This window comes from Aegilops tauschii, chromosome 2 (assembly GCF_002575655.3).
Source record: "Aegilops tauschii subsp. strangulata cultivar AL8/78 chromosome 2, Aet v6.0, whole genome shotgun sequence".
Lineage (NCBI taxonomy): Eukaryota > Viridiplantae > Streptophyta > Magnoliopsida > Poales > Poaceae > Aegilops > Aegilops tauschii.
The window spans coordinates 569647334-569770354 of NC_053036.3; the positions used below are offsets into that span (position 1 = coordinate 569647334).

The 123021-nt window shown below is 45.4% G+C and overlaps 4 protein-coding genes, 1 non-coding gene and 2 pseudogenes across 6 annotated transcripts; 1 reads left to right on the top strand and 6 right to left on the bottom strand.

Moving 5' to 3' along the window:
- Nucleotides 1-2278: 2278 nt before the first annotated feature.
- LOC123497155 (myricetin 3-O-rhamnoside 1,2-glucosyltransferase UGT709G2-like) lies at nt 2279-7892 on the bottom strand (annotated as a pseudogene).
- A 10939-nt stretch (nt 7893-18831) lies between these two features.
- LOC141041784 (F-box protein At3g07870-like) lies at nt 18832-23128 on the bottom strand. 2 transcript variants are annotated; one of them, XM_073509020.1, is made up of 7 exons: nt 22838-23128; nt 22656-22717; nt 20617-22003; nt 20412-20531; nt 20191-20286; nt 20044-20103; nt 18832-19164 (listed from the first exon to the last, which is right to left on the bottom strand). In XM_073509020.1, exons 3-7 carry the CDS (start codon nt 21940-21942, stop codon nt 19090-19092), a joined length of 1677 nt encoding a protein of 558 aa, XP_073365121.1. In that variant the 5' UTR covers nt 21943-22003; nt 22656-22717; nt 22838-23128; the 3' UTR covers nt 18832-19089. The 2 variants fall into 2 exon arrangements, with proteins under 2 accessions (XP_073365121.1, XP_073365122.1); XM_073509021.1 differs by having other exon boundaries at nt 22799-23128.
- An 11188-nt stretch (nt 23129-34316) lies between these two features.
- On the bottom strand, nt 34317-38756 carry LOC141041785 (myricetin 3-O-rhamnoside 1,2-glucosyltransferase UGT709G2-like; annotated as a pseudogene).
- A 5294-nt stretch (nt 38757-44050) lies between these two features.
- On the bottom strand, nt 44051-45336 carry LOC109734336 (myricetin 3-O-rhamnoside 1,2-glucosyltransferase UGT709G2-like). The gene has a single exon (XM_073507408.1). The coding sequence runs from the start codon at nt 44993-44995 to the stop codon at nt 44051-44053; it is 945 nt and encodes a 314-aa protein (XP_073363509.1). The 5' UTR covers nt 44996-45336.
- Nucleotides 45337-81884: 36548 nt separating this feature from the next.
- On the bottom strand, nt 81885-81958 carry TRNAN-GUU (transfer RNA asparagine (anticodon GUU)). The gene has a single exon. It is a non-coding gene; the product is annotated as a tRNA-Asn (tRNA).
- Nucleotides 81959-82085: 127 nt separating this feature from the next.
- Nucleotides 82086-83612, top strand: LOC109734155 (uncharacterized). The gene is made up of 4 exons (XM_020293375.4): nt 82086-82307; nt 82808-82880; nt 83081-83136; nt 83227-83612. Exons 1-4 carry the CDS (start codon nt 82249-82251, stop codon nt 83345-83347), a joined length of 309 nt encoding a protein of 102 aa, XP_020148964.1. The 5' UTR covers nt 82086-82248; the 3' UTR covers nt 83348-83612.
- Nucleotides 83613-84216: 604 nt separating this feature from the next.
- LOC109734100 (probable receptor-like protein kinase At1g30570) lies at nt 84217-87409 on the bottom strand. Its single transcript, XM_020293326.4, has one exon. The coding sequence runs from the start codon at nt 87059-87061 to the stop codon at nt 84524-84526; it is 2538 nt and encodes an 845-aa protein (XP_020148915.1). The 5' UTR covers nt 87062-87409; the 3' UTR covers nt 84217-84523.
- Nucleotides 87410-123021: the final 35612 nt, after the last annotated feature.

Consider the following 123021-nt stretch of genomic DNA (forward strand, 5'->3'; position numbering starts at 1 on the left):
TCATTGTCGTCCTCGCTGGGCGCCCTTTCCCCTTATGTTCGGTGTTTAGCTTATCGGCCTGTTTAAAGACCCAAGAATTTCTGTTGGTATGATTGGCAGGCTTGTCAGGGGTGCCATGAATCTGGCAAGGCCGATCGAGTATTCTGTCCAAACTGGATGGACCATCTTTGTTTCCTTTGAATGGCTTCTTCCACTGACCGGGTTTAGAGCCACTGAATCTGGCGTTGACCGTCGTATCTTCGGTATCTTCATTGTTGCTTCGACACTTGTGTTTGTTGCATGGTGGCCTACCGTTGCCGTCTCTGGCTTCGGAGGTGCTAGGGTCGCTGGTGATGTTGGTTCTGCGAGCTAGCAAGCTATCTTCTCCCGTGCAGAAGCGGGTCATGAGTGCAGTAGGAGCTGCCATGGACTTTGGTTTTTCTTGGCCGAGGTGTCGGGCGAGCCACTCATCCCGGGCGCTATGTTTGAAGGCCACAAGGGCTTCGGCATCCGGACAATCGACAATTTGGTTCTTTTTATTAAGAACCTGGTCCAGAGGTTCCGGGCTGACTCTCCCGGTTGCTGGACTATGTGACTAAGGTCATCGGCGTCTGGAGGCCGGACATATGTGCCTTGGAAGTTGTCTCTAAAGGCATTTTCCAGATCTTCCCAGCTACCAATGGAGTTTTCTGGGAGGCTGTTTAACCAGTGTCGTTCTGGTCCCCTTAGTTTTAGTGGGAGGTACTTGATGGCGTGGAGATCCTCACCGCGAGCCATGTGAATGTGGAGAAGAAAATCTTCAATCCATACCGAGGGATCTGTCGTTCCATCGTATGATTCAATGTTTACGGGTTTAAACCCTTCTGGGAACTGGTGCTCCATTACCTCATCGCTGAAGCATAAGGGGTGTGCGGGTCCTCTGTATCGGGCGACGTCACGACGGAGTTCGGATGATGTCCGTATGCGGTTTTCGGCTCGGGTGAGGTTGTGCTTATCGCGCCAGACCTGATGGCCGTCTTCTCGCGTTGGGGCATGCCCCCTTGATCCATAGATTGATCTGGCTTGGCCTGCTCTATTGTCCGGGTCCTGTCGTAGGTCATAGGTGTACCCTGGGGCCGCTGTCTCTCTACCTCTACGGCGGAGTGGTGCGGGCAGGTGTTCGGCATAAGTGGCCGCTCTGTCCCGTCCACGCGGTGGCCGGTCTGGTTCATCAGCGTGGTCATGTCTTGACGGTATTGGCTCGAGGGCCTCGTCGTCAAATTGTGGTAGTAGTCGACGCTTCGGATAACTCTTTGCTGGGCGTTGAAGGCCATACTCTTCGGTGGCTAGGACCTGGGTCCATCTGTCGTTGAGTGTATCCTATTCGGCTTGGAGCTGTTGCTGCTTCTTTTTTAGGCTTCTCGCAGTAGCGATTAGCTGGCGCTTAAAGCGCTCCTGCTCAAGTGGTTCCTCTAGCACGATGAAGTCTTCGTCGCCAAGGCTCACATCATCCTTGGAGATTGGTAGATAGTTACTATCCTCGAGTCCTCGTTCCCAACCGAATCGTCAAGGTTAACTTGCCCCTCCGCCCAATCATCCCGTTCGGATGATGGCTCGACGGGGGCTTCGGGGTCTTCGACATTCTCCGGAGTGTTATTGTCTCCGGTGCCAGTATTGCTGTCTTTTTCGCGACGTGATTTTGAGCAGCGCCGCTGTTGTCGACGCTTTGGTGGTGCCTCAGCAGTCTTATCCTCAACCGGGTCCTTCCTGCCATCGCCGTCATCCTCTTTGGGTGTGTCCACCATATACACGTCGTATGTGGAGGTGGCCGTCCAACGTCCGGTAAACGGCGGGTCTTGGCCTTGTTCGTCTCCGGCATCGTCGTTCATGACGTCGATGTCTTTGGAGGCATAGTCCAGCATGTCGGTTAAGTCCTCTACAGTGGCTATGAAGTGGGTGGTGGGTGGGACGTAAAATTCCCCACTTTCAGCCCCTAGTCCGGGCTGGGCGTAGTTCGGAGGTGATTCCTCTATAATGGCAAGGGATCGCATTAGGTCCAGAGCCTCGTTTAAGAGCGAGGTTTGGACGGGGAAGCGAGAGTCCGTGGAGCTAGGCAGGGCAGGAGCCTCCTGGCCGTGCTCACGTGACGTGGACCTTGAGAGTTCAGAGCTGGTATCCGGGGGCGAGTCCGGCTTTCCAATGACAGGGTGAGCCCAGTTCGACTCCGGGCTTGCCGATGACGCAGTCCCCTCCGGATCTCCGGTAGCGAGCTCCATAATTCTAGAGAATCCGGTGGGCTCTAAACTCCCATCCTCAGACCTGGTAGTTTGCTCCGGATCTAAGGCCAGAGCGATGGCCGGGGCCGCGAACCCTTCGAAGATCAAGTCTCCTTGGATATCAGTGACATAATTTAGATTTCCAAAACTGATCTGATGACCAGGGGCGTAGTTGTCGATCTGTTCAAGGTGGCCAATCAAGGCGCACGCAGCGCGAAGCCGCCGAACACAAAAATTTGACCCGGGAGAAAAGTTCCCCTGAAAAGGCATCGTTGTGGATGATCGAACGAGCCATCGAACCTTCTGTCGACGGCACAGTGGAACCCTCAATGAAAGCACCAATGTCGGTGTCAAAACCGGCTGATCTCGGGTAGGGGGTCCCGAACTGTGCGTCTGAGGATCGAAGGTAACAGGAGACAGGGGGCACGATGTTTACCCAGGTTCGGGCCCTCTTAATGGAGGCAATACCCTACTTCCTGCTTGATTGACTTTGATGAGTATAGGGGTTACAAGAGTTGATCTACCTCGAGATCGTAATGGCTAAACCCTAGATGTCTAGCCTATATGATTTATAATAGCCTCTACGGACTAAACCCTCCGGTTTATATAGACACCGGAGGGGCCTAGAGTTGTACAGAGTCGGTTTACAGAGAAATGAAACTACACATCCGGATGCCAAGCTTACCATCCACGCAAAGGAGAGTCCCATTCGGACATGGGGGAAGGCCTTCTATCTTGTATCTTCACGGCCCATCAGTCCGGCCCATGTCACATAGCCCGGATGCCCGGGAACCCCATAATCCAGGACTCCCTCACCCCACGAAAGCATAAAACACTGTGTGACGGAAGGTAAATCCGCATGGACGAGTGGATAGATATGTGAATTGCTAAGCAGGAAAAATGTTTTCTCGAACGACAAGAGCGGGTAAAACAGAGTTTGACTGACTTACCTTGCCGAACCTGATTTTTTTTATGGTTAACAGCAGGAGCTCTGCTTTTCATTATAGAAGGGGGAAATAATGTACAGAATGAAGTCAGTCAAAGCAAAGGAAAAGAAAGAGAAACAAGAGAAGGCACTGAAATTGTAGGTCTACTCCTCGCCAAAGGCCTGACCTATTGTCAGGAGGTCATCTATAATCAAGCTAACTAGGGCTGACCTGAATATATATCTATTTGATTTTCCTCCACTCTATATACATCAACCAGCTGCAAAAGAGAGAAACACGCCGTAGTAAGCCATCAAAGAAATCTGTCTGAGTCAACATTGTGATTTGAGCAATCTATGTAGATCAGTACATGTTCAACATGCAACTTGGAGTCCCTGGTGAAAGCCACCATAAGTTCTCTCCTGATCCTAGAATCAATAAGGAAGAGCCGCCCACCACTCTTGATTGTGTCAGTGATGTCAAATTTCTTCTCGGTTTGTCTACAACACAGAAGATCAGAACACTTGTACGAACGACTAGATATGTACAACATAACACAACAAATAGGCCTAGTATGCACAAGGTATTGCTTTATAGTGCAGGATTGGTTCTCATCTTGGACACATTTTTCCTTTGCAAGAGGCATTTTTCTCGATAAAGGGAGATTTTATTAACTCAAAAGAGCATCAAGAGACATAAGGTTTTCTAGTCGTTTCCACTAGAACAATCCATATTTTAACAACACCTGAATGGGAAAAGGTTGGGCAATGACGATAATATCCAAAAAAGGCTGGGCTTTTGCCTCCGTTTAAAAAAAAAATTACATAGCGCATTGGGTCCGTCCAAAGTACAAACGGTTAAGTGTTTACTAATAGGCATAAATATCATAAGATAAGCTTGCCGCTTTCTTTTCTTTTTTGACAGAGCAAACAAAAGTGGTAAACAAACATTTTTTTTACCAAAAGTTGAAAGTTTATTCCATTTTTTTACCTCAAGGATGACATTTTTGACATGGAATACCCCCAAATACAAGTTTGGTCCCTTGTTATCCCAATGTTGAAATTTTGACACAGTTCACCCCCTTGGAAGCAACCATACTAATTTTCATTTAAGTAATTCTTGGCTCTGGACCAGACTTGACGCTGAGCTCTCTGATGAAGCGGACGAGCCGCCCTAACTCGGATGACGATGAGCCCCCGTCGGCGATGTCCAGACTCAACTGCTCCGCCATGGCTTGGGCCGCTGCCTTGATCTGGCCGGACATCATGGCCTCCCTCACCATCCTCTCCACGACAGCCCTGTCGCACACGTCCTTCATGTCCAGCCCCGTCCTCCACACGGCGCCCACGAGACGGCTGTTCATCTGTTGGTCGAGGAAGAAGGGCCAGCACACCATCGGCACGCCCTCGACGGCGCATTCCAGCGTGGAGTTCCAACCGGCGTGTGTCAGGAAGGAGCCCACCGCTCTGTGCCGCAGAACGTCCAGCTGAGGAGCCCACTCCACGATCTTGGCCTTGCCGGCTTGCGCTACCGCGACGGCTTCTCGAAGTAGCGCTGAGCTAGCCATCTAGACCATGCCCGGCCGGAGCACCAAGAGGAAGGCGTACCCGGTGGCTGCGAGGCCGGAGAGGAACTTGGTGAGCTGCTCGTACGAGATCACGGCGATGCTCCCCAGGCTCAAGTATACGACGGACCGGTCGCCGTGGCCGTCTAACCACGCCATGCACCCGTCGTCCTCCCGCCACAGGCTCGCGCTTGCGGCGGACCTCGAGCTGGCGTGGAGTGGACCTACCGCGAAGACGTCGCGTGTGCGCGACGCGATGTGGGCGAGCGCTGGCCGCTCCATCGACGCGGCGGTGTTGATTATCAGCGCACGCGCCTTGCAGCTATGAGCGACGCCCTCGCCAATCTTGAGTATCATGGGATCTCCGCCGCCTGATTGCTCAGTGGAGCAGAGTCCAGGACCACGAGGAAGATCTCGTCGCCGGAGGATGCCCTCCATCCCCAAAACGCCACACACTGGGTCGTCCGCAGGGAAGGGGTTCTCGCCGAGCTCGAAGACCTTGGGCATGGACATGAACGCCAGGGAGCTGCACGCGCTGAATGTGCAGAAGGCAAGCGCCGGGATGCCGAGTTCCTCGGCGATGTCGGTGGCGAACGGCATGGTGCCATCGGCGACAACGCATGTCACCGGCGGCACATCGTGGGCGGGCAGAAGCGACGACAAGAGCAGGGCACGGTACGCGGCGCTGCCGGTCGTGCACATGGACTCCATCAGCTCCATGTAGTGGCGGGGGTGGTCGTCGGGGAGGCCATCGGGGATCGACAGCAAACGTAGGCGCGGCGGAGGCGCCCTCGCAATGCGGCAGAGGTTGTGCTCGGTGTGGAGGAAGGTGACGTGGACGCCGGCGTCGAGGAGGGCCGTGGCGAGGTGGAGCATGGGGTTGATGAGTCCCTGCCGTGGCCAAGGGAACACAAGGACGTGCACCGCCACCGTAGGCGCAGAGTCCATCACCGGCGATGTGCTTCGGCAAACGGCGGCTCGCTATGTGGAGATGGTTGGGAAGCGTACGTATGGATAGCAGGGACGCGTGCCTATATAGAGCAGATATACTAGCGCTTTGGCAAACACAACACACCTAACACGCGCAGCCTAACAAACCCCTGACAACTATACAAATATTAGGACGCTTTGCCTCACGCGTCCGATTGGCAATAAAAATACCTCCGGACTGAAGGAATCTCCGGCAGCATCCCGTTATTTTTTTGGAGGGATGCATCCCGTTACTTTGTACCATCTGCTGGAGCTTTGTGTGTGCAGTGTGTGAGATTCAAAAAAAAATCTGCTGGAGCTTTGTGTGTGCAGTGTGCTGGTTTGGGGAAATATTTCCATCCAACTGATCAGCGTGCATGTGGCCTAATTTTTCTAGAGAGAAGGCCTTGAGCCTGACTTTGGGACGCCAATACCTGCCGATCATCAGCTGGAGGCGCAGGCCGAGCAAACGATTCTACCGCTACTAGAAATGCGGGTGCAGCTATACCTTGCTTCTAGCGAGGCAACCTTCCGACTCGCTGGAATGCCTTGCAGTGACGCGAGCGTATGTTTTACATTTTTTATATTTATGTTTTTGTTTTATCCTTTCATTTTTTTACTTTCGTTTATACTTCCAAATATTTTAAATAAATATATTACAAAAAACATTTTACAAAGAACATTTCAAGAAAAAAAATGTTAACCAAACATTTGAAAAATATTAAATGTGCATAGAGAAAATGTTTCCCATGTACATAGAGAAAAGTTGATCATGTATGTAAAAAAAATTTAAACCAAACATTTAAAAAATATTCAATGTGTATAGAAAAATGTTGACAATGTATTAAAAAAAATCATTAAACTTGTATTTGCAAAATGTTAATCAAGCATTTGAAAAATGTTAAATGTGTATAGAAAAACGTTGACCGTGTATTAAATAATGTTAAACTTGTAACTGAAAAATAATAATCAAGCATTTAAAAAAATGTTAAATGTGTATATAAAACAAAGTTGACATTGTATTCAAAAACTGTTAAACTAGTATTTGGAAAATGTTAATCAAGAATATCAAAAAATCTTAAATGTGTATAAAAAATATTGACCATGTATTGAAATAAAATATAAATCTTGTATCTAAAAAATGTTAATCAAGGATTAGAAAACAAAAATGTAAAATGTGTATAGGAAAAATGTTGACCATGTATTCAAAAGATGTTAATCTGATATTTGAAAAATGTTAGTCAAACATTTTAAAAAGTTATATGTAGATACAAAAAATGTTGACCATGTATTCAATAAATATTAATCTTGTATTTGAAAAATATTAAAAATGTACTAGCAAAATGTATTAGTATATACCAAAAATGTGTATAGAAAAACAATGAAAACCCAAAAAAAATAAACCAATGAAAAACGAGAAAAAAATGAAGAAAAAATCTAGTGAAAAACCAAAAATAAACAAAGAAGACTAAAGAAAAACAAGTGAAATAAAAATACTAGTAAAAGCAGATAACATAACCGAAGAAAAAACGATGAAAAACAAGAAAAAATACCTAGAAAACTAGTGGTAAACCAGCTCTTTCTCTTTATTTAACATGGTAGCGACCTAGTAATTCAACATGAAACGGATGGTGGCCCAATGGCTAGCAGTGCTACGCTACAACCGTGAGATCCCAATTTTCATTCTCGCGTGTCCCTTTTTCTCTATAGTCTATTTCTTATAGCATGACTGGGTTGGGCCGCAACTATATACCTTCATGTGAGACCGAAGGAAGACTTGCTATAAGCGAGATATAGAGCTAGTTTGGTTCACCTCCACGGCTTTGTGCCTAGCGTGAGCCTAAGTAGGTGGTATTTTTTTGCCTGGTGAGGCAGCTTGGAGCTAGTTTGTTTGGTTGGTTGCCTGGGGTGATGTCTTATCAGCTGGTGTCAGCATGGGGTTGGGGTCCCCTCTGCAGTGCACATGGTCTTTGGTCTCTTCTCTTAATTAGCAATTAAGTATCCCATGCTGCATTTTCTAACTCCCAGGCTTCCTGCCACGGACGCCTAGCCGTTGCCTGGCAGGCTAATGACGTTGGTTGGATGTCCAGGCCACGCAAGAACTCAACCATCCAGGATACGAACCAAACAATTTACAGACAGGTTCCAGGCTAGCTCCATGCCAGGCGTGACACTCCCAGAACGTGAACCAAACTAGCCCGTAGCCTCCAAACGAACTTTTTGGTTTGTTGTAAGAAATACAATAGACAATATTTTTGTCGGATAGGTTTTCGACGTCTCCAAGCTCAATCACCATTACCTTTGTATACAAAAATAAAAAAGCGTTAATTTTTTCATGATATAGGTAAAAATAAAACAGTATTAAAAATTTACCATCTTATACAAAACAACTTTGCCATGTTATAGAGCATTAAAATATTGTATCAATTTCAATAAAGACATATACAAATTTGCATGTTTTAATTCATGTGACTATAATTCTCTGGCAAATTCATACATTTGCCGTGAATATATAAATTCATATATTTTTCATGTAGACAAGTTTAAAAGAAATTCCATGTAGACACAGTTTATTTTTTTCCCCAAGTGATAAGTTTAAAAATTCATAGATTTTGCCATGTGACAAGTTTAAAAATTCATAGATCTTGCAAATTTATATATTCTTCGACAATATTACAAATTCTTGTGACAAAGAATTATTTGGCAAATTCATAGATTTGCCATGAATGTCTACATACAAATATTCTTTGGCAAAAAATATATATTCTTGGGAAAAACCTAGACTTGGCATGATTTAATGTACATTTGCCAAGCATGGCTATCAAAAAATTGGCATGGTACAACCATGGAATTTGCCATTTTTTGGAATTAAATTTATCATGGATGTAAAACTAGCCATGGTCCAGCAAAGTAATTTGCTATAGCTATGAAATTAAATTTGCCACGTGCGTAATACAAACCTGATCCTAGAAGCGAATGTGTGTGTAATGCCATATGCCAAAATTATGAATTTTCCATGCTATGTACAATAAAACTACCATGGTATAACTAATAAAATTTCCATATTATAAATTGTGAATTTTCCATGTCAATTGTCACATCTAGAATTGCCACGAGACAAGTTTCAATCCCAAAAAAGGCACTTACAAAAAAGCGATATGATACAAAAGAAATAAAAAGAAAATTGTTAAGTAGATTTAAACTTAACAAAAACAAATTTTGTTATGTGGCTCTTATTGACATGCCTTATACACCAATGTAAGCGAAGTTTTGCTATCTAAAATTGATATGTTTGGCCATGAGGATATTATGAAAATGCATAAAATTTCCCATGTGACAAGTTTAAAAAATTCATAAAATTGCCTTCTGAACATTTCTAAAAATTAACTTGCCATCTTTGGAAAACATAACATGATATGAATTTTCCATGTGACAAAGGAGAAAATTTGGCAATTTTTTACAAAAGGAACTTCTCTTCGAAAATAGTAAAAAGCACCTAATTTGCTATGTGACACTTACAAACATATCAAATATTTGCCATGTCTTATACATCAAATAATGCAATTTTTTTATCTAGATAAGTCCAATAAATTGGCCATGGTCTAAAGGCGAAAAAAGTTGTAAAAGGCACGAAAATTGCCAAAAAAAGTCTAATTAAAAAATTCCATGATCTAATTAATCAAATTGCCATTGTGTAATTGAAAAAATATCATTGTCTAATTAATAAAATCAGCATGATGTAAAAAACAAAATTGCCATGGTCTAACTGAATAAATTGCCATGTTCTAAATAATGAAATTGCCATGCTACATACAAAAAGTTATCATGGTCAAAATAATTAAATTACCATGGTACCTTCAATAGAACTGTTGGAAATATGCCCTAGAGGCAATAATAAATTGGTTATTATTATATTTCCTTGTTCACGATAATCGTTTATTATCCATGCTAGAATTGTATTGATAGGAAACTCAGATACATGTGTGGATACATAGACAACACCATGTTCCTAGTAAGCCTCTAGTTGACTAGCTCGTTGATCAATAGATGGTTACGGTTTCCTGACCATGGACATTGGATGTCGTTGATAACGGGATCACATCATTGGGAGAATGATGTGATGGACAAGACCCAATCCTAAGCCTAGCACAAGATCGTGTAGTTCGTTTGCTCAGAGCTTTTCTAATGTCAAGTATCATTTCCTTAGACCATGAGATTGTGCAACTCCCGGATACCGTAGGAATGCTTTGGGTGTACCAAACGTCACAACGTAACTGGGTGGCTATAAAGGTGCACTACAGGTATCTCCGAAAGTGTCTGTTGGGTTGGCACGAATCGAGACTGGGATTTGTCACTCCGTGTAAACGGAGAGGTATCTCTGGGCCCACTCGGTAGGACATCATCATAATGTGCACAATGTGACCAAGGATTTGATCACGGGATGATGTGAGTTACGGAACGAGTAAAGAGACTTGCCGGTAACGAGATTGAACAAGGTATAGGGATACCGACGATCGAATCTCGGGCAAGTAACATATCGATAGACAAAGGGAATTGCATACGGGATTGATTGAATCCCCGACATCGTGGTTCATCCGATGAGATCATCGTGGAACATGTGGGAGCCAACATGGGTATCCAGATCCCGCTGTTGGTTGACCGGAGAACGTCTCGGTCATGTCTGCATGGTTCCCGAACTCGTAGGGTCTACACACTTAAGGTTCGATGACGCTAGGGTTATAGGGAAAGTATGTACGTGGTTACCGAATGTTGTTCGAAGTCCCGGATGAGATCCCGGACGTCACGAGGAGTTCCGAAATGGTCCGGAGGTAAAGATTTATATATGGGAAGTCCTGTTTTGGTCACCGGAAAAGTTTCGGGTGATACCGGTAATGTACCGGGACCACCGGGAGGGACCCGGGGGTCCATCAAGTGGGGCCACCAGCCCCAGAAGGCTGCGTGGGCCAAGTGTGGGAGGGGACCAGCCCCAGGTGGGCTGGTGCGCCCTCCCACCAAGGCCCAAGGCGCATGGGAGAGTGGGAGGGGGCAAACCCTAGGTCCAGATGGGCCTTAAGGCCCACCCCTAGTGGCGCCCCCCCCCTCTCCTCCCCTTGGCCGCCCCCCTAGATGGGATCTAGGGCTGGCCGCCACCCCTTGGGGTGGGAAACCCTAGAGGGGGCGCACCCCCTTCCCCCCTATATATAGTTGAGGTTTGGGGCTGCCCAAGACATGAGAACGTCTCTCTTTCGGCGCAGCCCTACCCCTCTCCCTCCTCCTCCTCTCCCGCGGTGCTTGGCGAAGCCCTGCGGGATTGCCACGCTCCTCCATCACCATCACGCCGTCGTGCTACTGCTGGATGGAGTCTTCCCCAACCTCTCCCTCTCTCCTTGCTGGATCAAGGCGTGGGAGACGTCACCGGGCTGCACGTGTGTTGAACGCGGAGGCACCGTTCTTCGGTGCTCAGATCGGAATCAACCGCGATCTGAATCGCTACGAGTACGACTCCCTCATCCGCGTTCTTGCAACGCTTCCGCATCGCGATCTACAATGGTATGTAGATGCACTCCCCTTCCCCTCGTTGCTAGATTACTCCATAGATTGATCTTGGTGATGCGTAGAAAATTTTGAATTTCTGCTACGTTCTCCAACAAGAACTACCATGGTGTAATTGAAAAAAAAATCCATGGGCTAAATAATGAAATTGCCATGCCATTTAAAATAAAATTATCATGATCTAGGTAATAAATTGTGCCATGATCTTATATAAAGCTGCCATGCACTATACATAGAAGGTGCCATAAAACATTAGAGAATTTATTTTTTATGAACTTACCTATATCCCCATGGCAAGTGTATATATATACATCATCGCAAAAAAATACACACAAATCATGGGGAAAATAAAAAGGAAAGGAAAACTACACACAATGGCCATGCTTTTATCATCGCTGAATTTAAGTTGTGGCAAAAAAAGGATCATGGCAAAATGTGGATAAAATACTACTTGAATCACGGATATTGTGTGTGTGTGTGTGTGTGTGTGTGTGTGTGTGAAGGCAATATGTATGACTTAAAATGCATTGAAACTGTTGTTTGCATTGTTGATTTGAGGAAAAGATTTATTATTGGCAAAAAACGTGCTAAACTGACATGGTTAGGATTGACAAAAAATAGCAAGATAAAATGCGATGCAATGTTCAATTTATTTGTTGTGGCTAGGATTGAATATATATTGGCGTCCCTAGCAGACGATCGCCAGGTATTGGCGTCCTAAAAGTCAGGCTCAAGGCCTTCTCTCTAGAAAAATTAGGCCACATGCACGCCAATCAGTTGGATGGAAATATTTCCCCAAACCAGCACCCACAAAGCTCCAGCAGATGGTACAAAGTAGCAGGATGCTGCCGGAGATTCCTTCAGTCCGGAGGTATATATATAAGAGTTGCCATGTGAGCATAAAATGGATTTTTTTTCAAAATTTCCATGTTTTGGAAAAAGAGTTTTTTTAATCGCCATGTGACATAAGTAACAAATTTTAGAATTTACCGTGAGCATTTGTCATGGTGTGTTTTCCTCATGGCAAAAAATATAGAAAAATGCCAGGGGACAAAACATTGTTGTGCTAATAGTCATGAATTTATCAAGTATGCGTAAGACCACAAAAATCCACATTGACAAAACGTTACGCTAATAAAACATACAGAAATGCCACATGCTACTAAACCAGTACTGATAAAATTGCCATGGATTATTTTTAGCATGAACAAGTACTAAGGTGAAACTCACAACTAAGGGTGGGCACTGAAAATTGCATATATACTTAGACTTCACTCAAAAAGATGGGATCATGCATCCAAGGTAAATCTGACCTGCTAAACCGACAAAGGAAGTTGATCGATGGTACCGCTCAATTAGTTCCGTGCCACCGTCGATGGAGTGCGCCACTGTGTACAGCTTGACGCATTAAAGTGTGCGGTTGGTTGCCAGTTGCAAAAGCATCTCACGCGCTTCGATGAGCCATAATAAGCCTCAAGTATAAAGTTTTGACCGAGAACTTGCCAAAAGCCGTATGAGGCCATGATATCATGTCCCACATTCTCAAAAGAGGCGGGAAAAGGGTAGAGTGTTTGCTAGTCCAGTAGCTCTTCAGGGGACGGAGACCAACATGTAACACTCTGGGATCATCACTATGCAGATCTACCAATTCCGCTAGCCTCCACATAATGACGATACTAAGGCGCTAAAGCTTCACACAATAAACACGTCGAGATGTATCCGCCTTGTGGAACAATAGTCGGTATCACAACATAGAAAACGAAATAGTATGCAACAACAACATATACATATACAACTCATACAATGAGTGAATACAACAACTGTCTTTTGACCAAGATAGAACTTATACAACAGAAGTGAATTACACCTTAGACAGGTAAAGAGTGCAAATGCTTTAAGCAGGCTCAAATGAAAGCAAAGGCGCCATTATCCCTGCCAAGACTGTTGTTTGTGGGATAACCAGCTAACGTCTCCATCATCAAACCTCCTTCCTGAATCATTGTCAGCTAGATTGGCGGCAATCCAAGGAAAAGTGTAAATTAAGCAAGGTGAGTACACAGCCGTACTCGCAAGACTCGCGAGGACCTACACTACTATATGCATACTTTTCAAAAGGAACTGGTAATGTGGTTTGTGGAACAAGCACCTCTGCGTTCTACGGAGACATGCTACAACTTCTTTGTATTAGAGATAAGATGGGAGAGTGCATAAAAGTAGAAAGAATCATGCATCATCTACTCTATTCACCTACTAAAAGTGCAACTAATGCCTGGGTGGTTTTGGTAATTCATAACAACATATAGCTCATTGAACTAATATCCATTCAAGATTAATGTTTCAGAAAGTTCAATGATTGGCATGGCATGTACTAGAGATGTGGACACCTTAAAATGCTAAGGACACATATTGGCAAAAGCTCAAGACTCTACATTTTCATTTTAGTGATCCAAGATCACATTGAGTCCATATATAGGAAAATCCAATACTATTAAAAGGGGATGAGGTGTTTCTTAATGGCTTGCTTGCTCAAAATGCTTAATGATATGCTCCAAAGCCCTCAACCACTTTCTCATTTCCACATATGTCCTAAACCTAAAGTCAAACTCAACCCCACCGATTTGATCTATCCAGCGCCACCGAGTTCACTTGACATAGCCATAGCCAGAAACTCTAATCAGTTCAGTCTCACCGATAGGGATCTTGGTCTCACCGAGATGGGATTGCAAACTCTCTGTTTCCCTTCGTAACGTTTCGTTCTAACCGAGATGAGCGATCGATCCCACCGAGTTGGCAATGCAAACTCTCTGTTTCCTTTTCGTAACGTTTCGGCCTAATCGAAATGAGCGATCAGTCCCACCGAGTTTGCCAGACCAACTCTCTGTTTTCTTATTACCAAAATCGGTCTCACCGAGTTTGTGTAATCAGTCAAACCGAGATCAAGTTTTGCCCTAATCCTAGCACATCGGTCTCACCGAGTTGACCATGTCGGTCCCACCGAAAATCCTAACATTCACATTTTGAACCAAGTCGGTCTCACCGAGTTTCAATATTCGGTCCCACCGAGTTTTGTAAATTGTGTGTAATGGTTAGATTTTGTGTGGAGGCTATATATACCCCTCCACCCATTCTCCATTCGGAGAGAGAGCCATCAGAACGTGCCTACACTTCCACTACTCACTTTTTGAGAGTGAACCACCTACTCATGTGTTGAGACTAAGACATTCCAATCCAACCACAAGAATCTTGATCTCTAGCCTTCCCCAACTTGCTTTCCACTCAGATCATCTTTCCACCATATCCAAATCTGTGAGAGAGAGTTGTGTGTTGGGGAGAGTATCATTTAAAGCAGAAGAGCAAGGAGTTCATCATCAACACACCATCCATTATCTTTTGGAGAGTGGTGTCTCCTAGATTGGTTAGGTGTCACTTGGCAGCCTCCATCAAGATTGTGGAATTGAACCAAGGAGTTTGTAAGGGCAAGGAGATCGCCTACTTCGTGAAGATATACCCTAGTGAGGCAAGTCCTTCGTGGGCGACGGCCATGGTGGGATAGATAAGGTTGCTTCTTCGCGGACCCTTCATGGGTGGAGCCCTCCGTGGACTCGCGCAACCATTACCGTTTGTGGGTTGAAGTCTCCACCAACGTGGCCGGTCCATCAGCTTTCAGGTACCGGTTTTGGGAACCTTCTAGAGGTTTCCCAGCCAGTTTTAACGATTTTGGGAACCCTCCAGAAGGTTCCTGAACCGTTTTCTCTATTTCTCCTTTTTATTTCCATTTTCAATTTTATTTGTTCTGCTTTTTTATTTGTTCTGTCTTCTTTTCCTTTTTTTTGTTTCCTTTTTCTTTTCTATTTCCATTTCAAGTTAATTTATTTTCTTAACAAATTTCCGCAATTTAAACTGTTTGTATTTCTTAAAATTTGTTCATTTTTTCAGATTTTGTTTGTCTTCTCAAATTTTGTGCAGAAATTCCACAAATATTTTAGTATTTTAAAATTTGTTCACTTCATTTCCAAAAATGTACATAAATCCATAACAGTTTAAATTTTCTGAAAATGTTTGAATTTCTTAATTTTGTTCAAAATTCAGAAAATGTTCCTGTTTTCAAACATTGTTCACAAATTCAGAAAATGTCTGCGTTTCCAAAATTTGTTCGTAAATTCAGAAAATGTTATCGAAAATTTCATAAAGTGTTCGCATTTTTAGAAAAATGTTCCGGTTGACAAAATTTATTCACAAATTCAAAATTTCCGCGTTTTTGTAATTTGTTCACAAATTGAAAAAATGTTTGCGAGAATTACATAAAATCTACGTGATTTCAAAAAATTATTATTAATTTCAGAAAATGTCAGCATTTTCTCAATTTTGTTCCTGTTTTTAGAAAATGTTCGCATTTTGAAAAAGTTGTTCGTAATTTTGAAAAATGTTCTCGCTTTCAATTTTGTTCCTTCTTTTACAATAAATGTTTCAAATTCTAAGAAAAAATGTTCGAGTCTTTAAAGGTTCATTAGAAAATTTTGAAAATGTTCGGCTTTCTAAATATATTTACTTTTGTGAAAGGTAAACCACGTTTGAAATTTCAAAAAACTTCATTTTCTTTTGCCGCGTGTAGTTTATATTAACTGAGCTAGCATTTTTAGACAAGCTAGTAGTTGAACATAGTGGCTAGCGACGTGGTTCACTCAGTTTAGGTCGTGTGTTCAATTCCCCACTCGCACATTCTTGAGAATATTTTGCGGGCTGTTCTTTAAATTTTGGCGTAGCCTCAGTTTTTTTAATCACATTGCTACTTTTTTAGTAGAGTTAACTAGTCTTGCTAAGCACGCTCTAGGAGATTATAGTAACATCAAGACAATTTAAGAGATGCTCCTTCATCTTCAAAGACATGGCACCAATATTGAGGCACATAGTTTCACTAAGCACACTCTAGGGCTTTCGGTTGGACGCCATGTGTGTCAGAGGTATTTGTAGATGGACCAGCTATACACAACCACAGAGGCAGGCAATGGTATGATAGGTGCGGACAAGTACTGGCCTAGACAAGACTTTTGGAGGGCAAGTAAATGAACAAGGACCTTTTCCAGCGCGAGTAAATGGAAGAGTTGTTGCACGTTATCAAATGGTCTGTATTTTACCCTGATCACTGTCTTGTAAAACAAATTTAACCACCATTTCTCATACAAAAACACTATTTTGTAAAGGCAGCCTGCGCAAATGAACACAAAGTTCTTTTTATTCCTCAGCCCTCTTTTGTTCGTATTTGTGCTTAAGATTTTACGAAGCTTGTACAAAAATTACACAATTGCTCTCTTACCATCGGCGAAAATAACTACATATTCTATTGTACACAGTACACATGACACACTTGAGCAGTCCAACTACCGCGTTAACTGATTTTACCCGTAGATAATTGATCGACTGGGTCGTCCAAGCGTGCGATATATTTACTCGTGGTCCACTAGCCAGAATAATAAACTAGCCACCCACACACTGTAAAATTAGTCGCGGGTAGCTGCATGCTCGAGTGACCGGTCGCGTATCAGCCGGGACGTGCACCTCCTCGCCGCGCCCAAGAAACTGGGCTGATGGCCGGAGCCGCGCGCACCGTGAGTGGCCGTGGTCGTTGCCGACGGAGCAGCAGACGCGGCGGGTAGGTTGCCAAGGTTGGGTCGGCGCCAGTCGTCGCGTCTCGATGTTGACGGCCGCGCGTCCGCGTCGCCGCACCGTTGTGTAGCCATCCAGCTCGGACGCAATGTGCTGGGCGTGGCCGCCGAACGGAGGGCAAAGCAAGGGCTCCGTCAACGCGCGCGCGTGGTGGCTGTGTAGACTAGACTATTGGTCCACGCCATAGTTGGGCCGTGGTGTGGGGTGGGGAGCTGCACATCGTCCTGGATTACGCATGAGATGCGCTGCCAATCTCGTTGCGGTGGTGGGAGAAAGGAGGATGTAACAAAAGAAGTTCACATATCAGTCGGAATATTCGTTAGTACCGAGCTAGAAAAAATGATGGATACCACTGGTCCTAGGGTTCTTTGTAGTGTACATTTCCCACATCACAGGAACACTCATGAATTCAAACACGAAGGGTAGCATATCATCTTCCCACCTCATTCACAAGAGACAAAAATATTAGCCCTAATAGAGCATGCGAGCGACATGCAGATTCCGTGAGCAGAAGAGGAGGTAGAGGGGGTTATAACAGGAGTGGTCACCACACTAACTCCATCATAAGCGTGATGCTCTTGCTTGCGTTGTCTCACCATGGCCGCGGTTTATCTTCGGTAGCAAGGAAGGAACGAAGAAAATATGGTGGAAGAAAATATGGCCCAATGGTGGCATGATTAATGGGCTAATCTTTCAAATTAAGATTGGAGTTTCCGTTTTAGCATATTCGGATTTTTTTGGGCGGGAAACTGTCAATCTATTTATCTTCAATCATGGCAGTACAATGAATACCAAAAATAATAATAATTACATCCAGATTTATAGACCACCTAACGACGACTACACGCACTGAAGCGAGTCGAAGGCGCGCCGCCGTCATCGCCCCTCCCTTGCTGGAGCCGGGCACAACTTGTTGTAGTAGACAGTCCGGAAGTCGTCGTGCTAAGGTCCCATAGGACCAACGCCCCAGAACAGTAACCGCCGCCGATGAAGAGAAGTTTAGATCGGAAGGATCCAACCTGAAGACAGATGAACAAAGACGAACAAAGACCGGATCCAAGCGGATCCACCAAAGACAACCACCGACCAAATCCCGCGAGATCCGGCGGAGACACACCTCCACATGCCCTCCGACGATGCCAGACACACCATTGGGACAGGGGCTAGGCGGGGAGAACATTATTCCATCTTCAAGAAGCCGCCGCCGTCTAGTCTTTTTGAATAGAACACAAACCCTAACAAAACTTGAAGAATCACCTAAAAGCAGAGCCCTCCTGCCGGCAAAGGCCGGGATCCACCGCGCACCCATGACCCTAAGGCCACATGAGACGTGGAGATCGGCGCCGCCGCCAACGGGAGGCAGAAACCCTAGCCCCTTTTCTTGGAGGGGAGACAAAGGTAGGAGAGACGTACGTATGTATATTGGGATTACTCCTCTAAAAGAAGAGGAATTGTTGTTTGTTTCGCAGGGAGATTTATATGGTTTGGAAAACATTGTTGTTTGATATAAAACAAATGTGGTAAACTGTTCCATTACAGAGTGTAGATGGAGATTATCAAATCACCTGTTATGAAAAATGAGCTAAACATTCCTAAAGAATTAATATAAAGATTTGGTTGAACAACAACATGAGCGAGCTAATAAGAATGTCACGCTAAACTCTCAAGTCTTGGTATTGTTACCACCATTGTGATTTCGTGTAGAAATTCGCCTTGTTCGTGCATTTGTCCGAGCCTACATACTACAATAGTTAGTCCAAACTTCATACGCTTTTAACCAGGTTGATTCTACTTTTTCTCTATCCATGCACTAAGGAATGTTTACCTTTTTGAAGAAAATGTTTACTTCCAACCATGGATAAAATACACAAGGGTTTGCAACTTTTGCAGAATTTCTATCCATGTTCATAGTGGCTAGAGTTAGTTCGGATGAAAGGTCGGCACAACTTCATCACCATGCAAATTTTTAATGTCTTTAATCAACCAATATGGTAATCGGTTCACACACACTAAACATGTGTGATAAATATCATAAATTGTAAAGAAAGAGACATAACACATAGAAGGTAATGCGGAAATGTTTGTTTTACATGTGAAAGAGATAAATTAGGGTAAAGTAGCAAGAGTTTCAATCTGAACAACTATCTCATCAAGCTAAAAAGACGGTCATGATATGCTCTCAAGACTCAACTGTATCCTTGTCGTCACTGTGATTCTGGTATGAAATAGCATCATTTGAACTCGAAGGACCCACCTAAAACATGAGTAAAGATCAAAACCTTTTCCCATTAGGAATAAAAGTAATGAATAAATCCAAACAATTTCCTTTTTCTGAGAAAAAGAAGGCACACAACTAGGATGAATTCAACATGTCAAACTAACAAAAGAAGAGCAAATGTAAATTTTCAGATGAATGGTATCACTGACGTTTACAATCGATTCAGGTTTCCTTCTTTTAATATTCTTTGTTACGTAATACTATTTATGTTGCTTTATCTCATGTTTATATGTGTATAATATTGAGAAAATTGCATGAAAGCAACCCAACCTACTTGTAGTTCCATGCTCAACTAGTGCAACTATACTGAACTGTTCATCTTTCACAAAGCAAACCAACAATGTATAAGCAAGAAGTGAAGAAAGAACATGTTATTATTTAGTGATGAAATGCTAAACTAAGTAGCAATACCTATATTAGTGTAAGTTCTTAATTCACCCTATGAAAGTGTGAAGCTATAAATTAATATAAGAATCATGACATGTAGTGTTTTGCAACAATGCTATATTTAAAGTATTTACAATATTAAGTAGCTATTTCTCGTACGATGTTAAATAAATTGACTATTAACAACCTCAATAACAACACAACAAACTCAATATCTAGGCAACTTGCACATGTAGCATAAATAAAATAAGTACACACATGGGTGCATTTTTTGGTGAAACATAGTTTTACTTCAACAGAAGTAATTTATCTGTATAAATGAATTAGAAATAATTATTTTGTGTACATTTCAAGATAATATTATTTGCTTAAATGACTAATAGACTAGATTAGGAAAGTGGTAACAAGCACAAGGAAGCTAAATTGGAAATGAATAATAATAAAAGTTTGATCAAATGTAAAAATTACCTTATATTGTGTAGCAATCTCCGTCATACGAACGATCCACCCAATTTCCTTATTCATAGCCTATAGAAAAGTTAACTTTACTAATTTTCCATATAGGAACAATCATAACTAATTTGTCCAATAAAAGTAAACACACTATATATATACCTTGCAAATATCTCCATACTTCCTCATACGAGCAAGTAACTTTTCTCTGTCCCGCTTTTCCCCCACCAAATTAAGTCGTTGGGAGGATCTTGGATACTGAAGTGCCAAGAGATATGTTAAGTAACTAGTTAAACTCTTTTCTTTGCTCTTAAGATGGTTATGTATTGTTCAAACTAAAATGTGAAAAATGTATGTTAACTTCTATTTACGTAAAGAATTACCTTATTTGGAAAGACTGGAACGATTTGATCAATTTGCAGGCCTATTTGTTGTCGAATCACGTCATTTGATATACCTTCCAGATGATGTTTGAGTTGTATGCCAGATCGTTGTGAAAAGACCTATCAAATGGCAACTCAACAATTTTGTTAGATTTCCCAACATAATAAATTTTTATTAAGGTAAATTTCAATTAAGACAACATACAGTTATGTCATACTCCTTTTGATGAATGTGGCTCCACATCTCTTCTAGCTGAGAGAGCTCGTCCTCGCAAGGCTTCCACTTCTTAAATTTCCAAACTTCCCTCTTTTTTGGCTTACGCACAATGCCGCCTTTTTTGTATACATCTAAGCGTACAAGTGACTCCACATATATGTAGGATTGCATATTGTCCGGCTTGCCAGGGCTAAAATCTAAAACTGGGCTAAAGCCTGACAACCTCGTCATGTTTAATATCATAGGCTCGATATTCCCTTCATTCCCATGCAAATCATGAGAAAATAGCCTACTATCATTTCTTTGCATCAATAACTTATCCCCATAAGACAAATTTGGACCCGCGATGTAACCTGCTGTATGAATATTGTACTTCTGGCTCCAACTTTGCTCAACCTTGTTGTCAAGTGTCCAGATCTGCAACTTACCATAAATAACTTTGTGCCAGGTTTGAGCAGTTGCTATACATATTTTCCCATCTATCTCTCTGATCCAGTACCTACGGGGACCACCATAAACACTATTTTCAAGTACTGATGTTGGCAGTTCTATCCGTGCAAAAGCTTCTTCACCGAGATCAAAGCACATAACAACATGCTTCCAGTTAGTTGCCATATCATTAGTTAACCAATACATTGTTCCACCAACATTGATTAGTCCAGAGTTTTTGACGCAACTCAAGCTTAAGGCTTCTGGGGTTCTGATGTCTTTCCATTTCTCATCACCAAGCCTATAAACTTGAATGATGGTGAATTTGTCTCCATTATTGGGGCGGCCCTCAACATAGTCACCCAAGTGTGTAATTTTGTATTCTCTTGTCAAAGGGTGAAACCCAAAACTGTAGAACAAGAATTGGTCGCCACTCAAATTCTTTATAGGTTTCTCAAGATGCAGACATTCGCCAGTTGCAAGGTTAGCTATCTTGATTGTCAATGTCTTTGTGTATAAGCAAATAATCCCATTACAGGAACCACAGAGTAAATCATCAGGGTCAATGGTTAGCACTGCATATGTTGATTGTGACCAAGCTTTATCAATTAGAATAGCATCACTCGGGTAATGTTTTCCTGCAACATAATCTTGTTGGAAGAATATGAGGGAATAATGGGATGCATGCTTCAGGTGTGATGTGACAAAATTGGGATCCCGGATCAAGTTTTTCCAGCGCGTACAAACACCAATACACACCAATAAAGTGCTCACCGGAAGCCGAAAAAATATCCGCTCAATGAGCTCTCTCGGGAGACGGTTTATGGAATATTCCTCATTTCTTTCCTTCTTTGAACCAGCTTCCCCGGAATCCATAATAAGCATACTATAGCCCAATGAGACAATCTAACCGTAGAAATATTGCACAAGCATCCGTTGAGACAGTCTAACCACAGAAATATTGCACAAGCACACATTTTAGTAAAATGATGATGTGCACCCCTATATATTAGAACTAAAATAACTTGTGGTAAAAAATAAGAATCGGTTCTGAAATTTTGGCCGAAGATCATGACACTCCTACATCCAAGATCATGCTATTAGTTAATGAAATTATAAACAACCTAGCGTGACCTATATTAGTGTAAATTCTTAATTCACCATATTCAAGGGTGAAGCTATAAGTTAATATAGGAATCAAGACATTTAGTGTTTTACAACAATGCTAAGTTCAAAATATTTATGTATAACCTTGATGAAGTTTTTATTTCTCTTCCAATGTTAAATACCTGGACTGATAACTACGTAAGTAATTGACAACACAACAAAATCAATACCTAGGCAACATACACTTGTATGCAAATAACATAAGTATACACATGACCACAAATTAAAATATTGGGTGAAACATAGTTTTGTCGTAATGGAAGTCAGTTACCCATACAAATGAATAAAACATAATTAATTTGATTAAGTTTCAAAAAACATAATTAATTTGATTACATTTCAAGATAATTATTTAATCAATTGGATGAGATACTAGATTAGGCAAGTGTTAACAAGAACAAGCAAGCTAAAGTGGAAAGGAATAAAATTACCAGATCTTGTAGAGCAATCATCGTCATACTAAAGATCATCCCAATTGCTCCATATATATAGCCTGTAGGCAGGTTAAGTTTACTAATTAGACATCTAGAAACAACTCTAAATTATCTAGTTAGCAAATATAAACACAATATACCTCGCAAATATCTGCATCTTTCTTTGTATGAGAAGTTACCTTTTCTCTATCCCTCTTCCGCGCCACCAAATTAAGTCGCCAGAGATTATCTTGGATGCTAGAGTGTCAAGACTTATGTCGCCAAGGTACGGGTGGTTGCTTCGGCTATCTCTACCCAAGATGTGTAAGTCAGAAAAGGCACTCCGACAACAAGCCACAATTCGGTACTCAGAGAAGCAGCGTGAAGCAAGACTGTAGATCTTCGCTAATGGATGGCACGAATAGGCGATCTAGGAAACATGTGGAGCAGAGGTAGGGGTAAGAATGTGGTTCTCGTGGGCTCACGAGGGGGGGGGGGCTGTGGACGCGTGATGCAGCACTAGATTTGGGGGCGAGGAGGCGGCGGCGGCTAGGTCGGAAGGGGTGCGGGAGTGATCGATATATATATATATATATATATATATATATATATATATATATATATATATATATATATATATATATATATATATATATATATATATATATATATATATATATATATATATATGACTACGCTAGGGTTTTTTGTGGGCCTTCGGGCCAATCGGCTGGGGCGGCTAGCAATTTTGGGTCTATTTGGGTCGTAGCCCAAGCCCACACTACCTCAGATTTGGAATCTACTAGAGTACTAGCGTCTATTTGGATGGGCGCCAATTATTTGGTCTGCCGAGGCCCATGTGCTTTTCTAATTCATTTCATGCCCACAGTTTAGGTGAGAGGCTTGTGTCCGAATCCTAAGCAAAGTTTTATTTGAGAGCCTTTATAATTTAGTGATTCTTTCTTCTTATTCTTAAATGTTTAATATACCACCATCATAATATTTTCTGTTATTCAATATGCATTGGTGCTAAAAACATGGTCGGTTTCAGAGCTACCAATTCTTCCACACACACGCACACGCACATGGATTAGGAGAATTATAGTCATGGGTTATAGATTATAGAAGCAATGCATGTTTATTTCAGTAGTATTCATATATGGGTGTTGTGCTTATGTTTAAAGATTCATACTTCGACTTTAAGCATCAGGTAGATGATCTGACTCATTCTTACTAAAAGGTACACAAAATATACCATGTTGTGCGCAGATCTTCTCTCAATGTTTAACAATTATATTCTTATAAGTAGCATTCTATTATGGAAATACTTGTTGTTAATTGTTATCCGCTCATATGTAGATCTTTGAGAGGTTAGTTTACACCATCATGCACCATGTGCTATATTTAATAACGAATTTTATACTACTTTTAAGGTGACCATGCTAAAAGAATAATAGCTTATTATAGCATTTCTAAATTATGCTAATGTTGTTACCCCTTTGACAAGCTAAATATACCCACACACAAAAACTCGATGTAGATGTGTTATGGCCATGAAAGGAAATAACTATTAACTAACCTATCTTTATCCTCCATATCATCTAGCTTCTATTTGGTCAATCCCTTATCTCTACAACCTCTAAGCTCAATGGGTACTTGTGGCTGCTTCTTTTTTTATGGTGGTGTTCCCGCCTACCGATGAGTGATAACCTCTCACCCATTGAACTGCCGAAATTGAAAAGCAACATTTGTACATGCAAACGTCACATACACCATCCAAGAGTCACACATATACAAGGCTAAATAGACCATCATCAATGGTAAAAAAAGTCCGATAAGGTAAAAACAGCACAACAAGGCATGTGTCTGTGTCTGGTATATCTGTACGTGTGATGTGTAAGCTTACTATTTTTATTTAAGATAGTTACAAGATCAAATTATATAGAAGTCCTTATTCCACTTTACAAATGGCATGTGCATATATGGTGAGAAGATAAAAACCTACACACAGCGGGTGTTTGCCATACAGTGCCAAAAAGGCTTTCACCCGCTTTATAGATAAAGCATAACCATCGCACGATACAAAGTCCGGAGTTCAAAATAGGAAAGGTTGAAAAGAAAAAAAAACTACCAGAAAATAAGAAGGGGTACATGCTGGGGGACAGCAGCCCAAAATAAACAGTAAATCTGCATCATTAACTTGTAGGTCTATGTATCCAAGTATAGGAGAAGAATTCATGAGAGTGGCGTTTTGGCACAGGGGAGCGCGCGCTCCTGGTTTTAAAATGTGTTTTAAACATATTTTGAAATGTTAAAAAATTTCAAAGAAAAAGTTGGCGTGTACATCTTAATATTGTACATGCTCATAAAGTCGTTTCGTACAAAACCAACAATTTATGTGTCACGTGTGAAAAAAGACAAAATCTGGTGTTAAAAAATACTTTTCACAAGACATCCTTTTGTTTTTTTACACAAGCCACAAAAAAGTCGGTTTTCTCCGAAACTTGACGTGCACACATATAGTGTAAACATGTATGCACCAATTTTTTGTTTGTAAATTTTTTCAAACTTTGAATTTTTTTTTTGCATGCAGGAGCGCGCGCTTCCAGGAGCACCAACGGATTTCCGAAGAATTCATGTCTATCTATCTAGATCTCTATGCAGATTAAGGGCGTGTACACTTGTGCTATCTTTGAAGTGCCACGTAAGATAAATGTTGATGTGGAGGAAAGGGAAACTATAATAAAAGACTTGTCTTCTCTTGATTAAGAGATAGTCTCTCAACAAGAATGTATCTCATCACCTATTTAAGGATATCTATTTATTGTCTTCTCTTAATTATATGGCGGGCTTAAAATAAGACTACTTATCAACCACTGTATATGCCTTAACTGAGATAAGGTGCTTGTTGTTCCTAACTTACATGTCACTGTTTGTTTTCCAACTGCTTAGGTGGGGCTAATTACAGCAATGCTACACGCATGGACTGGCTTTTAAGTGATCAACAGACTGGGATACATGGCTGGTTTTGATTGGATGAAATTAAAGTGAGGGGCCCACCCCCACTGAAAATCAGGGGGGAGGGGGGAGATTTGTTAGGAAACAACCCGTAAAACCCTGTAAAATGCCCGTGTGTATAGAATTTTCGGGCTAATTACGGTAATCCGATAAAACATAATACCCCATGTCGGTGTCAAAACCAGCTGATCTCGGGTAGGGGGTCCTGAACTGTGCATGTGAGGATCGAAGGTAACAGGAGACAGGGGGCACGATGTTTACCCAGGTTCGGGCCCTCTTAATGGAGGTAATACCCTACTTCCTGCTTGATTGACTTTGATGAGTATAGGGGTTACAAGAGTTGATCTACCTCGAGATCGTAATGGCTAAACCCTGGATGTCTAGCCTATATGATTTAAGATAGCCTCTACGGACTAAACCCTCCGGTTTATATAGACACCGGAGGGGCCTAGGGTTGTACGGAGTTGGTTTAATAGAAAGGAAACTACACATACGGACGCCAAGCTTGCCATCCACGCAAAGGAGAGTCCCATCCGGACACGGGGGAAGGCCTTCTATCTTGTATCTTCACGGCCCATCAGTCCGACCCATGTCACATAGCCCGGATGCCCGGGGACCCCATAATCCAGGACTCCCTCAGTAGCCCCTGAACTAGGCTTCAATGACAACGTGTCCGGCGCGTAGATTGTCTTCGGCATTGCAAGGCGGGTTCCTCCTCCGAATACTTCAAAGCAGTTGAACAAGAGAACTATGTCCGGCTCTGTATAACCATTACAACCCTCAACCACAAAGGCACAATACATAACCAAAATAAGGTATGTCCACTCACGGTTTTTTCGGCGAAATGTTATGTCTGGCCTCTTTATTATTTTGAACCGTTTTCTGGCCTCCCGCTTCGCGTTTCGAGACACAACCTCCATTGACACGTCTTGTCAAAGCAGAGATCGTGTCCCCTTATTGCGGGATTCCCATCAATACGGGTTTGGGTAATCCAACCATGCCATTCACACGACCCTTTGGGAACATGCGAGTTTTAAGACTTGAGGGGGGCGCTTGATATTCACGGCCTATATAAACGGATAAAGATCCATCTTTTTACCCCACGCCTTCTTCTTCCTCAGCCTTCCCATCCTCGAGCTCTAGCGCCCAATTTCCAATCTTTCGCACCACCACCAACTTCTCCGGCCATGGACGAATCCGGTTCTCAAGGCAAGTGGATGGCCTCCTCCATGACGGAGGAGGACGTTAAGGAGCTCCGGGAGGCGAGGTACTAGACTGTGGAGATCACGCACAGGCTCCCTGCCCCGAAGCAGATCATCCCCACTTGGGAGCCCGGCGAAAGGGTGGTATTCATTCCCCACTTCCTTCGCGGACTGGGGTTTCCCCTTCACCCCTTTGTTCGCGGTCTCATGTTCTATTACGGGCTAGATTTTCACGATCTAGCCCCGAACTCCTTCCTCCATATCTCGGCGTTCATCATCGTGTGTGAGGCATTCCTCCGCATACCCCCACACTTCGGCCTGTGGCTCAAGGCCTTCAACGTGAAGCCGAAGGTGGTCGACGGGCAGCACGCGGTTGCGGCGGCGCCATGGTGAGGAAGCTCCGCAATGTTACCTGGCCCAAAGGGGCCTTTTTGGAGACCGTCAAGATATGGCAGCAGGAGTGGTTCTACATCACCGAACCCCGCGGCACCAAGTGGGCGGCCGCTCCTGCATTCAGATCCGGACCCCCGCCGCGGCTCGCATCGTGGACCAAAAAGGATCTGGACTGGGGTTCGTACAATGAGGTGTTGATGCTGCAAAAGCGCATCAAGAGTATCATAGAAAAGGACACCAGCCTTACTGACGTGATCCAGGTGATGCTCGTCTGCCGAACCCTTCCCTGCCAGCAACGGCCTCTCCGTATGTGGGAATTCAATCCGGAAGGACCACAGACCCTACAACAATCATTGGCACGACGCACAAAGAGATCTGGAAGCTGCACTTCAAGGCTCAAAAGTCATGGCCGAAGGCGTCCGAGGACACCGGCCTTGACTGCAATCATCCGGCCACCCCGGTAAGTGTTAAATTTCCGAACATAGCTTAGTTCATCAATCAAAGGAGTGCACTGAGAATTCCATCCTCTAAACAGGGCTAGACAAAGAAGGCGGAGCGGATCAGATGTCCAGCTCCACTGCCCAAAAACCTAGTTGATCCTCTACTAATGAGGATGCTGGTCCCGGCGCCATACCAGGCGCCGGTGAAGAAGGACAAGAAGAAGAAGAAGAGGCCGAAAGCGGCCTCCACCACAAAGGTACTTCGGACGCGATGTCCGAAGGGGCCGAGGCTCCCTCCTCCCATGAGGGAGATGAAGACGAAGAGGAGGAGGAAGAAGATGACCCTCCTCACAGGGGGAAGAAGAGGGCGGCCGGAGGCTGAGGCGTCCAAGAGGGGGAAGATATCCCTCTCGGATGGCTCGGATTCGGATGCCGAAGCCATCCCCAAGCGTCGCCCCAGGGCCAAGCCCCTAGCCGAATCGTAAGTATCTAAGGATTCTCTACACACATCCAATCTTTTACGAATCGTGGGAATCATATTAAATCATGCGCTACAGTCCGGCCCGCGATCTCCCCCCACTATCTTCATCTTCGGGGAACTCTCTGGCATCGGAGATGATGGAGAGCGAGACGCCTCCGCGAACCTCCCCGCCACCTATTGCGGATGACACCGAGGTGTTATCCCAAAGGACCTCTCCGGGCCACGGAGAGGCGCGGGGGACCGCCGAGACGGCGCTAGAGGGTAATGCCTCGGCTGCCGAGAACATGGGGGGCACAACCCTCATGGAGACTGATGACGGGGGCCCTAACCAGTCCGGCCCCCAGCCAGATGCCATTCCGGAGACCCAAATGGCTCCGGGATCGAATGAGCGACCCCCTTCGAAGGAGGGGGGAGCGCCTATTCCAATGGCGACCTCCTCTAATCTGGAGGCGCCAAACACTCTGTCGGACGCCCTACGAAGTGCGTCCGTTTTGGAAGAGCACTGTACCCTGATGGGTACGGTGGTTGAGAAGGTTTAGTCCGCAAAAAGCGGGCTGAACGAAGCCTTCACCAGCCTATTAACAGGCTTTGAGGTATGAGATGTAATGTCTTTAGCCGCTTTTCATATGAAAAATATGCCTGTGTATAGATAGTAGTCCCTGAGACTCTCTTCATCTTTTGGAAAAAAGGCCGAACAGAGGATCGATAATATTCGCAGGAGATAATGTACTTGTCTATTTTCAGAAACAGGCTTCATTGTTAGCGGCAACCGCCCATTCCGCCCATTCCGCCGAAGTATCCGAGCTCAAGCGGAAGCTAGGGCTGGCCGATGAGGATCTCGTCCGCATCAACAAGAGGTTTGATGAGGCGCAAGGTATGTTTTTGGAAAAAATGTTTACACATCTGAAGTAATATACCCATGCGGAGTCTAAGCTCCTGTGTTGCCCTGTTCATTATTGCAGGTAGTGCAGCCGCAGTCGAGACCCTGAAGGGCGACCTTGCCCGAGCCAAGGAGCAGGCACGGGTGAGCCAAGCGGCCGTAGATTTAAAGGCCAAGCAGGTTGCCCGCGGCCGCTATGAGGAGCGGGTGACCAAAGTAGAGCAAGAGCTCAAGGACGCTGCCAGCAAGTGCGAGTCCTTGGAAGAGGAGAATAAGGCCCAAGCGGCCGAGCTGACCAAGGCTCTCCAGGGGGCCAAGGAGGCGCGGACCGAGTCCCGTGCGGCGCGCGAGGAGATCAAGCAGGCCGAACAGATAGTGGCTGGTAAGCCCATTCTTTTACAGAGTAAATTCAGCAATCAGAAGTATGCCTTGCTCACTCGACTGTGGAGTGCTCCAGACGCCTTTGCGGATCTTCCGAAGAGTGTCGCCGACGCCGCGCAGTTCTTTCGGGCCCAGGAGGGGCACACGACGGAGAAGCTATTCTGGTCACAGTTCGCGACCCAGGAGCGCCCAGCGCTGTTGAACAACCAGATGACGCAGTGGGCCGAGCTGCATAGGATGTCCGGATTGGCCATGAGGGACGTCATAGTCCGGCTGTGGCCAACCGAACCCATTCCAAGTAGCTACTTCGGCCTGGTGCAGCGACTCATCGACGCGCTGCCCCGAATTGACGCGGTCAAGCAGTCGGCAAGCATAGAAGGTGCGCGGATGGCCTTCGCCCGTGTCAAGATGCATTGGGAAAAAATGAAGGCCGCTGTCGTGGCAGTTGAGGGCCCGCCAGAAGGCAAGGAACACCGCAAGCCGGAGCGCTATTTCGAAGACGTCCTAGAGGGTGCCCGTTTGATAGAGGGTCAATGCTCGAAGAATATCATGTTCGAGTAAATGTATCTGACCTGACCAGGCGTTGTGCCATGAACTAAAGCTTTGTAATATATTTGTGCCTTTTATCTTAAAGTATTTTTCCTCCTATGCGGCCGGTTTTATCCCTGAGAGTTTACCAGTCGTCGACTTCAGCCCCCACGTAGATACTACGGGGGTGTTCGGAATAGCACATGACCACACTTGACCCAACGTCTTGGTCCGTAAAGGAGGTGTCAGCGCGGCGAACCAAGCAATCAGACTATGCGGCTTTATCACCCTCACTTAGGCATAGGAGTTTGACAATGGGACTGTGAGATAGCCCCTGGTGCGTATGCGGCTATCCGAACTTGGATGCCTTATGCGCGTGACTGGAAGAGAGCCAGTCCTTCGTGTAATACGGGAGAAATCGCTAGAGATTTAGTAAGTCGCTGAATCGCTGACCAGCTCTCGCAGCATCATGACAGTCAGTTTTCGGCTTTCTCTACTGAGGTGCTTGACCGTGTGAACCAGAAGCACAATCGTAGTAGTTCTCCCTTTACTACCTTAGTCGAACAAATGGAACGTAAGGTAGTAACCACTGGAGCCGGTCAACCCAACTATTGACCAAAGACATGATTAGAAGCCGATGCATATAATGCAGTATTCTGGACGCCGAAGTCTACTCTGAGAGTGTTTGGACTTTCTGTTTTCAAAAATATATATGGCTAAATAGAGCCCCTGGTGATTTTAAATCGTGCCGAGATGTGTCTTTCAATCTGACGTAAAGAGGGGAATACAGATTATCTGGTAAACCAATACCGAATAAGGTTGGACAAAACTGTTTCCATTATAGTCTGACTGATACGTCAAAACGTGCTCTTACAGGGAATGCCACATCATCGAGGCTATTTTACATGCCAAGAATTTGAGAACAAGGGAAAAGCTCCATACAGGTCCTAAAAAAGGTGGTCTTGAAGATCCTTTGGACACCCCGCCGCACGTCTGCGCTGCTTTTCACCTTTGGTTTAGGATCCTTTAAGAGGATCAACGATCGTGTATATAGAAGGGGCCTGGTAAGGGGCCCTTTGTACAACCGACAAGTGATTTGGGTTTTAAAGAACCTGAAATATGAGAGAAAAGAGAAAAAAGAAGAAGGAGATTAAGGTCCGAATAGGGTCGAGCCGTATTGTGGACTTTGTCCTTAATGTGCCTCCATCCCTGCCCATGGTATTTTTAGTGCGTAGTTATGTACGTGCGGTACGTATGCCGCGATTAGGTGGGGGTTTTGACGGAGGCTGAATTGCTAATCAAGTTCTGGACGAACCGAACTGTCATTCTGAGGGGTAGATCGGACTCGTTTGACAGTGTCCGGGGGTTTGATGGCCGAAGAAGTATTCGGCTTGATAAGGCCACCCTGTACCTCGGCCGCGAGGGCCGCAATATGCTCCTCAGTACGGAGGGAGCGCTCCATGTTTCCATTGGCTGGTATGACGCCGCGTGGTCCGGACATCTTAAGCTTTAGATAAGCGTAGTGCGGGACTGCATTGAAACGGGCGAAAGCGGTTCGTCCGAGCAGTGCATGAAAGCCACTGCGGAAGGGGACGATGTCAAAGATCAAGTCTTCGCTTCAAAAATTATCCGGTGAGCCGAAGACTACTTCCAGCGTTATTGACCCTGTGCAGCAGGCCTCTATGTTGGGTATCACTCCTTTAAAGGTGGTTTTAGTGGGCTTGATTCTTGACGGATCAATACCCATTTTGCGGACAGTGTCCTGATAAAGCAGGTTAAGACTGCTGCCACCGTCCATAAGGACTCGCATGAGATGGAATCCGTCGATAATTGGATCGAGGACCAATGCTGCCGAACCTCCATGACGGATACTGGTCGGATGGTCTCTGCGATCAAAAGTGATCGGACAGGCTGACCATGGGTTGAATTTTGGAGCGACTAACTCTATGGCATAGACGTCCCTTAATGCGCGCTTGCGCTCCCGCTTAGGGATATGAGTAACGTAGATCATATTTACTGTTTTTTACCTCGGTGGGGGGGGGGGGTTTCTTTTGCCCCCTTGTGTTTGTTGGGCGAGGCTCATTGTCGTCCTCGCTGGGCGCCCTTTCCCCTTATGTTCGGTGTTTAGCTTATCGGCCTGTTTAAAGACCCAAGAATTTCTGTTGGTATGATTGGCAGGCTTGTCAGGGGTGCCATGAATCTGGCAAGGCCGATCGAGTATTCTGTCCAAACTGGATGGACCATCTTTGTTTCCTTTGAATGGCTTCTTCCACTGACCGGGTTTAGAGCCACTGAATCTGGCGTTGACCGTCGTATCTTCGGTATCTTCATTGTTGCTTCGACACTTGTGTTTGTTGCATGGTGGCCTACCGTTGCCGTCTCTGGCTTCGGAGGTGCTAGGGTCGCTGGTGATGTTGGTTCTGCGAGCTAGCCAGCTATCTTCTCCCGTGCAGAAGCGGGTCATGAGTGCAGTAGGAGCTGCCATGGACTTTGGTTTTTCTTGGCCGAGGTGTCGGGCGAGCCACTCATCCCGGGCGCTATGTTTGAAGGCCACAAGGGCTTCGGCATCCGGACAATCGACAATTTGGTTCTTTTTATTAAGAACCTGGTCCAGAGGTTCCGGGCTGACTCTCCCGGTTGCTGGACTATGTGACTAAGGTCATCGGCGTCTGGAGGCCGGACATATGTGCCTTGGAAGTTGTCTCTAAAGGCATCTTCCAGATCTTCCCAGCTACCAATGGAGTTTTCTGGGAGGCTGTTTAACCAGTGTCGTTCTGGTCCCCTTAGTTTTAGTGGGAGGTACTTGATGGCGTGGAGATCCTCACCGCGAGCCATGTGAATGTGGAGAAGAAAATCTTCAACCATACCGAGGGATCTGTCGTTCCATCGTATGATTCAATGTTTACGGGTTTAAACCCTTCTGGGAACTGGTGCTCCATTACCTCATCGCTGAAGCATAAGGGGTGTGCGGGTCCTCTGTATCGGGCGACGTCACGACGGAGTTCGGATGATGTCCGTATGCGGTTTTCGGCTCGGGTGAGGTTGTGCTTATCGCGCCAGACCTGATGGCCGTCTTCTCGCGTTGGGGCATGCCCCCTTGATCCATAGATTGATCTGGCTTGGCCTGCTCTATTGTCCGGGTCCTGTCGTAGGTCATAGGTGTACCCTGGGGCCGCTGTCTCTCTACCTCTACGGCGGAGTGGTGCGGGCAGGTGTTCGGCATAAGTGGCCGCTCTGTCCCGTCCACGCGGTGGCCGGTCTGGTTCATCAGCGTGGTCATGTCTTGACGGTATTGGCTCGAGGGCCTCGTCGTCAAATTGTGGTAGTAGTCGACGCTTCGGATAACTCTTTGCTGGGCGTTGAAGGCCATACTCTTCGGTGGCTAGGACCTGGGTCCATCTGTCGTTGAGTGTATCCTATTCGGCTTGGAGCTGTTGCTGCTTCTTTTTTAGGCTTCTCGCAGTAGCGATTAGCTGGCGCTTAAAGCGCTCCTGCTCAAGTGGTTCCTCTAGCACGATGAAGTCTTCGTCGCCAAGGCTCACATCATCCTTGGAGATTGGTAGATAGTTACTATCCTCGAGTCCTCGTTCCCAACCGAATCGTCAAGGTTAACTTGCCCCTCCGCCCAATCATCCCGTTCGGATGATGGCTCGACGGGGGCTTCGGGGTCTTCGACATTCTCCGGAGTGTTATTGTCTCCGGTGCCAGTATTGCTGTCTTTTTCGCGACGTGATTTTGAGCAGCGCCGCTGTTGTCGACGCTTTGGTGGTGCCTCAGCAGTCTTATCCTCAACCGGGTCCTTCCTGCCATCGCCGTCATCCTCTTTGGGTGTGTCCACCATATACACGTCGTATGTGGAGGTGGCCGTCCAACGTCCGGTAAACGGCGGGTCTTGGCCTTGTTCGTCTCCGGCATCGTCGTTCATGACGTCGATGTCTTTGGAGGCATAGTCCAGCATGTCGGTTAAGTCCTCTACAGTGGCTATGAAGTGGGTGGTGGGTGGGACGTAAAATTCCCCACTTTCAGCCCCTAGTCCGGGCTGGGCGTAGTTCGGAGGTGATTCCTCTATAATGGCAAGGGATCGCATTAGGTCCAGAGCCTCGTTTAAGAGCGAGGTTTGGACGGGGAAGCGAGAGTCCGTGGAGCTAGGCAGGGCAGGAGCCTCCTGGCCGTGCTCACGTGACGTGGACCTTGAGAGTTCAGAGCTGGTATCCGGGGGCGAGTCCGGCTTTCCAATGACAGGGTGAGCCCAGTTCGACTCCGGGCTTGCCGATGACGCAGTCCCCTCCGGATCTCCGGTAGCGAGCTCCATAATTCTAGAGAATCCGGTGGGCTCTAAACTCCCATCCTCAGACCTGGTAGTTTGCTCCGGATCTAAGGCCAGAGCGATGGCCGGGGCCGCGAACCCTTCGAAGATCAAGTCTCCTTGGATATCAGTGACATAATTTAGATTTCCAAAACTGATCTGATGACCAGGGGCGTAGTTGTCGATCTGTTCAAGGTGGCCAATCAAGGCGGCACGCAGCGCGAAGCCGCCGAACACAAAAATTTGACCCGGGAGAAAAGTTCCCCTGAAAAGGCATCGTTGTGGATGATCGAACGAGCCATCGAACCTTCTGTCGACGGCACAGTGGAACCCTCAATGAAAGCACCAATGTCGGTGTCAAAACCGGCTGATCTCGGGTAGGGGGTCCCGAACTGTGCGTCTGAGGATCGAAGGTAACAGGAGACAGGGGGCACGATGTTTACCCAGGTTCGGGCCCTCTTAATGGAGGCAATACCCTACTTCCTGCTTGATTGACTTTGATGAGTATAGGGGTTACAAGAGTTGATCTACCTCGAGATCGTAATGGCTAAACCCTAGATGTCTAGCCTATATGATTTATAATAGCCTCTACGGACTAAACCCTCCGGTTTATATAGACACCGGAGGGGCCTAGAGTTGTACAGAGTCGGTTTACAGAGAAATGAAACTACACATCCGGATGCCAAGCTTACCATCCACGCAAAGGAGAGTCCCATTCGGACATGGGGGAAGGCCTTCTATCTTGTATCTTCACGGCCCATCAGTCCGGCCCATGTCACATAGCCCGGATGCCCGGGAACCCCATAATCCAGGACTCCCTCACCCCACGAAAGCATAAAACACTGTGTGACGGAAGGTAAATCCGCATGGACGAGTGGATAGATATGTGAATTGCTAAGCAGGAAAAATGTTTTCTCGAACGACAAGAGCGGGTAAAACAGAGTTTGACTGACTTACCTTGCCGAACCTGATTTTTTTTATGGTTAACAGCAGGAGCTCTGCTTTTCATTATAGAAGGGGGAAATAATGTACAGAATGAAGTCAGTCAAAGCAAAGGAAAAGAAAGAGAAACAAGAGAAGGCACTGAAATTGTAGGTCTACTCCTCGCCAAAGGCCTGACCTATTGTCAGGAGGTCATCTATAATCAAGCTAACTAGGGCTGACCTGAATATATATCTATTTGATTTTCCTCCACTCTATATACATCAACCAGCTGCAAAAGAGAGAAACACGCCGTAGTAAGCCATCAAAGAAATCTGTCTGAGTCAACATTGTGATTTGAGCAATCTATGTAGATCAGTACATGTTCAACATGCAACTTGGAGTCCCTGGTGAAAGCCACCATAAGTTCTCTCCTGATCCTAGAATCAATAAGGAAGAGCCGCCCACCACTCTTGATTGTGTCAGTGATGTCAAATTTCTTCTCGGTTTGTCTACAACACAGAAGATCAGAACACTTGTACGAACGACTAGATATGTACAACATAACACAACAAATAGGCCTAGTATGCACAAGGTATTGCTTTATAGTGCAGGATTGGTTCTCATCTTGGACACATTTTTCCTTTGCAAGAGGCATTTTTCTCGATAAAGGGAGATTTTATTAACTCAAAAGAGCATCAAGAGACATAAGGTTTTCTAGTCGTTTCCACTAGAACAATCCATATTTTAACAACACCTGAATGGGAAAAGGTTGGGCAATGACGATAATATCCAAAAAAGGCTGGGCTTTTGCCTCCGTTTAAAAAAAAATTACATAGCGCATTGGGTCCGTCCAAAGTACAAACGGTTAAGTGTTTACTAATAGGCATAAATATCATAAGATAAGCTTGCCGCTTTCTTTTCTTTTTTGACAGAGCAAACAAAAGTGGTAAACAAACATTTTTTTTACCAAAAGTTGAAAGTTTATTCCATTTTTTTACCTCAAGGATGACATTTTTGACATGGAATACCCCCAAATACAAGTTTGGTCCCTTGTTATCCCAATGTTGAAATTTTGACACAGTTCACCCCCTTGGAAGCAACCATACTAATTTTCATTTAAGTAATTCTTGGCTCTGGACCAGACTTGACGCTGAGCTCTCTGATGAAGCGGACGAGCCGCCCTAACTCGGATGACGATGAGCCCCCGTCGGCGATGTCCAGACTCAACTGCTCCGCCATGGCTTGGGCCGCTGCCTTGATCTGGCCGGACATCATGGCCTCCCTCACCATCCTCTCCACGACAGCCCTGTCGCACACGTCCTTCATGTCCAGCCCCGTCCTCCACACGGCGCCCACGAGACGGCTGTTCATCTGTTGGTCGAGGAAGAAGGGCCAGCACACCATCGGCACGCCCTCGACGGCGCATTCCAGCGTGGAGTTCCAACCGGCGTGTGTCAGGAAGGAGCCCACCGCTCTGTGCCGCAGAACGTCCAGCTGAGGAGCCCACTCCACGATCTTGGCCTTGCCGGCTTGCGCTACCGCGACGGCTTCTCGAAGTAGCGCTGAGCTAGCCATCTAGACCATGCCCGGCCGGAGCACCAAGAGGAAGGCGTACCCGGTGGCTGCGAGGCCGGAGAGGAACTTGGTGAGCTGCTCGTACGAGATCACGGCGATGCTCCCCAGGCTCAAGTATACGACGGACCGGTCGCCGTGGCCGTCTAACCACGCCATGCACCCGTCGTCCTCCCGCCACAGGCTCGCGCTTGCGGCGGACCTCGAGCTGGCGTGGAGTGGACCTACCGCGAAGACGTCGCGTGTGCGCGACGCGATGTGGGCGAGCGCTGGCCGCTCCATCGACGCGGCGGTGTTGATTATCAGCGCACGCGCCTTGCAGCTATGAGCGACGCCCTCGCCAATCTTGAGTATCATGGGATCTCCGCCGCCTGATTGCTCAGTGGAGCAGAGTCCAGGACCACGAGGAAGATCTCGTCGCCGGAGGATGCCCTCCATCCCCAAAACGCCACACACTGGGTCGTCCGCAGGGAAGGGGTTCTCGCCGAGCTCGAAGACCTTGGGCATGGACATGAACGCCAGGGAGCTGCACGCGCTGAATGTGCAGAAGGCAAGCGCCGGGATGCCGAGTTCCTCGGCGATGTCGGTGGCGAACGGCATGGTGCCATCGGCGACAACGCATGTCACCGGCGGCACATCGTGGGCGGGCAGAAGCGACGACAAGAGCAGGGCACGGTACGCGGCGCTGCCGGTCGTGCACATGGACTCCATCAGCTCCATGTAGTGGCGGGGGTGGTCGTCGGGGAGGCCATCGGGGATCGACAGCAAACGTAGGCGCGGCGGAGGCGCCCTCGCAATGCGGCAGAGGTTGTGCTCGGTGTGGAGGAAGGTGACGTGGACGCCGGCGTCGAGGAGGGCCGTGGCGAGGTGGAGCATGGGGTTGATGAGTCCCTGCCGTGGCCAAGGGAACACAAGGACGTGCACCGCCACCGTAGGCGCAGAGTCCATCACCGGCGATGTGCTTCGGCAAACGGCGGCTCGCTATGTGGAGATGGTTGGGAAGCGTACGTATGGATAGCAGGGACGCGTGCCTATATAGAGCAGATATACTAGCGCTTTGGCAAACACAACACACCTAACACGCGCAGCCTAACAAACCCCTGACAACTATACAAATATTAGGACGCTTTGCCTCACGCGTCCGATTGGCAATAAAAATACCTCCGGACTGAAGGAATCTCCGGCAGCATCCCGTTATTTTTTTGGAGGGATGCATCCCGTTACTTTGTACCATCTGCTGGAGCTTTGTGTGTGCAGTGTGTGAGATTCAAAAAAAAAATCTGCTGGAGCTTTGTGTGTGCAGTGTGCTGGTTTGGGGAAATATTTCCATCCAACTGATCAGCGTGCATGTGGCCTAATTTTTCTAGAGAGAAGGCCTTGAGCCTGACTTTGGGACGCCAATACCTGCCGATCATCAGCTGGAGGCGCAGGCCGAGCAAACGATTCTACCGCTACTAGAAATGCGGGTGCAGCTATACCTTGCTTCTAGCGAGGCAACCTTCCGACTCGCTGGAATGCCTTGCAGTGACGCGAGCGTATGTTTTACATTTTTTATATTTATGTTTTTGTTTTATCCTTTCATTTTTTTACTTTCGTTTATACTTCCAAATATTTTAAATAAATATATTACAAAAAACATTTTACAAAGAATATTTCAAGAAAAAAAATGTTAACCAAACATTTGAAAAATATTAAATGTGCATAGAGAAAATGTTTCCCATGTACATAGAGAAAAGTTGATCATGTATGTAAAAAAAATTTAAACCAAACATTTAAAAAATATTCAATGTGTATAGAAAAATGTTGACAATGTATTAAAAAAATCATTAAACTTGTATTTGCAAAATGTTAATCAAGCATTTGAAAAATGTTAAATGTGTATAGAAAAACGTTGACCGTGTATTAAATAATGTTAAACTTGTAACTGAAAAATAATAATCAAGCATTTAAAAAAATGTTAAATGTGTATATAAAACAAAGTTGACATTGTATTCAAAAACTGTTAAACTAGTATTTGGAAAATGTTAATCAAGAATATCAAAAAATCTTAAATGTTTATAAAAAGTATTGACCATGTATTGAAATAAAATATAAATCTTGTATCTAAAAAATGTTAATCAAGGATTAGAAAACAAAAATGTAAAATGTGTATAGGAAAAATGTTGACCATGTATTCAAAAGATGTTAATCTGATATTTGAAAAATGTTAGTCAAACATTTTAAAAAGTTATATGTAGATACAAAAAATGTTGACCATGTATTCAATAAATATTAATCTTGTATTTGAAAAATATTAAAAATGTACTAGCAAAATGTATTAGTATATACCAAAAATGTGTATAGAAAAACAATGAAAACCCAAAAAAAATAAACCAATGAAAAACGAGAAAAAAATGAAGAAAAAATCTAGTGAAAAACCAAAAATAAACAAAGAAGACTAAAGAAAAACAAGTGAAATAAAAATACTAGTAAAAGCAGATAACATAACCGAAGAAAAAACGATGAAAAACAAGAAAAAATACCTAGAAAACTAGTGGTAAACCAGCTCTTTCTCTTTATTTAACATGGTAGCGACCTAGTAATTCAACATGAAACGGATGGTGGCCCAATGGCTAGCAGTGCTACGCTACAACCGTGAGATCCCAATTTTCATTCTCGCGTGTCCCTTTTTCTCTATAGTCTATTTCTTATAGCATGACTGGGTTGGGCCGCAACTATATACCTTCATGTGAGACCGAAGGAAGACTTGCTATAAGCGAGATATAGAGCTAGTTTGGTTCACCTCCACGGCTTTGTGCCTAGCGTGAGCCTAAGTAGGTGGTATTTTTTTGCCTGGTGAGGCAGCTTGGAGCTAGTTTGTTTGGTTGGTTGCCTGGGGTGATGTCTTATCAGCTGGTGTCAGCATGGGGTTGGGGTCCCCTCTGCAGTGCACATGGTCTTTGGTCTCTTCTCTTAATTAGCAATTAAGTATCCCATGCTGCATTTTCTAACTCCCAGGCTTCCTGCCACGGACGCCTAGCCGTTGCCTGGCAGGCTAATGACGTTGGTTGGATGTCCAGGCCACGCAAGAACTCAACCATCCAGGATACGAACCAAACAATTTACAGACAGGTTCCAGGCTAGCTCCATGCCAGGCGTGACACTCCCAGAACGTGAACCAAACTAGCCCGTAGCCTCCAAACGAACTTTTTGGTTTGTTGTAAGAAATACAATAGACAATATTTTTGTCGGATAGGTTTTCAACGTCTCCAAGCTCAATCACCATTACCTTTGTATACAAAAATAAAAAAGCGTTAATTTTTTCATGATATAGGTAAAAATAAAACAGTATTAAAAATTTACCATCTTATACAAAACAACTTTGCCATGTTATAGAGCATAAAAATATTGTATCAATTTCAATAAAGACATATACAAATTTGCATGTTTTAATTCATGTGACTATAATTCTCTGGCAAATTCATACATTTGCCGTGAATATATAAATTCATTTATTTTTCATGTAGACAAGTTTAAAAGAAATTCCATGTAGACACAGTTTATTTTTTTCCCCAAGTGATAAGTTTAAAAATTCATAGATTTTGCCATGTGACAAGTTTAAAAATTCATAGATTTTGCAAATTTATATATTCTTCGACAATATTACAAATTCTTGTGACAAAGAATTATTTGGCAAATTCATAGATTTGCCATGAATGTCTACATACAAATATTCTTTGGCAAAAAATATATATTCTTGGGAAAAACCTAGACTTGGCATGATTTAATGTACATTTGCCAAGCATGGCTATCAAAAAATTGGCATGGTACAACCATGGAATTTGCCATTTTTTGGAATTAAATTTATCATGGATGTAAAACTAGCCATGGTCCAGCAAAGTAATTTGCTATAGCTTTGAAATTAAATTTGCCACGTGCGTAATACAAACCTGATCCTAGAAGCGAATGTGTGTGTAATGCCATATGCCAAAATTATGAATTTTCCATGCTATGTACAATAAAACTACCATGGTATAACTAATAAAATTTCCATATTATAAATTGTGAATTTTCCATGTCAATTGTCACATCTAGAATTGCCACGAGACAAGTTTCAATCCCAAAAAAGGCACTTACAAAAAAGCGATATGATACAAAAGAAATAAAAAGAAAATTGTTAAGTAGATTTAAACTTAACAAAAACAAATTTTGTTATGTGGCTCTTATTGACATGCCTTATACACCAATGTAAGCGAAGTTTTGCTATCTAAAATTGATATGTTTGGCCATGAGGATATTATGAAAATGCATAAAATTTCCCATGTGACAAGTTTAAAAAATTCATAAAATTGCCTTCTGAACATTTCTAAAAATTAACTTGCCATCTTTGGAAAACATAACATGATATGAATTTTCCATGTGACAAAGGAGAAAATTTGGCAATTTTTTACAAAAGGAACTTCTCTTCGAAAATAGTAAAAAGCACCTAATTTGCTATGTGACACTTACAAACATATCAAATATTTGCCATGTCTTATACATCAAATAATGCAATTTTTTTATCTAGATAAGTCCAATAAATTGGCCATGGTCTAAAGGCGAAAAAAGTTGTAAAAGGCACGAAAATTGCCAAAAAAAGTCTAATTAAAAAATTCCATGATCTAATTAATCAAATTGCCATTGTGTAATTGAAAAAATATCATTGTCTAATTAATAAAATCAGCATGATGTAAAAAACAAAATTGCCATGGTCTAACTGAATAAATTGCCATGTTCTAAATAATGAAATTGCCATGCTACATACAAAAAGTTATCATGGTCAAAATAATTAAATTACCATGGTACCTTCAATAGAACTGTTGGAAATATGCCCTAGAGGCAATGATAAATTGGTTATTATTATATTTCCTTGTTCACGATAATCGTTTATTATCCATGCTAGAATTGTATTGATAGGAAACTCAGATACATGTGTGGATACATAGACAACACCATGTCCCTAGTAAGCCTCTAGTTGACTAGCTCGTTGATCAATAGATGGTTACGGTTTCCTGACCATGGACATTGGATGTCGTTGATAACGGGATCACATCATTGGGAGAATGATGTGATGGACAAGACCCAATCCTAAGCCTAGCACAAGATCGTGTAGTTCGTTTGCTCAGAGCTTTTCTAATGTCAAGTATCATTTCCTTAGACCATGAGATTGTGCAACTCCCGGATACCGTAGGAATGCTTTGGGTGTACCAAACGTCACAACGTAACTGGGTGGCTATAAAGGTGCACTACAGGTATCTCCGAAAGTGTCTGTTGGGTTGGCACGAATCGAGACTGGGATTTGTCACTCCGTGTAAACGGAGAGGTATCTCTGGGCCCACTCGGTAGGACATCATCATAATGTGCACAATGTGACCAAGGATTTGATCACGGGATGATGTGAGTTACGGAACGAGTAAAGAGACTTGCCGGTAACGAGATTGAACAAGGTATAGGGATACCGACGATCGAATCTCGGGCAAGTAACATATCGATAGACAAAGGGAATTGCATACGGGATTGATTGAATCCCCGACATCGTGGTTCATCCGATGAGATCATCGTGGAACATGTGGGAGCCAACATGGGTATCCAGATCCCGCTGTTGGTTATTGACCGGAGAACGTCTCGGTCATGTCTGCATGGTTCCCGAACTCGTAGGGTCTACACACTTAAGGTTCGATGACGCTAGGGTTATAGGGAAAGTATGTACATGGTTACCGAATGTTGTTCGAAGTCCCGGATGAGATCCCGGACGTCACGAGGAGTTCCGAAATGGTCCGGAGGTAAAGATTTATATATGGGAAGTCCTGTTTTGGTCACCGGAAAAGTTTCGGGTGATATCGGTAATGTACCGGGACCACCGGGAGGGACCCGGAGGGTCCATCAAGTGGGGCCACCAGCCCCAGAAGGCTGCGTGGGCCAAGTGTGGGAGGGGACCAGCCCCAGGTGGGCTGGTGCGCCCTCCCACCAAGGCCCAAGGCGCATGGGAGAGTGGGAGGGGGCAAACCCTAGGTCCAGATGGGCCTTAAGGCCCACCCCTAGTGGCGCCCCCCCCCCCCTCTCCTCCCCTTGGCCGCCCCCCTAGATGGGATCTAGGGCTGGCCGCCACCCCTTGGGGTGGGAAACCCTAGAGGGGGCGCACCCCCTTCCCCCCTATATATAGTTGAGGTTTGGGGCTGCCCAAGACATGAGAACGTCTCTCTTTCGGCGCAGCCCTACCCCTCTCCCTCCTCCTCCTCTCCCGCGGTGCTTGGCGAAGCCCTGCGGGATTGCCACGCTCCTCCATCACCATCACGCCGTCGTGCTACTGCTGGATGGAGTCTTCCCCAACCTCTCCCTCTCTCCTTGCTGGATCAAGGCGTGGGAGACGTCACCGGGCTGCACGTGTGTTGAACGCGGAGGCACCGTTCTTCGGTGCTCAGATCGGAATCAACCGCGATCTGAATCGCTACGAGTACGACTCCCTCATCCGCGTTCTTGCAACGCTTCCGCATCGCGATCTACAATGGTATGTAGATGCACTCCCCTTCCCCTCGTTGCTAGATTACTCCATAGATTGATCTTGGTGATGCGTAGAAAATTTTGAATTTCTGCTACGTTCTCCAACAAGAACTACCATGGTGTAATTGAAAAAAAAATCCATGGGCTAAATAATGAAATTGCCATGCCATTTAAAATAAAATTATCATGATCTAGGTAATAAATTGTGCCATGATCTTATATAAAGCTGCCATGCACTATACATAGAAGGTGCCATAAAACATTAGAGAATTTATTTTTTATGAACTTACCTATATCCCCATGGCAAGTGTATATATATACATCATCGCAAAAAAATACACACAAATCATGGGGAAAATAAAAAGGAAAGGAAAACTACACACAATGGCCATGCTTTTATCATCGCTGAATTTAAGTTGTGGCAAAAAAAGGATCATGGCAAAATGTGGATAAAATACTACTTGAATCACGGATATTGTGTGTGTGTGTGTGTGTGTGTGTGTGTGTGTGTGTGTGAAGGCAATATGTATGACTTAAAATGCATTGAAACTGTTGTTTGCATTGTTGATTTGAGGAAAAGATTTATTATTGGCAAAAAACGTGCTAAACTGACATGGTTAGGATTGACAAAAAATAGCAAGATAAAATGCGATGCAATGTTCAATTTATTTGTTGTGGCTAGGATTGAATATATATTGGCGTCCCTAGCAGACGATCGCCAGGTATTAGCGTCCTAAAAGTCAGGCTCAAGGCCTTCTCTCTAGAAAAATTAGGCCACATGCACGCCAATCAGTTGGATGGAAATATTTCCCCAAACCAGCACCCACAAAGCTCCAGCAGATGGTACAAAGTAGCAGGATGCTGCCGGAGATTCCTTCAGTCCGGAGGTATATATATAAGAGTTGCCATGTGAGCATAAAATGGATTTTTTTTCAAAATTTCCATGTTTTGGAAAAAGAGTGGCGGACCTCGAGCTGGCGTGGAGTGGACCTACCGCGAAGACGTCGCGTGTGCGCGACGCGATGTGGGCGAGCGCTGGCCGCTCCATCGACGCGGCGGTGTTGATTATCAGCGCACGCGCCTTGCAGCTATGAGAGACGCCCTCGCCAATCTTGAGTATCATGGGATCTCCGCCGCCTGATTGCTCAGTGGAGCAGAGTCCAGGACCACGAGGAAGATCTCGTCGCCGGAGGATGCCCTCCATCCCCAAAACGCCACACACTGGGTCGTCCGCAGGGAAGGGGTTCTCGCCGAGCTCGAAGACCTTGGGCATGGACATGAACGCCAGGGAGCTGCACGCGCTGAATGTGCAGAAGGCAAGCGCCGGGATGCCGAGTTCCTCGGCGATGTCGGTGGCGAACGGCATGGTGCCATCGGCGACAACGCATGTCACCGGCGGCACATCGTGGGCGGGCAGAAGCGACGACAAGAGCAGGGCACGGTACGCGGCGCTGCCGGTCGTGCACATGGACTCCATCAGCTCCATGTAGTGGCGGGGGTGGTCGTCGGGGAGGCCATCGGGGATCGACAGCAAACGTAGGCGCGGCGGAGGCGCCCTCGCAATGCGGCAGAGGTTGTGCTCGGTGTGGAGGAAGGTGACGTGGACGCCGGCGTCGAGGAGGGCCGTGGCGAGGTGGAGCATGGGGTTGATGAGTCCCTGCCGTGGCCAAGGGAACACAAGGACGTGCACCGCCACCGTAGGCGCAGAGTCCATCACCGGCGATGTGCTTCGGCAAACGGCGGCTCGCTATGTGGAGATGGTTGGGAAGCGTACGTATGGATAGCAGGGACGCGTGCCTATATAGAGCAGATATACTAGCGCTTTGGCAAACACAACACACCTAACACGCGCAGCCTAACAAACCCCTGACAACTATAAAAATATTAGGACGCTTTGCCTCACGCGTCCGATTGGCAATAAAAATACCTCCGGACTGAAGGAATCTCCGGCGGCATCCCGTTGCTTTGTACCACCTGCTGGAGCTTTGTGTGTGCTGGTTTGGGGAAATATTTCCATCCAACTGATCAGCGCAATGTGGCCTAAAATTTCTTTTTAGAGAGAAGGCCTTGAGCCCGACTTTAGGACGCCAATACCTGCCGATTGTCAGCTTGGGGCGCAGGCCAAGCAAACGATTTTCTACATAAATATATTACAAAAAACATTTTACATAGAACATTTTAAAAATAAATGTTAACCAAGCATTTGAAAAATATTAAATGTACATAGAGAAAATGTTTCCACGTATACAAAAAATATATAACGTGCGTGAAAGAAGTTGATCACGTATCTAAAAAAAATTAAACCAAGCATTTAATTTTTTCAGTATTTATAGAAAAATGTTAATGTATTCAAAAAATGTTAAACTTATATTTGCAACATGTTTATCAAGCATTTAAAAAATGTTAAATGTGTATAGAAAAATGTTGACCATGTATTAAAAAATGTTAAACTTGTATATGAAAAATGTTAATCAAGCATTTGAAAAAGTGTTAAATATGTATATACAACAATGTTGACAATGTATTCGAAAATTGTTAACCTAGTATTTCAAAAATGTTAATCAAGCAATCAAAAAATGTTAAATGTGTATAAAAAATATTGACAATGTATTGAAAACTATAAATCTTGTATTTGAAATTTTTTAATCAAGAATTTGAAAACAAAAATGTAAAACATGTATAGGAAAAATGTTGACCATGTATTCAAAAAATGTTAATCTGATATTTGAAAAATGTTAGTCAAACATTTAAAAAAAGTTAAATGCATATAGAAAAAATGTTGACCATGTTTTCAATAATTGTTATTCTTGTATTTGAAAAATATTAAACATGTACTAGCAAAATGTATTAGATATATACCAAAGATGTGTATAGAAAAACAATGAAAACCCGAAAAAAAGTAAACCAGTGAAAAATGAGAATAAAAACAAACAAAACCGAAGAACAAAGATAGTGAAAAAACAAAAAGAATCAAAGAAAACTAAAGAAAACAAATGAAATAAAAAATACTAGTAAAAACAGAGAAAATAACTGAACAAAAACCGGTAAAAAACAAGAAAAAAACAGGAAACCATTGGTAAACCGGCTCTTTTCTCTTTATTTAACATGGTAGCGACATAGTAATTCAACATGGACCGGATGGTGGCCCAGTGGCTAGCAGTGTTGCACTGTAACCATGAGATCCCAACTTCAATTCTTGCGCGTCCGTTTTTCTTGCATCGTGAATGGGTCGGGCCACAACTGTGGGACCGAGGGAAGACTTGCTATAAGTGAGATATAGAGCTAGTTTGGTTCACGTCTACGGCTTTGTGTCTGGACAAATTTGGTGCCTGAGTAGGTGGTGGTTTTTTTTTTGCCTAGTGAGGCAGCCTGGAGCAAGTTCGTTTGGTTGGTTGCCTTGGGTGATGTCTTATCAGCTGGTATCAGCGTGGGGTTGGGGTCCCGTGCTGCAGTGCACATGGTTTTTGGTCTCTTTTTCTTAATTAGTAATTAAGTATCCCAGGCCGCATTTTGGGACTCCCAGGCTTCCTGTCTCGGACGCCTGGCCGTTGCTTGGCAGGCTAATGATGTTGGTTGGCTGTCCAGGCCAGGTGAGCACTCAACCATCCAGGATACGAACGAAACAATTTCTAGGCAGATCCAGGCTAGCTCCAGGCCAGGCAAGTTTAAAAGAAATTCCATGTAGACACATTTAATGTTTTTCCCAGGTGACAAGTTTAAAAATTCATAGATTTTGCCATGTGAAAAGTTTAAAAATTCATAGATTTTGCAAATTTATATATTCTTGGACAATATTACAAGTTCTTATGACAAAGAATTCTTTGGCAAATTCATAGATTTGCCATGAATGTCTACATACAAATATTCTTTGGCAAAAAATATATATTCTTCAGCAAAATCTAGACTTGGCATGATTTAATGTACATTTGCCAAGCATGGCTAACCAAAAATTGGCATGGTACAATAATGGAATTTTCCATTTTTTGGAATTAAATTTATCATGGATGTAAAACTAGCCATGGTCCAGCAAAGTAATTTGCTACAGGTATGCAATTAAATTTGCCATGTGCGTAATACAAAAATGATCCTAGAAGCGACCATGTGTGTAATGCCATGTGCAAAAATTATGAATTTTCCATGCTATCTACAATAAAACTACCATGGTATAACTAATAAAATTGCCATAGTATAAATTGTGAATTTTTCATGTGAATTGTCACATCTAGAATTGCCACGATACAAGTTTCAATCCCAAAAAAGGCACTTAGATAAAAAATGAAAAACAAATTGTTATGTTGATTTAAAGTTACAAAAACTAAATTTGTTATGTGACTCTTATTGCATGTCTTATACACCAATGTAAGCAAATTTTTGATATCTAAAAATGATTTTTTTGGCCATGTGGACATTATGAAAATGTATAAAATTTCCCATGTGACAAGTTTAAAAAAATTATAAAGTTGCCTTGTGAACATTTCATAAAAGCAAACTTGCCATGTTTAGAAAACAAAACATGATATAAATTTTCCATGTGACAAAGGATAATTTTTTGCAATTTTGACAAAAGGGTTTTTTCTTCAAAAAAGTAAAAACCACCTAATTTGCTATGTGACGCTTACAAACCTATCAAAAAAGATCCATGTCTTATACAGCAAATAAAGTGATTTTTTTATCTAGATAAATGCAATAAATTGGCCATGGTCCAAAGGTAAAAAGAAGTTGTAAAAGGCATGAAAATTTGCCAGAAAGTCTAATTCAAAAAATTCCATTATCTAATTAATCAAATTGCCATGGTGTAACTGGAAAATAGCATTTTCTAATTAATAAATCATCATGATGTAAAAAATAAAATTGCCATGGTCTAACTACATAAATTGCCATGTTCTAAATAATGAAATTGCCATGCCACATACAAAAAATTATCATGGTCTAAATAGTTAAATTACCATGGGACCTTCAATAGAACTACCATGGTGTAATTAAAAAATTGCCACATGGAGCTCAATTAGTTGCGTGCTACCGTCGATGGAGCTGCACCACCGTGTACAGCTTGACGCATTAAAGTGTGTGGTTGGTTGCCAGTTGCAAAAGCATCGCACATGCATCGATGAGCCATAATAAGCCTCGGGTATAAAGTTTCAATCAAGAACTTGCTAGAAGCCGTATGAGGCCAGGATATCATGCCCCACATTCCCAAAAGAGGCAGGAAAAGGGTAGAGAGCTTTTCCTAAGCAACTAACTCTTCAGGGGACAAAGACCAACATGTAACACTCTGAGATCATCACTATGCAAATCTACCAATTCCACTAGCCTCCACATCATGATGATCTTAAGGTGCTAAAGCTTCACCCAACAAACACGTCAAGATGTGTCCGCCTTGTTAAACAATAGTCGGTATCACAACATAGAAAACAAAATAGTATGCAACAACGTATGCATATACAACTCATACAATGAGTGAATACAACAAGGGTCTTTTAACCAAGATAGACCTTATACAACGGAAGTGAATTACACCTTACACAGGAAAACAATGCAAATGCTTTACGAAGGCTCAAATAAAAGCAAAGGCGTCCATATCCCTGCCCAGACTGTTGTTTGTGGGATAACCAGCTAACGTCGTCCATCATCAAACCTCCTTCCTGAATCATTGTCGGCTAGATTGACGGCAATCCAAGGAAAAGAGTAAATTAAGCAAGGTGAGTACACAACCATACTCGCAAGACTCACAAGGACCTACACTATTGTATGCACACTTTTCAAAGGAAGTGGTAATGTGGTTTGTGGCACAAGCTGTTGGAAATATGCCCTAGAGGCAATAATAAAATGGTTATTATTGTATTTCCTTGTTCATGATAATTGTCTATTGTTCATGCTATAATTGTATTAACTGGAAACCGTAATACATGTGTGAATACATAGACCACAACATGTCCCTAGTAAGCCTCTAGTTGACTAGCTCGTTGATCAATAGATGGTTATGGTTTCCTGACCATGGACATTGGATGTCATTGATAACGGGATCACATCATTAGGAGAATGATGTGATGGACAAGACCCAATCCTAAGCATAGCACAAGATCGTGTAGTTCGTTTGCTAGAGCTTTTCTAATGTCAAGTATCATTTCCTTAGACCATGAGATTGCGCAACTCCCGGATACCGTAGGAATGCTTTGGGTGTACCAAACGTCACAACGTAACTGGGTGGCTATAAAGGTGCACTACAGGTATCTCTGAAAGTGTCTGTTGGGTTGGCACGAATCGATACTGGGATTTGTCACTCCGTATGACGGAGAGGTATCTCTGGGCCCACTCGGTAATGCATCATCATAATGAGCTCAGTGTGACTAATGAGTTAGCCACGGGATCATGCGTTACGGAACGAGTAAAGAGACTTGTCGGTAACGAGATTGAACGAGGTATTGGGATACCGACGATCGAATCTCGGGCAAGTAACATAACGATGGACAAAGGGAATTGTATACGGGATTGATTGAATCCCCGACATCGTGGTTCATCCGATGAGATCATCGTGGAACATGTGGGAGCCAATATGGGTATCCAGATCCCGCTATTGGTTATTGGCCGGAGAGGTGTCTCGGTCATGTCTGCATGGTTCCCGAACCCGTAGGGTCTACACACTTAAGGTTCGGTGACGCTGGAGTTGTTATGGGAAATAGTATGTGGTTACCGAAGGTTTTTCGGAGTCCCAGATGAGATCCCGGACATGACGAGGAGCTCCGTAAGGGTCCGGAGGTGAAGATCGGTATATTGGACGAAGGGTATTGGAGTCCGGAAGTGTTCCGGGGGTACCAGACTATGACCAGCATGTCCGAAAGGGGTTTCGGAGGCCCCGACAAGCGTTGGCGGGCCTTATGGGCCAAGGAGAAGGGGCAAACCAGCCCACTAAGGGGCTGTGCGCCCCTCCCAACCCCTCTCACGTAACGAGGAGAGGTGGGGGCGCCACCCCTAGGGCAGCCGCCCCTCCCGGCTTGGGGGGCAAGTTTCCTAGGGGGTGGGGGCGCCCAAACCCATCTTGGGTTTCCCCTGGCCGCCGCCTCCTCCTCTAGATCCATCTAGAGGGGCCGGCCCCCTCTCCCCTTCCCCCTATATATAGTGAGGGGGTGGGAGGGCAGCCACACCCTTCCCTTGGCGCAGCCCTTTCCTCCTCATACATCTCCTCCTCCTCCGTAGTGCTTAGCGAAGCTCTGCCGGAGAACCACGAGCTCCATTGCCACCATGCCGTCGTGCTGCTGGAGTTCTCCCTCAACTTCTCCTCTCCCCTTGCTGGATCAAGAAGGAGGAGACGTCCCCGGGCTGTACGTGTGTTGAACGCGGAGGCGCCGTCCGTTCGGCGCTAGATCGGATCTTCCGCGATTTGAATCGCCGCGAGTACGACTCCATCACCCGCGTTGTAACGCTTCCGCTTAGCGATCTTCAAGGGTATGAAGATGCACTCCCTCTCTCTCATTGCTAGCATCTCCTAGATTGATCTTGGTGAAACGTAGGAAAATTTTGAATTATTGCTACGTTCCCCAACAGTGGCATCATGAGCTAGGTCTATGCGTAGATTCCATGCACGAGTAGAACACAAAGTAGTTGTGGGCGATGATTTATTCAATTTGCTTGTCGTTACTAGTCTTATCTTGATTCGGCGGCATTGTGGGATGAAGCGGCCCGGACCGACCTTACACGTACTCTTACGTGAGACAGGTTCCACCGACTAACATGCACTTGATGCATAAGGTGGCTAGCGGGTGTCTGTCTCTCCCACTTTAGTCGGATCGGATTCGATGAAGAGGGTCCTTATGAAGGGTAAATAGAAATTGGCATATCACCATTGTGGCTTTTGCGTAGGTAAGAAACGTTCTTGCTAGAAACCCATAGCAGCCACGTAAAACATGCAACAACAATTAGAGGACGTCTAACTTGTTTTTGCAGGGTATGCTATGTGATGTGATATGGCCAAAAGGATGTGATGAATTATATATATGTGATGTATGAGACTGATCATGTTCTTGTAATAGGAATCACGACTTGCATGTCGATGAGTATGACAACCGGCAGGAGCCATAGGAGTTGTCTTAATTTATTGTATGACCTGTGTGTCAATGAAAATCGCCATGTAATTACTTTACTTTATTGCTAACCGTTAGCCATAGTAGTAGAAGTAATAGTTGGCGAGACAACTTCATGAAGACACGATGATGGAGATCATGGTGTCATGCCGGTGACGAAGGTGATCATGCCGTGCCTCGAAGATGGAGATCAAAAGGCGCAAGATGATATTGGCCATATCATGTCACTTTATGATTTGCATGTGATGTTTGTCATGTTTACATCTTATTTGCTTAGAACGACGGTAGCATAAATAAGATGATCCCTCACTAAAATTTCAAGAGACGTGTCCCCCCCTAACTATGCACCGTTGCGAAGGTTCGTTGTTTCGAAGCACCATGTGATGATCGGGTGTGATAGATTCTAACATTCGCATACAACGGCTGTAAGCCAGATTTACACATGTGAAACACTTAGGTTGACTTGACGAGCCTAGCATGTACAGACATGGCCTCGGAACACAAGAGACCGAAAGTTCGAACATGAGTCGTATAGTAGATACGATCAACTTGGAGATGTTCACCGTTGATGATTAGTCCGTCTCACGTGATGATCGGACACGGTCTAGTCGATTCGGATCATGTATCACTTAGATGACTAGATGGATGTCTATCTAAGTGGGAGTTCATTAAATAATCAGATGAACTTAATTATCATGAACATAGTCAAAAGGTCTTTGCAAATTATGTCATAGCTTACGCTTTGGTTCTACTATTTAAGATATGTTCCTAGAGAAAATTTAGTTGAAAGTTGATAGTAGAAATTATGCGGACTGGGTCCGTAAACTGAGGATTATCCTCATTGCTGCGCAGAAGGCTTATGTCCTTAATGCACCGCTCGGTGTGCTGAACCTCGAGCGTCGTCTGTGGATGTTGCGAACATCTGACATACATGTTTTGATGACTACGTGATAGTTCAGTGCGTAATGCTAACAGTTTAGAATTGAGGCGCCAAAGACGTTTTTGAAACGTCGCAGAACATATGAGATGTTCCAAAGACTGAAATTGGGATTTCAGACTAGTGCCCACGTCAAGAGGTATGAGACCTCTGACAAGTTTCTTAAGCCTGCAAACTAAGGGAGAAAAGCTCAATCGTTGAGCATGTGCTCAGATTGTCTGAGTACTACAATCGCTTGAATCGAGTGGGAGTTAATCTTCCAGATGAGATAGTGATGGTTCTCCATAGTCACTGCCACCAAGCTATTAGAGCTTCGTGATGAACTATAACATATCAGGGATAGACATGATGATCCTTGAGCAACTCGCGATGTTTGACACCGCGAAAGTAGAAATCAAGTAGGAGCATCAATTGTTGATGGTTAGTAAAACCACTAGTTTCAAGAAGAGCAAGGGAAAGAAGGGATACTTCATGAAACAACAAATCAGTTGCTGCTCTAGTGAAGAAACCCAAGGTTGAACCCAAACCCGAGACTAAGTGCTTCTGTAATGAGGGGAACGGTCACTGAAGCAGAACTACCCTAGATACTTGGTAGATGAGAAGGCAGGCAAGGTCGAAAGAAGTATATTGGATATACATTATATTAATGTGTACTTTACTAGTACTCCTAGTAGCACCAGGGTATTAGATACCGGTTCGGTTGCTAAGTGTTGGTAACTCGAAATAAAAGGCTACGGAATAAATGGAGACTAGCTGAAGGTGAGATGACGATATGTGTTGGAAGTGTTTCCAAGGTTGATGTGATCAAGCGTCGCATGCTCCCTCTACCATCGAGATTGGTGTTAAACCTAAATAATTGGTATTTGGTGTTTGCATTGAGCATAGACATGATTGGATTATGTTTATCGCAATACGGTTATTCATTTAAGGAGAATAATGGTTACTCTGTCTATTTGAATAATACCTTCAATGCTCTTGCACCTAAAATGAATGGTTTATTGAATCTCGATCGTAGTGATACACATGTTCATGCCAAAAGATATAAGATAGTAATGATAGTACCACATACTTGTGGCACTGCCATTTGAGTCATATTAGTATAAAACGCATGAAGAAGCTCCATGTTGATGGATCTTTGGACTCACTCATTTTTGATAAGATTGAGACATGCGAACCATGTCTATTGGTAGATATGCATGAAGAAACTCCATACAGATGGATCGTTTGGACTCGCTTGATTTTGAATCACTTGAGACATGCAAATCATACCACATGGGCAAGATGACTGAAAGGCCTCGTTTTCAGTAAGATGACATAAGAAAGCAACTTGTTGGAAGTAATACATTTTGATGTGCGCAGTCCAATGAGTGCTGAGGCATGCAGTGGATATTGTTATGTTCTTACTTCACAGATGATTTGAGTAGATGCTGAGTATATTTACTTGATGAAACACAAGTCTGAATTATTGAAAGGTTCAAGTAATTTCAGAGTGAAGTTGAAGATCGTCGTGACAAGAGGATAAAATGTCTGTGATATGATCATAGAGATGAATATCTGAGTTACGAGTTTGGCACACAACTAAGACACTGTGGAAATTGTTTCACAACTAATACTCTCTGGAACACCATAGTGTGATAGTGTGTCCGAACATCATAACTGCACCCTATTGGATATGGTGCATACCATGATGTCTCTTATCGAATTACCGCTATCGTTTATGGGCTAGGCATTAGAGACAACCGCATTCACTTTAAATAGGGCACCACGCAATTCCGTTGAGACGACACTGCATGAACTATGGTTTAGAGAAACCTAAGCTGTCGTTTCTTAAAAGTTTGGGGCTGCGACGCTTATGTGAAAAAGTTTCAGGCTGATAAGCTCGAACCCAAAGCGGATAAATGCATCTTCATAGAATACCCAAAACAGTTGGGTATACCTCCTATTTCAGATCTGGAAGCAAAAGTGATTGTTTCTAGTAACGGGTCCTTTCTCGAGGAAAAGTTTCTCTTGAAAGAATTGAGTGGGAGGATGGTGGAGACTTGATGAGGTTATTGAACCATGACTTCAGCTAGTGTGTAGCAGGGCACAGGAAGTTGTTCCTGTGGCACCTACACCAATTGAAGTGGAAGCTTATGATAGTGATCATGAAACTTCGGACCAAGTCACTACCAAACCTCGTAGGTCGACAAGGATGCGTACTACTTCAGAGTGGTACATAATCCTATCTTCGAAGTCATGTTGCTGGACAACAATGAACCTACGAGCTATGGAGAAGCGATGGTGGGCCCGGATTCCGACGAATGGCTCGAGGCCATAAAATCCGAGAGAGGATCCATGTATAAAAACAAAGTATAGACTTTGGAAGAACTACTTGATGGTCGTAAGGCTGTTGGGAGCAGATGGATTTTAAAAGGAAGACAGACAATGATGGTAAGTGTCACCATTAAGAAAGCTCGACTTGTCGTTAAGATGTTTTCTGACAAGTTCAAGGAGTTGACTGCGATGAGACTTTCTCACTCGTAGCAATGCTAAGAGTCTGTTGGAATTATATTAGCAGTTACTGCATTATTTATGAAATCTTACAGATAGGATGTCAAAACATTGTTTCCTCGACGATTTTCTTGAGGAAAGGTTGTATGTGATACAACCAGAAGGTTTTGTCAATCCTGAAAGATGCTAACAAGTATGCAAAGCTCCAGCAATCCTTCTAAGGACTGGAGTAAGCATCTCGGAGTTGGAATGTACACTTTGATGAGATGATCAAAGATTTTGGGTTTTTACAAAGTTTCTGAGAAACTTGTATTTCCAAAGAAGTGAGTGGGAGCACTACAGAATTTTTGATGAGTATATGTTGTTAACATATTGTTGATCAGAAATGATGTAGAATTTCTGGAAAGCATACAGGGTTATTTGAAAAGTGTTTTTCAATGGAAAACCTGGATTAAGCTACTTGAACATTGAGCATCAAGATCTATAAGGATAGATCAAAAAACGCTTAATAGTACTTTCAAATGAATACATACCGTGACAAGATTTTGAAGGAGTTCAAAATAGATCAGCAAAGAAGGAGTTCTTGGCTGTGTTACAAGGTGTGAGTATTGAGTAAGGCTCAAGACTGACCACGGCAGAAGAGAGAGAAAGGACAAAGGTCGTCCCCTATGCTTTAGACGTAGGCTCTACAGTATGCTATGTTGTGTACCGCACCTGAAGTGTGCCTTGCCATGAGTTAGTCGAGGGGTACAATAGTGATCCAGGAATGGATCACATGACAGCAGTCGAACTTATCCTTAGTAACTAGTGGACTAAGGAATTTTCTCGATTATGGAGGTGGTAAAAGAGTTCGTCGTAAAGGGTTACGTCGATGCAAACTTTGACACTAATCCGGATGACTCTGAGTAGTAAACTGGATTCGTATAGTAGAGCAGTTATTTGGAATAGCTCCAAGTAGCGTGTGGTAGCTGCATCTACAAGATGACATAGAGATTTGTAAAGCACACACGGATCTGAAAGGTTCAGACCCGTTGACTAATAACCTCTCTCACAAGCGAGATATGAACAAACCCCATGGGTGTTGCATTCATTACAATCACATAGTGATGTGAACTAGATTATTGACTCTAGTGCAAGTGGGAGACTGTTGGAAATATGCCCTCGAGGCAATAATAAAATGGTTATTATTGTATTTCCTTGTTCATGATAATTGTCTATTGTTCATGCTATAATTGTATTAACTGGAAACCGTAATACATGTGTGAATACATAGACCACAACATGCCACTAGTAAGCCTCTAGTTGACTAGCTCGTTGATCAATAGATGGTTATGGTTTCCTGACCATGGACATTGGATGTCATTGATAACGGGATCACATCATTAGGAGAATGATGTGATGGACAAGACCCAATCCTAAGCATAGCACAAGATCGTGTAGTTCGTTTGCTAGAGCTTCTCTAATGTCAAGTATCATTTCCTTAGACCATGAGATTGTGCAACTCCCGAATACCGTAGGAATGCTTTGGGTGTACCAAACGTCACAACGTAACTGGGTGGCTATAAAGGTGCACTACAGGTATCTCCGAAAGTGTCTGTTGGGTTGGCACAAATCGAGACCGGGATTTGTCACTCCGTATGATGGAGAGGTATCTCTGGGCCCACTCGGTAATGCATCATCATAATGAGCTCAATGTGACTAATGAGTTAGCCACGGGATCATGCGTTACGTAACGAGTAAAGAGACTTGCCGGTAACAAGATTGAACGAGGTATTGGGATACCGACGATCGAATCTCGAGCAAGTAACATACCGATGGACAAAGGGAATTGTATACGGGATTGATTGAATCCCCGACATCGTGGTTCATCCGATGAGATCATCGTGGAACATGTGGGAGCCAATATGGGTATCCAGATCTCGCTATTGGTTATTGGCCGGAGAGGTGTCTCGGTCATGTCTGCATGGTTCCCGAACCCGTAGGGTCTACACACTTAAGGTTCGGTGACGCTAGAGTTGTTATGGGAAATAGTATGTGGTTACCGAAGGTTGTTCGGAGTCCTGGATGAGATCCCGGACATGACAAGGAGCTCCGGAATGGTCCGGAGGTGAAGATCGGTATATTGGACGAAGGGTATTGGAGTCCGGAAGTGTTCCGGGGGTGCCAGGCTATGGCCAGCATGTCCGAAAGGGGTTTCGGAGGCCCCGACAAGCGTTGGCGGGCCTTATGGGCCAAGGGGAAGGGGCAAACCAGCCCACTAAGGGGCTGTGCGCCCCTCCCAACCCCTCTCACATAACCAGGAGAGGTGGGGGCGCCACCCCTAGGGCAGCCGACCCTGCCGGCTTGGGGGGCAAGTTTCCTAGCGGGTGGGGGCGCCCAAACCCATCTAGGGTTTCCCCTGGCCGCCTCCTCCTCCTCCTCTAGATCCATCTAGAGGGGCCGGCCCCCTCTCCCCTTCCCCCTATATATAGTGAGGGGGTGGGAGGGCAGCCACACCCTTCCCTTGGCACAACCCCTTCCTCCTCATACATCTCCTCCTCCTCCATAGTGCTTAGCGAAGCTCTGCCGGAGAACCACGAGCTCCATTGCCACCATGCCATCGTGCTGCTGGAGTTCTCCCTCAACTTCTCCTCTCCCATTGTTGGATCAAGAAGGAGGAGACGTCCCCGGGCTGTACGTGTGTTGAACACGGAGGCGCCGTCCGTTCGGCGCTAGATCGGATCTTCCGCGATTTGAATCGCCGCGAGTACGACTCCATCAACCGCGTTCTTGTAACGCTTCCGCTTAGCGATCTTCAAGGGTATGAAGATGCACTCCCTCTCTCTCATTGCTAGCATCTCCTAGATTGATCTTGGTGACACGTAGGAAAATTTTAAATTATTGCTACGTTCCCCAACACAAGCACCTAAGCATCTACAGAGACATGCTACAACTTCTATGTATTAGAGATAAGATGGGACAGTGCATAAAGTAGAAAGAATCGTGCGTCATCTACTATATTCACCTACCTGGCGCAAACATAACACTGCCTTGCTTTACCCCTCGCATCCCATACGAGGAAGAACCCACAAGGCACTCACATGGGTTGTAAAGTATTAGTTATGAATCTTAAAGTTGTCCTATGAACTTAGAGCAAACACCAAGTCATCCATAACCGCGGACACGGTAATTCGAAAGATTTATTCTTGCATGGGTGCACTAATGTACCCATTATGGGCTCCACATGCACGCTCATCAGAATTAGTTGTTAGCCCATTATAGGCGTGGTATGGAAGATCCAAAATGGCACGGCGCTCGCCTAGCTACATCGAAGTCCATGAAACCACCCGATGAGTCGATATCCAACTCGAGAGTCCAACCAAAGCTCTGAATTGGTCTCATCCGTCTGTGAGTAGAAACATGGCTCAACTAAGCTAAGGCCCTAGTCTAGGGTAAACTATGTGCCATGCCACTATTTCGAATCACCAGGGGGCTGCACCCTCGTCCTAGGTCAACAACACTAGTGGCTTTGGTGCAAGAGATAAATATAGTACTAGTGGTGCAGCTCCTGGAAAAGGTATGCAGTTTTGAGTACCGATTTTGTGGGGGGGGGGCATAAACCACTCCACATGTAGTAGCACCCTCATGTTGAATCAAGTTCCCAAGAACTCGGGTCCTAGTTGACTCTAGTGAGACAAAACACCATGCGCTCAACATGGTCTCTCACCATTATATTCCTAACTTACTAACTTGTATTTCACACATACACTACAAGATGAACGTTTCTTTGTGACGAGCCACTTTTTTCACGTAAAACCGATTTTCGTCACCAAAATGCACGGGTGACAAATTTTGGTCGTCACCGGTCTGCCACAGAAGCGCCATCACAAAAATAAATCCCTGACGGTACAACTTTTTCCGTCACCTAGGATGTCACGGAATTCCATCTTCGGTGACGACCAGGACTGTCATTTGAATCGGTCGATTTGTCAACTAATAGTGTTTTCGATGATAATAAATCGTCACTAACAATCGACGCTTCGGGTTTGACCGGTCAATGATTCTTATATATAAACCTAGAAGATGCTGACGTGGTTGCTTACACGTGGGTTAATTTGTATTTTTTTATGATGGTGGCCATCACTAACAACTTGGTTTGTCAGGTTTGACGGGTGTCGGTGTACAAAAGTAGGGGCCTTCTGTACCCCTTTACTTGTGCACGGGCAGTTGTAGCCACGCCCGCGGCCACGCTTGGCGGGGCAGAGAAAGCAAAGGACAAGACCACCAGAACAGCGCTCGAGCCAGGGGCGCGAAGAGTAAAGGGACAAGGTGGGCTTTCCCCGACAAGAGCCTTGTCGGGGTGGCTCACGTGGCCTGAGAGTTCCGACACCATCAACAACATTGGAACCAAGGCTCGGGAGGCACCTGCATGGTGGCATGCAGATCTTTGTGAAGACCGAAAGCCTGCAAGACTAGATGGGGACCAGAAGCCGAAGGCCCCCAGCAAGGTCCTTGTCAGGGACGACCACGAGACCACAGCAAGACCCTTGCCGGGACCCCGACAAGGCCCTTGCCGGAGACATCTACAGGGCCGCAGCCAAGCCCACTCCTACGAAGGCTCCACCGCCTCACGGCCGTTCCAACATGGCAAGCGCCTGCATGGCAGCATGCAGCTTCCAAGCCAACTAGGCACGCTCCTGCATGGCAGCAGCCAAGCACCTGCATGGCGGCATGTTGATCTTCATGAAGACTTTGCCACCCCACCAGCTCAGCAGCCAGCCAGCCAGCGTGGCGCTGCATGCCTCGTCAGCATGGATGCGCGTCGGAGCAAGGCGAAGCAGCGACAGATGGGATGAGTTTCCTTGCGGTCCCCGATAAAGCAAGAGGGCACGTCGGCAGCGCATTAAATGCGTTTTGTCCTATGGTGCCAGACGATAGACTCATACACTGTACATACTTTCCACCTCCTGTGTGCCACTTTGGCAACCCCTTTTGACTATAAAAGGAGGCCTGAGGCGTACTGAGGAAGGATTCAGACTTTTTGGGCTAGGCATGCACCGCAGCTAGTTCAAGAACTCAAGAACATCAAATATCCACCAAAGCAGGATTAGGGTATTATGCATCGCTTGCGGCCCGAACTTGGATAAAACTCCCCCGCATTGATCTTCTAAACCCGCTCTTTCCACAGCCCCGCGCCTTGTCAACCGTAGTAGGGATTCCCTGTGATCCCATAGGCGTCGTTTCCCCGACATCTTTGGTGCGCCAAGTAGGGGAGCCCAAGCTGTGAAATCTGGTTTTGAAGTCAACTCGTCGATTCCTTCGTTGTGATGGCTCGAGAGAAGAAGGCGGCGTTGACCAGCCACGCTCTGGTGCCACCAGCTAGGCGGGGCGGTGCTGTCCGCAGCCGCAACAACCATCCGCGTGGCGACGAAAAAGCTAAGTCACACGAACCCTTGAGCAAATTCTTTTTAATATAAGGTTATTCTCCTCGAAAGATTTTGCTCCGTGTACGGAAAACCTGCCCTTGTTCTGTTTCGAGTCCGCTCAATAGTTCAAGCGGCCGCGCTGAGAACGGCAGGGCGGCCTGCCCGCTATTGGCAACGCCCTTGTTCTGTTTTGAGCCCGCTCAACAGTTCAAGCAGTCGCGCTGAGAACGGCAAGGTGGTTTGCCCGGCAGCAAGCGCCCCCGGCAGGCTGCTAAGGATCCGTCCTCAAAGCGCCATAGCATGGGTTTATGCGCCGGCAAACCTATCCAACTAGGCGTAGCGTGTGTATGTACAAGGAAAGATCGAACAGGAAGATAGCATGCATCTTTTTAAAGTACTGCAGAGTTATATTACATCAATAATTGTCATGTTTCTAACTTAAGATAAATTGTCTTGGGCATGAACCCGCGGCGGCAAGGGGAAATGGGGTGGCTAGTCCCGGCGCTGGCCCTCCACCCTTTGGACTCCGTCGACGCAACTGATGATGGGCTTGATGCGCTCCTCAAGCGCTTGAGGTCCGCACCCTACGGCAAGCTCTCTAGCGCCTCGGCGAAGTCAACGCTGGGGTTCCAGAACGCCACCATGGTGAGCACCTTGGTCAGGGCGCCCCGGCAAAGCCTCCGGGACTCATTGGCCAGATAAACTGCTCGGTTGGAGCGGAGCTGCTCCAGGGCATCGAGGACGCCCTCGAAGAATAAGGTCAGCCTGGCATTGGGGCTCACGTTCGGCTCCTGGGAGTACCTGATATCCGGCATGCCCATGGCGGCAAGCTTCGCGGTGATCCTCCCGACGACGTCGATGAGGCGGCTGATCCAGAGGTTTATGCTTTTCGTGTAATCCTTGTGCTAGGCGGCGTCATCCCTCTGTAGCCGCTTCTCGTCCTCCAGGGCCTTGTTCAGGGTCTTCTCACGAGCCCCGGCCTCCGAAAGCTTCCCCTCCAAGCCGTCCAGCTTCAGCTTCAGGTCCCTGATGGAGCCGTTGGCTTCGGAGAGCAGTTTGGCCTTGTCGGAGATGGAGACCTGCGCATCCGCCAGAGTGCGGTTGACCGTGTCCCTCTCCTCCGTCAGCCCCAAGATCTTCTTCTTCAGCTCCTCCCGCTCCAGCTCCAGCTTCTCCACCTTGCCGGCGTGGTCCGGGGCCTGATCATCGAGTGCCTCCTTGTGCCTCTGCTCCAGCTCCTGAGTCCGCTGTGTGACGATCTTCTCGATTTCCTCATCCTTGCCGCGGAGCGTGGAGGCAAGCGCATGCTCACGGGCAACAAGATCCTCCTCATGGGAGTCCAGCAGAGCCTTCTGCTGTTGCCGGGCAGCGTCGTCCTTGGCAGCCTGCGCCTTCGCCATCTCCTGGGCCTTCTCGATGCCGGCCTGCTTCAGGATGAGCTCTCGCTTGCGCTCATCCAGCTCACCCTGGGCAGCCTTCAGTTCATCCAGGGCCTCGCCAAACCAGACCTGCGTCTGGGCAACGCGCGCCTCGAAATTTGCCTCCGCCTTGTCCACCGCCGCCATCCTAGATTTCACCTTGTCTTTGCGGGCACGGTGGAGCGCTTGGAGCTTCTGGAAGCTGGCGCTCATGGCTCGGAGGAGTCACTCCTCTTGGGAACCATCGTCGCCGGTGCTCGGTTCATCAACAACCTGGAGCCCGACGGTGGCGAGCACCTCGTCATCGAACACATCCCCTTCGGCTGGCGCCCTGCTGCTCGCCGCCCCTGGGAGGCAGACGAACAAGTCATCGCCCACCTTCAGGTACTTGCCCGGGGCAGGGGCTGTAGGGGAGGAAGGTTGGTCGTTCGCCACCTCCTCCTCGATGGGCTCCTCGGCGGCTTCCCTGGCAGCGGCCTTGCCGGCCTCCCCGGCAGGCCCCTTGCCGGCCTCCTCGGCGCCAGACTTGGCGGCTTCCTCAGCCGCTATCTTGGCGGCCTCAGCTTCATCATCCTTGGCGACCTCCTCGACGACAGTGTCGATGTCCTCATGATCCATCGAGGGAGGGTCTGGAAACCAGAAGGGAGAATGAATCGAGGCCAAGGGCAAAGTTCAAAAAAAGAAAGAAGAGAAAAAAAGACATGGACGGAAAGCAGGCCGCTTACCCGTGCCAAGCTGGGAAGAAGTTCCCTCCCCGCCGACGTTCGTGGCCGGGACGGAGCCGCCAGCGCCCAAGTTCGCCCCCCTCCTCCGTGCACGTGGGCTCGTCGGTAGTTGTCCTTGCCGGGGACGACCCTTTGGGCGGCGTGGTCGATGGGGCTGGCGTGTCAGGGGTGGCCCTCAGCGGCTCCTCCTGTTGCAGCTCCCCTCCTACAAATCCGGCAAGGTAAGCACCAAGATTCATGCCCCAATGCCCATCGATGAGGAGTGAGTAATGAGCTCACACTGAGGGCTGAAGCGGGGCTGCGTCGAGGGCTGTTGTCCGGGCTCATCTCCACCACCACCGGCGTGCGCGGAGTGCTCGCCGGGGGCTTGTCACCCGTTGAAGCCTTGGCCCTCTTCGCCGCCCTCTGGGCCAGCGTCTCCGTGTCCCTGCAAAGATAAGATCAAGTCAGAGAAGATGGCATAGGCTGAGGGTCAGGAGTAATGAAGGGCGGGATGCTTACTCGTCCTCCTCCACCGGCCTCCTCTTCCTCTTCGGGCTGAAGGACCCAAGGTTGAAGTCGGCCTCCGGGCCGCTGTCCGAAGTAGAAGGGGAAGGGGAAGGCGTCCTGCGCCGCTTGGACGAGGAAGAAGCGGCGGCCGCTGCCTTCTTCTTCGCTGTCGCGGCCCTCGTCCGGCGCCCGGGCTGCGCTTGGGCCTGCTGCCGCAGCGTGGTCCTGCCGGGCCGGACCGGCTCGCCGGAGCTGGCCCGCCGCAGGACACATCTCCTTCCCTTGTCCGAGGGGTCATCGGCCTCGGTTTCCTCTCCGACCGGCTCCTCGACCACGTCCTGGACAAGGGGAGCCCCGACGCCGGCGCTGCTGGCTTCCCCGGCAGACCCCGCCCACTCGGCGTGCTCTTTCTCTTCCGCAGCCGTGTCGGCCTCATCCTCACGGTGCCGACGCTGTCGGCCTCCCTGGCGAGCGCCGCCTCCTCCGCTCTGGCGGCAATGTATGCCAGCTCTTCCCGAGTGGTGTCACGGATGAGTAGCGGCTCGTCACGAACATACCTCCCTGACAGATTGTCGAGGAACTCCTGCACCTGCTCTGCTTCCGGCTCATCCCAGGTTGGGTCGAGGGCTCGAGGCCATGCGCGTTGAAGTCCGGCATCATGGCGATGATGTTGGTCTGGCGAGAGTTGTTGCTCAATGGGACCACCCCTGCTGGCAACCCAAACAGAGACCCGCCGGCCTTGACGGCCTTGCCGGCCTTCTCGGCCTTGCCGGCCCTCTCGACCCCGCCGTCCCCATTCACCTTGAGCTGAAAGAGCCTCTGGCAAAAATGGGCATGCCCCAGCACCGTGAAATTGTGCTTCAAGCCAGGGCGGAGCCTCATGATGTCGGCCGCGTTCCTGAAGTCCCAGGCTGGCCTCCCCTTATTGTGCAGTGGGGAAATCCGGCGGCGGATGAAGTCGGCCCCAATCATCTCGAGGGTGAGCCCAGCCGAAGTGAGGCGATGAATCCTGGTGGTGGCAACCGTGAGCTTCTTGTCGTTGGCGTTGACATCGCCCCGGTCCTTTCTGCGGATCGGCGGTGCCCGACGAACCCGGCAGAACTCCTGCGGATCTGCCTCCTCGATCCAGCACCACCGGCCCCGTCACTCTTCCCACCTCTCCTTCTGAGCACCCTCCGGGTACGTACCCTTCTCCTGGTTCCTCGGAATCCAAGTGACACACCTAGAGACGGCGCCCTCTGGCTGGATGCGAGGGTAGAAGTAATGGCGGAAGAGCGCCATGCTGGGGTGCACTCCGGCAAAGCCCTCGCAGAGATGGGCGAAGAAGGCCATGCACGCCACGACATTTGGCGTAAGGTCCACAAGATGGAAGACGTAGGTGTGCATGACGTCGTTGAAAAATCAGAGAAAGGGGGGCAGAGCCCGCAGGAGAAGTAATCGACGAAGAAGGGGTACCGATTTGGGCCAGCCTCGGTGAAATCGGTAGGGATGATGCACGTGGCGGGGTGCCCCGACGTCTCCCTTCCCCACAGGGGCCTGAAGTAGTCCCTGAGGGTGACCGCGTCGACCGTCAAGGGGAAGAGGGCGCGCTGCGTCCGAAGCGCCGCCAACTCACTCTGTGGCGCCTCCTTCCCTCCGTCATCTTTGGCCACTCCCTTGCCCATTCCTGTGTTGGGCGCCATCGCAAATGAGGGGGGTGAAGGATCGATGGCAACGGGGGCGCGGTGGCGGCGGACAGAGGTGAGAACTTCGACTAGCGCTTGAGGAAGAAGAAGAGGGGAACGATGGTTCCGAGATTGAAAAGGGTGCAGAGGGTAAATGAGCAGCGCGCCTGTGGTTTTTTCCTTTTTATGGGGAAGGCGCGGGCCGCCTCTTTACCATTTACCATGATGTGACACGAGCGTGCAGCAACCGCCCCACGCACGACCCCCACATCACGCATCCAACGCGGGTCATGGGGAAGCGCAACTGGCGAGGGAGTTACTGCGGTAAAACTCTGCCACGCGTGCCCGTGAACCATTCTGGGCCTGGCCCAACAACGCTCTGCACTTGTGTGTGGCCCAGGCCCGGGGGCTCCTGTCGGTGTACAAAAGTAGGGGCCTTCTGTACCCCTTTAGTTGTGCACGAGCAGTTGTAGCCACGCCCGCGGCCACGCTTGGCGGGGCAGAGAAAGCAAAGGACAAGACGACCAGAACAGCACTCAAGCCAGGGGCACGAAGAGTAAAGGGACAAGGTGGGCTTCCCCCGGCAAGAGCCTTGCCGGGGTGGCTCAGGTGGCCCCGGCAAGTGCCTTGCCGGGGCAACTTGCCCAACAACAGCAAGGCCGCCACCCTTGAGCCTGAGAGTTCCGACACCATCAAGAACATTGGAACCAAGGCTCAGGAGGCACCTGCATGGTGGCATGCAGATCTTTGTGAATACCGAAAGCCTACAAGACTAGATGAGGACCAGAAGACGAAGGCCCCCGACAAGGACGACCACGAGACCCTGGCAAGACCCTTGTCAGGACCTCGGCAAGGCCCTTGCCGGGGACATCCACAGGGCCGCAGCCAGGTGTTGGGGATCGTAACAGAAATTTAAAATTTTCTACGCATCACCAAGATCAATCTATGGAGTCATCTAGCAACGAGAGAGAGAGAGGAGTGCATCTACATACCCTTGTAGATCGCAAGCGGAAGCATTCAAGAGAACGGTGTTGATGGAGTCGTACTCGTCGTGATCCAAATCACCGATGATCCTAGCGCCGAACGGACGGCACCTCCGCGTTCAACACACGTACGGAGCGGAGACGTCTCCTCCTTCTTGATCCAGCAAGGGGGAAGGAGAAGTTGATGGAGATCCAGCAGCACGACGGCGTGGTGGTGGAAGCAGCGGGATTCCAGCAGGGCTTCGCCAAGCGCTACTGGAGGAGGAAGAGGTGTCACGGGAGGGAGAGGGAGGCGCCAGGGCTTAGGGTGCGGCTGCCCTCCCTCCCCTCCACTACATATAGGGGCTAGGGGGGTGCATCCCCCCTTGGAGATCCCATCTAGAGGGGGGGCGGCGGTCCCTCGGGGGGCAATGGCCCCCTTAGGGTTTCCAACTAGGGGGCGCATGCCCCCTCAGGGGGCAACGGCCCCCTAGGGTTTCCAACCCTAGGCGCCTTGGGCCCTTGGGTGGTGCGCACCAGCCCACCAGGGGATGGTTCCCACGCCACTTCAGCCCATGGGGCCCTCCGGGATAGGTGGCCCCACCCGGTGGACCCCCGGGACCCTTCCGGTGGTCCCGGTACAATACCGGTGACCCCAGAAACTCTCCCGGTGGCCGAAACTGGACTTCCTATATATAAATCTTTACCTCCGGACCATTCTGGAACTCCTCATGACGTCCGGCATCTCATCCGGGACTCCGAACAACTTCGGTTAACCGCATACTAATATCTCTAGAACTCTAGCGTCACCGAACCTTAAGTGTGTAGACCCTACGGGTTCGGGAGACACGTAGACATGACCGAGACAACTCTCCGGTCAATAACCAACAGCGGGATCTGGATACCCATGTTGGCTCCCACATGCTCCACGATAATCTCATCGGATGAACCACGATGTCGAGGATTCAATCAATCCCGTATACAATTCCCTTTGTCAATCGGTACGTTACTTGCCCGAGATTCGATCGTCGGTATCCCACCTCGTTCAATCTCGTTACCGGCAAGTCACTTTACTAGTTCCGTAATGCATGATCCCGTGACTAACTACTTAGTCACATTGAGCTCATTATGATGATGCAATACCGAGTGGGCCCAGAGATACCTCTCCGTCATACGGAGTGACAAATCCCAGTCTCGATCCGTGCCAACCCAACAGACACTTTCGGAGATACCTGTAGTGCACCTTTATAGCCACCCAGTTACGTTGTGATGTCAGGAAACCGTAACCATCTATTGACAATGAGCTAGTCAACTAGAGGCTCACTAGGGACATGTTATGGTCTATGTGTTCACACATGTATTACGATTTCCGGATAACACAATTATAGCATGAACAATAGACAATTATCATGAACAAGGAAATATAATAATAACCATTTTATTATTGCCTCTAGGGCATATTTCCAACAGTCTCCCACTTGCACTAGAGTCAATAATCTAGTTACATTGTGATGAATCGTACACCCATAGAGTTCTGGTGTTGATCATGTTACGCCCGTGGAAGAGGCTTAGTCAACGGATCTGCGACATTCAAATCTGTATGCACTTTACAAATATCTATGTCTCCATTTTGAACATTTTCACGAATGGAGTTGAAGCGACGCTTGATGTGCCTGGTCTTGTTGTGAAACCTGGGCTCCTTGGCAAGGGCAATAGCTCCAGTGTTGTCACAGAAGAGAGTCATCAGCCCCGATGCATTGGGAATAACTCCTAGGTTGGCAATGAACTCCTTCATCCAGATTGCTTCATGTGCTGCCTCCGAGGCTGCCATGTACTCCGCTTCACATGTAGATCCCGCCATGACGCTTTTCTTGCAACTGCACCAGCTGACTGCCCCACCATTCAAAATATACACGTATCCGGTTTGAGACTTAGAGTCATCCAGATCTGTGTCGAAGCTAGCATCGACGTAACCCTTTACGACGAGGTCTTCGTCACCTCCATAAACGAGAAACATATCCTTAGTCCTTTTCAGGTACTTCAGGATGTTCTTGACCGCTGTCCAGTGTTCCATGTCGGGATTACTTTGGTACCTTCCTACCAAACTTACGGCAAGGTTTACATCAGGTCTGGTACACAACATGGCATACATAATAGACCCTATGGCCGAGGCATAGGGGATGAACTCATCTTTTCTTTATCTTCTGCCATGGTCGGGCATTGAGCCGTGCTCAATCTCACACCTTGCAATACAGGCAAGAACCCCTTCTTGGACTGATCCATATTGAACTTCTTCAATATCTTATCAAGGTATGTGCTTTGTGAAAGACATATGAGGCGTCTCGATCTATCTCTATAGATCTTGATGCCTAATATGTAAGCAGCTTCTCCAAGGTCCTTCATTGAAAAACACTTATTCAAGTAGGCCTTTTATGCTTTCCAAGAATTCTATATCATTTCCCATCAATAGTATGTCATCCACATATAATATGAGAAATGCTACAGAGCTCCCACTCACTTTCTTGTAAACACAGGCTTCTCCATAAGTCTGTGTAAACCCAAACGCTTTGATCATCTCATCAAAGCAAATGTTCCAACTCCGAGATGCCTGCACCAGCCCATAGATTGAGCGCTGGAGCTTGCATACCTTGTCAACATTCTTAGGATCGACAAAACCTTCTGGCTGCATCATATACAATTCTTCCTTAAGGAAGTCGTTAAGGAATGCCGTTTTGACGTCCATTTGCCATATTTCATAATCGTAGAATGCGGCAATTGCTAACATGATTTGGACGGACTTCAGCTTCGCTACGGGTGAGAAGGTCTCATCGTAGTCAACTCCTTGAACTTGTCGATAACCCTTAGCGACAAGTCGAGCTTTATAGATGGTAACATTTCCATCTGCGTCCGTCTTCTTCTTAAAGATCCATTTATTTTCTATCGCTCGCCGATCATCGGGCAAGTCTGTCAAAGTCCATACTTTGTTTTCATACATGGATCCTATCTCGGATTGCATGGCTTCAAGCCATTTGTTGGAATCTGGGCCCGCCATTGCTTTTTCATAGTTCGAAGGTTCACCGTTGTCCAACAACATGATTTCCATGACAGGGTTGCCGCACCACTCTGGTGCGGAACGTGTCCTTGTGGACCTACGAAGTTCAGTGGTAACTTGATCATGATCGTCTTAACTTCCTCTCTAGTCGGTGCAGGCACCACAGAAACATTTTCTTGTGCTGCGCTACTTTCTGGTTCGAGAGGGGTCATCTCATCAAGTTCCACTTTCCTCCCACTTACTTCTTTCGAGAGAAACTCTTTCTCCAGAAAGGACCCGTTCTTGGCAACGAAGATCTTGCCTTCGGATCTGAGGTAGAAGGTATACCCAATGGTTTCCTTAGGGTATCCCATGAAGACGCATTTTTCCGACTTGGGTTCGAGCTTTTCAGGTTGAAGTTTCTTGACATAAGCATCGCATCCCCAAACTTTAAGAAACGACAGCTTAGGTTTCTTTCCAAACCATAATTCATACGGTGTCGTCTCAGCGGATTTCGACGGAGCCCTATTTAAAGTGAATGCGGCAGTCTCTAAAGCATAACCCCGGAATGATAGCGGTAGATCGGTAAGAGACATCATAGATCGCACCATATCCAATAGAGTGCGATTACGACGTTCGGACACACCATTACGCTGAGGTGTTCCAGGCGGCGTGAGTTGTGAAACAATTCCACATTTCCTTAAGTGTGCGCCAAATTCGTGACTCAAATATTCCCCTCCATGATCTGATCGTAAGAACTTTATTTTCCTGTCACGTTGATTCTCGACCTCACTCTGAAATTCCTTGAACTTTTCAAAGGTCTCAGACTTGTGTTTCATTAAGTAGACATACCCATATCTACTCAAGTCAGCAGTGAGGGTGAGAACATAACGATAGCCACCGCGAGCCTCGACGCTCATTGGACCGCACACATCAGTATGTATGATTTCCAATAAGTTGGTTGCTCGCTCCATTGTTCCGAAGAACGGAGTCTTGGTCATTTTGCCCATGAGGCATGGTTCGCACGTGTCAAATGATTCATAATCAAGAGACTCCAAAAGTCCATCTGCATGGAGTTTCTTCATACGTTTGACACCAATGTGACCAAGGCGGCGGTGCAACAAGTATGTGGGACTATCATTATCAACCTTACATTTCTTGGCATTCACACTATGAATATGTGTAACATCACGTTCGAGATTCATTAAGAATAAACCATTGACCAGCGGGGCATGACCATAAAACATATCTCTCATATAAATAGAACAACCATTATTCTCTGATTTAAATGAGTAGCCATCTCGCATCAAACGAGATCCAGATACAATGTTCATGCTCAAAGTTGGCCATAAATAACAATTATTGAGGTTTAAAACTAATCCCGTAGGTAAATGTAGAGGTAGCGTGCCGACGGCGATCACATCGACCTTGGAACCATTCCCGACGCGCATCGTCACCTCGTCCTTCGCCAGTCTCCGCTTATTCCGCAGCTCCTGCTTTGAGTTAGAAATATGAGCAACCGCACCGGTATCAAATACCCAGGAGCTACTTCGAGCGCTGGTTAGGTACACATCAATAACATGTATATCACATATACCTTTTGTATTGCCGGCCTTCTTATCCACTAAGTACTTGGGGCAGTTCCGCTTCCAGTGACCGTTTCCCTTGCAATAAAAACACTCAGTCTCAGACTTGGGTCCATTCTTTGTCTTCTTCCCGGCAGCTTGCTTACCGGGCGCGGCAACTCCCTTGTCGTCTTTCTTGAAGTTCTTCTTACCCTTGCCTTTCTTGAACTTAGTGGTTTTATTCACCATCAACACTTGATGTTCCTTTTTGATCTACACCTCCGCTGATTTCAGCATTGAATATACCTCAGGAATGGTCTTTTCCATCCCCTGCATATTGAAGTTCATCACAAAGCTCTTGTAGCTAGGTGGGAGCGACTGAAGGATTCTATCAACGACCGCGTCATCCGAGAGATTAACTCCCAGCTGAGACAAGCGGTTGTGCAACCCAGACATTTTGAGTATGTGTTCGCTGACGGAACTATTCTCCTCCATCTTACAACTGTAGAACTTGTCGGAGACTTCATATCTCTCGACCCGGGCATGAGCTTGGAAAACCATTTTCAGCTCTTGGAACATCTCATATGCTCCGTGCTGCTCGACACGCTTTTGGAGCCCCGGTTCTAAGCTGTAAAGCATGCCGCACTGAACCAGGGAGTAATCATCAACACGTGTTTGCCAGGCGTTCATAACGTCTTGGTTTGCTGGGACGGGTGCTTCACCTAGCGGTGCTTCAAGGACATATGCTTTCTTGGCAGCTATGAGGATGATCCTCAAGTTCCGGACCCAGTCCGTATGTTGCTACCATCGTCTTTCAGCTTGGTTTTCTCTAGGAACGCGTTGAAGTTGAGGTTGACATTAGCGTGGGCCATTTGATCTACAAGACATATTGTAAAGATTTTAGACTAAGTTCATGATAATTAAGTTCATCTAATCAAATTATTAATGAACTCCCACTCAGATAGACATCCCTCTAGTCATCTAAGTGATACATGATCCGAGTCAACTAGGCCGTGTCCAATCATCACGTGAGACGAACTAGTCATCATCGGTGAACATCTTCATGTTGATCGTATCTGCTATACGACTCATGTTCGACCTTTCGGTCTCTTGTGTTCCGAGGCCATGTCTGTACATGCTAGGCTCGTCAAGTCAACCTAAGTGTATTGCGTGTGTAAATCTGGCTTACACCCGTTGTATGCGAATGTTAGAACCTATCACACCCGATCATCACATGGTGCTTCGGAACAACGAACCTTCGCAACGGTGCACAGTTAGGGGGAACACTTTCTTGAAATTTTAGCGAGGGATCATCTTATTTATGCTACCGTCGTTCTAAGCAAATAAGATGTAAAAACATGATAAACATCACATGCAATCAAATAGTGACATGATATGGCCAATATCATTTTGCTCCTTTTGATCTCCTTCGGGGCGCCATGTTCATCATTATCACCGGCATGACACCATGATCTCCATCATCGTGTCTTCATGAAGTTGTCTCGCCAACTATTACTTCTACTACTATGGCTAACAGTTAGCAATAAAGTAAAGTAATTACATGACGTTTCAGTTGACACGCAGGTCATAAATAAATTAAGACAACTCCTATGGCTCCTGTCGGTTGTCATACTCATCGACATGCAAGTCGTGATTCCTATTACAAGAACATGATCAATCTCATACATCACATATATCATTCACCACATTCTTCTGGCCATATCACATCACATGCAGATGCTGCAAAAACAAGTTAGACGTCCTCTAATTGTTGTTGTAAATTTTTTACGTGGCTGCTATAGGTTTCTAGCAAGAACGTTTCTTACCTACGCCAAAACCACAACGTGATATGCCAATTTCTATTTACCCTTCATAAGGACCCTTTTCATCGAATCTGTTCCGACTAAAGTGGGAGAGACAGACACCCGCTAGCCACCTTATGCAACTAGTGCATGTCAGTCGGTGGAACCTGTCTCACGTAAGCGTACGTGTAAGGTCGGTCCGGGCCGCTTCATCCCACGATGCCGCCGAATCAAGATAAGACTAGTAACGGCAAGTAAATTGACAAAATTGACGCCCACAACAACTTGTGTTCTACTCGTGCATAGAAACTACGCATAGACCTAGCTCATGATGCCACTGTTGGGGATCGTAATAGAAATTTAAAATTTTCTACGCATCACCAAGATCAATCTATGGAGTCATCTAGCAACGAGAGAGAGAGGAGTGCATCTACATACCCTTGTAGATCGCGAGCGGAAGCGTTCAAGAGAACGGGGTTGATGGAGTCGTACTCGTCGTGATCCAAATCACCGATGATCCTAGCGCCGAACGGACGGCACCTCCGCGTTCAACACACGTACGGAGCGGAGACGTCTCCTCCTTCTTGATCCAGCAAGGGGGGAGGAGAAGTTGATGGAGATCCAGCAGCACGACGGCGTGGTGGTGGAAGCAGCAGGATTCCAGCAGGGCTTAGCCAAGCGCTACTGGAGGAGGAAGAGGTGTCACGGGAGGGAGAGGGAGGCGCCAGGGCTTAGGGTGCGGCTGCCCTCCCTCCCCTCCACTATATATAGGGGCTAGGGGGCGCATGCCCCCATTGGAGATCCCATCTAGAGGGGGGGCGGCCCCCGGGGCGGCGGCCCCTCGGGGGGCAATGGCCCCCTTAGGGTTTCCAACCAGGGGGGCGCATGCCCCCTCGGGGGGCAACGGCCCCCTAGGGTTTCCAACCCTAGGCCCCTTGGGCCCTTGGGTGGGGCGCACCAGCCCACCAGGGGCTGGTTCCCATGCCACTTCAGCCCATGGGGCCCTCCGGGATAGGTGGCCCCACCCGGTGGACCCCCTGGACCCTTCCGGTGGTCCCGGTACAATACCGGTGACCCCCGAAACTCTCCCGGTGGCTGAAACTGGACTTCCTATATATAAATCTTTACCTCCGGACCATTCCGGAACTCCTCGTGACGTCTGGGATCTCATCCGGGACTCCGAACAACTTCGTTTAACCGCATACTAATATCTCTACAACTCTAGCGTCACCGAACCTTAAATGTGTAGACCCTACGGGTTCGGGAGACACGTAGACATGACCGAGACAACTCTCCGGTCAATAACCAACAGCGGGATCTGGATACCCATGTTGGCTCCCACATGCTCCACGATAATCTCATCGGATGAACCACGATGTCGAGGATTCAATCAATCCCGTATACAATTCCCTTTGTCAATCGGTACGTTACTTGCCCGAGATTCGATCGTCGGTATCCCAATACCTCGTTCAATCTCGTTACCGGCAAGTCACTTTACTCGTTCCGTAATGCATGATCCTGTGACTAACTAATTAGTCACATTGAGCTCATTATGATGATGCAATACGGAGTGGGCCCAGAGATACCTCTCCGTCATACGGAGTGACAAATCCCAGTCTCGATCCGTGCCAACCCAACAGACACTTTCGGAGATACCTGTAGTGCACCTTTATAGCCACCCAGTTACGTTGTGATGTTTGGTACACCCAAAGCATTCCTACGGTGTCCGGGAGTTGCACGATCTCATGGTCTAAGGAAATGATACTTGACATTAGAAAAGCTTCAGCAAACGAACTACACGATCTAGTGCTATGCTTAGGATTGGGTCTTGTCCATCACATCATTCTCCTAATGATGTGATCCCGTTATCAATGACATCCAATGTCCATGGTCAGGAAACCGTAACCATCTATTGATCAACGAGCTAGTCAACTAGAGGCTCACTAGGGACATGTTATGGTCTATGTGTTCACACATGTATTACGATTTCCGGATAACACAATTATAGCATGAACCATAGACAATTATCATGAACAAGGAAATATAATAATAACCATTTTATTATTGCCTCTAGGGCATATTTCCAACACCAGGCCCACTCCTACCAAGGCTCCACCGCCCCGCGGCCGTTCCAAGATGGCTAGCGCGTGCGTGGCAGCATGCAGCTTCCAGGTCAACTAGGCGCGCTCCTGCGTGGCAGCAGCCAAGCACCTGCGTGGCGACATGCAGATCTTCATGAAGACTCTGCCACCGCAACAGCTCAGTAGCCAGCCAGCCAGCGTGGCGCTGCACGCCTCGTCAGCATGGACGCGCGTCGAAGCAAGGCGAAGCGGCGACAGATGGGATGAGTTTCCTTGCCGTCCCCGATAAAGCAAGAGGGCACGTCGGTAGCGCATTAAATGTGTTTTGTCCTACGGTGCCAGGCGATAGACTCATACACTGTACATACTTTCCACCTCCTGTGTGCCACTGTGGCAACCCCTTTTGACTATAAAAGGAGGCCCGAGGCGTACCGAGGAAGGATTCAGACTTTTTGGGCTAGGCATGCACCGCAACTAGTTCAAGAACTCAAGAACATCAAATATCCACCAAAGCAGGATTAGGGTATTACGCATCGCTTGCGGCCCGAACCTTGATAAACTCTCCCGTGTTGATCTTCTAAACCCGCTCTTTCCACAGCCCCGCGCCCTGTCAACCGTAGTAGGGATTCCCTGTGATCCCATAAGTGTCGTTTCCCCGACAACGGGGTAACAATAATGACATATTTAGCCAAAGAGATAAGCATTCCATTCTTTTAGATCACCAGGGGAAGAGACCCTCCTTCCATTATCAATTTTTATTAAAACATGGAAACGACATTAGGATGCACTGCCATTCATTACATGTATTGGGTTTGATATTGGCTTCTAGCTTCTATTTCTTGGCTTAGGTGCAATGTTTATCCCACGTAGATGGAGAACAAACATCCAAAAGAACCTAGAAGAGAAAGTATTTTACAGAGAATTATGGCCTCCTTCTAGAAAAACTAATATCATCGAGTGAAGATGCAAATGAAAGGACAAAAAAATCTCACTGGAAGAGTTGGAGCATGCAACGAACAACTTTGATCGCATAGATCTTTGGGCGTGGGGGGCATTGCATGGTGTACAAAGGCATCTTATCTAACCAGCGTGTGGTGGCGGTAAAAAATCTAAGATCTTTGAGCAAGTGTGATTGGTTCATCAATGAGGTTGCCATCCTTTCACAGATTAACCACAGAAACATCGTAAAGCTTTATAGGTGCTACCTTGAAACGGAGGCAGGGGCAAGAATTTATGGCCATATTCATGAACCAACAAGGCAAGCATACATATAAACTAATATTGGGCATAATCACTTCATTATTGATGATGTCGTCTATTTCTCTGTCATGCACATAAAATGAACTAGGCATCTGGACATCCATTGGCTCCACTAACCTGCAAAATGCAGAAGAAACTACTCGACTTAATCGAGTCATTGCTTTTGTAGTATCACTTCCATGTAGTGCCATGGTCAACCAACGTGCTTGCTTGATCATGTATCCATCTCTAGAGTCGCTCCCTCCACTGAAGTTGATCTTGCCCAAAAGAAACAATATCACACACAAACCCTTCCGCTTCACCTGATGTATTTTATAACTATATGAACCATTGATGGTTTCCTCATAATTTACACAAACTCATGATCCCTTTCATCAACACAGTATAGCGATCACCTCTCCCTTTCGCCTGTAGAGTTTCCTTCCTCCAGTCGTATCTGTGCACACGACTACCCTTTGTTGTCCCTACACGGTGTAACGCCCCGGATCCGATGCGCCAGGTGTCTTCTGTTTATTCGCCGTCATTGCCATGTCTTTTGCTTGCGTGTTGCATTTTGCCATGTCATCATCTGCATTTCATCTGCATGTTTTTCGAAACTTGCATCCGGTCCTTTTCCCGCGTTATCCGTTTCGCGATCCGACACTCCCACACGCGCCTGTCGCCTCTCTCAGACCTTGTTTCGTGAGCGGGAGAAAAATGTTCTTGGAATGGGCCGAGATTTGCCGAGTGGCCTTGGTATATCACCGGCAGACCGCCCGTCAATTTTTTGTTCCATTTGGAGGTCGTCTGATGCCCCAACGGTTAACCGCGTAGCCCGAAACCCCCTTCTTTTGTGCAGCCCAACACCTCTCCAAATCAGCCCACTAGCCCAGCAAAAACCCCTCCATGCTCTCGGTCGTTGGATCACGATCGTGTGGGCGAAAACCGCACCTCATTTGGACACTCCTACCTCCTCCCACCTATAAATATGTGCTCCTCGTCCAAATTTCGGGTCCAAAACCCTAAAAATCGCTCTCCGCCGCCACCGGACACGTCCGCCGCCACCGGACGAAATCGCCGCCGCCCCGCAGCCACTGGCAGCGCGCCACCTGTCCCTGTCCGCCGCCCCGCCGGGGCCCATCGCGAGCCCGCCTCGGGCCCGAGCGCCCCGCCGCCTCGCCTCGCCTGCCCGCCGCCGGTCGCTCCGTTGCCCACCTCGCGGGGACGCGCGCCTCCCCGCACCCGAGCGCCGCCCCGCCAGTGCCCGCCGCCCTGCCGGCACACGCCTCCGCCGCCCTTCGCCGACCTCGCCGGGAGCTCGCCGCCCCGCGCCTCCCAGCCCTCGTCGGCATCTTCTCCGGCCAGATCTGGGCCGGCGCCGCCCGGATTCGGCGACCCCGCGGACCCCCGCCGCCTCTCCTGCTCGCCACCGGCCGGATCCGGCGAGATCCGGCCCGGAGGAGCCTCGCCGCCGCATCCCGAGCTCGCCGGAGCCTCCATTGACCACTGTTCATCCGAGGTCGTTTTCATCTCAGTCCCAGATTCCCAACATTTTGTGCCTATGTTCTTTGCATCATATCTCCATGACTGTAGCTCCGTTTTGCATGTATGATATATCAAAATGTTCATTGTGAGATGATTTACATTTTATTCCACTGTTCCATGCTTGTTTGAGTTCATCTTGGTGCCCAAATCATCGTTGCAAGAGTGCTATATGATGTTAACCTGCTGAGACTGTTATAACTTGGTGATTGCCTTTTTCATTGTATTTTGTGTGTGCATCCTATGAGCTTGATGTATACATGAGTTTTGAACTACATCATGCCATCTTTACAGGGGTGCTTGTCTTGTATTTTTGTGATATATTTGGTGACTAGCACAAGCATGCAAAGTAGCCTCCATGATGTTGCTGATTTCTGTGACTTAGTCATTTCTGCCAAGTCTGTAACTGTAACATTGTGATGCTATGTAAACCTGCTGCTACCATGAGTTCTATGCATAATCTGGAGATGTTCACTAAGGATGTTCTGTTATACATGTTATGGTCTATCCATACATGCCCTTCTTTGCATTTATATCCTGTTTTAGTTTGTTTTAATCTTGCTCCAAACTTGCTAAATAATGTTGCTGTCAGCCTGTTAACATGAAGTCCAGTATTGCCATGTGTTTTGCTAGTGATCCATGCACCCTATGAACTTGTTCTTGCCATGTTTAGCTCCATAAATGTGTCTTCTTACTGCTGGTCACCTTGTCATGCCATGTAATGCCTTGTGGTGAGTGATACAAGCTCACCAACATGCCTACTTATCGTTGTTTCTGCCATGTACTGTTATTTTCACCAAGTCTGAATCTATCATATTACGTGCCATGTTTGCATGGATCCTACCATCCTTTCTGTTGATCTTTGGAATTATTTCAGTAAAGGAGTTTTGTTCTTTATCTTTAGTACTAGCATGTCATGCTTAAGTTTGCCATGATAGCTTGCTGTAACATGTTGGTTGATAGCTCTAAACATTGCAACCTGATGTTATTTCTGCCATGTCCAGTGATTTCTGCTAAGTCTGTGAAACTGTTATTATTTGCAATCTTGCCATGTCCTTTTGAACATGTTCTAGTGATTTCTGGAGATAGCTCAGTGTTCATGTTTTGTAATTCTTTACCTATACTTCATGTCCATGCCTTTTGTTTTTATGTTGGGGTGCTGTAGCATATGTTCATGATGCTTGCAAGATGCCTAATTGCTGTTTTGGACAGATTGTTGTTATATCTTGTTTGGAGTGTAAGTGTTGCACCGTTTTGAGCATGCTCTATATGAAACTTGCTTAGTTTTGCATGTAGTTTCATGTTAACTTGTTGCATCCTTGTTTTGAGTGTGTTTGCTTGATGTTTGAATGCATTTTGCATCAATGCCATGTTTAACTTGTTTTGCTCATATCTTCTAGGCCGTAGCTCCGAATTAAACGAACTTTATATGTAACTTGACTAGAATTTCGTGTAGATCATCTTCGTGCATCTTAACTTTCTATTTAACAACTTGAACATAAGGCTTATTCAGATCTGGACCAATTTCGAAATTTGCATATGAGGACTTACCGGAATTGTCATATGTTGTTTCCGGCCTCATTTAAACTTGCTTTGATGTGTTGCTCTTGTAAGCATCATCTCTTGCCATGAGTAGCTTCATGTAGCTTTGTCATGCATCCAGCTTGGTTGTGCATCATGTCTTGTTTATGTGTTGTGTGTTTACCTTGTTGTTTGCTTCTTTCCGGTTGTGCTCCTTCTCGTTAGTTCCTGTTTCGTTGCGATCGTGAGGATTCGTTCGTCTACGCTTGGTTCGTCTTCGCGGCTTCATCTTCTTCATGGACTCGTTCTTCTTCCTAGCGGGATTTCAGGCAAGTTGACCGTTACCCTGGATCTCACTACTATCATTGCTATGCTAGTTGCTTCGTTCTATCGCTATGATGCGCTACCTATCACTTGCTCTTCAAGCCTCCCAGATTGCCATGTCAGCCTCTAACCTTCTTTCACCCTTCCTAGCAAACCGTTGTTTGGCTATGTTACCGCTTTTGCTCAGTCCCTCTTATAGCGTTGCTAGTTGCAGGTGAAGATGAAGAAGTTTGTTCCATGTTGGAACATGGATATCACGAACTTTGTTGGGATATCACAATATCTCTTATTTAATTAATGCATCTATATACTTGGTAAAGGGTGGAAGGCTCGGCCTTATGCCTGGTGTTTTGTTCCACTCTTGCCGCCCTAGTTTCCGTCATACCGGTGTTATGTTCCTTGATTTTGCGTTCCTTACGCGGTTGGGTGTTATGGGGACCCCTTGACAGTTCGCTTTGAATAAAACTCCTCCAGCAAGGCCCAACCTTGGTTTTACCATTTGCCTATCACCTATTTCTTTTCCCTAGGGAGTCGCGCTCCCGAGGGTCATCTTTATTTTAAACCCCCCCCCCCCCCCCGGCCAGTGCTCCTCTGAGTGTTGGCCCAAACTAGAGCACCGTGCGGGACCGTCCCTTGGCAACTTGGGTTACGTTGGTACCTGTATGCTTCGCTCATCCGGTGTGCCCTGAGAACGAGATATGTGCAGCTCCTATCGGGATTTGTCGGCACAGTCAGGTGGTCTTGCTGGTCTTGTTTTACCATTGTCGAAATGTCTTGTAAACCAGGATTCCGAGACTGATCGGGTCTTCCCGGGAGAAGGAATATCCTTCGTTGACCGTGAGAGCTTATAATGGGCTAAGTTGGGACACCCCTGCAGGGTATAAACTTTCGAGAGCCGTGCCCGCGGTTATGTGGCAGATGGGAATTTGTTAATGTCCGGTTGTAGAGAACTTGACACTTGACTTAATTAAAACGCATCAACCGTGTGTGTAACCGTGATGGTCTCTTTCGGCGGAGTCCGAGAAGTGAACACGGTTTTGGGTTATGTTTGACGTAAGTAGGAGTTCAGGATCACTTCTTGATCATTGCTAGTTTCACGACCGTTCCGTTGCTTCTTTTCTTGCTCTTATTTGCGTATGTTAGCCACCATACATGCTTAGTCGCTGCTGCAACCTCACCACTTTACCCCTTCCTTACCCATTAAGCTTTGCTAGTCTTGATACCCATGGTAATGGGATTGCTGAGTCCTCGTGGCTCACAGTTTACTACAACAACAGTTGCAGGTACAGGTATTGCGATGATCATGACGTGAGAGCGATGTTACTTGTTTTGGAGTTCTTCTTCTGCTTCTCTTCGATCAGGGGATAGGTTCCAGGTCGGCAGCCTGGGCTAGCAGGGTGGATGTCGTTTGAGCTTCTGTTTGTGTTTCATCCGTAGTCGGATGTTGCTCTTATGTATGATGTTGTTGTATTCATGTGACATTGTATGCCTCTTGTATGTATCCCCAACTATTATGTAATGGTATGATGTAATGATATCCACCTTGCAAAAGCGTTTCAATATGCGGGTCTATCCTTGGTGGGACCTTTGAGTTCCTCTCGGATAGGGTCGCATATTGGGCGTGACACACGGTCCACTCGCCTACTCGTCAATTGTAGCCAACGTCGTCGTCGACCCTTGCAATCAAGATCGTTGAAGAGCCATCAGATGAAGAATTCATTTTTTTCAACACCTTCACTACACTCCGAGGCATGTTGTATCCCACCTCTTCTCAATTTCATCTCCTTAACATGAGAATTATTAACCAAGGGTTAACTATCATTATAATCTTAAACTATCTTTTTGTTGACATGTGTTTGCATGCAAAGTTGCACATAGTTTCTTTTTGACATTATGAAATTCAGAAATTTATGCTTAATGTATTTATTCCGTTCCTTTTACCTGATTGTACATGCAGAATAGGAACCAAATTAAAATTTTGTTATTGCACTTCTTGCCATTCTGTGCTTGGATAAGGTATGAATTTTTGGTATTCCCACATTTGTTCCACTTTTCATTAATTTGTATACACAAAGATGATCAAAAGGAAAACCGCATTTTCATTCCAATTGCTGTAGTAGTTTCCATGTAGCTCTTTCATAGTACTATTGACAGTCACCGTTAGATATTTCATGCCTTTTTTTATTGTAATGGACTCTGATAATTGGAGATAGGGAACATCTACATGTCGGCCACATTGGGTGACATGCACATGATGCTCACCTATAGGAAGAGTCTACTTAAGGTATTATTTTGTTTGGTGCTACCAGATTTAATCAAATTTGTTGGCTGAACATATGTGGATACGTAATACAATCACATCCACATATTACCTTGATATAATTTTTCCCATAGGTAGTGAATGGTTCTTCCTTTTACATCAAGCCAATTAAACTCGAGATTTTACAGTGCTGGGTGAGAATTATTTTGACTAATTCTGCCAACATTCCCTAATGAATACCTTTTTGTGTGTATAATCTACAATGTCTCTTTATTGACTGCAAAATCAATTCCAGTAAATGTTTGTATTGCGATGAAGTGTACTACTACTAAGCAAAATCATTTGTAGCATACAGTCATGCAGTAACGTCGAACTAAGCAAACCAAACGTAACTTGGTAAAGGTGAAAGTCCTTCGGAAGGGATGATTTCTTAACAATTCATTTTAGTGAATACATTTTATCTTATTAATGAACACAATGGTCAGAGGCAAATATTGCGTTCCTTCTAAAAAATACTATTGCATTCAAGCAGGTAGATTTGAGAGGGGAAATATATTGTGGACCAAATTTTTTTGGTGATACGAATTAAAATGAGGGCCTAGAAGTAGGGCTACAATGTCTCTTTATTGACTGCAAAATCAATTCCAGTAAATGTTTGTATTGCGATGAAGTGTACTACTACTAAGCAAAATCATTTGTAGCATACAGTCATGCAGTAACGTCGAACTAAGCAAACCAAACATAACTTGGTAAAGGTGAAAGTCCTTCGGAAGGGATGATTTCTTAACAATTCATTTTAGTGAATACATTTTATCTTATTAATGAACACAATGGTGAGAGGCATATATTGCGTTCCTTCTAAAAAATACTATTGCATTCAAGCAGGTCGATTTGAGAGGGGAAATATATTGTGGACCAAATTTTTTTGGTGATACAAATTAAAATGAGGGGCTAGAAGTAGGGCTTGAACAATTCATAAAAAATAATACTATTGCATTCAGTCAGCTAGATTCGAGAGGGAAAAATATATTGTGCACCAACTTATTTAGTGATACAAAAATGAAATGAGACGCTAGAAGGAGGGCTTGAACCTCCGACCTTGTGGTTAACAGCCACACGCTCTAACCAACTGAGCTATTCCAGCTACATGTGTACTCAAATTGGAAATCCTTTAATACAACCGATTTTGTACCAGTTTCGGCCTCCTGGTTTACGCACCTACTAGGCCGTAGGGCACAGGCCCATGAAAACAAATCTTTGTCCGCCGCCCGCATTGGGCCCTGCCTCCCCTTCCCCTTCGCTGGTTCTTCTGTTCCGCGCCGCGCTCGCGAGACGCACACCACATCGCGCGCCGGCGTCGCCTCAGCAGGTATCCAGCCGGCCTACGGCCGCACTGAGCTCTCGCGGGACAGGCAGAGACCACGGTCGGCCGCGATGGCTGCTGCCGCCGCGCCAGCCTCCTCTTCTTCCTCCCCTGGCTGGGACTTCACCTGGTGACCTCCTCTCCCCCTCCATGCCTGCTGTTTGTAGTCAGATTTATTTGTCACCGCAGCATATCCGTCGACGCGGTCTGCTGCCGAGCTCCCTAGATTTCTTGTTCAGAAGCATGTGCGCCTTCCTCTCCGCTGAGTGCTGGCTGTCGCGTTATTACAATCATGCGGGTGTTTCTTTCCACCTGCCTGCTTCGTGTTCGACGGATTGCCTGGAAGAAGCTAGCGCTAGTTTTAGGCCAAAAGCAAGGCATGGCAAACTCACCCTGATCTTGTGTTCCCAGTTGTACTCATCAACCGTAGTGCTGTTCTACATCAAATTTATTGCGGTGTGTATCTTTTCTTAGCAAGGAAGTGTGACGGCGTATTGATCGATTCTAGACCTTATTTGCACTGTATTGGGTAGCAAATGATTTCATGAAGTGTTGCCCTTCCTGCACTCCATGTCAATGGTTCCTGGAGAAATTTTAGAGTGCACTAACAGCCTTTTTGTTTGGCCGCAGCAACTTTGAAGTTGATTATGGATCTGAAGAACACGCTTCCATTGTCTACAAGACATTAGCTGTTGACAAGGAGGTAAACAAGTTGAATTCTACACCCTCTGTACACTAATGTAGGACGTTTTTGCATTTCAAATTGAACAGCAAAAACGTCTTATATTAGTGTACAGAGGTTGTACTTTTAAAACAAGTCTCCTGCTAACATTAACTCCTCATGTTTTCTCTCTGTTCATGACACGTTTGTCAGAAATTTCATTTGGTGTGTATGTGTTGCAGTTGCAGCCAGATAAGGTCAGGAGGGAGATGACTGTTTCTGGTGGCAAGCTCCTCGTGTGAGTAAATCCATACCATCTATTCTAAGAATCGCCTTTCCGTCGCTGCGTGAAGCGTATTTGTTTAATCCCTTGTATTTTTGAATTCAGGCGCTTTGAAGCAGTAGAGGCTCGGTTTCTGCGAGCGTCATTCAGCGCATTTGTCGACCTTATGGTACTTATCACAAAGCTTGTCGAAGAATACGGCGTAAGCAAGGAAGAGCATTCCTGATAAGCGATATGATCTAGTTAGTCAAACATGTGGTCATTCAGACCACCTGTATTTGCCCGGATCTTCTCCTGTGAAGGTACTGTGTATTTGTGAATTCTGAATGAAACATTTTGTACTCTGTAGTATGGATTACTTCCCATTCGAATTTCACTGTAATGAGAAAGAACCTCCAGAGCCCCGGTTCCTCGTAGACGATCCGAGGGTGAAAAATTATCATGAAATCGGGAGGAGCAGAGAAACATCAGATATCATATTTTTCTTAGAAGTTTTCCTCAGTGCGTTGGCTCTTTTGTTTATTTCTAAGAGTGGATACTAGGTCGGTGACATTTAAATGAGAACCTCCATGTGTCGAGGGATTGAGCCCGAGCCACATGATTTTAGCTGAGAAGTTGTGAGAATTTTAGGTTTATGGGTTTGGTGTCAACTGCTTCCTTCCTGGCTCTGTTTAGAGGTGGTCTGCCTTGTTTCTAGACAGGGGAGTAACTGTTAGCTCTGAACCTGATCACCAAGAGCCCGGAACTTGAAAAACACTACAACTAAGAACTGTAAGTATATCGCTTCAATTGTTGGAAGTTATCCACTAATTGTTCAGTCGGATTGCATGGAGGGAGGCCACTCCAGAGGTTCAGCTGCGGCAGTATATGAGGATTGGGTACATCAAAGTACAACATTAGCTAGTGCAACATTACAAGGCATTATTGGAGCTTTAGACATGAATTCAGGGTGCACCCAAAAAAGAAAAAACTACAGCAAAGGGTGAAGTTTGCATGGGAACACAGAAACGACAACCAAAGAATTGTTGCACAGGAGTTTAATACACCAAACATCATTGAAATACAAGGAAAACAGGTCTGTGGCACACACACAAATAAGTTGAAGGATGGAATTATATTATTAGTAACATTTATACATGTCACACAGGCAGAACTACATGAAACCCCGTGGATTGAACAAATCGCATGATATAGCAGGATGTCAAGGAAGAACTTGACACGTCCAAGTTTTTCTTTTTCTGGCAATCTACAAAAATCCTATTATTCTACACTTGTCGAGCAGGACAACGCCCAAAAGAATAAGAAGAAACTAAGTGAACAATATAGCACAATTTTACATCAAGACCACGGCTACGATGCAATCAAGATAGTTCAGTGGGTTACCACATGTCAGAAAAAACCTTCAAGGGGCTGAATCTTCTCTGATACCTGATTTCTTTGGGTGATGCTCCTCTTCTCCCTCTCTGATGTGAGGCATGCTAAAAGACATATCAGCAAACCCCAGTTCACTGCTTCCAAATGACTCGCAATCCACATTGCGTTTGTAAGCTTCATGGAGCTGCAGCACATACTCCAGGTGCCACAAGACCTCACCCATTGATGGCCTGGTTCTCCCATCATCAGCAAGACACTTCTCCGCGATATCACCAAACTTCTTCAAGGATTCTGGCGAGTAGTCACCATCCAGCCGTGGATCCGCTATTGCTTCCAGTGAACGCTGACGCTGCCATCTCATAGCCCATTCTGCCAAGTTGATTTGATCCTTCGGCACTGAAGGGTCTATAACCGGCCTGGCACAAGCAACTTCAAAGAGCACCACACCAAAAGAATACACATCAGATTTTTGTGTCAATTGCTGCCTCCGGAAGTACTCTGGATCAAGATACCCGAAGCTACCCCTGATTGCTGTACTAACATGGGTCTGGTCCAGTGTTGGTCCAGTTTTCGACAACCCAAAATCTGCTATTTTTGCAACAAAGTTCTTGTCCAACAGGATGTTAGTAGTCTTAACATCCCTATGAATTATACCCCGATCTGCTCCCGTGTGGAGGTAGTGAAGGCCCCTGGCCGCACCAATGCAGGCATCAATCCGTTGCTTCCATGTCAAAGGTGGTAGGCCACTTCCATAGAGATGGCTTCGCAATGTCCCCTTGGCCATGTATTCATAGACCAGAATCATCTCCTTCTGCTCTTCACAATAGCCAATCATCGCAACAAGGTGCCGGTGCCTAAGCTTGGAGAGCATCTCGATCTCTGTTTCAAATTCTTTCAGTCCCTGACCACATAATGGATTTGCACGCTTGATTGCGACTGTAATGCCATCATCGACCTCACCCTTGTAAACCTTGCCAAAACCTCCAGAACCAATGACCAATGACTCGTCAAAGTTTTTTGTGGCAGCTCTAATATCTGCAATGCTGAATCGTCTGCCCATCCTATGACCAATGGAAGATGAATTGCGTGCCAAGGGTGCTTTCTTGGATGCGCGGGCATCTGTAGTGCTTTTCATAGCCTCATGGAGGACCAGAGGGTGCCAACCAGCAGGGACCTCCTCGTTAACAGCTTTTCGTTTCCTCCTTACATAGCACCATGAGAACAGAGCAACACTTGCCAGTGCCACAAAAGCGGCCGAGCCAATACCAACTTCTTCCCATAAACCTATCCTGCTCCGACCCTTGGAACGCCCCCTTTTGTTGCCCATATCAATATGACCAAGCACATAATCAAGGTTGCCACTCCTGCTGAGCTTGAATATCTCCAAACCATTGAGAAGTGCATCGGTACCTGAAGCACTGGTCATGGAGTCTGGGCCTAGCTGAAGCCAGAGTGAGTCTACCTGCTGCGGCAAACTATCAAAGTAGTCTTCATGATATGCCTTGTTAATACCTCCGGCCCTGTTGTACACATCATAGTTCTCAGCAGCTGTCTTGTTGTTGATGTAGATCTTGAAGATCCTCTGGCTGGGCTTGTCATAGACAAGCTCACAAAAATGAAGGCGGACCAAGTAATCAAAATTGGGGTGGACCAAGAACCGCCATGTCACATTGAACCGCTTGTCCATGACCATGTTGTTGCCCATGATTCTTGCGGTCTCATAGACATCGATGGGAGCAATTGAGGAGTCGTTGCTTGAGACATACTTTATGGCTGAAGTATTGGACACAATCAAAGCAGCATTGGCAGAAAACATGAATGCTTCATCAGTGTACCATGGTCTATGAAGATACTGATCATGTGAAGATGCAAGTGCAGGCCCTCCAATGTTCAGCCGATACATGGTCTCGACAGCTCGGCCGCTTAATTCAGGAGGAATGTGTGCATCCACACCACCAACTTTGTTCACCGTGCCGTTGAAGGAATTATCTGGAGTGAGCATCACCTCGATCGCATTCACAAATGCAAATGAACCGGGCCTTGGATCAAACTCGATCTGCAGGCGAGAACTATTGACTGCAAGAAAGTACTCCTTGACAACCGCAGTGGCAGCTGAATTGCTCACTGAGTTTCTCCAAACAATCTCCTCCGACACGTTAAACTTGGACACCAGCTTGAAGTCATTGGCGACGACATCAAACACTGAACCGTTTGCACTGAAATTCCTGAATGTGGACGGGAAGAAATGCAGCCTGACGCAGTAGTTCCCCGGCAGCAGGCTGAAGTCATACCAAGATGTGGTGGTAAAGAAGCGCGCGGAGCGGTACACCGGCGCCATGATTTCACTGCCATTGCTGCTCCCGGCCAGCAGAGCAGCGATTCCCGGGCTGCTCAGAGTGAAATTCAGGCCAGGGGCCATGTCGCCGATCCATCTCCGGCCATCGGCATCGGCGGTGGCGTTGGAGCCGCAGCTCAGAAACAGCTCCCTCCCGTGAGCCTTCAAGAACTGCAGGTTGGCGAACACGATGCTCACAGCGGCCAGCACGAGTATCCTCATCCGGAGCATCGCTCACAGGTCCGGCAGGGGCGGATCTAGACGGTGCGGCGGCCGGGTGCGCGCCGGCACACCCGAAATCTCGTGGAAGTCAGCTGGGCTTAACTGATCACCGGAAGGCAGGGAGCCCACCAATGGCCAAGACTGCGGGCGGGGCCGAGACGGCGACGAGCGAGGTAGAATGGGAACGGCGATGGCGGCGACGCGCGTGAGGGGCGGAGGAGCTGGGGCCGGCGACGCCGAGCTACGGCAGGGCCGCAGCTACAGGGCACGGTGGATGGAGGTGGTGGGCTGCTAGTGGAGGGATTTCAGAGCCGCATTGGATTGAGGGGAGCTTGAGCTTGCGTGGGTAGGTCGGGAGGGCTCGGGAGAGGGGGAGGGAGGGAGGGGAAGAGGAAGAAGACCGGAAGAGGGAAGAAAGGGACAGTGGACTGTAGAGGGAGGAGGGGTTGGATCTCAGATTCTCCACACTGTAGACTGAGAAGAGAAAATAAACCATCATTGCAAAGTTTTTTCTCCTTTTAGAGCAATCATTTTTGTACAGAGCATGTATAAATTTGACTTTTGAAGAAACTTGCACCGTTGCATTTCTGAATGTAATGGTTAGCCGAAAGTATTATTCCAGCGTCTCGGTCAGGTCATGTCGATGCACCCTCCGGTGCTGGGTGATGCTCGTGAGAAATAATAGAGATTTTCGCTCTTACTTTTGCGGCTCTTTCAGTGGTGACGGTTTCTTTTCCAAGACATTAGTCTGGCAGAACCGTTGCCTTGATGACTTTTCATCTATGATCAACAATGATAGACTAGCCCGGCGATGGGGCGACAATGCGACGGCGGCGCGTCATCGGCCCTTTTCGGAGGATATTGACGGTCGACGGTAGGGGGCTTCAATGTAACTTTTTAATTACTGAGAGGCGCTTGTACTATTGCTTTGATTAATAGATTTGACATTTTCTCTAAACGACAAGAAAATTTTAGTGAATTTAACAACAGTCCTCTAGAGTAGCTAACTATAGGTTACCCATATTCAGCTCGGGAGGCGGTGCGACCGCAAACCGAGCCTCGTAAACAAACAAACAAACTTGTGTCTCAAGTCTTTAGCCAAGCCAATAATACACCAGAAGTTAACTTGCAGAGCCAGAAATGACTTATCGACACCTGTTTACACTAGCTACGTCCAAAGCAAAACTAGCTTAGTCCTTGAAGTCAACAATTATGCCCCAAGAAATGCAATAACGCCCTCACAAAAACAAAAGCTCAGCCAAACGGTTGCTTTCCTCCCTGAAAAGTGGGGGCCGGAGTGAGTGGCGAGGAACTGAGAATCCAGTCACATTCCACCCATCGCCATTGGGCGCCTGTGCTGTGCCGTGACCGACTGCGAGGGTGGTGGTGGTGGGTCACATGATGCACGGTGCAACACATGGCCATGTTCCCAGCCTCCGCGGCCGCTGCCCATCAGATAACACCAATGATAGCGCCCTTGCCCTAATTAGGTTCCATCATCCTTATTTGTCAAAAAAAAAGGTTCCATCATCCTTGGCATGATTGCCTGAATGATTTCTCCCCTTGTCTCCGTCGTGCGCCTAGCAGAATCAGTACCCAAATGTTTCTTCCGGCCACACACCATGCAGGTCAGCACCAACCGTTCCGTTATGCTCCAACATTTATCGGGTGCGTTGGACTGTCATCGGCTGATTCCGATGGCTCGGAAAAAGTCGGGTTTCATTTCGGTTTGATTGATGTCACAACGAAAAAAAGTGTATGCATGAATGTGGAGACGCCGACGCATAGCGTAGAGATAGTGGCAAGACTTGGCAACCCCTGTATTTATTATACGGTCGTCAGAGCAAAAAGTCTACACCATTTTCATCTTAAAAAAGAGAGACATAACGACTGGCAAGCTTTGCAGATCACATCGAGCAAATGAAGCGGCAATACAATGAGAAGAAAAATAATTTTGGTCAAGGGTAGGAAGGAGGGAGGAAGCTGCCTGCCTGGGGCGAGAACGAACAAACAATGAGACAAAGCCTTGCCGCAGTTTCTCAGTTCCTGCTGATGATAAGGCCTGCGGCATGTGGCTCCTGCGTCGCGTGTCAGGGCTACCAATATTTTAACTAGCCGCATGAATAAACAAGCAGAGAGCCCAACGTAGGGGTGCAGAATTTCTTTGGTCCATGTTATGTTCCTGCTGAAACGATTCGATGGCAATCATTCAAACACGGCGTACGTCTGCAGGCGTAGAAAATGTGCAACTTGACGTTGTGTTCGGGACACTGGATGGGTGCCTTTCGGGAGCACTACTACTAGTCAGTAGGAGTCACTTGCAAGTATATCTGGCCATGGGCCGGGCCGGGCCGGGCTTGGGCCGGGCCTAAAAAAGCCCACAGCAAAAAACTGAGGCCCAGGCCCTACCATCGGGCCTACTTTTCAAGCCCAAGCCCGGCCCATCTGGTAAAAAGCCCTGAAAAGCCCTTAGAGCTTAGGGCCGTGGGCCGGGCCTCTTCCTTAAAATGCCAATATGCCAAGCCCAAGCCCGTCCAGGCCCTGCTGGTGGGCTCAAAACTCAGGCCCAAGCCCGGCCCATAGGCAAGCCCATCGGGCCTAGGCCCTGGATTTTAGGGCTGGGCCTGGGTGGGCCGACAGGGCCGGGCCTGAGATGGCCAGGACTACTTGCAAGTTGCAGCGACTCACACTGCTAACTGCTAAGCAAAACACACACAATTTTCTCATGAAAAGTCGTAGTAGGAGGCAGAAAGCAAAACAAAAGGAGCAATCATTTTGCTTCCATAATACTACTATGCTCTGATAATGGATGCCGTCCTAGCTAAACATTTAGGAAACAATAAGGGCCTCTTTGATTTGATTCACAGGATTCTAGAAATACGGGAATAGGAAAAACATAGCATTGAAATTGTAATGCTCATCTCAATCCTACAAGATCTTGTGTCGTTTGATTGCATCATGGAAAAATAAAGGATTCCTTCGAAAAGGTTTGAGTGGATGCTAGAAATCCTATGAGTACTAGTACAAAAAAATCGTTAGGAAAAATTCATATAGGATTCAATCCTGTTAATCAAACAACCAATATAAGAAAAATTCCTAAGAATTCTAATCCTCCAAAATTCCTATGAAAATCCTTTGAATCAAATGAGCCCTAATTGCTGAAATGGCAAGGGAAACAGTAGGTTTGTAGGTTCTCAATCTTTTTGATGGTTTGAGAAAGGCGTTAATCAACATGAAACCATGAAGCCAAAGTCAATTTGTGGATGTTCATCAAAATCTGCAAAAGTAGTAGGAGAAGGGGAGGTTGGAGAGGGACAAGGGGGGTTTGGGGAGAAAACCGATACCCTGAATTGATGGAAGGGAAATGGTTCGGTTACAAGTCATTTGGCATCACCTAGCAGAGTCTCTTGCTGGCATATATCCGCTAAGCTACCACGATGGGCCACCACGCTAGATTTTAGTTACAAGACCCAAGGCCTATTCGGGACGCAACCCACACACAGTTCACAGGAAGATAAGGGTACGTGACAATCCTGCTCCCTTAAAACACGGCTTGCCCTCAAGCCGGTTTCACAGTTGCTTGAAGACATGCACCAGGACAATCAGTCTAGAGAATGCTCAGTCTTAGTGCAATTGCGGCACGAGTGTGTCGCCTCGAAGTCTTGTGCATGAGCTGTTGAGAACTTGGCCTACCAATTGAGCATTAAGACATTAGTAGCATGGTAGCATTTACGTCGGCAACCGATGACACGTGATGTTTGAGCTGAGATACGTGCAACACAGGATGAACTTGGCTTGACGGCGGCAAGTCGAGGCGGTAGGAAACCACCCCCACCTTCTCCTGTATCTTGTAAGGGTTGAAGAAGCGAAAGGTCAGTTTTTGGTTACTTTGCACTGCCACACGTTGTTGAATGTATGGGTGTAGCTTGAGATAGACAAGGCCCCCACTGCAAATTCTCGATCCGTGTGACGTTTGTCAACCTAGTACTTCATGCCTTGTTGCGCCTTGAGAAAATGATGACACATCACTTCAGTAGTGCCAGTTCGCTCTTAGAGCCATGTTTCCTGATCAACTAGGACGCATGTATTATTTCCTAGTATTCTAGATGGCGCGGGGTCTGTCTGTAAAGTGCCTCAAACGGTGTCGTCCCCAATGACGAGTAATGTGTTGTGTTGCTAGCGAAAACTACTCATTCCATTTCTTTGGATTCGCATGGACTGTGCACCTTAAGTAAGTTTCCACACATTGGTTCATATGTGTTCGTTTGTCTGTTCCTTTTCGGGTGGTAAACCGAGCTCATGTGCAAGGTTGTGTCCAAGAGACGGAAGAGTTCACGTCATAGGTTGTTGGTGAAGATGCAGTCTCGGGCTGAGATGAGTACCTCGGGTAACCCATGAAGGCGGTAGACATGTGTCATGTAGGCTTGTGTTGGGAAATGTAGTAGAGAACAAAAATATTCACCCTACGATCACCCAGGAACAATATGAAGATGCATATAGGGTTGGGATCAACGATCGTAACCGACTCCGGAGTTGCAGCAGAAGTGGATGAGTTGGTGTAGATCTTACTTGGAGTCCCTCGAACCATTGATGACGACCCCACGAACAGCCCTCGAATGATCCCTCGAACGAAAGACCGAAAGGACAACCTCTCTACTTGGTTGTAAGCGTACGGTCTGCACGATCTGGCAGTGCTTCGCCTTCCAGAGCTAATTGTCGCCGGAGAATTAGAGGTATGATATTAGAACCATACTGGGATTCTAATTATGAGGATTCGAGGAACTATACCAAACTCTAATTAGTCAACTAGGACCAAGTAGAATTAGGGCTAGATGAACTAGAGGAGGCTCCAAAACTTGTGTGTAGAAAAGGGCCAACACCTCATGTATATATAGGTTAGAGGGGAGAGGAGGGGCTGCCACCAAGGAGGGAAAGCCCCTCCTTGGTGCGCTGGCCAGAGGGGAGGAGTTGGATCCTTCCCCACTAGGATTCGCCCCCCCCCCCCCACACACACACAAGGAAAGGGGGGGCTCCTCAACTTGGGCCCTTGTGGCCCAAGTTGATATTTAATTTAATATAAAAGCCTTCTAATAATTACTAGACCCTTATATATAAACATTTTCCACCTATATATTAATTATCGGTAATACACGGTATTGCCCGATAAACTCTGAAACCCTTCCAGTGACCCCGAAACGCTTCCGGTTCCTCTCAGAACTATTCCAAATATTAATGAAACAATTCCACAAATAAATCCTGGATACTCTTGTCCTACTAACACTCAACAAATTGTGATTACCTTAAGCTTGTTACCCCGTAGGTTCGGTAAAACACAGACATGAACGAAACCCCTACGTTCAATGATCGATAGCGGAACCGTGGATGTCCATAACGATCCCTATGATTACACGAACGACATTCGAGTGAACCTTTGGTTATCATGTGATGTTCCCTTTGCTTCACGATACTTTGCAACACCCAAGGTGCATCGGTATCCTCCTGGGTCATGCACATCCTCACTATACCGTTGATCCTGTTGCCGGTATTATTCTTCTTTCTCGTTAATGGTTCCGACATCCTCGTGACATAGTCACCTGTGTCTGGCCAGATCATGATGGATGCCGTCACACCGAGAGGGCCCTAAGAATATCTCTCCATCGTCGGAGGAGCAAATACTCCCTCCGGTCATTTTTACTTTGCACATAAGAATTGTCTGAAGTCAAACTTCGTAAAGTTTGACCATATTTACATGAAAAAATATTAACATCTACAATGTTAAATTTATACGATATGAAAACTAAAGTCATGATGCATCTAATTTTGTTGATTTCACATTCTGAATGTTGGTGTTTTTTCTATAAATTTGGTCAAAGTTTACGAGGTTTGACTTCAGACAAATCTTATATGCGAACTAAAAAGGACCGGGGGAGTACCACTCTTGAGCTATCTAGTCCCTTGTCAAACTTTCCGATGAACCCTTAAGTTGTCGTCATGGTCATCTTGTTACACATGACATTTGAGCAACCCCAAAGCCCATCGTATGGTAGGAAGTGACTACGATACTCTCATGGTCTGAAGAACTAAAACACATGCTAACACTCCATGCTATAACAAGTGATTATAGACGATATTATCTCAAAGTATAACAAACAAGATTGGGTCGATTCAATATGATCATTCTTCTAACGTCATACTCTCAATGTTGTTTCAGGACTATCGTTACACTTAACGAATCCTGAGACCCGAAAAACATGATCACTAATCAACACTTGAGCCATTCTTAGAGGCAAGACCGGGAACCTATACTTTACCGTTTATCATTTCACATGTGCATATGAGTTTTCCACTGAATCGCATATTTCAGTATCATATATAGCAGTTATAGCATAAAATATAAACTCTTAATTATGAAAACAGAAATATAATAATACAATATTATTGCCTCTAGGGCATATTTCCAACAGCTTGAGCAATTTGGAGTGTCGTGAAGGGATGTGCCAAAGGGAAATAAAAGACAATACTTCGTGAACTTGTCAATGACCACGAGAATCACATCACATCCTTGTGAGTGGGCAATCCTTTAATGAAGTACAAGCTCAACACTTCCCATGGTATCTTAGGCATAGGTAATGGTTGCAGCAATCCAAGGGACTGCACGTGCTCAAGCTTACTTGTTGTCATATTGGGCAAGCTTGAACAAATAAATGCACTGCGTCCTTGAGCTTGGCCCTACAAACACTTGCTTGGTGCACTAATAGGTTGTTCTGATCCTGAGTGCCCACCCACTCATGAACCGTGAAGAGCATGTAGAATATGTTATCGGGCTAAGGTTTGGGGGCCTACCCATACTTGACCTATGTAATGCAGGAGACCATCCCGGAGCTCATAGCCTGCAACATCCTGCTCGGGTATCACAACAAGTTCTTGCAATAGTCGTTGTGCTGAAGGATCATCCTGATATCCTACTTTCAGATTTCCCATCTAGACTGGAGTAGCACTAGATACGACAAGAATGGAGGCATTAGCTGCAGGTTGCCTGGATAATTCATCCGCAGCTCCATTGGTTTACCATTGCTTGTAGTGAATTTTGAACCGCAGCCCCATTAACTCGTCGAAAGCCTTGTGTTGGATTCATGTGTAAAGCTGTTGGTCAAGCAAGTTGAGCAGGCTTTTATGATCTCCTAATAAGGAATCCCTAGTGTTGCAAGTATGCTCCCCATTTCTCAACTACCATGATGATGTCAAGACATTCCTTTTCGTATGTGGAGTACCCCAGACTCCTGAGAAAGGCTATTGGGTAGTCTTGCATCAACACAAACCCCATCCCACATTGGTGGCATCTGTTTTAAGCATCCTTTTTCAAAATCATATGGGGAGAGCACTGGGGACGATGTTGTTGATGTCTTAAGAACTTCAAAAGCACTTTGTTGCTCAGGGGCCCATGCAAATGGTGCTCCTGCGTGAAGTAATTTGTTTAGTGGTTTGACAATCTCTCCATGGTGGTGAACAAATTTGCGATAGTAACCCGTGAGACCCAAAAATCTCCTGAGCTCATGGAGTGTCTTGGTTTGGGGCAAATCAACAACCTACACCTTGGAGGGATCATAGACTTAATGTGCTCCCACTATGTGCCCCAAGTACTCCAAACTTTGCTATTCCAAGGAACATTTCACTGGTGCGCGTCGGTCCTAAACAAACGGTTTTTAACCCCTTTCCGCGACGGCCTTCGGAACCGTTGCCAAGTGAGTGTGTGCGATAGGGGGTCCTTCCCACACGACCCAGAAACCGTCGGGGATATGGAACAGTGATCCAGAGGCCTTCCAAAATGTAATCGTGTGCGATGTAGCACACACTAAATTCTTTCGCACGTGTGGTATCGGTGATTAAGCGTTTCTAATGACGCAGTGAAACCATACGGTCTGTCGTAACGAACCGTTTGGGAAACAGTATGTAAGGCACACGGGCCAACATATGAACTGTGTGCGATTTGTGCCCTATCGCACACGAGTTTTCTGCGTAACCCGTCTGCCATGCTAGACTCCATCGCACACGTTTTCCAACAATTACCGTCTACGATAATGTTATATCACAAACGGTTCAGGAGCCCCTTCGCACACATACAAGTGCTGCAGACCGTTTGTGATTTGTTAGGTATCACCGACGGTTGCCGTGTGCTTTTCGTTTGGGATCCCACACGTTTCCTGAAAAAAATACGACTGGGATTGTATTTTGCATTGGGCACGGTTTACTCCCAGTTCTCGTGTGCGATAACGCCATATCACAAACGGTTCCGGAGAACCTACGCACACGTAGTAGCGCTGTAAATCGTTTGCGACCTGCTGTGTATCACCGACGGTTCCGCTACGATTGACGTATGCTTTCCGACGTGGATCGCACACACTCATTTAGTTGAACCGTGTGCGGAGCAATTGCCAGGTTAAAACAAAAATATCCCATTTTGAATCGGCACGCAAAAAGCAAATTTGCCACAATATTCAATTGAACAAATAAACAAAAATATCCCTTTTTGAATCGGCACGCAAAAAGCAAATTCGCCACAATATTCAATTGAACAAATAAACAAAAATATCCCATTTTGAATCTGCACGCAAAAAGCAAATTCGCCACATTATTCAATTGAACAAATAGTGTCCACAGGAAGAACATTCATCAGATTTCGCAACAATTGCAATTGAACATATGGTAGCTAAATTCCAATGATTTGTCCACACATATATGCATTACATAATTAATCATAGTGTACGAACTACGAAGACCTCATCAGATGGAAAACAATGGATCCATGCGTTATATGTTTAGCGGCTAACTCTTACTCAATGTTTCAGGAGACGCATGCTGAAATCTTCATTATCACCAGTGGGATTGATGTAGTGATCCAAGAAGAAGTCACTGATAAATCTCCGAACCATCAACAATTCACCAGCCGGGAGCGGTTCAGGGGTCCTCGGTTTTAAGATGAGCTGCAGTATTTTTAAGATCAGAATGTGCCATATGAGTGGAGTAGAAGATATTAATTAAGATAGACTTACTGATACTAATTCGTGAGGATCGTCACAACTATCAGCAGATTTGCAGATGGAGATCATGTGTCTGCAAACATAGTATCCACAAAGGTTGGTCCCTGCTTCTTGGCGAGGACACTGAAATTTTTTGTACAAAATTAGTCATGTATTTATCCTGTTAGGAACAACCTAACCGGTGTTAGATGTATTATTTTTTCTTTGGACAAAATAGAAAGGGGTTTATTTAGAAGCTTGAACATTTGACTAGCGTAAGGAAAGGTATTTGCAGACTGTTGGATAAATTTTCCGAAAATAATGGATTTTGGTGTGTTACTGGAGAAACGATCTCGTGTTGCAGAGGTAGTTTCCTCTTGAACAAGTTCCCTGTTTTAGTTTCCCACAATGCGAGAACACTGCAAATGATGATGAATTTTGACAACATCAATTATTGAACCAGATATGAATGCAAATTAATTTCAACATCATAGAATTCAATACCTATCCAAGAATTGCTGAAGATGCGTCAGATCCTGAGCGTTTGTTGACTCTCTGAGAGAATCGATGTAGTAAACTGTGTTCTTGTTTAGAACAATGAATACCAATATCCAGTGATTGCAACATATTAAGAAAGCCATGAACTTACGAATGATGTCGAAATCTGAAAGACAATCAGTGTATGCGTGGTTGTTTACTTGACTTACCCTTCATGATATGGCCAGAGAAATGATTCTGCATGGGACGTGTTTTCAAAGATACGGACGACCGTGTTAATGGCCCAGTCCCGTCGGTCCTTTTCATGCAATGCTGCGCCATTTGCTAATGCAGGATCTATGAAATACACACTCTTACTTTGTCTTCTCTGCGCGTTCAATCCCCTAAGAGGAATAAAATGCAGTTAGTTGTTTATCATTTACAGCCTTGTATGGAGAAGTTGATCAGAGTTTGTTAAGTACTTACAAAATCACGCATCTAACAAGAGTGGCATCGAGCACTTTGAAGTTGAAGAAGAGATGTAAGTCCTCGAAACTCACAATGATGGAACCAGCATCGTGTCAGAAATGATCTCTGTTGTAGTGGACTAGCAAATGGTGATGACCTTCTGACATTTGATCCATGCAATATTCATGTAACTCGCGGCAACTGGAGCTGCACTCATCAAAGTATTCGCCAACAAGAAATGGCTGGCCATGGACGTAATTGCGTGCTTCAAGTACGTCTGCTTTTCTTTTAGCAAGAAACAATGCTACTTGTTCATCATCCATGGCGTCAGAACTAATATTACTCCCCGATTCGAACAAGCTGCTATTAATTTGGTTCTGGGCGATGAGTGCTTTAAGTAAGAGGCAATCATTCTCTTTCCTCTTCACTTTCCCGTTGCGCTTCCTCGTGGTCGTGGGTGTAGCCTTTTTGGCAACTTCCTTCTTGGTACTTGAAGCATTTCTGGCAGAACGTCTGGTTGCCTGCACGGTAGACTACCGAGCAGACGGTGAAGCTTGGTCGGACTTCTTAGCAGACTGTTTATCTATGCCGGACCGCTGAGCTGGCGATGCTGCAGTGACGGAATGCTGGGTTGTAGGAGCAGAGGCATCGGACTGCTGACCATGCGTTGAAGCTATGTTGGGTTTCTGCGCAGGTGGTGCCAACTTGTCGGTGTGCTCAGGAGGCCGTGCTAACGCGTTGGTTTGCTGAGCAGGAAGTGCTGATGCATTGGTGTGCTGATCATGCGCCTGCGGATCGACGGACTGATGAGCAGTCAGTTCTGGACCTACAGACTGCTTAGCAGGCAGTTCCGAAGCATCAGACTGCTTAGCAGTCTGTTCCACCAGGTTGGTCTGCTGAGCATGTGCTGCAGCTGGGTCTCCCCCCGCTGCTTCAGCGGCCGGCATCTGAACCGGTGGTGCGTCATCAGCAGTTGTAGGCCTTGCCACTGGCTGCTTTGGGGCGGAGGATGACATGGCCTGTACGCCACAAAGTCAGTCCGGCTGATCACAGGTTGATGCATCAGCCCGCGAGAGCTGCTCTGGCAAGGAGAGCGTCACCGGTTGAGGGGCGACAGTGGTTGCTCTTGGTGGGGCTTCAGGAATCTCATCGATGAACTCTACTTCCTTTCGTGGCCATTGGATGTGATGTAACAGTGTTTCTCCCAAGGTCCTTTGCTCATCGAAGTCTCCTAGGACATTCTTCAGGGAAAATTCATTAAATTCGGGCTTTACTTCAGTCACGTAGCACTTCACATAGCCCGGCTTCAATGGCGCATTGTCCAAGAAGAGGCCATCTTCCAAGAAGGGTGGGCAAACCCAGGCTATTGCACATTTTAATGTACCTTCATAATGTGTAGGCACACCCTTCAGTCTGTCTTTCATTCCAGATAGACCAGATATAGCATCATCACGAGCAGCTGCAGTCTCAGTGTCGCTGGGGTCAACTGATGCACAACTACTCTTGTGCAGTGTTGTCACGCAATAAACAACATCATCCATGCCTGCCTCCCCTCCCATCTGCTGGCTATATGTCAGTGTTAGAGTCTTCTGCATCATCATTGAATCCTCAATATCCTTTCGAACAGCCGGATAAATCTCCTTCTTCAACTTTTCAAACAATGCATTCTGCTTCATTTCACTCCTTGCTTTTTTCATGCCGAGCCTCTCTTCTTTGCTGAGTGTGAAAGCCCTCTTGTGCGGGACATTAACACCTATACCCCTTGCACGGCCAGGGGGCTCTTTTGTGTCCAGAGCAATGGACAAAATGTCACATGGCCCTGAGTTCCTGTAGAACCTTCCAGGGATCTTGGAAGCCTCTACCATCACTTCATACAGTTTGGCGTCACGTGCGTTTTCAAAGTAATAAGTTCCGTCATCACGCCTCTTTGCACGTGCCTGCAAGTAGTCTCTGGTGCGTTCGCCCTTGATTTCACTAAAGGCCGGATTCCCACCCGCCGCTACTGCTTCTTTGTCCTCCTGTTCCCATATCAGTTTCATGCCGTAGTATCCTACCACACCCATATGGTGGGGGTGTATGTTCTTTTTCTGAAGTTCTGATTGCTTGAAAATCTTCGCAGCAAACTCTGGAGTTGCCCTGACCCTTTTGAATTCTGCCCAGTCTGCCTTTGTAATTTGGGGGTATGCGGGGATTGGGTCCTTGCCTTCACTCAAGTACTTCTTGTACAGCACGTGCTTCCAGTTTCTCCAAGCATCCCTAGCCTTCTTCAGTGCAGCGTGTTCCACCTGCATTCTCCACTGCTTTGGAACGTTGAAGTGATCCATGATCTCCCGGACTATCCTTCGCCGTGTTTCTGTGTCAGCCTTCCGAAACCCCGGCAGATTAATGTTGAGCCTTGCCCTGCCAACAAGTCCACACACACTCCTGAACCTCTTGCGTGCTTTATCTGGTTTAGTTGGAGCCCAGGACTTTAAATCAATCTCAGTTACTTCATATACACCTTTAGGCTGGTGTGTGGGCTTCCTTGGAGGGTTCCTCCGTGTCCTGACCGGAAGAGTAATTGCTGCAGCTCTATCTCGTTCAAGACTACTTGATCCCTCACAATCTACTGAAGACCTAGGGTTGTCCGAATCAGATGAAGATACATGGCCTGAATGAGTGCTGTCGCTGCTACTCGGCATCTACAGAGAACACATGCGAAACTCGGGAAAGGAGGATAAGCATAAAACTAACAACTTGGTATCAAGCTTTCTAAACATGCCATGCAATAATTTAGAAAATGTACGGCTAATTTGTTAAGTTTGTGTGACTCGGGCGCCCGCGATCTGTAAATAGGAAGTAACTTATTGGAACAAATACAACTTATATGTAGTAAGGAAGGTAGATAATGAACATATATACGCTCTCTGTTATTTTATAGCCAATTTGGGAACATACAGAACGAAATTGGAAGAGGGATTGCAAGGAAATATGCCTCACCGCGGTGGAGAGCAGTAACTAACATGCTTCTTAATGCAAACCCAGCCGAACCACAGGAGAGGCGAGGGTTACTGCATCGATATGCTCGAGGGTGGCTGGCGAGCGAACGAAGACGGCGAGGCATGGGCCGCCGCATGTTGGGAACGACAGTGGAGGTATGCTTGACGCCAAAGAGCGGGCACACGACCGGGGTGAGCACGGCGGCGCCAGAGAGGGTTCTGCTGTGGATCTGGGGGAAGGGGGAGCTGGCGAAGGAGATTGGGTGGACTAGTTGAGTGAAACGCGGGCGGACAGTGGGGGGTGTTGGCGGCCTAGGTGAAAAAGGTGAAAAATATCCCCAGTCGCCGCGCGCGCGGAAAGGCCTATGCAAACGGTTGCCTCTAAGCGCTCGTGTGCACAAACAGAATAATTTCGTTTGAAATGAAGACGTACTAATTTTGAAATGAAGACGTGAGTTCATCGTTTCTCATCTAAATTTTTCGCACGTAAACCAATCACAATTTTAGCACGGGTTTGATTTGCTGGCGCATTTCAGGTCTCGTGTGCTATATGTAAGACATTTTTTGGCATTTACCGTGCATGTTGGCATATAGAACAATTCTAGCCGGACTGCATTTCCTGTCAAAAGGGATGAGGATTGCCGTTCGATCTGGGAGCATCCAACGGTGCAGACGTACGATCCGTGGGGTTTGGGTTCTGGCCAATCAGAACGCACGACTCAGATCGCGTGCGTGGCAGAGGGGTGGGGGGTGCATCGGCCACGGTTTAGTGGACATACGGCTTTCGTGAGTGAACCGTGTGCTCTTTGAAAACATTTACATTACCTAACATCATATTTTTGTTCGAATGAAAACATGAGTTCATCGTTTCGCCTCTAATTTTTTGCACGGTAAGAAATCATGAGTATAGTGGAGAGTGTCATATACTAGTATCATGAATATACAGTACATATGATACTACCTTTAATTAATTATAGCGCATGGTATAATACATAGAGTATAGTATCATATATAGATCATATTTATTGCCATGCATGACACAAATTAGCATCACATTTAACATGATATGGTATCTACCTACTATATGTTACTCTAACCCTCTTTACATATATTTAATTCTTTGCCACATCAGCATACTTGCTATTTCCGAGTGCATGACATCGTCGGCTATGATACCACCACTATGGCCAGCCTTATATAGTGGGGAGTATCATATACTATATATATATATATATATATATATATATATATAGTATCATGCATATGATATATACTAGTGTATGATACTACGTACGTACCTTCATAGTGCATATATAGTATCATAGAGTAGTACTAGCTCCCTCTGTAAACTAATATAAGAGTGCTTAGATTACTAAATAGTGACCTAAACGCTCTTATATTAGTTTACGGAGGGAGTATATATCATAGATGACCGTATTTATGGCCATGCAGGTATCTACCTATGTTACTGCTTCTTTTCCACATCATCATATTTTCTATTCCCGGGTGTATGATACCGACTATGATACCTATGGCCACCCTAATAAGGCTAGTCGTAATATGGGAGTATCAAGCGGTATGATGCATGCCAACTAGACTTTTTGGATGATGTGGCACACAGTTAAATGATGAAAGAGAGGGCGTGGTATCATATCATGATACTGTATCATATTAAATGATGTACTACTTTGTGTCATGCACGGTAATTAATAAGGAACCTAAGATCGATACTAACTCATGATATTATGCATGCGCGCATTACGGAGGTATTGCCGATCATATACTAGTATCATGCATATATACTCCCTCCTTAGGCTTATCTCAAAATTTTAGTTTTTTCCATTTTATAAGGCTCAATTTGGTTGTTCCACATCACATGTCCAGATTCCAAGGTGCATTAATGAAGGAAATATGCCCTAGAGGCAATACTAAAGTATTATTTATTTCCTTATATCATGATAAATGTTTATTATTCATGCTAGAATTGTATTAACCGGAAACATAATACATGTGTGAATACATAGACAAACAGTGTGTCACTAGTATGCCTCTACTTGACTAGCTCGTTAATCAAAGATGGTTATGTTTCCTAACCATAGACATGAGTTGTCATTTGATTAACGAGATCACCTCATTAGGAGAATGACGTGATTGACTTGACCCATTCCGTTAGCTTAGCACCCGATCGTTTAGTATGTTGCTATTGCTTTCTTCATGACTTATACATGTTCCTATGACTATGAGATTATGCAACTCCCGTTTACCGAAGGAACACTTTGTGTGCTACCAAACGTCACAACGTAAATGGGTGATTATAAAGGTGCTCTACAGGTGTCTCCAAAGGTACTTGTTGGGTTGGCGTATTTCGAGATTAGGATTTGTCACTCCGATTGTCGGAGAGGTATCTCTGGGCCCACTCGGTAATGCACATCACTATAAGCCTTGCAAGCATTGTGACTAATGAGTTAGTTGCGGGATGATGTATTACGGAACGAGTAAAGAGACTTGCCGGTAACGAGATTGAACTAGGTATCGAGATACCGACGATCGAATCTCGGGCAAGTAACATACCGATGACAAAGGGAACAACGTATGTTGTTATGCGGTTTGACCGATAAAGATCTTCGTAGAATATGTGGGAGCCAATATGAGCATCCAGGTTCCGCTATTGGTTATTGACCGGAGAGGTGTCTCGGTCATGTCTACATAGTTCTCGAACCCGTAGGGTCCGCACGCTTAACGTTACGATGACAGTTTTATTATGAGTTTATGTATGTTGATGTACCGAAGGAGTTCGGAGTCCCGGATGAGATCGGGGACATGACGAGGAGTCTCGAAATGGCCGAGACGTAAAGATCGATATATTGGACGACTATATTCGGACTTCGGAAAGGTTCCGAGTGATTCGGGTATTTTTGGGAGTACCGGAGAGTTACGGGAATTCGTATTGGGCATTAATGGGCCATACGGGAAAGGAGAGAAAGACCCCAAAGGGTGTCCGCACCCCTCCCCATGGGCTAGTCCGAATTGGACTAGGGAGGGGGGGCGCCCCCTTCCTTGTTTCTCCTTCCCCCTTCCCTTCTCCTACTCCCACAAGGAAAGGGGGAGTCCTACTCCTGGTGGGAGTAGGACTCCCCCCTTGGGCGCGCCACCTCCCCTTGGCCGGCCCTCTCCTCCTTGCTCCTTTATATACGGGGGCAGGGGGCACCTCTAGACACACTTGATATACGATATTTTAGCCGTGTGCGGTGCCCCCTCCACCATATTACACCTCGATAATACCGTTGCGGAGCTTAGGCGAAGCCCTGCGTCGGTGGAACATCATCATTGTCACCACGCCGTCGTGCTGACGAAACTCTCCCTCAACACTCGGCTGGATCGGAGTTCGAGGGACGTCATCGAGCTAAACGTGTGCTGAACTCGGAGGTGCCGTGCGTTCGGTACTTGATCGGTCGGATCGTGAAGACGTACGACTACATCAACTGCGTTGTGATAACGCTTCCGCTGTCGGTCTACGAGGGTACGTGGACAACACTCTCCCCTCTCATTGCTATGCATCACCATGATCTTGCGTGTGCGTAGGATTTTTTTTGAAATTACTACGTTCCCCAACAATTAAATCATTGCATGCAAGTATTAAGACAAAGTTGACCAATGCATGTACTTTATATATGCATGCATGTATTGTAATTAATACATTGGAAAACATAAATTTTTGAGGAAAACAAAAGCATTAATTGGGTGTTTTTGCAAACTACAAAAGGTATTCCACCACTCACCATCTACCTTGGTTGGTGAGATTTTTGAATTGAGCCCGATAAGGCTGGTTGTAATGGGGAGTATCATATATACTAGTAGTATCATGCATATATATGATAGTGTAGCTAGGATACTAGCTACTTCCGTGATGCATAGTATCATAAGTGAACATCTTAGGTTGCCTTACTAATCACACAAAGTAGTAGTACAACATTTAATATGACACGGTATCATGGTATAATACCACATCCTCTCTTGTGTGCCACATCATCCAGAAAGTCTAGTTGGCATGCATGATACCGCTTATATATGATAATACCATTACAACCAGCCTAAACCGGAAAGGAGGGAGTATGAGACTAGCCACAATGGAGAGTAGTACACTAGTAACATACACATATCCCTAGACTATGTATGTTACTACCTTCATAGTGGGTAGTAAGTAGTAACATAAGTGTAGTGTCATGCAAAGCTTCATTTCTTAGGTTACAGACTCATATTGCATTGGGACATGTGATGCTACAATAACTATCTAAGTTACTGAAACTATCTCTCTCCTCATTAACTTATTGCCATATAAGCAAGTTTGCTGAGTTGGAGTCGGTGTTACTGCTGAAGTTACTCCCACTGTGGCTAGTCTGATACTAGCTAGTCGTCTGTGATATACTAGCTACCTCACTAAGAGCATGGTTAATAATACAGCCAAGGGTCGGCTATAAGAAGTTGCCATGTCATATACAGCCAACCTCTTAGCAGGTATGTACAATAATAAGTTTTATATACGTACTAGTTTATTAATAGTTGGCCCACCTTACATCCTCACAAAGTGTCACTCTATTGGTACTTACTTGCTCTAATGCATAGTATCATAGAGTAGCTAGTATCATATGTAGTACTTTATTTATATTGTCATGCATGACACATAGTAGCATAACATTTATTATGATACGGTTTCATGATATGATACTTAACCCTCTCTTTCTTCATTTAATTAATTCTATGACAGCTCATCAAAATTGCCTAGTTGGCATGCATGATACTAGCTATGATACCCCCTTACTATCAGCCTAGCAAAGGTGTACAGATCATTTGTGCGTCGCTTTGTGAGTTTTCATCCGTTTGTTCGAGAAGCGGGGAGAAGTTTCAAACATTTCGGCCGCGAGGTGCGGCCACTGGCGTAGGCCTAGTTGGTATTTTAATTACAGAAAATTCTGATCGAGTTCGGACATCATCAAAATCGATGTGTGCCTCTGGCGTGCTCTCACGACCCCGTGGAAAAAAAGGTAAAGTTTGGCACAAGTTTTGATGACTGCTCCTTCCAAACCGGAGCATCTCACATGAAGGATCATGGTTTTCCAAAAGGAGACATGTCAATTCAAACTCCTGTGGTCGGTGACTTCATCGTTTGGCCTCATAAAAATTTCCACGGTACGCAATCACCATTATACCACGGGTTTGATTTTCTGGCGCATTTCAGGTATCATTAGCTATATTTAAGACATTTTTTGAGATTAACGTGCATTTTGTGCAGAAAATAAATATACAACCGGAACTGCATGTGCTGTCGAAAGGGATGAGGATCGTCGTTCGATCTAGGAGCATCCAACGATGCAGACGTATGATCCGTGGGGTTTGGGTTCTGGCCAATCAGAAAGAACGACTCAGATCGTGGGCGGTGGTGGCGGGGTTTGGTCGGCACACGGATTTCATCAACGAACTGTGTGCTATTCGCAAACCAGATTGCATATTTTTGTTCACACATACTGTAGTGAGATCGATTGAATGTGCTACCTCTATGATATAATAATAATAATAACAAAAAACAGTTCATATTCATTGCCTGAGCTGACAGCATATCAAGGTCAACATATTAACGGTTCTTACATCAACAGAAAACCAGGCATAACTCACAAATTCAGTACACGCGACAGTTCTGAATTGAACGAATTAAGTTGCAGGGTAGGCATAAAGACTAGTCTTACGACTTAATTCCCATGTACATGGGGGAACTGGGATCATTAAGTTGACCCCGAATGAACTTGGGGTTTTTGATGATTTTACGCTTCTCTGTTGCACTGGTGCGCGATCCCTTGGCTGGCAGCTCATAAAATTCATCGTACTCATCCTGATTGGCAACATCGTCGACACCCAGTACCCTTCTCTTCCCATGCATCGCTAAATGGCCGTTCTTATGCAAGGGGTCTTCCACAAAGAAAATCTGGGTAGCATCGCTGGCAAGAATGAATGGGTCCGCGTGATATGACATCGTTGTCCTGTTAACACAGGTCTTCCTGTACTCATCAATCCTTACCTGACCAAGAAGGATCCATGCGCACCTGAATAATGCCACCTTAACTTTCACATAGTCAAGCTCCCAAATCTCTTTGATGGTTCCATAGTATACCCTTTTATCAGCTTCATTTACAGCCATGCATTCTATTTGAACAGAGCTGTTCTGACACGAGGTCTTCTTATCATGTTCCTCAGTGTAGAACGTGTATCCATTTATGTCATATGCTTGGTACGTCAGCACCGTTGGTGATGGCTTTTGTGCCAACCACGTAGCAATGTCATCGATGGATCCTTGTGCCAAACGATTCTTCAGCCATTCGGAGTAGTTCTTAGTGTGCTCCTTCATCTCCACATCTGATGAAGGCACCATTGGTAAGAATCTTTGGCGTATCTCCGCCAAGTGTTCTTTGGCATAAGCGATGAGAACTGGGCTGTTAAGCAGTACCGTCAAATGGGTTTTCTCTGCCAATTCTCCGGGTGCAGCCATTTCCGTGCCAGCAAGGAACGGCTTACCTTTCAGCCTTCCCTCATGGCGAGAGAGGGGCAAACCTATAGGTCTTTGTTTCATGTATTCGGTGCAAAACTCAACCACCTCCTCTATGGTATAACCTTGTAGGATGCTTGCCTCTGGATGGTTTCGGTTTCGACAAAAGCGCTTCAGTATTCCCATGAACCGCTCGAAGGGATACATGTTGCGAAGAAACACAGGACCACAATACTTTATCTCGTCGACAAGGTGCATAGTGAGATGGACCATGGTATCAAAGAATGACGGTGGGAAAAACATCTCTAGGTTGGACAATATTCTTGCAATATCATCTTGCATATGATCCAACTCTTGAGGATCTACAACTTTTTGCCATAGTTTGTTGAAGAAATCATAGAAGTCAATGAGTGTGTTTCTTATATCTTTGTCCATCAGATTCCTGATGGCCACCGGGAGGATTTGTGTCAACATTACGTGGCAATCATGTGACTTCATGTGTCCCAACTTCATTTTACCTGAGCTTACATCCACGAGACTTCTGATGTTTGCGCAGTAGGAAGAGGGTGTCTTAACTGACAACAAATAGGTGAAGAACTATGTTGCTTCTTTTGTACTAAAATTGTAACTCTGGCGAGCTTTGATGAATTTGTCATCATCTTCTGCTTCACTCTTGCGTTGTGATTGATCAGCAAGCATATCGAGCCGTGAACCGCCACCATCCTTTCTTTTACCTTTAATCTTGAGCAGAGTACCAAGGATGCTTTCACATACGTTCTTCTCTACGTGCATGACATCGATGCGGTGACATACACGTAGAATCTCCCAGTAAGGTAATTTCCAGAACACCGATTTCTTCTTAAACACTTGATCCTTGGGTGTTAGTTTCACCGTCAAAGGGTGGTTCTTGCCAAGCACAACATTAATTTTTTAGCCATGTTGTGGACCACCTCCCCTTCATAGGGTCTTGGGGCTACAACTGCCTCTGCCGTACCATCAAATTCAGCTTTCATCTTTCGGTATGGGTGATTTTTCCGTAAGAACCTACGATGACGCAAATACACTATTTTGTGCGAGTTGGGAAGTCTTTTGCTAGCTGTCCTATCCATGCATGTGACACACCCTACTTCTCCCCTTGTTTTCTGCCCTGATGTGTTGCCTAATGCCGGCATATCTTGAATGGCGTGCACCAGCATCGCATGTAGATCGAAAATCTCCTTTCTATAAGCATCATAACATTTTACAGCAGGCACATCTATCCACACTGTCAGCAGTTCTTCTACCAGTAGCTGAAAGTAAATGTCGATGTCATTTCCAGGTTGCTTCGGGCCTTGGATAATCATTGACATCATAATGTATTTTTTCTTCATACACAACCAAGGAGCTAGGTTATATATGCATAGAAGCACCGGCCATGTGATGTGATTGGTGCTTGATACGTCTCCAACGTATCTATAATTTTTGATTGTTCCATGCTATATTATATTCTGTTTTGGACATTATTGGGCTTTATTATACACTTTTATATTATTTTTGGGACTAACCTATTAACCGGAGGCCCAACCCAGAATTTTTGTTTTTTGCCTATTTCAGAGTTTCGCAGAAAAAGAATATCAAACGGAATGAAACCTTCGGGAACGTGATTTTGGAACGAACGTGATCCAGAGGACTTGGACCCTACGTCAAGAAAGCAACCAGGAAGGCACGAGGTAGGGGGCACGCCTACCCCCCCCCCCAGGCGCGCCCTCCACCCTCGTGGGGCCCATGTTGCTCCACCGACGCACTTCTTCCTCCTATATATACCTACGTACCCCCAAACTACCAGATACAGAGCCAAAAACCTAATTCCACCGCCGCAACCTTCTGTGCCCGTGAGATCCCATCTTGGGGCCTTTTCCGGAGCTTCGCCGGAGGGGGCATCGATCACAGAGGGCTTCAACATCAACACCATAACCTCTCCGATGATGTGTGAGTAGTTTACCTCAGACCTTCGGGTCCATAGTTATTAGCTAGATGGCTTCTTCTCTCTTTTTGGATCTCAATACAATGTTATCCCCCTCTCTTGTGGAGATCTATTTGATGTAATCTTCTATTGCAGTGTGTTTGTTGAGACCGATGAATTGTGGGTTTATGATCAAGTTTATCTATGAACAATATTTGAATCTTCTCTGAATTCTTTTATGTATGATTGGTTATCTTTGCAAGTCTCTTCGAATTATCAGTTTGGTTTGGCCTACTAGATTGATCTTTCTTGCAATGGGAGAAGTGCTTAGCTTTGGGTTCAATCTTGCGGTGTCCTTTCCCAGTGACAGTAGGGGCAGCAAGGCACATATTGTATTGTTGCCATCGAGGATAACAAGATGGGGTTTATATCATATTGCATGAGTTTATCCCTCTACATCATGTCATCTTACTTAAAGCATTACTCTGTTCTCTTGAACTTAATACTCTAGATGCATGCTGGATAGCGGTCGATGTGTGGAGTAATAGTAGTAGATGCAGGCAGGAGTCGGTCTACTTATCGCGGACGTGATGCCTATATACATGATCATACCTAGATATTCTCATAACTATGCTCAGTTCTGTCAATTGCTCAACAGTAATTTGTTTACCCACCGTAATACTTATGCTCTCGAGAGAAGCCACTAGTGAAACCTATGGCCCCCGGGTCTATTTGCCGTCATATTAATCTTCCAACACTTCGCTATTTTTATTGGCTTTTATTTTACTTTGCATCTTTATCATAAAAATACCAAAAATACTATCTTATCATATCTATCAGATCTCACTTTCCTAAGTGACCGTGATGGGATTGACAACCCCTTTATTGCGTTGGTTGCGAGGATTTTATTTGTTTGTGTAGGTGCAAGGGACTCGTGCGTGGCCTCCTACTGGATTGATACCTTGGTTCTCAAAAACTGAGGGAAATACTTATGCTGCTTTACTGCATCACCCTTTCCTCTTCAAGGGAAAACCAACGCAGTGCTCAAGAGGTAGCAGGTTGGTTTTCTGGCGCCGTTGCCGGGGAGGCTTACGCGAAGTCAAGTCAAGATTTGACTCCCGACAACGAGCCATTTCTGGCGCCGTTGCCGGGGAGTCTACGCAAAGTCAACATACCAAGTACCCATCACAAACCCTTATCTCCCGCATTACATTATTTGCCATTTGCCTCTTGTTTTCCTCTCCCCCACTTGACCCTTGCCATTTTATTCGCCCTCTTTTTCCGTTCGCCTCTTTTTCGCTTGCTTCTTGTTTGCTCGTGTGTTGGATTGCTTGCTTGTCACGATGGCTCAAGATAATACTAAATTGTGTGACTTTACCAATACCAACAACAATGATTTCCTTAGCACTCCGATTGCTCCTCTTACCGATACTGAATCTTGTGAAATTAATGCTGCTTTGTTGAATCTTGTCATGAAAGATCAATTCGCCGGCCTTCCTAGTGAAGATGCCGCTACCCATCTAAATAGCTTCGTTGATTTGTGTGATATGCAAAATAAGAAAGATGTGGACAATGATATTGTTAAATTGAAGCTATTTCCTTTTTCGCTTAGAGATCGTGCTAAAGCTTGGTTTTCGTCATTGCCTAAAAATAGTATTGATTCTTGGAATAAGTATTTTCCTCCCGCTAAGATCATCTCTCTTATAAACGATATCATGAATTTTAAGCAACTTGATCATGAACATGTTGCACAAGCTTGGGAGAGGATGAAATCAATGATACGTAATTGCCCTACACATGGTTTGAATTTCTGGATGGTTATACAAAAATTTTATGCCGGATTGAATTTTGCTTCTAGAAATCTTTTAGATTCGGCCGCGGGAGGCACTTTTATGGAAATCACTTTAGGAGAAGCTACTAAACTCCTAGATAATATTATGGTTAATTATTCTCAATGGCACACCGAAAGATCCACTAATAAAAAAGTGCATGCGATAGAAGAAATTAACGTTTTGAGTGGAAAGATGGATGAACTCATGAAATTATTTGCTAATAAAATTGTTTCTTCTGATCCTAATGATATGCCTTTGTCTACTTTGATTGAGAATAATAATGAATCTATGGATGTGAATTTTGTTGGTAGGAATAATCTTGGTAACAACGCGTATAGAGGAAACTTTAATCCTAGGCCGTACCCTAGTAATTCCTCTAACAATTATGGTAATTCCTAGAACAATTCTTATGGAAATTTTAATAAGATGCCTTCTGAATTTGAGACTAGTGTTAAAGAATTTATGAATTCGCAAAAGAATTTCAATGCTTTGATTGAAGAAAAATTGCTTAAAGTGGATGAATTGGCTAGGAACGTTGATAGAATTTCTCTTGATGTTGATTCTTTGAAACTTAGATCTATTCCACCTAAGCATGATATCAATGAGTCTCTCAAGGCCATGATAATTTCCATTGATGAGTGCAAGGAAAGAACCGCTAGGATGCGTGCTAAGAAAGATTGTTTTGTGAAAGCGTGTTCTTCTAGTTTCTATGAAAATAAAGATGAAGATCTAAAAGTTATTGATGTGTCCCCTATTAAATCTTTGTTTTGCAATATGAATCTTGATAATGATGGGACTGAATATGATCCACCTTTGCCTAGAAGGCGTTCCAAAAATTCGGAGTTTTTAGATCTTGATGCAAAAATTGGTAAAAGTGGGATTGAAGAGCTCAAAACTCTAGATATTAATGAACCCACTATTTTGGATTTCAAGGAATTTAATTATGATAATTGCTCTTTGATAGATCGTATTTCCTTGTTGCAATCCGTGCTAAATTCTCCACATGCTTATAGTCAAAATAAAGCTTTACTAAACATATTGTTGATGCCTTGATGCAATCTTATGAAGAAAAACTTGAGTTGGAAGTTTCTATCCCTAGAAAACTTATGATTAGTGGGAACCTACTATTAAAACTAAAATTAAAGATCATGAATGCTATGCTTTGTGTGATTTGGGCGCTAGTGTTTCCACGATCCCAAAAACTTTGTGTGATTTTCTAGGTTTCCGTGATTTTGATGATTGCTCTTTAAGCTTGCACCTTGCGGATTCCACCATTAAGAAACCTATGGGAATAATTAATGATGTTCTTATTGTTGCAAATAGGAATTATGTGCCCGTAGATTTTATTGTTCTTGATATAGATTGCAATCCTTCATGTCCTATTATTCTTGGTAGACCCTTCCTTAGAACGATTGGTGCAATCATTGATATGAAGGAAGGGAATACTAGATTGCAATTTTCATTAAGGAAAGGCATGGAACACTTCCCTAGAAAGAAAATAAAATTACCTTATGAATCTATTATGAGAGCCACTTATGGATTGCCTACCAAAGATGGCAATACCTAGATCTATCCTTGCCATTATGCCTAGCTAGGGGCGTTAAACGATAGCGCTTGTTGGGAGGCAACCCAATTTTATTTTTTAGTTTTTTGCTTTTTGCTTCTGTTTAGGAATAAATATTTGATCTAGCCTCTGGTTAGATTTGTTTTTATGTTTTAATTAGTGTTTGTGCCAAGTTTAACCTATAGAATCTTCTTGGATGATAGTTATTTGATCTTGCTGAAAATTCCAGAAACTTTCTGTTCACGAAAACAATTGTTAAAAATCACCAGAACGTGATAAAATACTGATTCCAATTGCTGCTGATCAATAAACAAATTTTCTAGGTCTTCCTATTTTTTCTGAATTTTTGGAGTTCCAGAAGTATGCGTTTGATACAGATTACTACAGACTGTTCTGTTTTTGACAGATTCTGTTTTTCGTGTGTTGTTTGCTTATTTTGATGAATCTACTAGTATCGTAGGTTATGAACCATAGAGAAGTTGGAATACAGTAGGTTTAACGCCAATATAAATAAAGAATGAGTTCATTACAGTAAATTGAAGTGGTGTTTTGTTTTCTTTTGCTAACGGAGCTCACAAGATTTTATGTTAAGTTTTGTGTTGTGAAGTTCTCAAGTTTTGGGTAAAAGATTTGATGGATTATGGAACAAGGAGTGGCAAGAGCCTAAGCTTGGGGATGCCCATGGCACCCCAAGATAATCTAAGGACACCTAAAAGCCAAAGCTTGGGGATGCCCCGGAAGGCATCCCCTCTTTCGTCTACTTCCATCGGTAACTTTACTTGGAGCTATATTTTTATTCACCACGTGATATGTGTTTTGCTTGGAGCGTCTTGTATTATATGAGTCTTTGTTTTTTTAGTTTACCACAATCATCCTTTATGTACACACCTTTTGAGAGAGACACACATGATTCGGAAATTATTAGAATACTCTATGTGCTTCTCTTATATTTTTTGAGCTATATAGTTTTGCTCTAGTGCTTCACTTATATCTTTTAGAGCACGGCAGTGGATTTGTTTTATAGAAACTATTGATCTCTCATGCTTCACTTATATTATTTTGAGAGTCTTAAAATAGCACGGCAATTTGCTTTAATTATAATATCATGAGAAATTTGATACTAGATAATTGTTTTGAGATATAAAGGTGGTAATATCATAGTTGTGCTAGTTGAGTAATTGTGGAATTGAAAAATACTTGTGTTGGAGTTTGTGCTTCCCGTAGCATGCACGTATGGTGAACCGTTATGTAACGAAGTCGGAGCATGAGGTATTTATTGATTGTCATCCTTTGTGTGGCGGTCGGGATCGCGCGATGGTTAACTCCTACCAACCCTTCCCCTAGGAGCATGCGTAGTAGTACTTTGCTTCGAGGGCTAATAAATTTTTGCAATAAGTATATGAGTTCTTTATGACTAATGTGAGTCCATGGATTATACGCACACTTACCTTTCCGCAATTTTCTAGCCTCTTCGGTACCATGCATTGCCCTTTCTCACCTTGAGAGTTGGTGCAAACTTCGCCAGTGCATCCAAACCCCGTGATATGGTACGCTCTATCACACATAAACCTCCTTATATCTTCCTCAAAACAGCCACCATACCTACCTATTATGGCATTTCCATATCCATTCCGAGATATATTGCCATGCAACTTTCCATCGTTTCGTTTACCATGACACGCTCCATCATTGTCATATTGCCTTGCATGATCATGTAGTTGACATTGTATTTGTGGCAAAGCCACCATTCATAATTCTTTCATACATGTCGCTCTTGATTCATTGCATATCCCGGTACACCGCCGGAGGCATTCACATAGAGTCATATTTTGTTCTAAGTATTGAGTTGTAAGTAAATAAAAGTGTGATGATCATCATTATTAGAGCATTGTCCCAAGTGAGGAAAGGATGATGGAGACTATGATTCCCCCACAAGTCGGGATGAGACTCCGAACTAAATAAAAAAAGAGGCCATAAAAAAGGAGAAAAGGCCCAAAAAAATGAGAGAAAAAGAGAGAAGGGACAATGTTACTATCCTTTTACCACACTTGTGCTTCAAAGTAGCACTGTGATCTTCATGATAGAGAGTCTCTCATTTTGTCGCTTTCATATATTAGTGGGAAATTTCATTATAGAACTTGGCTTGTATATTCCAATGATGGGCTTCCTCAAAATGCCCGAGGTCTTTGTGAGAGCAAGCAAGTTGGATGCACACCCACTTAGTTTCTTTTGTTTGAGCTTTCATACACTTATAGCTCTAGTGCATCCGTTGCATGGCAATCCCTACTCCTTGCATTGACATCAATTGATGGGCATCTCCATAGCCCGTTGATTACCCTCGTTGATGTGAGACTTTCTTTTTTTGTCTTCCCACATAACCCCTACCATTATACCTTATTCCACCATAGTGCTATATCCATGGCTTGCGCTCATGTATTGCGTAAGAGTTGAAAAGGCTGAAGCGCGTTAAAAAGTATGAACCAATTGCTTGGCTAAACCGGGGTTGTACATGATATGAATATTTTGTGTGGGGAAGATGGAGCATAGCCAGACTATATGATTTTGTAGGGATAACTTGCTTTGGCTATGTTATTTTGATAAGACATAATTGTTTGGTTAGCATGCTTGAAGTATTATTGTTTTTATGTCAACATTAAACTTTTATCTTGAATCATATTAAATCTGAACATTCGTGCCACAATAAGAAGAATTACATTGAAATTATGCTAAGTAGCATTCCACATCAAAAATTCTGTTTTTATCATTTACCTACTCGAGGACGAGCAGGAATTAAGCTTGGGGATGCTTGATATGTCTCCAACGCATCTATAATTTTTTATTGTTCCATGCTATATTATATTCTGTTTTGGACATTATTGGGCTTTATTATACACTTTTATATTATTTTTGGGACTAACCTGTTAACCGGAGGCCCAGCCCAGGATTGCTGTTTTTTGCCTATTTCAGAGTTTCGCAGAAAAAGAATATCAAACGGAGTCCAAACGGAATGAAACCTTCAGGAACGTGATTTTTGGAACGAACGTGATCCAGAGGACTTGGACCCTACATCAAGAAAGCAACCGGGAAGGCACGAGGTAGGGGGCGCGCCTACCCCCCCCCCCCCCCAGGTGCGCCCTCCACCCTCGTGGGGCCCACGTTGCTCCACCGACGTACTTCTTCCTCCTATATATACCTACGTACCCCCAAACTACCAGATACGGAGCCAAAAACCTAATTCCACCGCCGCAACCTTCTGTACCCGTGAGATCCCATCTTGGGGCCTTTTCCGGAGCTTCGCCGGAGGGGGCATCGATCACGGAGGGCTTCTACATCAACACCATAGCCTCTCCGATGATGTGTGAGTAGTTTACCTCAGACCTTCGGGTCCATAGTTATTAGCTAGATGGCTTCTTCTCTCTTTTTGGATCTCAATACAATGTTCTCCCCCTCTCTTGTGGAGATCTATTCGATGTAATCTTCTTTTGCGGTGTGCTTGTTGAGACCGATGAATTGTGGTTTATGATCAAGTTTATCTATGAACAATATTTGAATCTTCTCTGAATTCTTTTATGTATGATCGGTTATGTTTGCAAGTATCTTTGAATTATCAGTTTGGTTTGGCCTACTAGATTGATCTTTCTTGCAATGGGAGAAGTGCTTAGCTTTGGGTTCAATCTTGCGGTGTCCTTTCCCAGTGACAGTAGGGGCAGCAAGGCACGTATTGTATTGTTGCCATCGAGGATAACAAGATGGGGTTTATATCATATTGCATGATTTTATCCCTCTACATCATGTCATCTTACTTAAAGCGTTACTCTGTTCTTTTGAACTTAATACTCTAGATCCATGCTGGATAGCGGTCAATGTGTGGAGTAATAGTAGTAGATGCAGGCAGGATTCGGTCTACTTGTCGCGGACGTGATGCCTATATACATGATCATACCTAGATATTCTCATAATTATGCTCAATTCTGTCAATTGCTCAACAGTAATTTGTTTACCCACCGTAATACTTATGCTCTCGAGAGAAGCCACTAGTGAAACCTATGGCCCCCGGGTCTATTTTCCATCATATTAATCTTCCAACACTTAGCTATTTTTATTGCCTTTTGTTTTACTTTGCATCTTTATCATAAAAATACCAAAAATATTATCTTATCATATCTATCAGATCTCACTTTCGTAAGTGACGGTGAAGGGATTGACAACCCCTTTATTGCGTTGGTTGCGAGGATTTTATTTGTTTGTGTAGGTGCAAGGGACTCGTGCGTGGCCTCCTACTGGATTGATACCTTGGTTCCCAAAAATTGTGGGAAATACTTACGCTGCTTTACTGCATCACCCTTTCCTCTTCAAGGGAAAACCAACGCAGTGCTCAAGAGGTAGGAGTGCGCATATCGCCAAAAGGATTCATCCCGTCAGTACACTCCCTGAGCCTTATACTTCTAGGGTCCTTGGCAAATTTTTCAAACTTTTTGTCGATTAATTCCCACTGAGCCCATCTTTCGGGTGCCTCATATACCTATCCGCAATTCGCTCATCATGATGCCACCGCAACCTCTTTGCCTCTCTAGGGTTTGCAAACAAACGCCTCAACCTTGGAATTAAAGGCAAGTACCAAACAACCTTGAACAGGACTCCTGTCTTGATCTCGTCGTCCAATTTGTACTTGTCCTTTGCTTTCCTGCGCTTGTATCGTGCATGCTTGCATGTGGGACATGCACGAAAATCTTTGTACTCACCACAGTACAATATACAATCATTCACACAAGCGTGTATCTTCTGTACTTCAAGTTCCAATGGTCAAACAATTTTCTTCGCTTCATTCGTGCTTCTGGGGAGCACATTATCTTCCGGAAGAATTTCTTTCAAAAGACCTAACATCTCTGTGAAGCCCTTGTTTGATAGACCATTTGCTGCTTTAAATCTGAGAAGCACCAGGGTGGCACTCAACCTGGAATATTTCTTTTTGCAACCTGGATACAATTCTTTCTTGGAGTCCGCATCAATGGTAGGCAGATCCTTGTACCCAATCATATGCTTATCTGGGCCCTCAAAATCTGCAATCATAGCAGCAAAATCTGGCATATCAAGATCGTCGTCATCTGGGTCGACGTCTTGGTTTTCCAGTGGGCGTTTCGGCTTTTCGGTGTTCCATTGGTAGCTTGACGCCTCTCCCCGATGTTAGATTCAACATCCATGTGACACTGATTGTGGTTTGGCATCTCGCTGCCCTGGGTATCTTCATCCATGACCTCCTCTTCATCGTGTCTGGTCCAACATGTATATCCATCCATGAATCCCCTAGAGACTAAGTGCATCTGGACATCTGCAACTTCATGTGACTCTGTATTGGCACAATCAGTACATGGACACAGGATGTAATCCGCATCACCAATTCTCCTCGTTGTACTTTCAGCCAAATTCATGAACTCTGTCACGCCACTGATAAAATCTACGGTTTTCCGATTCTTCATCCATCGAGATCGTTCCATCTACAACACACGAATGGTAATTAAAAACAAAATAACAACATTAATACATGGATTAACTGTTGTCCAAAGATGCGTGCATAAATCACAAGGTTTTATTTTAATAATTGTTGAGGGCGCTCCATGTTGTTATCCAAACGTGCTATGACAAAAATTAATGGCCAGTCAATTTACACGCAGAGTACTAGAACAACACTACACTTAGGAATTGAATACCTAAATTTAGCCACTCACGAAAACAAAACCTTAATTAATTAGCCGCGCGGCGACCTCCACCCAACAGACAGACAAGCGCGATGCGGCGGCACGCCGAGACAGCAGGGTCGAGGAGCAAAGCTTAGTGCGGCTGCCGCCTGAAGTTCGACCTCCACTATCCCGCCATCGACCGCGATGGATGTGCTCGAATCACGCCGCCGCCGACCTCGATGGTTGAGCTCCTCCTATCTCCCGCCGCAGAACGAGAATTGACCTCCTATGACGCCACCACCGCCCACCGACCGAGGATTGACCTCTTCTCTAGTAGCCGCTGCCTAGGCCGCCGCCGCCATCTCTATATGCAGAGCGGCTGTTCTTTTTTTTTTACGGATATTCGCGGAGCGGCTGTTTACACGGTATCTCACCGTAACTCAATTATATGGATAGGATAATACATCACATACAGTTATGTAATGGCAACCGTGTCTAACCTACATTGTCTTCTCACACGGTTTGGTGCGGAAATCGTGTGTGACGTTGTAATACCTAACACAAACGACATGTACAAACAGTGTGCCGTATATAACATATATATAGTGCCATTAGTAGTTCCCGACCGTTAGCTTATCTCCACAGTTTCCCCATTTCCCCCAAATCCCTACATAGCCTCCAAATTCCCTCTCGTGGCGCTGACATTGGGGGAATGCGGACGAGTGGTGCTGATGGTTTTGGTGCGGCTGCTCCTGCTCGTATCGCCGCCACGACGGCGGTCGCCGCTGAGCACTTGCCTAAGGTCATCAGAAGGCAGGTGTACTACGGATCCGAATCGTCCTGTCAGGTTCCAAACTATCCTGATCTTTTTTAGCATGTCCAAAGTATGGCTCCTTGCTGAATCCGTCCTGAATGACCCCCCCCCCAAGGAAAGTGATCTGCTGCCGGATCCGGAGCTTGACTCCAGACTCCCGCAACACGAGTTCGACTCCGAGTTTTGCACCACCGAGAAGTACCAAAAGCTGAGTTGTGTGCACGGGCACACTCCCGCTCGACGTGTATGCACGGAGGGATTCGACATTGGCAGGCGGTTTCTCAGTTTCCCCTTAGAGGTCAGTGCTAATTAAGTTCATCATTTTACTTCAGTTAATGCCACCGCTCATCCAGAATAATATTTAACATTGGCAGGGATATGAGGCTTGTGCCTTTGTTAACTGCCTGGATGAAGAATGGCATGGCAGGGCTCGGAGTGTTATCACCAAGCTCGCAGAAGATAACGTAAAGCTGAAGAAGAAACTGTCTGATCTGGAATGTACAATTGAAAGCACAAGTGCTCCCTGGGTGATTTTGGTAATTAATGTCAACATATCTCTTGTTGGACCAATGTTTTCATCTAGTATATTTCAGACAAGTTCAACAAATGGAGTGGCATGGACTAGAGGATGTGGAACCCCTTCAAGATGATAAGGACAAAGGATTGGCTCAAGCTCAAAGCTCAGGACTCTACATTTTCTATTTTAGTGATCCAAGATCACATTGAGTCCATAGGAAAGCCAATACTATTAAAAGGGGATGAGGTGTTGCTTAATGGCTTGCTTGCTCAAAGTGCTTAGTGATATGCTCCAAAGCCCTCAACTACTTTCTCACATCCACATATGTCCCAAACCAAAAGTCAAACTCGGCCCCACCGAAACTTTCTATCCGGCGCCACCGAGTTCTCTTGACATAGCCACTGCCAGAAACCCTAATCAATTTGGTCTCACCGATGGGATCTCGGTCTCACCGAGATGGGCTTGCAAACTCTCTGTTGCCTATTGCAACAATTTCGGTCTCACCGAGATATGCAATCGGTCTCACCGAGTTTGCCTGACCAACTATCTGTTTCGCTTATTACCCAAATCGGTCCCACCGTTTGTGTAATCGGTCAAACTGAGATGAAGCTTTACCCTAACCCTAGCACATCGGTCCTACCGAGTTGATCATATCGGTCCCACCGAAATGCCTAACGGTCACATTATGAACTAAATCGGTCTGACCGAGTTTTCTGATTCGGTCCCACCGAGTTTGGTAAATTGTGTGTAACAGTTAGATTTTGTGTGGAGGCTATATATACCCCTCCATCCACTCTTCATTCGTGGAGAGAGCCATCAGAACATGCCTACACTTCCAACATACATTTTCTGAGAGAGAACCACCTGCACTTGTGTTGAGGTCAAGATATTCCATTCCAACCACATAAATCTTGATCTCTAGCCTTCCCCAAGTTGCTTTCCACTCAAATCATCTTTCCACCAAATCCAATCCTATGAAAGAGAGTTGAGTGTTGGGGAGACTATCATTTTAAGCACAAGAGCAAGGAGTTCATCATCAACACACCGTCTATTACCTTTTGGAGAGTGGTATCTCCTATATTGGTTAGGTGTCACTTGGGAGCCTCCGTCAAGATTGTGGAGTTGAACCAAGGAGTTTGTACGGGCAAGGAGATCGCCTACTTCGTGAAGATCTACCCTAGTGAGGCAAGTCCTTCGTGGGCGATGGCCATGGTGGGATAGACAAGGTTGCTTCTTCGTGGGTGGAGCCCTCCGTGGACTTGCGCAACCGTTACCCTTCGTGGGTTGAAGTCTCCATCAACGTGGATGTACGATAGCACCACCTATCGGAACCATGCCAAAAATCTCCGTGTCTCCAATTGCGTTTGCACACTCCAATCCCATCCCTTTACATTCTTGCAAAATTGCATGCTTTACTTTCCGCTGCCCATATACTCTCATCATGCTTGCTTGATATGTATTGTGAATGTTTAAACATGTGCTAAAACTCCACCTCAACTTGGAGAAATTAAAAAATGTCACTTTTCTTGCTAAGAGTCTATTCACCCCCCTCTAGACACCTCTTCTCGATCCTTTCAATTGGTATCAGAGCATTGGTCTCCATTGCTTTGGTTTAATCACCATTGGAGGAAGATGGATGAGTCTACGTTGGGGAGTCTTAGACGTAGAGTGCCTATACTTGATGGAGAGTACTTCCATGAGTGAAAAAATGAGATGCTTGAGAGTTCCAATGAATATCATTTGAGCAAGTACATTATTGCTCCTTGTGCTCGCCTTGTTGATCCTTTGCATCCCACACCCGATGAGGATCTTGACATGATTCGCAATCTTAGAACTATCAATCTTATTGTTAGAGGATTGCCCAGAAATTTGATTGCTATCTTACCTGCTCTAGATTGTGCTTACACCATATGGAGATTTCTAGAGGAACAATTCCCAAATTATTCCTTGAAAAATCTAGATGAGATTCTCCATAAGTCTATTGCCTTGAATAGGATGTGCACTGGTGATCCTAAGTTTGATGATTGCCTATTTGAGCTTTGTGATCTCATGCGTGCCAAAGGAGATGTTGGAGTTATTAGCAATATCATTTTCGAAGTCATTAGAATTCATAGAGATGAACATTGTTATAGTCATACTTCTAATGAATCACTCTCTCTAGGAATTGATCCATCACATGACGATGTTGAACATGGATACTATGATGAGGATGATCATAGTGACTATGATCTTGATGATGCGATGAGACACTTTGGTCTTACGGATAATCTTCGTGGCTACATGGCTGGAGGAAAGGAATGGGTCCTTGATAGTGGATGTACCGATCATATGACCGGAGACAAGGATATATTTCGTGAGCTTGCTGAAAACAACGGCCCTCAAAAGTATGTCACTTTTGGTGATAACTCAAAGGGTAAGGTGGTTGGCCTCGGTAAGGTAGCCATCTCACATGATAGCTCCATACAAAATGTCATGATCATTGAGTCTCTTGGCTACAATTTACTTCCGTATCTAGACTTGCTGACTTTGGCTTCAATGTCCTATTTACTGAAGTAGATTGCCAAGTGTTTCATAGAGATAATCATAAAATGGTCTTTACCGGTATTCGTAGAGGTGATCTTACATTGTTGATTTCACTAAAAAGGCACAACCTAGAACTTGCTTAATTGCAAAATCTTCAAAAGGCTGGTTGTGGCATAGAAGGTTAGGTCATGTGGGCATGCGAAATCTTGATAAGCTTATTAAAGGTGATCATATCCTTGGAGTAAAAGATGTTATATTTGACAAGGATAGACTTTGTAGTGCTTGTCAAGCAGGAAAACAAGTTGGAGGAAGCCACCCCGTGAAGAACATCATGACCACGAGAAGACCGCTCGAGCTACTTCACATGTATCTCTTTGGTCCCAATGCCTACAAGAGTCTCGGTGGTAACTCATTTGGCCTAGTCATAGTTGACGATTTTTCAAGATTTATGTGGGTGTTCTTTCTTGATGATAAATCGCAGGTCCAAAAGATCTTCAAGAACTTCGCTAGGAAGGCCCAAAATCAATTTGAATTGAAGATCAAGAAGGTTCGCAGTGACAACGGAACGGAGTTCAAGAACGCAAATGTGGATACCTTTCTTGACGAAGAAGGGATTTCACACGAGTTCTCGGCTACGTACATGCCTCAACGAAATGGAGTTGTTGAGAGGAAGAACCGGACTCTTATCGAGATGGCAAGAACGATGCTTGATGAGTACAAGACTCCAAAACACTTTTGGACGGAAGCGGTTGAGACAGCTTGTCATGCAACAAATCGCTTGTATCTTCACAAGCTACTCGGCAAGACGGCATACGAGCTTCTCACCGGTAACAAACCCCAAGTTGGATACTTTCGAGTATTCGGCTCAAAGTGCTACATTCTTGATAAGCATCGCCGTTCTAAATTTGCTCCTAAATCTCATGAAGGTTTCCTACTTGGTTATGGCTCAAACTCTCACACTTACCGTGTCTACAACAATTTCACCCGAAAGGTTGAAGAGACGGTAGATGTGAAGTTTGATGAATCTAACGGCTCGCAAGTAGAGCAATTGCCAATTGATGTAGGAGATAGAGATCCTTCGGAAGCAATTCAAGACTTGTCTATTGGCAGGATCTGTCCAACAGAGGTGAAGGAGAGTACTTCGTCCGTCCATGTGGAAGCTTCTACCTCACGACAAGGTGAATCAAGACTTGATACGGAAGCATCCACAAGTGGGACACACCAAGATGAAGAAAACAAGGAAGTACACCAAGATGAACCTCATCAACCTCCTTCTCCACCATGACAAAGGAACGACAACGTCAACAATGAAGAAGGCCAAGAAGAAGAACAATAGGATGAAGAAGATGTTCCACCCTGATCGAAACAAAAGCTCTCACGAGTTCGAGCAAGAGTCACCAGAGACCATCCCGTCGAACAAATCTACAATGATATCCAAACCAGGAGAATCACTCGCTCTAAAACTCGTTTGGCTAACTTTTGTGAACATTATTCATTCATCTCTAGCATTGAACCTATGAAGGTTGAAGAAGCATTGGAAGATCCGGATTGGATAAATGCCATGCACGAAGAGCTACACAACTTTGAGAGAAATCAAGTGTGGACATTGGTCGAGAAGCCCCAT

Coding starts and splice junctions, on each gene's coding strand:
- LOC109734100 (XM_020293326.4), bottom strand. CDS start 87,061: ATGCTCCGGATGAGGATACTCGTGCTGGCCGCTGTGAGCATCGTGTTC.
- LOC109734336 (XM_073507408.1), bottom strand. CDS start 44,995: ATGGACTCTGCGCCTACGGTGGCGGTGCACGTCCTTGTGTTCCCTTGG.
- LOC109734155 (XM_020293375.4), top strand. CDS start 82,249: ATGGCTGCTGCCGCCGCGCCAGCCTCCTCTTCTTCCTCCCCTGGCTGG. Junction 82,308..82,807: donor CCTGGCTGGGACTTCACCTG/GTGACCTCCTCT, acceptor GTTTGGCCGCAG/CAACTTTGAAGTTGATTATG. Junction 83,137..83,226: donor TCTGGTGGCAAGCTCCTCGT/GTGAGTAAATCC, acceptor TTTTGAATTCAG/GCGCTTTGAAGCAGTAGAGG.
- LOC141041784 (XM_073509020.1), bottom strand. CDS start 21,942: ATGCTTATTATGGATTCCGGGGAAGCTGGTTCAAAGAAGGAAAGAAAT. Junction 20,287..20,411: donor TTCCAGTCTTTCCAAATAAG/GTAATTCTTTAC, acceptor TTGGCACTTCAG/TATCCAAGATCCTCCCAACG. Junction 19,165..20,043: donor AGATTGCTACACAATATAAG/GTAATTTTTACA, acceptor CTCATGTTTTAG/GTGGGTCCTTCGAGTTCAAA.